Source organism: Trachinotus anak, unplaced genomic scaffold, assembly GCF_046630095.1.
Source record: "Trachinotus anak isolate AG129_WGS33_773 ecotype Australia unplaced genomic scaffold, CSIRO_AGI_Tana_v1 ptg000008l, whole genome shotgun sequence".
Lineage (NCBI taxonomy): Eukaryota > Metazoa > Chordata > Actinopteri > Carangiformes > Carangidae > Trachinotus > Trachinotus anak.
This window is the reverse complement of record NW_027273859.1, coordinates 8,854,231-8,998,409: the sequence shown is the minus strand read 5'-3', so window position 1 is coordinate 8,998,409 and position 144,179 is coordinate 8,854,231. Positions and strand designations below refer to the sequence as shown.

Genomic DNA, 144,179 nt, shown 5'->3' with positions numbered 1-144,179 from the left:
CTTACAAGTCTGATTTTATTTCATCAGCTGTTATTATTTTAGGATATTGGGGGAGGTATTAGAGTTTTTTGTGTTTTTATTTCTAAGTCAAGGTAAAGGGCCAAAGAAAATATTTAAATATTATCAACACTGGGGAAGAGGAAAGTCTTGCTTTTAAAAATAAAAGCCCTCCCCAGTAATTGTCATGCAGTCCCTTACTGAACATCCTCACAGATGGTGCAAAATGCTATGCTTATACAATATTTCAACCCTAAAAGACAGATTTTTCTATAAGCCAGGCACGTCAATGAGCAGACAGGTGTGCTATTTACATAACACTGTGACTTGCTGGCGAGCAGTCTCTGTAAGTAAATGTCACATATCCGCTTTCACCTGAAGTCTAGCAGTCCCAGCTGACATCCATCAAAATTTAGTCCAGTCCAGCCTGTGATGTGTTTGCATCCTCTGACATTGTTCACTGAGTAAATAGCAGGTTTGGTATTTTATCCAGGATGGTCAGAAGTAAATGTTGCCTCTCATATTCTCATATGTCATTCTGAGGAAAAACTGAGAACGCTTAAATCCATTTTGGTGTTTGTGGACTACAGTGCGTTTTGTTGTTGTTGTTAAATGTAAAACATCATATATATATACACAGCAATGTCATTCACAAAAATACAATGCAGAGCCACTAGATATGACTTTTTAACCTTGCAGTAACAGATGTCAGTCACAGTCTCTTAGTCACAGTGTTTATAGATGTGTATTTATTTTTGTATGTGTGCAAACAAGACTTATTCTAGAGGGGAAATATATAAATATATGAAGCCTTTTAACCCTTTTGTGTTTTGTTGACGCTGGCTTCACTTCGTTCTTACCTCATTCTTTGTGGTCCCACAGATATCACTACTATATGTGTAAACATCATACTAATAAATGTTGTAAAATCAAGCCATTCTTCTGACCCCATGTGTTGAGAAGTACACGGAAACAGTTATTGTTAATGCATCAAATAGGGAACTATACATTATGCGTAGCTGCATTAACAAATATATATTTATACAGCAGTTATCTTGCAGAGTGATACTGTTACTGAAGACAATTAAATCAGAGATATTTAGCTCCAGTAACATTCACAGGATTTGGGAGTATTGCCACTGAAGCCATAACACCAGCCCCATTAACAGATATAAAGCATAGAAAAAAAAAAACATTGTACTTAATTAGGATTGACCGCTGACCTCTGTGAGAGGTAATGCATTGTTTTCTGTGGCACACCTGTGAAACATGGCATAAGTTCAAAATCATGCTTATGAGCAATTTTTACAAAATGAGGAAAAGGCATGAAGACGGAAGCTAATTAAACAATGTGAGGTATATTTTTAACAGTTAAACATTAGGATTAATTTCTCTTCAGACTTAGAGCTGACATTTACTCCAAAAGTGCAATGTTTTCATTTCACATTGGAAAATTTATTTCCGTACTTATATATTAAATTAGAAAAAAAAGACTGTTCTGTCTACCCTATAGCTAAAGTAATATCGCTGTGTATTATCTCCCAGGGAGATATGCACAGCATGTCAGAATACTGACTTAGGCAAATCAGATATGTAGACATACCTGTGGTGTTTTCCAGTGACAGAAGCTACCGTACTAAACTGTAAACCGAACTGTAATTGTGTTGTAGTCAAAAACAGCCCTGTGTTTGCTGTTTTGATGGGACTAATGATGACAAAGCTGCAGAATTCAGCTGTTTTTGTGGTCCTCAGCCCCAGACTGTTGTCAGAAACTCTTGAATTATCAAACAAACAAGACAGGAGAGCCGGCTTGCTTTCCCTGGAGTTCAGAGCACTACAAGTCATCCTTCATGCCGGGCCAGCCTGGCTCTGTGAATATGGAAGCAGGTGTGGTGGCAGGACAGTGGAAGGCCTCTCTCCGGCTTTGCCTTCACTGCTGCCCACTTGTTAATGACCGGGCTGTGGGAAGCTAGTCCTTTGTGTACACTGTTATAAAGCACTCAAAGCCTCCAGGATGGCAGCAAGCTCACTCCTTGGCCCCAGGGCACTCTGTGGAGAATAAGACACACCTCATACTTTGTTTTCCTGCACCACGGGATCCCACACCAGAGGAGAGCCAGAGTATAAAGGGAGCAGTGTCTCAGTTCCTTCTATTAAAAGTATTCCTCTGCTTACACATTCTCTCAGAAAAAGGAACTTTTTTTTTTCTTGTCATGCACTGTTTCTGATGTGTGAAACGATAAATAAAAAAAAAAAAGTTGCTTTATTGGTAATGTTAAGAGTATTAAAACATTAAAGCTAATTCCAGTTGACTGCTCCCTGTATGTTTAGATTGGTCTTGACAGGCTACAATTTGTCTAATAAATTTGTGCATAATTTAGGCTCATCACAGACATCCAAGAAAGTCAGGTGGTGCAGACTGCAGTTTGTACCACGCAGTTAATCTCAGCGATATCTTAATACTTAAAAATATAAAGTCACATCGATGAGCCTATAGAGGTCATCACCAGACCACCAGATTTCACAGCTCCCCTCAGTTTTGTTGAGATTTCTAGCGAGTTTCACTGTTTGGTTCAGTTTCACTGCTCTCGTCCTTTTCAGCCACAGCGGGCAACTGTTTTCGGCAAAAACAGCAACTGCTCACAACCAAATGGCAGGCAGACAAGCTTCACAACTAACTGGTGATCACAGATGAGCATTTAGCAACAAAAGAGCCACATATTTCCCTCAGGAGTGGGTGGAGACCAAGAGCGGAGCTGAAAGATGGTGAATAGTGGACTTAAATTCACAGGTGACCAGAGGTACAACTCCTAACTGCTGGATGTGTAAATAAGCAACTCTTTACTCACAATATCTACCTAAAAGTCATGTCATTGATGTGTACACAGCCTGTTTCCACTGCCCACATGTGGACAAAAACTCAGTTATTGCAGGTTTGAAGATGAGTCATGCCAGATGTTTATTGGCATTATTTCCTCACCAGGGGGACGTGGACAAGTTATTATATTAAGAAAGTTTCTCCCTGTCTTTGGATATCCTCTAGAGCTAAGCCTGGGAGCCAGTAACATCAAATCTTACAATATGATGTTCAGGTGTGTGTTCAGTGGTGTGTGGCACAGATTCTTATAAAGTGTGATCTCATTTGATTTCCAAACTGTATATCCCTCTCAAATTTTCTCATCTGCTGTGGATCAATAACAGTTTCTGTACAAGTTCATCAAGTTCAGCTCTGTTGTTTTTTTTTTTGTTTGGTTTTTTTAACCTCCTGTTTTTCCATCACAGACCAAGAGTTTATTCAATTTATATTTAGGCTCTCAGAATTACACCCATACATTCATTTGACATTGTTATCAATATTTATCGCATTTATCGCGCAAACATACAGGATTTCACTGGTCAGTTACAGAGACAATAAGACTGCAGACCAAGAACTCATAATATTTTGGTTCCAATTACTATTGATTTTACAATTGGTTGCAGCAGGATGTTGTTTTATTACTAATATATTTAATGTGCAAATCAATATGAACACTTGCTTGGCTCATTCATGGGAAGGCCATAAAATCAAAGATGCGGACTTCAAACAGCTGTGGACGTTTTTGATCCTTCCAGTAAATGACCGCAGCAGATGCTTTAATGCAGTTGTTAAGGGCTTGTGTTGCTGAATAAAAAACAGGCAGGACTCATTTAACCACTGGCTTATTAGACAAGCACATTTCAACAAACTATTATCTTTACACTATGCACCCAGCAAGTAAAAGATGTGCTTTAGGCTGGTAAATTGTCACATGTATGAGAGCACTGTGACTCTATTGGCTCGTAGCACGGACTAACAGCCAGCCAGCTGTGGGGTTTATCTCAACAAAAGACCGTCAAATGTAAGTGCAATTACTGCCACAAGCAATAAAACAGCCACTGCATTCCATAGCAACGGTGAGAGGGCGCCCAGGAACCTGAGCGCTCCGCCGGCCTTCCCGTGTGGGCCTCAGTTTGAGTGATGACGGCACAACATGATGGAGTAAGGCATAGAGAACCAGACCGTGTGGAGTACATTTATAATCTGTAATTGATAATGTAATAAAGGCTGTGAATAGGCTCAGAGTGGCTCCTCTCCGTTTGCAGTCACTGTCATGGCAGACTTGTGTTTTTCATGCCTGGATGGAGGTTGTTTGGCGATGCGGGTTCATTCTACCAAAATTACCAGCGTTTCTCTCTCTATCGCTCTGCTTTCTGTCAGCTCGCGCTTCATCACAGACTACCTCTACCTCTTTTTTCGCTCCGTGGACTGTGTGACACGGAATTGACATGTAGGTTCGGAGGCAACATGATGCTATTGAGCTGTGATGTAAAGGTAGCTACCGGGCTTCCTAAATACATCCATGCTAGAGCGGGCATGGAGCAGGGGAGCGGGCAGGCAGGCAGGCCTCACCGCTGGGTTTAGCTCAGCTGTAGGCCTGTTAGATCAAATGAACCGCTCCATGCTACTACACCAGCAAGGTCAGGCTAGGGATCTGTGGTGGAGGAGGTCACGTGACCATGTGGGATTTGAGGCTGCTGAGATGGAAGTCAGCATTTATGAAAGCTGACAATGATTAACCACGTAGGGTTGTTTTCACATAAAACTGAAAATATGGACGTTCAGAGGGTCCATTGGAGTGACACGATACATGGCACTGTTATGTAATTGGAGACATTTGGATAAGATGCCTGGGACATATAAATGATCATTAAAAGGGAATGGCGCACAGCTGTGTGAGTGAGTGAGTGGCACACATTGCCAATGGACTCTTCGGAGGCTGCTTGCTATTTGACAGTGTGTCTCGCTAAAGTGTCGAGGTTGGGGGTGTTGGTAGTAGGGCTCTGAAGTGAGATGGAGGTGCACACTGGTCAAATCGAAGGGTAAAGTGGTAGCTTTGGCTGCACTCCTTCCTAATGCCCTACGGCTCCTCCACCATTAGCATTCCCCGCTGCGACTTGAGTTCATAAGACTAATGGAGTTGCTACCTGGGGACATTAATTGTGCGTGACACCACTCGGGGGCTTTTGTGCACTCACACTAATATCACTGCGCCTGCCTGACAAAGCGCCCGAAAAGATTACAAACAAAACCCAAATAACTGCCAGTGTTGTGTTGCTGTTTGACAGCAGAGTATGTGTGAGTTTGGTACATGTGTGTGTGGAGGGTTTGGGGGGTGGAGGAGCCACAGGTCCACTTATAGGATGTTGTACAACCTAAAGAGCCAAGTGATACGTTAAAGAAAGATAAGTGTCTTTCCCAAGTGTGGGGATGACTTCATCATTGCAGAACAACTCCCTGACAGGGCTCACATCAAACTTCTCCTTCGCTGTGACATGTGTATGACATCATACTGCATCAGGCTGCATGTGAAGCCCCCCAAGAGCATCCTCAGTCCACAGGGCACAGCAGGCAGCCATGTAATGGAGGAGATGTACCTCTGTGTCTGTAAAAGTTACAGCATATTAATATACGCTGAGCTGTCAGTTTATTAGGACCATTCACAATCTAATGTAATCCATTTCAACAGACCTGCAGTAAATTCTGCTACACCTCCGTAAAGCATGTTTATCTGTTAGTGATACCATGTCAAAGTCACGTCGACTTCTTTCACTTGCTTGTGAGTTTGTTGTTTGTCTTTGATCTGGACTGGACATTTTGCCCACCTCCATTTACATACACGAAGAGGAAATAATATCAGAAACACCTGCAATAGATTGTACAGGTATAACTAATAAACTACAGGTTATACTGAACTCATCATTCTTGTTTAGAGGACTTTTGAAACTTTGAAATAAAAAAAATTAAAAAAAAATATGCCACAACAGTAAAATTAAAAAATGGCATTGAGAATGTTCAGTATATGTGTTGAGTGCTTAGGAAACACTGGATACATAGCACAGTATAGTACAAATTGTTTATTTGCAATTGCATTAACAGTAACAACAGCAGTGTTTATATATAGTACAGGATCCATGTGCCAATGCACTACTCCCCACACTGTACCATATAGACTGTTCAGATGAATGGATGTGCATATTTAGCAGTAATTTCCACACTTTCACTTGATGCCTTGGACAAGGAGGGAGATGTTTGCCTGAATGTGACAAAGGGATGGCACCTAGAAACATAACAGAAAGGTGAGCAGAGTTATAGAAATGCATTCATTTAATTAAATTGACATCACATTGACTTTACATGTATTTTAAGCACATCAACTCTGGGAGTAACTGAATAACAAGCATGTAGTTGATCAACTGTATCTCTGCTGTATGAGCATATGTACAACAGAAAAGTAACACACAACAAAGAAAGCACTGATTTCATCGGAAAATTTCCAGAAATTTGCGAAGGACCGAGAGGTTGGTTCCATTTTTAAAGCCAATACATATCACAGTAAACAAGTGGAAGTGCTCACAGTAAATACAAAGAATTAAGCTACAATCATAAACATCCTAAGAGGATTAATGTCATCGATGAGAGCTGACATTGACATTCTCCTTGTGTTCAACCACTTTGATGAGACGCCACAGTGGCCGTAGAGTATCATCCTGTTTATTTAACAACAAACACAAGCATGAGGTAACAAAACTAATGCGATATCCAAGTGCCTTTTATGAAGATTTTTTTGTCACATGTTCTGTGAATTTATTGTGAACGAAGGGGTAAAGGGTATTGGCCTCTCTCCAAAGAGTCAAACCAATTTACACTTCCATAATTACATTTGTATTTACATTAGGACACTGAAAGTTTGATCTGTCATTTCTGATCCATTTACTTCTTTCACGTCCATTCTCCTCATTGCCGGCTGGAAAATCATTATGCCCTTTTGTCATAGCATGTACTAGCAAGCCACAATAAAGCAAGAGTCATGTAATGAATGTCAAAACTATTTCCATCAGATATGGTGAAATATGGGTTCAGAAGACCCATTCAAAGAGATAATATGATAATTTGATTTCTCAGATAGGCTGAACGGAAATGCCTTGTCTGGACATTTTGAAAAGCAGAATCCATTACTTATTCTTAATTCACCCTGGCATAAATTAAAGGATTTCTGCAGGCCATTAACTCATCCATTAATACCCAGGGTCAAGATTATTGAAGCCCAGGGTAAGGCAATATGAAGGGCTATTTCTTCAAGATGTGTCATCTAATAATTACAGTAGGGTTCTGAATCCTCTGCCATTAATTGTAAAATTATCTCCTCCTTTTGCTCCAGATAAACAGCAGGGAAAGATAATAGTCACACGGGTAGATAATCCTGTTGCAAAAAATTAATTTCCATTTCATTTGTTTTGTTATGTTTCAGGCAATTTCGGGGCCGTGCTTGATTGTTTCGGGGGATATGAAGTGTAAGAACAGGGGAAACCACTGAAAGGAGGTGTAAAATTAGGTTTGTGTCAGCACAAAATAGAAACCTGCTGAGCTATTTTTAATTTGGAGTGTTGGAGTGTATGATGAAGGTGGCTCCAAATGCAGAGGAGTATGAAAAGATAAAATTAAGGGTGCAGAGGCTCCGCGTGTGCACAAATTGCTGTCCCGCTTGCCACCATAGACATAATATATACTCATCCTAATTTGTCTCGTGTGTCCCCGCAGTGAAACGCAATTGTCACACAATGTGCTTTTCACTCCAGTTTACTGAGAGCTGTAGTTTCTTTGTTTTTCTGTGGTTTTTTTTTTTTTTTTTTTGTCTGAATAAATCCACATGGAGAGTAAAGCTTCTGTAAAACCCACCTCAATAAGCTGCAGAAATATGCTCAGGTGTTCAGCAGCTCTCTACTGATTTGGGACCTGTGTAAAGGAAGATGAAATTAAGGCAAATAAAAATCATATTAAAGAATATTACAGCCTAACTGCCATTAGTCTGCAGCCTCCTGTCAGCCTTTGATGGATTCCTCACTTAGTTCAATGAATGGTGTAATGACATTGATAAAATCACTTGCAACCAAATAGAAAGCCAGTGTGTTCCACTGATGCACGTGTGATACAGAGAGTAAATTCACTTAAAATGTTTACACTGATTCATGCTCCTCAGTTTTTTTGTACAATATTTACATCTTGAGAGAGAATATAATGCAAACAACCCCCACAGAAAAAGCAGCTTATATCTCCCCACTAACTCCCAGGATCTTCAGCCACACTCTGACACACTAAGGGGAATTAATTTTACAAGCAGGGAGTTCCTCCTTATTGCTTCCTGCTAGTGCTGAAGCGTCTGGCTTCAAAAATGATCCTGACATACACATGCACAATAGATGAGCTGTACGGATGCTCACAGCCCATGAATACAAAGCCGGACCCACAGCCGGCAGAGTTGAGTGGACTGGAAATCCTTCAGTATTCACTGACCTCTTTGCTATTTCATCCTCTCCCAACTATTTTTCTAGTTTGGGGAAAACACTTTCTATCACTGTCAGGTTGGGCAAGGATAAAAACTCTCTACTAGCGGATTAGCTGTCTGCCCGCTCTCACCGCTGTACCGCAGCAATAAAACACAAGCTTGCACAGATCTCACACAGCTCCCTTACCTTTAGTTTGAAAGCTGGATTGGGAATTGGATTTATTTTGTTTCATAATTTTAGCAGACAATGACTCCCACTGTGATAGAGTATCAAATTGTGACCAAGCTAGGCTGCACAGACACAGAGAGGATTTACAGTGGTAGTTTAAAAATTACTGGCCAAAAGTATAGTATATAATTTTCTTTGTGAAGAGAAGCTTTAAAGACAGACTGCTAACATCCTTTCCTTCCCTTTTATTACACACATTATCAGCGAACGAGCTCTCTCGCCTTGTTTGTCTTAAAAAGTTGCTCCGAAATGTGCAAATATGACGGCACATTCCTCTGCACCCTGCAACGTGACAGTGCAAAAAGATATGAAACCGTTCAATCTATTTAATTAAGACAGCTTAGTAGTGGCACTCGGTTGCAGGGTGTTTAAGCTAATTACAGTATTAATTACAACATTAATTAAATGACATAATTGCCTTTCAAAACAATGACTCCTGTATCCCTGGTAAGGTAAAGGGTTAATTTACTGTGGAAGCAGGCATGCATTATTTACATGCTTGGATGAATAATACATTTAAGAAGTGGGCTTATAAATTTACTGGCACAAAGAAAAGCAAAGCTTAGTAGCTAAGCAAGGCTGATTTAAATATCTGTCTTAAATGAATATTTCTTTGAGTTACAGTCACACCACAGTGGGGTAAATCTGTGCGGTTGGTATCTCAGGGGAATAAACTTCACTGTGTAAAGAAATCAAATGTGTAATTTCATTATTCTCTGCTCTGTATATACATTCAGTGCTGTATGATAAATTAAAATATCATTTGCAAATGTAATCACAGATATAACTTTTGTGTTTGAAAAGGCAGTGGTAGTATTTGACTATGTCCTGGGGAGGTATCATCATCCACATCCACACTCTCTGCCATGTCTTCAATGAAGAACTCAGAATTCATAATCCATCAGCGTCTCACCGAAGGTGATGGTGTTTAATGAACTTTTACATCTGCTGTGTTTGTGTCCTGTGTGTTTGAGATTTACAGTTCGACAGAAGAGCAGAAAATTTTGTCTTGTATGTGTATGTAAAAACCAAGAGCATGCTTTGCAAAGTCTGAAGCAGTAAACAAATACACACATGCGCGCGCACGCACACACACACACACACACACAAATAAAAGAAAAAGGAGTGAAAGGTAGAGCTCAGAAGGTACCGCAGTGAGCCAAAAAACACTTTCAATTTCCACGGAGCAGACATATGAAGGAAAAAAATTACATCTCAGTCTGACGAGTGACTAATCAAGGCGAGCGAAATGGCGCTGCAATAAATTACTCCACTGTGAAATAAACCACACAAACAGACTGATGATAATAAATGTAAATTATTTCTGGGGAGAAATTTTCCTGGTACATGAGTAATATGAACCATCAGGAAGGAGTCTTCCTTAACATTAATTACAGAAAATGACAAGTGAGCTGACAAGTAGGAAGGCTCATTATCTGAAAACATATTCACAACTTCGCAATTTGCGCAAGATGGACTCCAGCTAAATTAATCTCCTTTCTTTGCATGAGCCCCTTCTAATTTTCATGTTATTAACAGGTTTGCAGTATCACTCAGTGCTTGTCACCCTAATCAGGTTTTTCGGCGTGTTCGGGAAACCGTGGTGTCATTTGAAAAGGATCAGGCCTCATAATGTGCTCTCCATCACGCGTCTGAATCTACAAGGTTGCTTTTAATAAGGTTCCTTAATCATTTCTCCTTTTTGCTCAACTTTTGGCCTGGTTGGCTTCTATTATCACTCTTTTCATGGAGAGGGATCATTAAAAGAAGAGCTGGCTTATCGAAGAACAGGAGGCGTGGAAAAGAAATTCATGGGGTCGTTACGGGAGAGAAATTTGTGATGACCTCCCATAAGCTACATGTAAATATGATTTACACAGTTTGTTTGTATGTGAAGCTGGTCTAAATCCTCAGTCAGGATCAGTTCGAATCACATAACACTGGTTGTGATTTTTATCTAAAAATGAACAGACTATGTTTTCATATAACATCTAACTGAATAAAAATCCTGATATACAATACACATAATTAGTCATGTTATGCCATATATCACCACATTGTACCACACTGCAGCACTTATCAGCTCTGGAAAGGTCTGGAAATCAGCACATTGATATATGTGCTTTGTAAACAAACAAACCAAGCTCTAAAGAAACATCTTCTACGTTTGAACGCTACATGCTGTATGCATTGGTCAAAAACCGCAGAGGAAATTTAAACCCTGTTTTCTAGAGATTATGTTTATGCTAATGTTAATGCTAATTTTGTACTAACTTTATTCAACAAATTTGTTTTAAAAACAACATAATCAATCAACATAATGAAGTTTTGTTGACCAATTTTTATGTCAAGTCACAAAATATATATATTTTGAATGTTTCTGGAAAAATGTTTACTGACAACATACTTCATTAGTATATACAAAAATGTTTAATTTGATGTAAACAGACTATCTGAGACACTCATCCGCTTAAGAAAAACATGCAACTCTATTTTACAGAACAATTCCAACAAAAATTGAAGGTTTTGCTCACCAATGTGAGGTAAAGTAACAAAAAACATGCAGAGGGTGCTGTAGGTTGTGTCATATACTATAAGCTTGTTATGTTTTTTTAATTAAATGATATTTTAAGAGAAACCCTTAAATATCAACTGTTTTCATTTGGATTAATATGAAATAAATTATAATATTCTCTATTTTGTAGAAATTCCTCCTTTATCCATAATTTCAGAATTCCCTTATGAAGCGGTCTTTCCCCCTTTCTATCCACCTCATAACTTGCATATCAACATGCACAGGGTGCCAGCAGCAACAACTGCAAGTAATGTTGTGAGTTTTGTCTGGTTTGAATTAATAAATCATAGCAAATATGAGATATCTGCATGTCCAAAATGTAATCTGGAAATTTGCTGTATTGCAAACCCAGTTTAATTCACAGGTAGCCTCATGATAGCTGAAGCAGAAATGCAATATGTCATGCAAAATTAGTTCAGAGAGAATAAGTTTCAGGGGGAAGCAAAATGTTATGAGGGAGTCCATAATGGCAGAGGCAGCTTTATCTGTGCTGCTCTCTCACACACAGTCTAATTACATTTCACAGATTGTACTACAATAGCTGCTGGTAACCTTTAGTGGATGGGCTTTTCAATAATGCAAAGTACACATTTTCATATCTATTTTTCCCACTGTGCCTCCCATTTATTAATTTGCTGAACACAATAAAACAAAGACTCAATGTAATGTGCTCCTTTGCTCAAAAGGCACCCAACAAGATAAAAACACAAAGCCATCGCTCTGTAATGAAGAATGGGTTTGCATGTAAACCAGCAGCATAATGTCTGACGTTTTCAATTGGAAAGACCATTTGGTAAGTAAGTGCAAAATGGATGCAACATTGTTTTGGTACTCAAACTTCTTTTTTTGTATTTATCTCCCTGTTCAAAATAATTCATATCCTTCTCCAACAATTTACTCTGTAAAACCCAAAGAAAACACTGCATTATATACAGATAATGCTGGAGCATACATCAAGTAGAAATTTAAAGACACTGACAGCACAGCTTTATTTACTGACATATTCCTGCAGAGTTAGTGAGCCAACAGTGTTGTATAGACATATACAACTGGACATAGTGACTCTTGCATTAGAGATCAGAAGCAAAGTAAGGAGTTAGTGGTTATCTACAAGATGTGTGTGTTTCTAATTTTGACCTGCAGCAGAGTTCAGAATCTAAAACCACTGCCCCATCACACCAGACATTCCCATGCATGTTTAGCTATTGTATAGATATGAAAAATATTATTTCTCATTACTAGGAAATCCTGAGTTTCAATGGCATTCATGAGCATGGAGTCAGCTACCTATATGAGTGGCTTATATTATTAGTTATTTTGTCTTTGCAGGCTGCATTTTGTAGTTGCATGATGATCCTTTGACGGGGAGCACTGCTGCTGCAAACAAAATGTAAAGTTTAATTTTGTAAATCCTCTGCTTTCATTGTTTGTTCATTTTCAAAACAGCAGAGGCAGAAAACAGAACTTGCTAAAACATTGTTATTATTTCAATTATGGAAAAGCTACACCTAATCTATCATTTGTTAATGTGGAACCAAATTCTCTTCTGTACATTTTCACAATGGTCAGTTGTCAACATGCACTATGTTCAAATTATCTGTGTGTGAAGTGTTTTACATCAGACAGATGTTGACACCAGCCACTGGCCATGTCTGGCAGCAGCTTGCTGATGTTCTCACGTTAATGTAGACTGAAGTCAAACAACTAAAATGGCTCTATTCTTCAGTGTCTTTCTCCTCCGTGTAGATACTGGCAGAAGTCTTACAGTGAAGGACCGAAACTCTGTTAAAATCATCACTGAGAGCACTGGCATGACATGGCTCATGTGACACAGAAACATTCATTGCAACTACTAGAACCAAAGCAGAGAAATCATTATGTGCATATTTTCAGATGATGCAGTCTGCAGGTATAATTATACATGACTCTCTGCAGAAAGACTGGATTGTGGCCCTTGGTTAAACAGTTTGCCTCATACCACAAATAACATGTTCCTTTGATCCAAATCGACTGTGGCAGCTGCTACAAGGGATTTTTAATTGAATGATTATTGTATTAAATAGTTGCTTTTAATGGAGCGTGCACCTCTGCAATTATTTCCGCTTTAAGAACCTGGACCCTGGGCAGGTCTTTACAGCCACGGGCGTTTGGTTTGCTTCCAAATGAGTGGTCACTGTTGGTGTGGAGTCAGCCCATAAACATACAGTAAGACCTGACTGATAAGCAAATACATTTATGTAAAGATGCACATGTTGTTCCCAACAAAGTTTGTCCATAAAGGCTTGGCTGTGACTTGGGCCTGGCAGCCGCACTGAACAGATGAATAGCACAGAAGGCCCTTTCAAGTATTATGACTGTTTTGCAAGCGTAAAAAAAGAAGTCTAACAACTACTAATAGAACAAATCAGAGTAAGTTCCTTAATCCTGTGATATTTCTCTCTGATAGGATCAATATTTACCAGAACAGTTCCCTTATCCACACAGATGAAATATTGAATGTATGAAAGAGGTGATAATGTTAGCCATAGTCTTTTTCTAAAGCCAAGCACGATCCCAGATTATGGGATCATTTATGAGAGATTCTGCTGTTGTCTGAGATGATATTTTCCCTGACATCAGATAGATGGAAAGCCCACATGATCAAACATCAGAGAGAAAGCTTCTTACACCGGTGCAAAAGCCCTTAAGGAAGCTCCATTGCTGAATTTTTATTCATTTTGACTGATACCTATACATATAAATCAGCTGAGACTCATGTCCACAAATTTTACATATATGCAAATGTTTGAATTCAGCAACAAAACTGAAGATTCAGTACATGTGGTTCACAATCCCCTCACAATTAGAAGGGAAGTCTCATTTGGCATACTGGGGATGAGGCTAGGGGACAGCTTTATTTTAAATCTATGTACATTATGCAAAAGTGATTTTTGCAGGTGTTAAGTTTGAGGGGATAGAAAGCCTTAACTAGAGAGTAAGCTACAAACTAGAAAGTGATATTGTCTGGAAAATGGCTAGGCTAAGTTTTTGGGAATTTATAGCTGCCAATACCCAAATTATCTAACTAACTGGAAAAAAAACTTAATTGTTCAAATAAATAAACAATAAACAATAAATTAGAGAGAGCTATATGAGGGTAATTTACATCAGTGCCACTCGATATAAAAAAAGCACAACAATACAGTGCTGCAACTTACAACAGCCCTGTGCAGACTTGGTGCGCAGCTTCATTCATTAAAGGAGCAGAATGGTCAATTATAGCAACATTTACCTTTAGAGAACAGTTTTGAAACTCATTCATTCATACAATAGATGAAGTTTTTGAATCTTATTCTTTCTTAATGTTATTTTATTTTGTGTTATTTTTGCATCAACTAAAAATACAAGATTTAAAGTGTTAATTATGGAGCTTCAGGTGCTTCTGATTATGTTACCTTTAGAGCCAGGCTAGCTGTTTCCCCCTCCTTTTAGTCTTTTTGCAAAGCTAAGTTAAGCTAAGCTAACCATCTCGTGGCTTCAGCTTTATCTTGAACACACAGATAGACCTTTTCATTTTGTTATCTCACTATCGAAAAGATTTCCTTTAAATAAAGCGAAGCTATTGGTCTCTCAGCCATGTGCCTAAACAAGCGCCATCATGCCTTCAACGAAACCCAGCCATGCTAACATTTTGCATTAGGCTCACTTTTGGTAGCAGCATGTTTTTAATATCTTTGGTTATCTTGGACCAGACCGGACTCTTAGTCACCCCCAACTGTGGGCCACAGCTTGGCGGTTTATATGGCTCACAACTCTATTAAAAGACATTTGCCAAATAGTTTTTTTATATACACACAATGGCTGCCTCATGGATTATAATGTGAGTATTGCCAGGAGACAGCATGTACAGTCTAAATTGCCAAACTGTTATTTCCAACAGCCAAAAAAGTCATATTTCACTTTTTTTCCAACATCAAAGTGGTCGCACTAAACCAACCAGCTAGTGTTGCCAGGCTCAAACAAAGGTTGATTAGACACATCAGTCTGGAACAATAATAAATAGGCTTCACATTCAAAAAAGCAGTTTTCTGCCATATAACCAATACTCACAACTGGCCTCATATGCTTGCTAAATAATACAAGGCACACAAGTGTTTTATAAGTTGTTCTTGTACCACCATTCACATATAAAACATTAGTTTTACTACTTTGGTAAACAAATAGGTCTACATTTTTCTTTACCAGTATCCTGTGCAATACCGACATTAATATAAATGAATCAGAAATTCAAGTTTTCACTGGACAGTCAAGTAAAAATTCACATCTGTGTCCGGAGATCGCCATTATCTTTAACATGCCTGCAAGGCCATTGTGATGTGTAGAACTTACACATGTGCAAGACGACACATAGATGGCACACACAGTGCTATGGCTGCAGGGCATGGAAATCTGAAGGTGGCGGGCAGAGGCTCAGGGCATCAGTTGTCAGCTTTTTTCCACTTTCAGCTGCTATGCTTTTGAAGCTACACGGGATCATGTGACCACAAAAGCCAGTGCAAGATGTAGACCTTGGGGGGAATTATGACGTTGAGAAAAAGAGACAAAACCAAAATACAATTCATTCACTGCATTCACCTAAGGTTCATTTAAAGGCACTGGGAACAGACTGATTGCATAAGATTTTTAAATACATATCAAAAATTAAAAATGAATAAATAAATGGCTAAAGTATCATAATGTTTGGATTTTCAGGAGTGCAGTGAGAAATCAGTCATTATAGCTAAATCTAGTGGCCAAGTGGCCGTGCTAGGTAAAGGAGCAGTTGGTGGAGCAGGGGTAACATTAAGCACAGACAATATTATTTCCTTCCTACATATCTTAGAGTCAGACAGGACCCATTTCTCATTTCACTGTCTTTGATTTAATAATGCACCCATACCCTGGAAAATGAGAAGCACGACTGATCGCTTTCTTACTTTTCTCTGAAGTTAGCTTGTCATCACTCTCTCTCCTCTTTAACAGCCCTACCCAAACTGAAGTCCACCTCTTCCCCTTCTGCTCTAAAATCCATCACTACACATCTCTGTCAGTGCCGGGGAGACTCGGAGTCGGGTGCACTGAGTTGTCCATGCTCACCCAAGCACCAGTGGACCTCCGATGGGGAAATGCTTGGCTGCAGAGAAACCTGCACGAAATTAAATTCTCCACTTGGCTGACTGGGGTGACTCGTCCTGGTCTGCCGGCCTGTTCCTTCATTATTCCTGGGCTGATAACTGACTGAACGGGATGTCTTGTCTGTTTAATGCCAGCTCAGCTGCTTCATGGGAGGAACGGGCTTGTCACTCTCCGCTATAACACACTGTATTACCATCTCCACTTCATTTATTTGGCTGAGATTCCGTACGCCCGTCAAGCCACCCGTCCCCCCCATAGACACTTGCAATTCACTGCTGCTCAACCTTCTGCATCTTTTAGGAAACTATTCAAAATAACCTGTCTAAAAATTTCATTAAAATGTCATTTAGATGTCACACCATTGATTTAAATTGGAAACAATAAAGGTGACCTTAATTGTAGCTTTTTATACCCCAACTAGTTCTCTGTAGGTAGCATTGGTTAGTTGATTTTTCTTAATGTGCACCTTGTATCCACAGGTGAAAAAAAAAAAGACTTCTTGCATTAAAGCACAAAAACAAAGCCATGTAAAATACCCACTGACCACAACAAATATAAGCACAGAGGTTGTTGGTGCTGGAGCGCACAGTAAGCTTTGCTTCCCTGCATTTATGAGCATTGAGTTAAAGGTTTCTGCATGAGGGCACTGCATGATTGAACGTTGTGATATGGAAACACAGGCAGGCAGCCACTGTCAAAGACACGGCTTGCACTTGACCCCGCAAGCACTCAGCCCCTGGCCCCCACCCACTTTAGCGGCTCTAGAAATGGCTTTCTCTTCTCAGCTAGGTTTGTGGCATTTGCAGAATTAAAATGAATATGTCCCTTCCTAATGCACTGGTATGCAGTATACTAATCATAATTCATAGCCTTAATGTAGGCTTTTAAGTGCACATGGTGGTGTTGAGCCTTCGGTGCTCATAAAGGCTAATCAATGGCAAATGCTATTGTCTTATTGGCACGCAGTCGCTCAACACAGAGCTTCAAACATAATCGAAGGCTTGCTTTGGAGCAAAAACATCTCAGAGTGAATAGTAATAAGTGTTTGAAAAAAAAAAGAGAAGTCAGTATTTGGAAGTCATTAAACATCCAACGCCCACCCCGTCTGTGTAACCACAAAGCCAATAGCACTGTGGGACAAAATGCTTTCCAATGTGACAATTGATTGCTTTTTGAGGTAGTTGTTGGTTGATTTCATAATTGGTATAATTTTTCACAAGTACTTGAGTGTCATGCCATGATGGGCTTTAGAATCCTGGTAATGCAATGGCCCATAGTTCAACCTTAAGATCAATAATGTATTAAAACCAAGAGCTTATTGAAATAATAGAAGGGTTTTCACCGGGGAAGAAAGGCAAGGAGAGAAAAATGCACCAAAGAGAAGTGTTTGAGTCTCTGCCAGGCCTTCACTGTGAAGTGCATTGTTTTCATGCCAGTGCTTTTACTCCAAGAAAATAAAAGCACAGGGAAAGTCTTAGTGATGTGAAAGCTCTGGACTCTGTGGTATTGACATACAGTAATGTGCGAGCAGTATAAAGCAGCACTTGATAATTCAGAGTCCAAATGAACTGCAAAAACCAAAACTGTGAACACAAACTGTTCATTTTTTCTTATTTGGATAGCAGTCAGCGTGTTGATGAAGTAAACGATCCCAGACCGTTTTGCCTACACAGGTCATTATTTGCAATGTCTGATCAGAGTATAACATTTGGCAATCTGTGGTTCCCTGCTGCTATCTCTTCCTGTTGGATCTCCCTGTTTTGACAGTGTTTGAGAGAGGAACACTCTGTGAGGTGTCAGGTGAAGACTATATGTGACAGATTTGGAGGGGAAATCAAGAGAAGACAAACAGGCAGCTAAATGCCTGGGAAATGTCTCAGCACTCAGACAGAAGGCGATAAGTGCTGTTGACGTGGACATGACAAGCTAGCAACAGTAAACCTCAGGACACGCAGTCCCACCGGAGGCTCGAGAGTGGACACAATTCTCGATGACTGCTGAATGTGCTTAACAGCTCTTATGAAGAGAATTAACAAGAAGTGGGAAGCCACCACCACCACCATTCACCACACACACACACACAACTTCAACCACCTCTGCCTTTCTACTGTAGGCTCTTTGATGTTTCCCTGTTTCTCGTCGACAGTCAGCTTTGGTTTTGATCAGGGCTTGATTTCTTGTGACATATCTGAATATCTGATACATATTATGAAAGCAATACAAGCCTTCATAGAGAGGCAGGGTGCCTCTAAGCTTTAACTGTTGCAGAGCGGCATGCTGAACAGGGCAATGACAGAAGTACATCTTCTTTCCAGACTGGTAGAAAAAAAAACACACAAAAAAAAGATAAATCTGCTCGTAAGAAGTCATACAACTCAAATGAATGTATAAAGTTTCCTCACAGTGGTGTTGATTTCTTTTCAAAGTGGTTATGGCTGTACACTGTCATGAGAGTCTGACAGGGTGTATTGTGCTTTCATTTTTATGAACATCAGAAAACATGTTTCTTTTATTCTGTTCTATTAAAACTGAGCAGCACAATGCAGAATCAGTGTCGTGCACAAGCTATAAAAATAAGACCTAAAGTAGCTCTTATTAATTTAATATCAAAACAGGATAAATATGTGATATTATCACTGCATTAATAAATATATATTTTCAATATGCCCTATTTGGACTGTTCAAAAGTAAATAAGTAAAATTAATTATTTACTGTATTTTAGTGCAATTTTGAAGTGCTTACTTTATTTTAGAATTTCCATTTTATACTTTATGCTTCAAATATATTTAAGAGGGAGATCTTGTCCTTTGCAGATAAGGATTTTACACAAAACATACTGTGAGCTTATAGACTGGAGAATTTCCTGATTTAAACAACAACAGTACTTAAAATTAAAAATGAAACAACTTAAACACTTACATTAAAATGTTAATATGTAAAAACATGAGAAATAATAATCCAATACTGTAACATACAGTGTTGAATTATAACATTATACAGGCCAAAGTATGCCTAATTTTACATTTGATATTTTAAGTTTGAGACACTACAGTATTTGTTGATTTATGTAGAACTTGGGTATGGGCATTATGACATTGGTGTTACTTCAACCTGAAAAAATAGATTTTTTTGGCTACACTCACTGTCAAAGTTAAAATGGCTGGTTAGCAAACAGTCTCTTCCTATAGTTGCGGAGCAGCATCAGCTTTCGTTCAGGGTGTTTCTGGCCACTTGATATGTAAGTCCCACATTCCCCTTTTAGCTCAGTTTTTAGTCTCCACCAATTCCTGAGGAGAAATAATTGACTCTTTAGCTGCTAAATGCTCCACTGTGCTATTTAGGTACTCGCTAGCTGTGTCTGTCTGTTATTAGCTTGTAGCCACGCAGTGTCCATTTAGTTTTATTCGCTTTTTTTGTAAAAAGAGACGCCTGCTGTTGCCAAAAACAATGCTGTTAAAGCAGTGAGGAAGGAAGGCTGTGGAGTAGCAGGCAGGAAAACCAAAACAGTGAGCTGAAAAACACGAAACTGCTCTGTGTAGCTAAAGGGGAATCATTACATTGGAGTCAATGAGCTCCACTGTTAATATAAAAACGTGTTGGTATTGGAAAATTTCTTCCACCATAGCTAGTGTCTGAGATAAGGTTGGTTACTATATGAGCATTCCAATGCTAACATGTACCCACACACAGCATCCACTTCAGACATCATCCACCAGTCTACCCAAAGGTATAATACCTCAAAAAAAAAAAAAAAAAAAGTGGGTGCATTCCCTGGTTTGAGACGTTTCCCCAGGATTGTTCGGAGAATCAAAATTGGGATAAAACATTTAAATTACAGAACACAACTGTGATGTCTGCCCTCCTGGACTGCCAGATCATGAATATATATTGCATTATGAAGATGTGATGACATTTAGAGCAATCACATTTAACCCTCTCCTCTTGTGCCTCTGTTTCTCTTCTCTCCACTAATGCATTTTGCAGCAAGGGATGCATCTTAAAAGATTCAGGGAGAAATGTCAGCCAAAGCAGACACTGCTTGAGAGCTGAGGTCATTTCAGACTGGTTTCTGAATTCTGGAGAGCACACATGCACACACAAGGGTGCTCTATCCTTCCCTACCCCCCCCCCCCCCGCCCCCCCCCCCCCTCCCGCCTCCCCCCTTTTTTTCCTATTCCATTCTGTCTCAGCCCCCTTCCTCTCTAAATATTTCTGTTGGTTTACCCCTTTCCATGTGACTGTGTTGGAGGTAGCACAGACGCACTACCATGAGAGAGAGGCTTGACCAGTTGGGCGCTGTCTCCCACCTCATTACCAGATGCAAATGAAACGGGTACACATGTTTAATATTTAGTGGCAGCAGAAATGTCAGGCTGGCACAAGATGGAATTAAACAGCACTGTCAGCGCAAGTGAACTCAAGGCTTTCTCAGCTATTTCACTTCATATTGAGTTACTGTCACAATTTATTTCACAGCAGTGGGACGACTAGTGTGAAAATGTTCTGTGATGCCTTTAAGGATGGAAGGGGAATCAAGGAAGAAGTGTGAAGGGTATTGTTCTGATGAGGCTTTGTATTTATTTCTGAGCTCTGTGACAAAGCTTTATTGTCTTAACAAAGCCCTACTATTCATCAGGATTTTTTTTCTTTTTTTAGATTATCCTGATGGCATTTCTGTTTTGTTGGATAGCAGAATGATGAAACACAAAAGTGAGAGCTGGCAAACTCACACTGTTGTTAAGTACATGAATATTATGCACACTGGACTGCTGAGCCACAGACCTCCCAAGAGATGGGTTTGGTTTAACTAATCCTGATGATCCACACCCATATCGAATGTGTCATCCAGGCCACACCAATGAGGAATGACGGATTTAAAGCAATGTAGCTATTACTGATATATATAGTAATAGCTCAAAAATATATCATATGCTCAAAAACAGTGGAGTATGTAGTCTGCAAAAAGACATCTGATTGAATTTTGCACTCTTGTCACAACACACTGATGCATATTATCAAACTCAGAGCTAAAGCAACTTAATGTTCATTCTAATCAGCATGGCAGATAACAGCGGGACCCACAGGGACCTAATTAAAGGAGCTGTACATGAGAGGTTTATCTTTGCAGCACTGGCCAAAGTCTCCACATCGGTTTGTCCTTGCAAAAAAGCAGAGAGTGGATTTCAGAGTATGCTCAGGGTGTTATTTCATGTATAGAAGCAAATTTTGACATATGCATTTGCGTTATTTTAAAGCAATTATTCTTTCAACAGATCATATTTAAAGGGCCTGATGAGAGGCGAGGTGGGCTGATGGTAGGCATGCTCAGATCAAAGAGAGAGGGGACCCTGGGGGGAGAAAAAAAGTTGTATTTTTTAATTAATTGAAAGCATTATTGCATTATATTGTATGAGTGAATGGAAATGAGAAAGTTTTGCTGTGGACAGGCAGTCAATGAACTCCCACTGCCTTCTAAAAAAAAACATAGAAGCGTTTCATTATTCCAAGGTGAGGCCTTTAAAACAGCATTTTAAATGTTACCCTGCTGTTCAAGATCATGAAAACCTTTAATTTCATGCAAATGAACAGCAAGGAGCATGGAGCTTAATGTAAACGAATGCTTCTTTTGTACTGTTGTAGAAGTGAGCTGGAGAGAGAGGCCAGGAAAAAAAATTCCCAAGGATTCTTTAATTGCTATCTGAAATTATGTAAATCCCTCTGCTAGGCTGAGTGCAATTATCCAGCGCCTCTTGCTGCCAGCTTTACTAATGTCTAACAAAATATCGGTGGCTGACATTTAGACGTGGTAATGCAAATGAGAATTAATTTTTCTTCCAAGACAAAGGGCAGTCGAAAGATCGCACCATTTTATACAATAAAGACTGAAAAAAGTAGGGTTTGCAAGATGACAAAAAATGTTGATCAAGAAATGAGCCAAGCATTGAAGCCCATTTTGTATCATGGTACCCAAAAAGACTATTTTCTCTATGCTGCACTATTAATCTATTTCTATTGCCACAGAGAAGTATGCTGCAAGCAGTAGACATTCATTTAGGGCTGGAATTAATTGCAGTGTGTGCCTCATTTTTAGTGATGATATGGGGAACCCTCCCCACTCCCCATTGTTAGAACACGTTGCTGCCATGGCTATGATGTTGGACTGTTTGGGTCACATTTTTCCATTTATCTCCCTCAGGTACAGAGATGGATGTAGGCCAGGCACTGCAGCCTGGTGAGGCTCCCCTGTGTGCAGCTCAGAACACCTGTCCCGCTGTGCGTCGGCACCCCCAATCTTTACCAGGCCAAGGAGGAGCACCATCTCTCTCCATAACACTTTCCCCAGCCCACTGTCTCCTGGGACCCCGGTGGAGCAAGATGAGGAGGAACCAAGGGACCGGTGTTCACTGGTAGATCTGCCGCCCAAAACTGCATTTCTTAACCAGAAATCAAATTACAAGCTGCTGACATGGAGGAAAAACTGGCTATTAATAATTTAATATGGCTACTATGTGCGAGACACCCCCTGCTGTGGGCACTCTGAGATGAACAGAAGAAAAACATTGTGATACACCAACAAGTGCCTGTCCACAGAGCTTCTCCCACAATGGCCTCATCTAACAAAGCCACTACTGAATGTGATAGCGAAAAAATAAATAAAAATAAGCCGACTAATGAAGCTCACTTAGAATCAGTAGCCAGGTTACATGTTGTGTAGCTGCAGTGGGATGAAAAGCCGCAACTACTGTAATACATAATGTCACTGTCCTGTGAAACCATATACCTCCCAGTCTGGTTATTTAGGTGAACTGAATGATTAAGCGTTCCAGTATATGTGGAGTAAACTCTTATAACTTCTGAAGCTAGGTAAATCATTTTAAAATCCATTGGCCTGGCTGAAAAAAAAAAAAAATTATTTGTCACTAGCTACTTAACCTATCCTGTGTGGCTGATGAAGTGCATGTTAACGCCTGAAAAGTCTGTGCATCGGCTGCTCTGTTACAAGAAAAGGTGATTGACAGTCATTTCACACATGACTTCCAGAAGACATCAAAGATGGTGAAGACACTTGTTATAATTTTCCAAACCACTTCATCAGAGCTAAAAGTTGTGCTTAATTATTATTTTTTCAAACTTCTGATAATGTTAAGAATATACTCTCACTTACCACTTTATTAGGAACACTTGTACAAGCTAGTGCAGTTCAACACAGCTGTAAGTTGTCACCTTTATGATGACTGTTATGTTTCATCTTTCTTGACACTGTCAAAGAGGTGTTAATTATATGATATGTTTAGCACTGAGGTGTTGTACTGGACTGATTTATATTCAGAAGTGTTTGTAATTTGTATGTAAACAGGAAGTAAAAATGACTAGATCCAGTAGGCTACACCATCTTTAACATTGACCTCAGTAATAAATATGTTATTATATTTACTTATGTCTGACACTGTCACCAAAACCTGAATATTATAAAAGTAGGCTTCATATATATTTGTGAATATACTGACTGAATATATTGTACAGGTGTTTCTACTTCATCTGAGTGTCAGTCTTTGACTGACAGTTATTTAGATTTTCTAAATTACTTTCAAATGGGCTGTTATCATCAGTCTGTTTCATATAGGGAAAAAATCATCACAGGCCACCAGAAATAGGCTTTGAAAATTCACCGCACAGGACCTGGAGATGGTCTGTCCAATAGGAAGCTTTAACATGCATGCTAATGTTATCTCAGGTTCTGCACCTACTGCTAATGTGCTGCATTTGTAGGTATTTGCTATTGTATATAACCCATGCCGCACCTCATATCACCCTCCTTCTTCTCCTCATCTCCAGCTTTCTAACCTCCATCTTCCCTGCCCCTCCACCACCCGTACATCCATCAGAGCGCTGTCATGGTAGAGGGGCTTCGATGCTCCTTCCTGATGCGGCCATCAAGGCCCTCCATCTAACACAAGCCGACACATCATAATAACAGTAAGAGGCCTTTCCTGTCCAGTGTCATGCTTGGAGAGATTAGTTCCCCTCCACAAAACCCAGGTAATTTGCTTTTGCTGAAACACATTTGTAGATCGTATTCTTTCAGGTTAACTAGTTCATGAGAGGAGATGAGACACTTGCTGCACAGTGTTTGCTTCTTTATGCCATTATTCCTCTCAGTCGTTTTAAATACAAACCAAACTGTTTTTCCTACATATATATATATATATATATATATATATATATATATAGTGTGTGTGCGTGTGTGTCCGTGTGTTTGTAAAAGCATCTGTACAAAATTAAGTTTAAGTTCAAATTTTTTTGTACTCAGGTGCATATACAAAGCTGATCAGTCCATACACATGTGCACCAACTTTTCCACATATCTCTGGATTGAAAAAGTAAAATTATGATACTAAAATGCAAAATAAATTTGTTTGCTGGAATTAATATCAAAACATTTCTCCTGGACATTCAAAAACTTAGACCTCAGAAATACATGATATCTGTTTTACTTACACTAGTGTCCATGTTAAATCACACACAGCAGAGAAGATGACCAGTGAGGGACAGGTCACTAAAGCATAGCTGTTTTATAGCTGTCATTACTTTCTGCTGAATTATTGGGTGGTTCAGTTACAGATGGTGATGGTTTGAATATGTTACTGACATAATGGGACATTAATTTATCTATAACCCAGGTGTAAAGACTGTTGAAGATTTTGGTCTTAGCTTTAAAAAATATTTCTAAAAAGGAAGCTCACACTGAGACTAAAAGTCAGGAGTTAATTTCAGTACGTCTCATGTCTATTTCATTCTTTATTAATCACAGAGGGTTGCTCCAAATCCCCTCTGTGTATGAATGGGCTGTGCTCTGTGTCTTCTCACATTTGCTGCATGATCATATTTCATAAACACTGCATTTGAATTTTCATGTACAGAGTATGCAATATTCATGATAAACTGAATATGTAAATAGGTAACCTTTATTTATGAGCCCCTGCCAGACTCATACTCTTAAGCATTACTTTGGATGGTAAGATGGATGGACAAAAATGTTAGTTAGGGGAATACTTGGCTGTGGAATGATTGATAATTAACAGCTTAATCTGAACAGGTTGGGGGGGTCATAATTTACCTGCTTTCATATGAACAAGAAATAAATAAATCTGATTTCTAATTCCAAACAATGACAAAAAAAACACATTGAACTTTTAATCATTCCTCTGAAAGAGAGAAACAAAAAGATGTGCTTTTATTCTGCCTGCTGACTTCTATTAGGATGTATGGCACTGCCAGATAGAGCTGAGAATATCTACAAATTTATTTGAATGAATCACCCAGGACAGAGCCCAAAACTGGTCAAGTCTGTATCTTTTAGTCACACATTTAATCCTAATGCTACATTCCATTACATTTCCTGGCTGTAAGTGCCTTGGAATTACCCGTCCCATGCTGAAGGAGTCCTTTTTCTTATTGTTTAGAGAGTGGTTAGCATGCCGAGGATGCTCCAAATACGATTTTACATCCACTTATGGAAATCCATTGTTCCTTGAACATTTCCACATACAAACCAATATATGCTTTTCTAAGAGGTCTAAGACCTCAATTACATCAAAGGCAGTTTGTCCTGCTGCTGGGCTGCCTGCTAAAGGGCTTAAACAACTGTGTCAATGCTACCCCCTTGTGACCACACTGCAGCAGGAGCATTTCCTCAAAGCCGTCTCTCACTGCAAGAAATACTGGGGAAATGGTCCACTTCAATTACATAAAAGACAACTCACATATAACATTTTGTCTCGTGTGAAATATCAGAAAGAACGTATATAATGCACATAGTTTCAACATTGTTGCACCTACCGTAATGTCCATTATTCTGCACAAGTATTTCTACGTAACACACCCTTATTACTGTGTTAGAGTCTGTGTGGTATGCCTTGCTTTGAAGGGCAATTGTCTGACATCTTCACTGCAGTTTGGACTGAAGTAGTGAAGAATAAAGATTAAAAGAAAGTCTGAGAGATTCTATTTGCACAATAGAAACTGAAATGTGTCATCACAGCACCGACTGCATTTGTAGCTCCCAGATCTCTTTCATTAAAACCAAAGACGTCTAGAAAGTTGCCACGCTGACGTGCAGACAGATGTGCATGTCACAGGCATGAGAGGGAATATTTTGGAGGGCACTCCTCCTGCTGTCCTCGCCCCAGCAAGAGAAAAGCATGCAGTCTTCTATTGTATGGACTTGAAAAGAAATAATTAGACACACAGATATATAATTCTGCAAAGCTGCATGGCTCACTTGTCACATGTGGCAGGAAGAAAAAGGGGCTGAATTCTCTGAAGTGCAGTTTGCCATAGGCCGCCACTTTTATTTCCCAAGTTTGCTCTACCTTCAAAGACAGTGTGGGACTGGGAAGTTTGAGCGAATGGGTTTTTCTTCTTTGTTATAATAGTGGAGTCTTGGGAAGCAGAAAAGTAGAAAGGTTTTTGCAAATATTTGTATTTTATTTGAGAAAAATGCAAGTTAAATTACAACATGGGGAAATATTATTTAGCAGGTAGCTTACAGTATTGAATATATAATACAATATTACCCAGATGTGTTCCTTATGATAGATGTAGGATATTTGAAAGGCCATAAAACATCAAATAATGTTGCACCAGCATGTTTTAAAAGTATAATAATCATTATTTTGCATTTCAAAATAAAATGCTAGTTGAGCATTTCTTAGAATCACAGTATATGTTAGTGTGTGGAGAGTGAGATTACATTTTTCAACAATGTCACCAAAAAATGGGAGGACATAGATCATCAGTCAAAATGGTTATGCCAGTACTAATAAGCACTGATGCTCACCTGCTGAGAGATTAGTGATCTAGAAGCAGGCCAGGCAAAATGTCAGTACATGTTCTTCCTCTTTTGCTCCCACTTTTTTTTTTTTTTTTTACCAAACCTTAGATATTTTTACAGTTTCACAATAGTAAGTAAAATAACATAAAAACACAATTTAAATGAAAGCCTATCATTGCCCTATAAAACTACATAGTAAAAGAGATGCAGGGTGGCTCATGTCACCTACAGTCTTCGTTCATGATTCACTGTGCTCCTATGAGGCGACTTTAGATGAGGGGCTGCACTATGCTGACATCTCACACAGTGCCCCCCCCCCCCCCCCCCCCAGGTTAGGCCATGTGTCCATCAGAGGACATGTGATTGCAAGAGTCCCTGTCTGCCCTCCCATTGACACCTTCCATTGACTTTCCTTCACGCAGATCAGTGCGCCTAAACCATTTCATTCAGTGTGACCCCCCCCCACCCCTCACCCCCCCACCCCTGCACCCCGCCCCTACACTGGACAGGTTGATTTGTGCCTCACAGGCAGGCTTCAACACAGCTATGACTTTTATCCACTTAAGTATGTATATTTTACCTGCCTGTATGGTTCCATCTCTCATTAACAGTCTGTGCACATTTGAAAGCATGGCAACAATGTTCACTTCAGAAGAAGAGAAATACTGTTTGAATTATTTTCTTCCCTGACCTTAGGTCCATGTATGTAAACATGTGACCTAATCTCATGCTACTGCACTGTTATTTATGTCATATAATCATTTCAACTCCCTCAGGATACAGTCGGCAAACAAACATGACCAAAATACATATTTAGATTTATTTGTCTGCAACTGTCCAATAAAACATATCCTTTGCATTTCCATCTCTGGGCTTTAGTCCCAGTGGGAGTTGCTGGCTGAGAAATGTTGTGCTTTCAAGCTTCAGGGAACAGCGATGTGAGCAATGTTCAGGGTGAAAAAAAAAAAAAAAAAAGTGGTACGCTGCCTAAGTGTTGTACTATAAAGAGAGAAGAAGTAGGTTTTCACATTCCAAAAGCCTCCGAGGGTTTTAGCTCTGCCGTGGAATGTGGGTGCAATCATCATACTCATCTCAGGAGAGACTACAGCAAGCTCTCGACCACTCACTCAATCTTTTTGTCTCACTCTTCTTTTATTCCTCCATTTGTAGCGTCATTTTGTTGCTTCTTTTCAGTTTGTCCACCTCTTATTGCGCTCCGTCACTGAAACGAGCTATCTGAACGGCATGTTTTCTATCAAGGAGAAGCATTTTGAAATCCCCCAAATTGAGCCTTGGTTCTGTCATTCCCAGTCGTGGAAATAAAATGTACAACTTTGTAATGAAACAAGTCGATTGTAAAAGCAGAATGAAATATTTTATGATGTGCTTATGAAGAAAAAGCGAATGTCTTGATGAAAGCTGTGCCCTTCAGTGCATTGTGGATTTCATCCTCATGCCATCCACACATGTTTTAGGGTGTTTGTGGCAGGAGAGGCATCCCCTCTGTGACCAGAGTCGTAAATGAATTACTATAAAAAGGGTTACTCAAGGGCTAGATGGCTTTTACGTAATTGTGCAGTGGTGAAAGGGGGTAAGGGTCTTTCCATAAAATTTCAATAAATTGTGCATTTTCCCAATGACTTGTTGCCCCAGTGAACAGTACAGTAAGAACACCAGAATGGAAGAAATGGCGTGCAAACGCTGGCAGCAGCAATGTAATTTTGAAAATTTGAGCTGTTAAAAAGCTAGCATTATGCTTTTATAGTATGCATATTTAGGCTTATTCAAAATGTCACCAGAGGTCATCTACATATGTGACATCTGTGTAAAAATTGCCTACTAAGTGCACCTCATATTTGTGGAGTGTAATAGGCCTAAATGAAATTCATAACCAGACGTCTGTGCTCCCCTGAGTAATACAAAAGCTTTTCTCATTTAATATGCTTGTAAGTATAACAGCAAGTTAACTATGTTACAATATAAGAAATCTGTAGCTCAAATTTTCTCATTTGCAGCAGAAAACTAAAGTCAATTCAATCAAATTCAAAGCAGACTGCTCTGACACAGGGGAGCAAAAGATCAAAATAAAAGTTAAAAAATGATCAGTTATTATTCTTTAATAGTAAAAAAAAAAAAAAAAAACTTCAATCTTCTTACAGGTGTGATTTGTTTGGATTTGTTTGGATTTGTTTGTTGTATTACATTTTTAAAGGTAAGTGGTGAACAGATGTATGTGACATCACTGAGCCCTGCCCACTTTTCAAGCCAGTGAGAAGAGAGAAAAGAAAAACCACTAAAAACAGAAATCTCTCTTGTTAAAAAACCAAAGTTATTCTAACTTTGCACAACCTCAACAATTATACAATATTAAGACGCTGGTTAAAAAAAATTTTTCTGGGCCTTTAAAGTTGTAAATCTATGTAGCTTAGATCACAGAGCATGTGATTTTTCAAACTAACTGATATTAAAGCGTTCAGTCCCACCTCTCTGAAATGGCTGGCAGCTGCTCTCTGGGTATCTGGAATATTGGTTTCTCCCACTTTCTGTAATTAGCAATGATCAAGAGGAATTATAAGCGGCGGTTAACAACATTGGACTCCTCAGTGACCCTGATAGATGGTCAATTATAGTGATCAGGTCGTGGCGTTTATTGGATTTAAAGTGGCAGTGATGGGCCCTTTTGGCCTAGTGTGGGTAATTATCACGTTTATGCATGATTTAAGGCGACAGTGTATAACGAGAAAGACTTGACTTAAATTTAATCATTTTCTTATCTATGTATTTATGCAAGAGTTAACAATGAATGGCCATGAGTGGAATAATGCAATGAGACTGGGATTAGTGTGATATCCACGTGCTGTATAGCCTCTGTGCAGGGCTTGTCAAATCTGAGACTGGGGGAGAATTTACTCCTTCAGACAACTTGTGCCAGAAATGGGCTCATCGCTGAAAACGTCTTGTTTTGTTCTTTTTTTTTCTTTTTTTACTTCACAAATGTATGAGTATAATTCACTTCAGTGTATCAAAGATGTGTTTTTAAATTACACTTGTCTTACAGCTCGGGTTTTTCTGTATTTTATTGTGACCTCCACAAGAAGCTACATTTTTAAAGAATGCTCACACTAAAACATCTCACGGTCAGCAGCCTCTAGTTCTGCTAGCAGGGGAAATGTGCCAATAGAGAGCAGATGCTATACAACGATCACAGTTGTCAATAAATTTTTCTCTTCCTCCCCATCATCCATTATTCTCTGCCTGTTCCACAGGAAAAGGCATCTCGCCACTCTTGCTTAGGCAGCCACAGACAGCTTTCTGAATCCAGACACCTGAATATGATCAACTGGAAAGCTGCTGCTCAGCTCCTCTGGTAAAGGAGGGAATACATCAGTGCCTTGTTTATTTACTTTTTCCACATGCCAGAAAAGGTCAGAGTCAGAGGATTATACTGCACGGCCCAAGTAGAACTCAATAAAAGCCCAGCAATGAAAACAATATCATCCATATTTTAAACAGCTGGCACCAAACAGAGGGAGTCTTACACTAGGGTGCCAATTATTCTACTTCTCAGGGTTTTGCAGCAAACCACAGCAGCTCAGGTGTACTTCTCAAATAAAACCATTATTTTGTACAGTTTGTGAAAAATCTGAGACAAGTAACCAAGTATGATAGCTATCATTTACATGTCGGCGTATTTTAATCATGAACCACTAACTAATGCTTAACGCTGAGGGGAGAAATGCAGATTTATTGGTGTTTAAATGCAGATGTTTTTCAGGCAGCAAGTGTGGTTGTTTTCATAGTCGGGGTTTGTTTTCCCTCCATGGACTTATTAAAGTAAGTGCAGCACAGTCTGTGCTCTATAATCCTGATGTATTATTAATCATATCTTCCCATGCAACTCCAAAAAACTTCCCTTTTTGATTTTTTTAACGTCAAAGTGCACTGAATTTGCAATGGAGCCAGGTCCAGGGTGACAGGATGCTTTATTTTCTTCCCGTTACAGAATCCAAAGCAAGTAAATACAATGGCTGCACTGTTTGCTTTCAGAAATAGTGTTTTTATGGCACAGCCTGTGCCTTGTCCATGTAGAGTAGAACATGTACAGGGAGCATGGTGTTTCTAGCATCTGCTGTTGTAAGTTCACAAGTGCTGTCATGCTATAGAAATAGCTGTTGACACTCAGAGGTTATGGTGCATAAACAAGAAAGATTTTTCAGCATTGTATTAAATTGTCATGTAAACAAAAGTCTGCTTCTAATAAGGCCTTAACTCCTCGTTGATCAAAGGGACTAATGACTTGTTTCATTCATACCATGTCAAATTATTCCCCTTTCTAGATGCCATCAGCTATGGTGCTAGAAGCCAGTCCTCAAGCATACACCTACCAGGAAAGCTGCAGGAAACCATGTTTCTTTGAAGCCTCAAGCTTTGTCAAAATAAAGAAAAAGAGCAATTCCATTTCATTTTAATCGCTCAAGAATTGATTTACATCTGTCTAAATCTGTCTCAATGACATTTGACAAAGGATTTTTTTTTTTTTTTTTTGCCAAGACTCAAACACAAACGATACAGCTGTCAAATTTGACTCCTTTACCTGATTCACATTCTTTTATCATAGTTTGACAATATTTTTGGACAAAGAAATCTTCAGCAAGATCATTTTTTTGAATATAATAATATAAAAGCATGCAAGGCGATCAATAGTGCCAATGGACAACTCTGCAACAGCGTGGGAGTCATGCTCACATATACCACCCTGCCATCATGGCAGGTGCTCATGGCATTTTTTTCTCGCTTTTTTTTTGACTCGCTTGGGTAAGATGATAATCCAAGCCTAGTCCACTGACAGACTGCAACATGATTCACTTGGACAGTGACTGACTGCACATCCAATTTGTTTCAACTCCAGAGCAGCAGCTTATTATCTGAAATGCATGAGATGTCTGTGCATGAGAGGCATGATCAGCTGGGGCATGCGCCGGGGCTGCTGGGAAAGTAATCAATAAGGGATTGTCTCTTGTAGTTTAGGCCGACACATTATGACAGAGCTGGAAATTAAACAGGCAGATATTAATAATAATGGAAATCTGAGGCTCATGGGTGAGATCGGGGGGGAGGGGTGAAACTCAAAATATGTATCATGTTCGGCTGTGGGTGTGTGTGCGTGTGTGGGAGGTGGTGGAGGGTGGGTACCCTTGGTGTTTTGGGTTTTTGTTTTTTTTTTCTGTGGAAATATTAAATATGAGACATGGATGCAACAGTGAGGGCTTAGTGTGTATATCTTTCAGATGAGCAGAATCAACAAATATTACAGCACACTTATTAGAAACATTCACTAACCACAATAATTAAAAAGTTTTATTTTTTAGTTTCAGTTTTATGATGTTTCAAGTCACAAAACTGAACTTTTTGCCAAATCTTTTAAGTCTCTTGTGGGTTTAGCATATAGTTGGTTTATAAAAGCTCATTCGAGATTGATTCTTATAATAAGCAACAGCTGAAACAGAAATCACATTAATGGAGAGAGCCCAATCCAACTGTAATGCATGCAAAAGTTATTATTTCACATGGACTTATTTGCTTTTACTTTCCATTTGTCCATTGCATGTTCACTTCTACTGAGACATCATGGGTATATGGCGCATACGCTGAGGATTTGCACATGGTTCACAGTTAAAGACAATAAAAACAAAACAAAAAGGTACCCAGCTGCATGATATAAGAGGCGTCATGGGCAGTAAAAGAAACCCGGCGAGAAACAGAGACAGCTACAGAGATTCCCCTGCTTTGTCAATTAGCCGTGGCAATCCGTTTCTATTGTTTGAGCAACAAACGCGCCTCTCCGGGTGGGGGCGGGGTGCAGTGGGGGAGTTAACAAACTGCATTACAGGCCATTACAGATGCAGTGTCATTGATTATTTATACCCTTATAAAATGCCTGGCTCCCTGGTGGACCAGGCTTGCTTGGCTAGCTCTGATAAAATGGTCCCCCTAAATCACCACACCGGGCAAACAACACATTCAAATGCATAAGAGAGTTGAGTGACAAAATCCTGTGTGTGTAATGGATGTGACGATCGCGGCATCAAGAACAAGAAATAAAAAAGGAAGTGATGTCTAAAGCCTATCACTACATCTTATGAAACTAATAACTCATTGAGCTCCTTGCTTCTTTTGAAGTGTAACTGATTTGTGTGACTTGATTCATTTTAGTTGGAGGAAGCTTCTACTTTTAAGAAAAATTGGACGGTGGTTCAAGTCCCTCCTGGAGATTTTTGCATTAGTTAGCAGGGGAGCAGATGGCTGCTACACCAGCCCAGCTCACAAGGAATCAGCACTTTTTTGAACTTTCGTGTTGTAGGTGTCTGCGCTGGAGCAGGACCTTCTCCAACCAGTCACCTCACCATGGGAATATTCCCTCTCAGATATTAATGGTCGCCCTTGCCGAGCCGACCACCTCAGCATAAAGCCCACTGGGACGCGGAGCAGCAAATGCCATACCTTTCAAAGCCTTGCTTCTTAATGACACTACCCTGACATTGTGGTGCCTTCAAAAACTCCCTGAAAAACATATATCAACCGCTTAGTCAACTAAAACACCGTGTAGTAATTTGACACACTGCCCTCTAAATATTTGTTATTACTGAGATATATTGCTGCTCATGAAATGCATCCTTTATCATACAGGTTAGAGGTCCAAATGCCAGATGTCCCACAGCACAGCATGTGGAAATACATGCGGGAAATACACAGTATGTCCCGATAGTGACAAACGCATGCCAACTGAATTGCAAAGAGGTATAGTAAGTCCATATTGGACACACTTCCCAGAGCACGGAAAGTATGAAAGAGAGAACAACATCTTGTATCATCTATCTTCCTTAAATGCTGAAGCCGTGACAAAGTGGATGGAGAAATTATGATAAATGATAAGACGTATTTAGTCAATATCTGTAATTCCCTTTCTTCACTCTGCTGTATTTTTATCCTCTCGTTGTTTAGTTGAAAAGACACCACCCGCTCATTTAAATTGCACTTTGAAGGCCAGATTGTGATCAAATTGAAATGGGCATTGTACATGTTAATATCAATATCTCCATCCAGGAGATAGATTGTCAGGGGGCCTTTTTTATGAATTTATATCTTATTTACAGTGTGAGGGAAGAATACCGAGAAAACTGTGCTGTAGGTGTTTTTTTTTATTCTGGACTAGCAACATACTGAGGCAGTTTTTTTTAGGCTAAATGCTTTCTATCCAAATTATTTGACCTGATCATGAGAAGATCCACTGGGTTCAGTTAAAAGATTAACTATATTGCACATTTTTTACCCTATTTCAACTACGAATACTGACTAAAATATATGTTTGTGCACAACAGAAGATAAAATAATACCATCCTTGACCACCCATAATACTGTGTTTTTTAAAAACATCTGAATAACACAACATAACAGATCTGCGGTCACACTTTGAACAGTGCTGTTTTTCCTTGGTGTAAATACTGACGAGTTTTAGGATCAAAATGATCAGATTCTCTGTCTGCATCTATCATTTCATAATGTTAGACCACACTGGTTAAAAAAATGATGTGTCCCAGTATTTTCATAATCAGGGATCCAGCAAAAAAAAATCCTATTAGGTGACTAGCAATTTGAGCACTTCCAAGACTTGCATGAACATCAACCTTTATTTTGTTAAATAATCAGTACAAATGCTAGTCACTTTAACCTAGCATATATGTTGTGGCTAGCACAGGTGCAACAACATTAACAATGGTGTCGCAGTAAGCCATGACAGTGTGACAGGGAGCCTGCACATTCAAAACCAGGACCCGGAAACCAGAGCAGCTAAATGGAACTCAGCCATCATTCATTTCATTCATTACACCTTTTCCAAATGTATTCCATGGTTTAACAAAAAGACAGAAAGAAACCAGCAAATTAAACCCTGAGCACCAGTCGACCATAGATGCATAGATACATAGATCAGTGGGTCAAGAGAAGAATTTTAAACTTGCTCCGGGAGGAGAGCGGTAACCAGTGAAGTTTGTGAAGGATGGGGGGTAATATAATGATGTTTCCACACTGTCATTAGGATAATAGCAGCACTGCTCTGAATATACTGGAGTTTCTGGAGACTCCTGGCAGGGCTCCCAAAAACAAGAGCGCTGCAGCAGTAAAGCCTCATCCTGCCCTTTCAGAGAGGACTTAAAGCTCTATATTAGTATTCTTGGATAATACTTTTATGTGTACCATAAATATCATTGTGAATACAACCTCAATTTTGTACCTACTTCTCCTAAACACCAGTTATCAACTTAGCTGCACATTAACTTTAAGAAATTATCATTTTAAAATATGTTGCCTCCCACCTTTGAATCTTTCATTTAATTCTGTAATGTAGCTACAGTAGCTTTCCCCTCCAGATATTTTGTCATGTCAGGTGTAAATAATTTAGTTTTGGCTCCTGCATTGTGTGTTATTAGTAATATCTGTGCTTATGACAAGTCAAACTGTCTGCAGTGAAGAGGGGTCTATTAATGCCTCTTGCTCCTAATTTCTTGGAGTTTAGTGACCACTGGTGTAATGACACTGGATAGTTGTCCTATCCAGCCTGTGGGCAAGAGGAAGTGCTCTACTCTGCTGGCAGTGCGCTGAGTGAGATGTGTGTCAGTATGAGCAGCCCAGGGAACTGAGGACATGACAGGAAGATGAGTGAAAAGTACCATGCAACACAACGCAACATCCCCTTCGAGGAGAAAGACACAGTGGTGGCTCATAATGTGTAATGTCTTGTTACCCTCCACTCACACATACACACACCTAACCCAACTATTCAGAATCCATAAAGAATTTCAATTTCCTTCAAGAGATACCTGAGAAATATTTAATTACACGACTGAAGAATGATTGAAGGATGTAGTAATGGACTGACTGGTGACGCTGTGAAACACCTTGTTACAAACTGTTTCCTGGATGCCGTCAGTCAGACTGCAGCGGGGGAATACTGCAGCAACAAGTAGCTGACTCCACACAGTCAGCAGAACCCAGCCTCTCTGTGTGCATTAACACACAAAGTGAGGGAATCCAAAGGGAAAGGACGAGCACAGGGAACAGAGCAAAGGACAAGGGAATCATACTGCCCAAAAAATGTTTGCAGAGTCGATACCCGAACACCGTTGTTGAGGTTACTATTTATCTCATGCCAGCCAAGTTGGCACGCACATCTGGCGCTGGGTACTTAGTGCAATTATTTATGATTTCCTCCAAGATTTAAAAGCTCTTCGCCCGGCCTTGTAATGCAGTAACTGATTGCACTGCTAATGTAATTAAGGGGAGATTATGATGTCCACGTGGCACACCAGATGGTGGCATTCACAGCGATGGGGGAAGGCACAACTGGCACACCACTGCACAAGGGCAGTGAGGCGCAGTCAGTCGGAGCAGTCCAGACTCCCCACCAGACGGAGGAAAGTATATGTGTGTATGCATCCCTGTGTGTGTGTGTGTGTGTGTGTGTGTGTGTGTGGCATGCATGCACATGTGAGTGTCTGGTTGTGTGTTTGACGATAAGTTGAGCAACGAAGTGTAAGCTGGTAGGGATGACTGTATCTAAAATACTACCACAGAAAGTGCTTCAGCCAGACTGACCGTCTCTGAACGCATGAGCTACATGCACACTCTCTACAAAGCCCCATATAAGTCAAATGAAAACCCACAGCTTGTTCCGGGAGGAATCGCTTCTTTTTTCATGTGATTTATTTTAAACTACAAAATGTGAAGAATTACAAAATGACTCAGACATTTTCAACTTTCAACTTGCAATTCAGTGCTTTAGCCAAGAACACAGATGGCATAAATGGAAAATTAAATCACATTTGGCAAAGCCATCATGTTTCAAGAGATTTTTCAGCCAAGCCAACAATGAGACTAGACCAAACTGACCTTTAATTAGAAAAAAAGCATGATATTATAGAGCCTTGCAAGGCTGTGCCCTATGGGGGCACTAAGGGTAGGCTTCTTAAAGCTTGTTATTATAAGCTATTCAGGAGACACAGGGATTTTTTATGTGTAGACAGAAAAAGAGAGTGGGGAGGGGAGTGGGGGGGGGTCATATACGAAATGAGACCTGCAGATTTCTACACAGCACGTAATGGGTTCACGCGGGTGACGGGGACATTGGGGCGCAGTAGATTTCCCAAGTTGAGATAGGGATATTATTACTCTCAGGGTGGCAACACAGAAATCTCCATCTTCAGTCCCCAGACTGGTGTCAGCAAATTACAAAACACAGCAAATGACCTTTACACATGAAAAGAAAACCTTTGCTGTTTTTTATCATTTGGGTGCAAAGTCATTCACAGAGGTATAATTTTGGTCCAGGGCCTCTTCTGTCATCCACTGATTACCATTCACGACTGCAGCATTGTTAAGACTTACCAGAATATGTGTAGGATATTTTGCACATGATGTGATGATCCAGTGTTTATGGGGTCGACTTTAACTGAGATGTGTCATAAAGTATACGTGAAACAAAGCGTGAACAAAGAAATCACAGTTTTAATGAACCTTTTCAAAATGCCAGCTGTAAGGCTATGCATCCTACACTGGCTGCTCCCCCACAGAAATCTGCCACAGCCATCATTCATCTTACCCCACAGACCTCAGCGTGCGATGCACCGCACATTAAAACACTGTAATAGCTGATGGCTTTCACAGTTAGCATGTGTTGCTGATATCTCCAGACTCTCGACGAGTGTCTCGTCACCTATTCCATAATTAGACCATTACTTTAGCAGGTGTAGCTCTTCTCAGTCGGAGCATGTGTTGTGTTTTTTTTTTTTTTTTTTTCTTCTGACACCTGAGATTTTATCTTATCAACATATTCTTCAAAAAATGAGCATGCCTGTTGCAGAAGCATGTCAGCACCTTGAAGTGATAGCATGTGTTGGTGTGATCGTGGGGGGTGGGATGGGGGGGTGGGGGGTGATATCGACACACTAATCTATAAACATCCATTATATGCTGCTGTGGTACAGTATATGATCTGAAGAACACTGTTTGGTAGCAGGCTGGAGTCTTTATTCATTCAACCATTACTGCATCCAAAAATGTTAGATTATTAACTCAAATACTGACTTACATCAGTAAGTAGTGTTGAGGAAGCTACTTTGAAAGTGTAGCTTTGCAAGCTACTAATTACTTTACCCTACAAAGCTACCCCAGGGAGAAATCTATTTTAGTTAACTAAAGCTACTTAGTGAAGTAATTCAAACTCAAACTCCTTTGTAAAAAAATATTAATAATAATTATATATATATATATATATATATATATATATATATATCATCATCATGTATAAAGGTCATATATAAACCAAAAAACAAAAAACAAAACACTACTTATGTGGAAGTGCAGGGAATGGCAGGTTCGGTTAGAATTGCTTATATGTCCATGGTGATTCTTCCTCAGGCTGAAATTCAGGAGGTTTTGATGATGATGTCGCTGTGTGAGCAGTGAGCAGCGCCCACCCTTAGCTTTTGCACATGCGCTACACAAAGGTCAAGTGTGTGGTTTGGACTGCCTGATGAATACATTGCCTAGACATGCCTTCGCAATGGGCGGGGTTGGTCAAAGGGGATTCATTTACAGTAGAGAAGCAATGGTAAAATATAACAATCATTCATCTCCTTTTATGGCCCAAAACTGTTTGTAGTTTCAGTAGTAAACTCACAAAAATGGCCAAAAAAAGTAATTACATATTTGAAGTACTCACTAGAAATTTAAGTGAACTACCAGTGAGCTATTGCAAACTGTTATTAATTAACTGTAATGTATCTGCACTTATTTTGATTATGTATCAATCATTTATTGTCAATTTCAAAACAAATGAAACAAAACTTGGTTCAAGGTTCACAAATGTGAGAATTGCTGCTTTTCTTGGTCCCAGATTACTGTAAATTGAATATTTATTGTAGCCCTAGTTCAGCTACTGAGGAACAAGTTGAAGGATGGTTTTATCATAATCCAGCATCATAACAACAGGAAGATAAAAACTTAGAGGGCAAACACCTTGCTTCAGGCAGGTCTCTTGGTTTAATTCATTTTAGATACTCTGCCTCTTCATTTAACATCAACAGTAAGTGTGGAGGAGGTGAAAGCTGCTGGTCGTCTGAGGTGTCAGTTCTCCTCTAATTATATAAGCATTATACATTCTAAAAACGGAGACCTGATCACATCATGTAAGCCAATAAGTACATTTCACTGTGTGTGGTCGCAGTGAAGACACCCTACTGGCATATGGCGCCATGTCACAAAACAGAGCAACAAGTCTCTGATTTGAATAAATTAGGATAATAGCCACGCAATGAAATAAGTTATATGATTGGTATGATGGGGGTAGAAATAATAAACTTGGTGATGGGAAAGCATCTGTCGCCCGCTGGTGTTCTGGACAGTGTACAAAGTGGCTTTCAAGTTTTGTGCTCGGGGAGATGTACATCCTAATGTTACAGCTAAGCTAATACATTGCTCTTTATCTTACTTTTATCTGATTACAGTAATGACATGTGATGATTAGAGAGACAACCAGCTGTCAGAAGGCGTGACCTGTAGATACATCCATGTAATGATCGTCATTTAGTGAAGCACAACCTTAATTTAGTTACCATAGCCAAATTGGCTCTCAAAAGTTATTGCGAAGAAATGCACCCACTAGTCAAAGTGGCATTGTCGGCCCAGGCCTTTATTCTCTATGTGTTCACCATTCACTCTGACAAAGTACACTGGCATGTTTACCACTCATATGGCTTTCTGATAGTGCTTTCATAAGATGTTCCCATTTGTTGAATTAAAAATCTGTGCTGCACTCATTGACTCAGCATGATAGGCCTATTTATCATCAACTCATGATAGCTGTAAGCATGAATAATGAAATTCTAAAAAGCAAACACAGTGAGCAAGTTTCCCTGCAGGCTGGATCCTAAAAAAAAATTCAAATCAGTCCCCAAGAGGAATCCTGCAAGGTAGCTTACAATAAAATACACACAAACACACAAATACATACAATCATGTTAAAACCAGACACAAAAATACTTATATGGGATATTTCTTTCATTGATAAATAAAAAGACTAAAATTATAATAAAGTTTTCTTTTCTTTTCTTTTCTTTTCTTTTCTTTTCTTTTCTTTTCTTTTCTTTTCTTAATAAAATAGAATTAGAAAAAAAAAATTAGTATTGACTCCTGGTTAATAATTCATCACCCGTGATACCCGGAAGCGTTTCTCTCCTTCAGGTTGGCGGGGTGAAGTCCAGAGTGCTCAGCAGGACGACACGTCTAAACAGGTATAGAAGAAGAAAAAAAAAAAAAGAGAAGAAGAAATAAACAACACTGGAGAGTTTAAGCCTTTAGTGTCTAATGGCTCAGGGAGTTAGTTATTAGGTTATTAGGCTCCAGGTGGTTCATATGGCAGGCTGCCCGTTAGCTTTTCATAAGGTTAGCTATCAGGGCTGCTCATGTTTACCTGTGTCAAGCGGCCACAGTCATGGGCACTGATACCTTTGTTGTAATGAGTTTACTGCACAGTTCGTCCACGTTTAAACGTAAATAATAATAAAAGCTAAAACCAAACTTAGCTTTTATCCACAGGAGTTGTTGAGACAATTGATTAATTGCGAGTACATATTAGAGTAAAAACAACAGACTGTTAGATATACAGTATAAACCAGATTTGTTTTTAGGTGATTTTATGACCACAGCAGATGTTGTTTAGCTTTAAATCAGCTGCCTGCCGGCTCATTATTTCAGTATATGAATATGAATTTCGTTATGTGTATCACATAGCCATATCATATGTTAGCTAGCTGACCAGTAAACTGCTATTTTATGGAAAGGCATAGATTCATTACTCACAAATGATGTGTTAACTTCCGCACTCTCACCAACTTACAGCTTAGTTTTATTACAGATTTACAACACAGTGAGGCATTAGGCCAGCTCAACACTATGGTAAATCTTCTTTGCTACATGTTTTGTAATAGTTAATTAACTTCACAGTTAATATCATAGAAAACGCCAAATATAAAAAAAACTTAACATAACACAATACTGCAATATTATCACCAACATCCAGTTCTATGTTGCAGGCTAGTATACTTGCTAGTACCTAATGTTTATGAAGACAAAAGTTTGAGTGTGCTACAGTCATTGTTAACCTAGTGTTGGATATCACAGACACACTATAAAAGTTTGTATACTGTCTCTGAGCACACAGTGGTGTTTTCCATGGGAGACAGAAATAAGTTTGGATGGATTTTTCTTTGGTCTGCCTGGATGAGTCTAAGCCTTAATGTTGTGCTGGAAAACAAAGCTCATTTTGAACAAATTAATGTTACAAAGAGATCCTTCATCCTATTAGCTAATTTGCTATCCTGTTTCATTTGAATAAGTACAGCTATCTAACATTTGTTAAAGAGACAGCTGTTTCTGGAGTAAATCCCCTAATTTGATCAGCTTAATTGCAATAGATTTCGTAAACATCAAGATTGAACGCAGCAACTTTGTCAGTTAGTGCAAGAATGCTTTAAACCTAATCTAATAAAATTGCATAAGGGAACCTTTGCAAAGCCACTTACCCTGTAAAAGGCTTGCATACCCATTAGGCAAAAATTCCCTTAGACAGGAATAGATAGCAATTGATTGGGACTTCCTTGAAAATATGTGATCACTCTGTCTAATTTGTGATTTGGTGAAGTCATTGGGTGGTCTCCAAATGCTGTTTTGTCACTGGTCTCACTTGTCATTTGATTCTGGATTAGGCGGCCGCTTTTTCTTCTAGATCCTAATAAGCCTCATCAAGAAGTCAATAATGTGGTCATTTTAGCCAAGAAAAACCTCGTCCCTTCTCCATGTATTGACCCAGAGGGATGCAGTTCTCATTTGGTTTAACAATCTGCATTTTGTGTGTTTATTCAGAGTTTGCATATTTGAAATAATCTTTTTTTTATTGAACATGTATGTTTGTGTTTTGTTTTTTTTTTACCACTGTTGATCAGTGTGGCAAGTTTTCCCTGCTGAAATGCTAAAAGCATGATTAGACTCTTCTTCTGTTCAGACAGATCTCCAACATGTCTGAAGTGAGCAGCCAGCTGCCTACAGACCCCATCTCTGCAGTTGGAGTCCTCACTTCTCTCAACAAAGTCCCTGATGGCTACTATGTTGTGAGTAATACATTTAAACTATAGATGATTTCATGTTTAGAAGATATTGGTTGGTTTAATGGGCTTGGATTAAGCTTATGAGTTATTTTTATCTTCTTTAAAAGTCACAGGTGCAATTAGAGGTTTTGTCTTTGCTCTCTGCTGTTGGTTGAACATGTAATTGTTGTAACTGATTGTATAAAACAACGCACTGCCAGGATGTTGGCAGCTTTCCAAGGTGTTTTTGTTCGAGCTGTTAGATGACTTATTCATTAAGTTTACTTTGATGATTTGGAGGATTCCCTTCCTGACATTGTTATTGGTTGCCACCAGTATTACAGACATACCAGAGGCAAAGGTTTAATGATGTTTGGTTTATGCCCACTAGAGCTGTTAAGTTTACCGCCATGTTTCCTTCATACACACGTATGACAACAACCATACCATTAATAGGAATGAGTCAGGATGTAAAGAAGGGCAGCATGGGCTGGTTTAATTATATGAACTTTTAGAACTGGAGAGGTTAAAAAATGAAAAGTGTAAGTTTAACAAAGCACAAAACAAGCTGAAGGGCAGATCTCTTTTCCTCTCTCTCTCTCTCTCTCTCTCTCTCTCTCTCCTCCTATTGAGACTCTTGCTTTCACCCTACGCCCCCAAACCCTCCTTGTTCCCCCCAGTTTTTACCCCTTCCTGCTCCACCCTGCACACCCAGCTTGTTCTAATCTCTGGCAGATGATGGTGGGTTGGCACCAGAATGGAGCCACTGGCGGGGGAACTGTGTACACGCCACACAGTAGTGACAAACACAGAGAAACCCCATCAGACTTCCTCCTTGCTGCTCCTGTGCACCAGTACATTTCAGTTGACATGCAAATACTGTGCATGTTCTGGGGGGCCAAAAGCCTAATGTGGCACTGATTTACTCCTGTTATATATGCTTAGTAAATTACAAATACTTTTTTTTATTTAACCTAAAGGTTGTACAGGAGCGGTTGTAAATTTGGAAATAGTAAGGAGTAGTTGCATCATTCAGAAAGACAATAAGACAATAAAAATAAGTGTAGACATATTAATAAACATCAGAAACTATTACTGTAATGAAATGCAAAGAATCGCTTCATGTCACTACAGCTCATGGATTATGAACTCATACTGCCACAACACAAAAACGGCTAGGACATAATGTAAACTAGGGCTGTTCCTTAAATATCTTATCTTATATATTCGTTGATTAGCCTCCGAGTCAAGTTGCATTTTGTGAGTCCACTCACTGCACTTTTATTTTAATTGCCTCATACTACACAAAGCAAAGCAGGAGGAACAGTGTAGCAGGCTGTTAACTTTAGAAACCAAGTCTTGTCTTAAATAAACCACAAAACTGACTATAATGAAAGTAGAGACGGATGATGAAAACAGAGGACAGCACAATGCCAGCCGACTTGTTTCTGTTGGCCGCTCCAATACTTTCACTTCTGGTGTCTGGTGTACCCAGCAGGAGAGACACTCAGCAGTGGGGTTTTTATAACTGAGCTATGACCAAGATGCCAGCTTTTACTGTCTGTGGCTGTCATAAAATCTGATGTTTTTTTTTTTAGGTAAAACATGAGAACAGAGTTACAGTTCAGACAACTTAAAGCCTGTCTTTAATAGTGTAATTTTCAGTAACATAATTCAGTCTGTTCAGTTTTCTTTTGGAAAATGAAATAAATAAAACACATTGTTCAAGGTGATAAAATATCAATGGTATGCTTATGAATAAAAAGTCAAGTACAAGTCAACCTCCAAGATAAAATTCAAGGCTTTCCAGACTCTGAAGCACTATTTCAAATGCATTTGTCCCATCTTCAGCAACATCTTCTGAGCATCACTATGTGGTCTTTCATCTGCAGACTTGAAATACAAACAAAAATATCAACACTCGTATCAGTGTTACTAACACAGCACTGAGAAGGGGAAGTCTCAGGATATTACGCCGTATTGATTTGTTTTTCCTTTCATACCAGACTTCTTTTCAAATTCCTCCTTAATACTGACTGCTTACCATACTTACCATACTACAGCAGATCAAAGGGTTGATTAACTCTTTTGCTCTCTGATACTGTGCGCTCACATCTCTGAACTTGAGCAGGTTGTTCCAACACAAGAGAGCACAGGCCCAGATCAAACACTGCTCCACTGGGATCAGGAGCTTTGCTGAAGCACCAGCAGCCACCCAACATCAAACGCCATGAGTAGACTCATGCACACTCACACCCTGTGCATCGGTTGCAAAGGGGATATGTGTGTATTTCACATTTGCCTCAGCACTTGACATGTTATGCTTATGAACTCATCAATGAAATGTAAGTTTATTTGAAGAAGCCTAGTGCTAGCTTCTGAGTAGCTAGGATGCCCAATAGCTGCTCGTCTGTTTTTGAGGAAGCACCCATACTTTAAAGGTGTAAGTTGATATTTTGGTGAGATTATGCATTTTCTTGGATGGATACTATTTCCATGCCTGTGCACTAAGTCTGGGAGCTAGGTTCAGGGGCCGGTTTCACAAAGATAGACTTTGGCTATGGCTTAGATATAACAAATAGTCGGACTTCAAATAAATGTCTAAATTCTTCTGTTGCATCAAGCAGTTTAGATCTTGACTATCGTAAGATGGACTGTGGTACAATGAAATCTGAGTGAATTTAGACTTTTTTAATAAAAAAAAATGGCTGACCAAAGAACTGCATCCAGCTCCATTTACCCCAGCAGAAAATTACAAGGACATTTTATTTGGAAAATTCAGCAAAGTGTGTAACAATAAAAAAACACAAAGACAGTTTGTCTCGTCACTAGTAGTTGCCATAAGTTTTAGTTTTTTAGGGATTAAATGTGCAAGAAATAATGTGTTAGTAAGTGAGCTTCAGAGTTGCCGGTAGGCGCGTTTTTTAACATTGGAGAGAGCCAAGCTAGCTGTTCCCCCTGCTTCCAGTCTTTAGCTAAGCTAACAGTTCCCTGGCTCTAACGTTGGCTCCTTACTTTATACACAGATGTGAGACTTATATCAATCTTTTCATCTAAATCTCAGCAAGTAAGCTGATAAACACATTTCCAGAAATGTCAAACTTTTCAAAGTAACTGCAGCTGTACTTCTTTAATATATACTCAAAGTCAGTTTATCTTTTTTTCATTTGAGAGAAATGATACAAAACATGTTTTTCTTTTCAGTTTTTCTGTTCTTCTTTGAAGGGACTGTTTTTTTTCCCCCCTCGTACCTTTCTTATGTCTTCTCCATCTGGTTTCACTCTCCAGAGATTTTTGATTGTATGCTTTTATATCTTAGTATTCACAGCTGTGCTTCTCAGTGCTTCATAGCAACTTGCTGGTGATGTTGGTCTCCAGAGATGCTTCATAGGAATATTCAGCACCCCCTAAAGACTTGTTTCTTAGGTGGGCTTTTAGATCACTGTATGTGTAAGATTTTAGGAAGTGGCAGTTGAATCAGTCACTGCATTTTACATCAAATGATGCTAGCCATATTTTAATATCATAGCTTATTAGACATGTGGCACTCTTCTCATTGAAGTCTGTAATGATGGAGCCAGACAGGGGCAGGCTTGGATGTATTAGAGAAGAGCCACCGCAACCTTACACATGCCTTTCCTGCCGTGGCCCGGCAGTTGGCGTTTCACATTCAAGCTGCGTAGCATCCTTGCTGCTGGCGGCTGTGGCAGGATGATGCCTGAGGTGCCTCCTAGGAGGACCGTGCCCTCGTTACTCCTCAACTTGACTTTGGGTTTCACAAAGCGAGCCCTTTGTTTACGCTGACAGGATGCGCTGGCTACTGACCTGGAAAAAGTGGCCAAGACGGGTTGTCTTGTAAAGAAGAGGAAGGCTGGTGATGTATAGGCTCCTTCTGGGACCTTTCATGGAACTGCTGTTGGAGACGCCCCGCAATCCCTCTCTCTGCTCATCTTCTGCTCTTTCTCTCTCTCTCATCCCACTATCCATCTCTGCTCCCCACTCTAGTCTCCACTCTCATCCCATCTAGTCAGTGGTGGTTTTGCATGAATCTCCCCATGCCATGTTTCCCCCCACCCAGTCACTGGGGTCATTCATCATTATTGTCAAGGGGGTAATGTGTGTGGGTGGGTGCAGAGATCTATGACTTCTTCATTTGAATGAACCTCATTAGATTGACTCTTCTTTGTAAAGGATCCCTTTAGAAAACAGCTCTGGCAGTTATTTAGGTGATTCTCACATGATAGCCAATGGAACATGACGTTTCAGCCAAGCGTATTTGCTCGAACGATGGAGGAGTTTTGGTGATGCAGTCTGCAGGTTATATTTTGCTTTATCGTTCTGCCCTCCACACCTACATTTACATAGCAATGTAGCTTAGGACCTTGAGCTTGACTTGTGGTGCCCACATGCTGTCAATATGATGCAGTCTATTTTTTTTACTGACTCCACTGATCATTTACAACTATGAATGAGCTTATTGTACAAGGACAAGCTGCTTAGGTCTCTGCATTTGGACATGGAACTGCTTTAAATTCTCAGTAACAGTAAAAGTATTTAAGGTCTTGGGATACAACAGCATTTTTTTTTTGTTTTTTTTCCACATTTACCCCAAATATAATCCTTTCTTTCACACAGAAGCACATTGAAGTTTGGTTTCCTTATTAGAGCAGATCCTTGTCAGGGCATCTTTAATCAGCCTGGTCCCGAGGGAAGATATTTTTAGCCACCTTTTTGGAGGCTAAGACTCCTTTACCCACGCAGAGCACTAATGAGATGGAGCGCTAGTGTAGGCAAGCGTTAATTAAGGCTAGTATGCAAGGGAAGAGGCAAAAGCAACACGCTTGTGGCATACATACATTAACTTCATCCCACCTCCTGCATGTTTTTTTCACTCCTTGTTTTTTTTTCTCTCTCTTTTTTTCCACGTAGGTTGCACAAACAACAGATGGCTTTGACGCCGACCTGTGGAAGGACGGCTTATTCAAATCCAAGGTCACTCGCTACCTCTGTTTCACCAGAAAAACTGTAAGTGTGAACCTAAACTTCTCCTTTTCCCTATGCAATCTGCACTAACACATCATATGCAGCACTTTTTTTTTGTCTGCCAGCGGTTATTATCTCAGTTTTCTGCCACCAGAATATCTTTATGCACTTTGCACTTTGATCAGTGAAAGTCCCATTTAAAAAGGCCATCGTTGGCAGTGCAGTTTTGAACTTTTACATATAATGGATTTGCATGCATATTCCAGATGAATAATACCTCTGTGAGATATTTTTCATGTTGTAGGCCCTCCTGAGGATATTATTTATGTTTATTCATGAAATAACAATGAGCTGTATTTTAACTATTCCAATTTATTCAATCAACAGTGTCCCTGTAGAGGAAATGGTAACCAACAGTGATACTTGAAAGCTGATGTACATATTACTGTGAATATGAAAATACTGCTTTTTGTGTAAGAAATTATCCCACAAAAAGCACATTTATTATGTCTGTACTATATATAAAGTTCTCAATTTGAGCAACCGTGACTCCTCTGCATCTGAAATGATCTTTGAATATTTGTCATAAGCCGATTGGGTCATTTTTGGACTCATCTGCTGCCTGCAGCCTGCAGCTGATATGTTGTTGCATGGCTGTCAACAGCTCTGTGGCCATAAATACACCTGCTTACATCTCCTGGATGATCAGCCTGTCTCACCACGGCTCATACAGCTTGCTATTGGCTATCTATTAATTTGTTTCCCTGGGTTGCAGGTAGATAATACAGACAGTATTGTAAACAAAACCTGCATTTTTTGTTATTATTTTGCATCAGCTCAATTTTTAGGACTTAATCAAGTCAAGTTTTTTTTTTTTTTTTTTTTTATACACAATATGTCCTCTAAAAGCCAGGCAACTTGGCAGCGGCTGCCTCGTGCCTGAGCTCAATCTGCTCCTCAGTTTAGTATATAGCATACAAATAGCCTCCCCCTAGTTCCTGTATATTGTCTTAAAATGTGTGTCCACATTGTTTTAAAGACTTTGACACAAATAAAACATGACAGAGCCATCAACAAAGGCTATTTTGTCTGCCAGTCAATGGAGCTCCCACTGTAATTGTCTATGACAAAAACAGATTCTGTAAAATTAGCCCCTGAATTATGTGGGGGGAAATAAATAGTTTGTGATTTATCATACTCTAGGTTGGAGGTAGATAGCCCCTTTTGTCAGGCCCTGATGGAAAAAATCTCTCCAGTAAAAGGGGAAAACACTAAAAAAGGTTCCATGCATAGTAATAACATTCATCCATATTTCTCCTTAAGTCAGTATAAAAACTATGAATAAAAAATGTCTCTAATGGTAATGACTGTCGGGCAACAGTAGCAGTAGAATCCAGCCTTTTCGGACGCATCAAGTCACGCCTGGCTCGCCCCACTCTCTACTGCCGCTGTGTATTATTGCAATTTATTATGGCAAAAAATGAAAATGTAATGGGAGGCAGGGAAGAGTCATGCTTGAAAATGTCAACTACACAGTCCCTGATTGTTTTTAACCAGTCCCATTCTGTTGATCAGACTGCCTGCTCTGTCTCCCATCATCCCACAGCTTCTCGCCAAAAGGTTGAGAATGATTACAAGTTCACAGATGCATTTTCTCATTGCGAAAAAAAAGGCTATTAGAGAGTAATTACTTCAGCTATTTTGTCAACCCTTCTCTTTAGAGACTTCCTGAGCTTTTAGTAAATCATTGACTCTATTATCTCTACATTTTCTTTTCTGAGCCCTCCAAAAAATGACTAACCTTTTTCTTTCTCTTGCACTCTGTCCTTTTGAAAGTTGAATTTGCATAGATGACATTAAATTTCCTGCATGTGCTCTGTCTTTCAGTGGCCCGACGTTGTTGTGGACATGAAGCTGAATGACATTAAGGACACGTTGCCAGAGGGCTTCACACCTGTGCAAGAAACAATGGATACAAGTAAGTAAACAGTCAATAGCAACCACAGGCTCACTCCCCTCCTCTTCTTGTTTTTTCACTCTCCGACCAGCTTACACAGAGGTCCTCAGGGGCAGCTTTGCTTGAGATAGTGAATGTTTTATGGGTGCAGGTTAGCTTAATTTATGGCAGACTGTGGGAATAAAATAAACATTTTGCCCTGGAGGTACAAGAGAAGAGAATCATGAGTCATTGTTTATCTCAGCTGGAGCTGTGCTTTTCTTTATGAGGGGCTTATTTATTTATGTATTTATTTGGGGAGAGGACGAGTGGATGGGGGTTATCTAATATTAATGAAATGCATTCCCCAATGCTTTAGTGCTTTTTGAGTGCTATGTATTTCCCCCTCACTATCCATGCCTTAGAAATGTAATAATATTTTGGTGTGGGGAGTGAGGACAGCTTGTTTATTATTTTTATTATCATTGCATTTACACTGCACTTTCTAGTGTTGCTGGGGAAATAAATGAGCGAGGCACAGATGCAATATAGGGAAGCATGGCAATGCTTTTTTTATTTATTTATTTCTTTTTGCCAGAATGAAGAAAAGAGATTATGTTTTGTTTGGCTATGGTGTAATTTAATGTTTTATTACTTCATGTGAATCCATGTTTAATGTATACATGTGGCATTATGTATGAGCTTCTATCCAGAATCTCCACTTTAAATCCCTGTTGTGCACTAAAGCTGATGGAGGATTCACTTGCTTCTGTCATTTTACCTACTAAAATGATAAAAATGATAATAATGCATGTGGATTTTGTGGCTTTCCACTGTCCAGTTATTTCCCTTTGAGCATAGCATGTCACCCAGAAACTGATATTGGCTCATCTCTTATTCTGAGGCTGGTGAAGACTAAATAGCAAAGTATAAGTGGGATTTATGAATATATATTTCTCCTAGAGGTTCAAAATGTCTATAGATTGTTTTTTCTAGCCTGAAACTCAGAGGAGGCAGGACTGAATATGCGATCATGTATTCCTGTCTGACATCCTCACGTGCACCTGACTCATCAGAGGAAACTGCCATGAGGAAGAGGAGGCTCTGTGTGAAAATCAGCCCTCGTGCAGCTGCTGAGACGGCTGTGTATGACATCCAGATTGTTGCAAAGTCCAAGTACCATCTTGTTAACTACACCTGCATAGGGTGAGCTGTTTCGCACCGGAAATGGATGCTGTCATGATGTTTTGTATCTTCTATCAGTCACCACACTTTGTGACAGTGTGTACATATAAAATATCAGACTTTCTAATTTAATGAAGCATAACTAACCTAGCTTTTGAAAACTAAGAAACACTCTGTGTGTGTGTGTGTCTCTTCTTCAACTTTACACAGTGAGATTAACAATATGGGAATATGGTATCGAATGGGAGATGTTCCTCAGCATCGGTCGTCCCAGGAAACATCCGTCACAGCCAGCGCTGACGCCCCACCCAACACAGTAAGGTAATGTCATATTCCAATATTCAGCAGCGCCTCTTGAAGTTCAGCTTTCCGCCTTCCTCTCCTTTTTATTTCACGCTCAGTGTACTCTCGAGCTGTTGTTGGCGCTTCCGTACCATATGTACGACAATGAAGACACAAGCAATTGATCACTCCCGGGCAATCTGCCGTAAAGGTTGTGGCTGGACAACGAGGTAGCGAGGGTGAACCGGAGAGACAGGCTAACTAGACAGGATCCCCTGAACAAGAACATGAGTTCAATGAGGGCTAAACTCCTGCTATTTGTGGTGTGTCCCAGGAGGCAGAGGCAGGTCGCTCCTCTGACTGTGTTGACAGGAGTGTTGTTCTGTGCAAAGACAAAGAGGAGGAGATGTAGCCTGGAGAGGGAACGACAGCTGCAGAGGAAGGGAGGAGAGCTCCAAGATCTCCGCCATGCTGGAGTGTGCGTGGGTGTGCGTGTGTGTGTGTGTGTCGCCTCCTCTGCTCATGCTGCTCAGGCTTCCTCCGCCTCAGGCCTCACAGAGAATGGAGCAACCCTTTGTACTGTGTCCAGATCAAACAGCTCAATTATTTATTGCAATGAAGAACTTGGGGATTTCCACAGCAAATTGTAAATAAACAATTGAGACTCCTTCGGTGTGGCGGTGCTGAGGAGAGGGAAGCTTGGCACAGGGTGCTGATGGCTTTGCCAGCTTGAATTGCTATGCTTTGCCATCCTGTGCTGGGCTGAGTAAAAGCCACTTAAAAGCCACAACAGGCCAGAGCGGTGGATGCCAGCAGGCGTATTCAAAACAGGGCTTTTGTTCACATGGTCACGCAGTGGGATGAGAACAGTGAAACGGACAACCATGAATTCAAAACCCAAGTTCAAACTGCGTAGAGTTTTGTGAATCATCCATATTTTGGAAGTCAATGGTCAATAATCTTTGATGTATTGAAGTGATGGCGAGAGCTCGGGCCCATGTGTGCGCCTTCGGAACTCTTACCGGTAATCCTCCGTTCTTTTGAAGCCCACTTTCAAGTTGGTGAGGCTCAGAGGCTGGAATAAATTGCACCTCGAAGCGACTCACACCCCCCTCCTGATGCCTGCTGAGATCACAGGCTGCTGTTTTTGTATTAACATTAAAATTCATTCCACAGTCAAAGAGTCTTCCTTTTAGAGTATTTCCATCCATAATGCACTGACACATAAGGACAGGACTGTGGGCAATTTAGACAGTGGCAGTTCTTTGACTGTTTATCTGGCGTCCTTTCTGTGTAGTTACATGCGCTTTAGACAGCCATGCATGCAGCTAGAAATATTTCTGTAGTTATTTCACACTCACAGATTAGATGGTTTGACACAGTAATTTATAAACAGCTCCTCAAGCCCCGTGATTGCTTAAGTAAGTACAGGACTACAGTGTAACTGTCTGTGCAGTATCACCCCACTATACTTTATTCATATTCAGCAAGAGAAAATTCTCTCCTCCATGCCTCCTTCAGGCTATCTATAACAACTTTATGGCCTTTGGAGAATAGCACCTCTTAAATTTAAGTGCTCTTTACAGTCAGTGGAAAAGATGTTTTAAATACAGTCAATAATGTGTAAATTTTTAATGACCCTTATAATTTTGAAAGCTTCAGTGATCCCTCTCAAATGTTACGTTGCCTCAGGCAGTGAGAGCTTGTTAGAGTTGTGTACAAACGTAAACTGCAAATCAGGTTTTTTCAGCAGCGCAGGGCTGCGGTATACACTAACTGCAGGGTGTTGCATCATTATGGGACACACACACTTATTGCATCAAGGCTAAGGTGGTGTATTTGAATTGTTTTTGTGTTGTTTTGTCAGCTATAAACAAGATATCTGCAGGTCCTAAAAGTTTTCGAAAGCTTTGAATTCAGTTTCCTCAAAAAATGGGCCTAAGAAGGTATTTACGAGTTTGGAATTTAATTTACCAAATCATAAAAACTTTCTCTTGCCCTCTGCAAGGAGTAATGCTAGTTATAAAAATGTTTTTGCACAAGATTGTTGGCTGCTAGGAGATGCTACACACTTACAACCTAAATGTGGGATTGTTGCAACAGTGAACTGTTCACACAGGAGGCTGTTCCATCAGTTTTTTATGGGTTAGAGCTTCAGTCAGTATTGTCACTATTGCCACAGTAGCTACAGCTATAGGGACTTTGAAAGGGCAGATTTTGATTTTAGCAAAAACTTTAATGAACTTAAAGGAATTATGGCTGCAACTAATCATTTTCCTTACTGAGTAATCTGCCAGTTTTCTTAATTAATCAATTAGTGTAAAGAAACGTCAAAAAGTATCAAAAATTGGCGCTTGAAAACTTCCCACAGCCCAGTGTGATGTTGTTTTGTCTGTTCAACTGTGCAAATCTCAAGATATTTGATTTACTGTCATGTGTAAGAAAGAAAAGCAGCAAATCCTCACATTTGAGGAGCTAAAACCAGCAACTGTTTGGCATTTTTGCTTGAAAAATGTCTGAAGTGATTAATTGAATATCAAAATAGTTGATTTTCTCTCAGTCGATGAATTTATTAGCAACTCTAAAAAAGGATGAATCATTTTTAATCCATCCATCCATTTTCTGCTACTAATCCACGTCCAGGAAGCTCTAATTAATGTAATTATATATTGAAGGATTCATCGTTATATTGTGTCGGGAAGTTCTAAAAATAAAATGATAAAATAACAAAGAATACCAGGTGATATCGTCCCCACTTGTTTTCCACCATATGTTCATGCTTTCCTCGGTGTAACTGTGAAACAGGTAAATTCAATTTCATTCTGTCAGGTGTTAAAAATGTATCCTGCAGCAGAAACTCTGGAAAAAGGAATTAGTTGAAGTAAAATCAAGGCTAAACACTAAACCTAAAATAGTTATTTGTTATTGGCCCAGGCTGTTGCACCATACTGAGCCAGTAAAACTGTAAGTGTAGGGCCCTGTTGAGCAGTCTGCCATGCAAATACATCTGAACCTTGTGTGTTTAATGTCTCTTTATCAAGTTCGTCTGAAGCGTTTCAACCAGCGACAGTGTTCTGTTTTGATTCATAGCTGCAGCCTGATGTCAACCACTTTGGCTTGTTATCTGTCAAGACAGACCGTATCAGCCACTCCCTGACTTTATAATGTGAAAAACCTGCACCATCCGGTCAGCCTTTTTAATGTGTCCAGTAAAGTATCCCCCTCCTTCCTTCTCCCGGCCAACGCTGCCATTTGTTCTCCTGATAAAACTGTCATTGCTGAGGCTGATATCTGACCTCTACAGTGACTGCTAGCATAAATTAGCCTTGTCCTAATATTGCAATTTTTTTCGCTTCACTCAGAATCAAGGTTTTTGACATTTCTCTTAGAATAATAGGCTATTGTACACACGGACACTTTTTAAATCAAACTGTACAGCGATAGAAATGTCAAGGCCAAGTATCTTTTTTTTTTTTTTCCCCTATCGTATAGCTGGATTTTTCTTTAACACGTGAAGTCTAGAGAGTCATCAGTGTCAGAATTGGCATGCATATCAATACGCTTTGGATTGCTCTGTCTTCTACCTGTGACACCCCACACATTGCTGCAGCTCTGCAGGAGTATTGTATCAGCTTTCATTGCACGCTGGTTAACCAAGACTTCCCACCGCACACGACTCGCTAGAGAAAGAGACACTGTGACTGTCAGTGTGTCGCCTGACAGATCTCCCATCTGAAGTGCTGAAGAACAATCATTTCCAGCTCAATCTCACTCATTACTTTGTTGTGTTCAGAAAAGTTGCGAAAAGTAGCGGAGATCAAGCAGAGGGATGCAGAGCGGTGCCAGGAATGATCGAATGATCAGCTGAGATCTGATGGGCTCAGACTGTTCGGTGATTTGCCACCAAATTCAGAGAGCTCCTCTTTTCAACACCTGACACCAAACTTAAAGGAGGATAATGATGGGTGAGAAAGCAGCTCCCACAAAGCAGCACTGTCGGCACATAGAGGAAGGTGTGGAGATGTTGTCATGGGGAAGGCTGGATGTGTGTCAAAACAAGCGCTTCCAGCTCTCTGTATCGCAGCTCTGGCTCTTCAGTGATATTACTCTCAGCCTCATCTTACCTCTCCACTGACTACCACTTGTCTGTCCCCACTGTCTCTCCCACTTTCTCTTCTCCTTCTCTTTTTTTTTGTGCAGACAACTCTTTTCCTTATTCTATGTGGAACAACATGAAGAACGCCATACAAAAAAAAAAAAAAAAATCTGTTGAACTGTAATTCATGTTGTCAAGTAATCCTTAGTGTCGTGGTTCGCTTTACGGCACTAATATGATTTTAACTCTGGCAGATTTCAAGGGAACATAAGACTCTTGATCTGCGTTGTAATTACGTAAATCTTTCAGGCCGTGTTCCCAGTTTTACTATAATTTGATGAGGAACTACAGTGTAATTGAATATTCAAATTAGGAATATGTGTCAATATGGCTCTCCTTGCCTGAAATGAGGATTAATTGTTGTCAAAACTCCAGTGGCCGACATAATATGAGCCCCAACACTGCTGTTGATTAGCAAATGCACTTGCTATGTTTTTGTTTTAAGAATTAGTTGTCTAATTGATTTGCCATATGTTACCCTCTCCAATGTACCTAAAATTGTATTTAGAAATCACCAGTTTGGATTGAGACAGTTTGTGTTTGAGACAGATGGGAAAAACAACCCTGGAGGTTGCCAGTAGAAAAGCATTTCTTGAGCACATTTCCCAGGTTTCACACTGAGGCTTTAGGATTTTAAAGTACCCCTCTTGCTCTTCAGATACATAAATAGACAAATAGCCAGGCTGAATACTTTCTTTTTCTCTCTGTTTTCTTTGTTTCTTCTCAGTACTAATTTAACAACACAAACACAGATGCCTTAAAAGAGATTTAAACCATTTCCCCTCCACGTTATCAGTCCATGGGATGTCTCCGTGCTTTGAAAGATGTGTACCTTTCTTCCTCAGCAGTGGAATCAACCTTTGCAAGGTAAAAGAAGTCTGCGTTGAATATGGCAATCGTTCCTGCAAGATTGATGCCAACCTTTTAAAAATTCACCATTGGCCTGGATTTAACATGGCCAAATGCTGATGTAAATGAGGAGGAGAAAAGTCGACCCTTTCATTGCAAATAAATCTGAGTTGCAGGCTTCAGCTCATAAATACCACAGCCTGTCAGAAGTCTTGTTTTATTGCTCTTGATGGAAATTATTGCATTTATTTATCTCATCCAAAGAGATAAGACTTTGGAAGCCACAACTCACATGCAGCAACCTCAGAATGTATGATCTGCCTTAAATTTAAAAAATTGGGATTTTACACCCCCCACAAGCGTAGATTGATTATGTTATCCATAAACAGACAAAATACAGAACATGATACACACTTCATTATTTGCAACTTCACACCTGCTCACTTCCAAAATCTGTCTTGTCTTTGTTCTAATGTTATAATTCAGCCCTGTTTTCCTGCTTCCTCCATCCTACTTGTTCTTTTTCCTTAACAGTAAACTCTCACTGTATGCCCATGTGTCGTCTAATCAAAGCATTTCACTTTTTAATGGCATTGCCAGCTGCTTTGCATTATCATTATAAGATCATTTGTTTTGTAATGCCATCCCGGACCATTCCCTTCAGAGCATGTCATGTTATGCAGCTCTCTCTTGAAGCTGTGAATTTTTTTTTTTTTTTTCCTGCTTGCTGTGGATTTATCGATCCGTAGGGGTGAGTCACAGGGTGTAATTCATGATAGCTTGATTGATGAGGATTTCAATCTTATATGGTTTGTTAACTTCAACTGCCCACAAAGTGCATTCTGTGCTGTTTTCTGTAATACAAGGCCATGAAACGGTGAAGGGGAAAAAAAAAGAAAAAAAAAATAGACTTCCCTTGAATAATGGAATCTCTCAGTTCCTCCAGAATTAACAAGATCCTGCTCCAAACCCCCCGTTAAAGGTCTTCCCGAGCCCCTGGGCAGCTGAGGCATGGTTTAACTTTTACCATATTTCTCCTCTTCACATTCAGCCTGTTATTTCACTGCTCTGTGGACAGATCAGAAAGCCTTTCCATGCTCCAATGCAAAATAAATTCTCCTGTATTATATTTTAATGTCTGAGGCATGTGTCTTGGATCATAAGTGTTCTTGTCAAATACAACGTCTACATGGTGTTTTTAACATGATTGTCAATAAAATACTATTGATCAGTTGACTGAACATGTTACTTGTTTCCTGCCAGCAGGAGGACCATGAGCAGGCCAGAGGATGAGCACCAGAGCAGTGGGAGCTACACCATGTCAGGTAAACGGCCTCACACTTTAATTGTTAGCACCAAATAATGACGGTCACTGTAGACAATCAAAGGAATTTAACAGTTTACCCATGATGCATTAGGTTGATAAGCTGCAGATCTCACTTTAAAAAAAGAAACTGTGATTTAAAAGTTCAATACTTCCTATGTTGCACTTCGTGTCTCTACAAGCAGTTTCGTCTCCACCTGAATATAAAAGAAGCTTCTCTGCTACTTGATCTACAAACGCTCTATGTCTCCATCTCCTCACTGATGGATACTGTACAGAGCTTTGCTTATCTGAGCGAACGTGACTTCCCAGAGGAGCTCTGCATTACACTCAAGAGAACATTTAACAGCTGTCAAAGATGATCCATCACATGCCATACTTACATATGTACCGTGCATGCACTGGACGAATTCCCTTCTCTTTGTCAAGGAGAGACTCGACTACAGTACAATGCCCCATGACTAAAACAGCAGAAAGGCTAATTCGTTTGGAAGCAGAGCTTAGCTATGACAGCCTCAGAGCCACAGAGTCAGAGCCGGCTGAGACGCTCCAGCCTTAAAGAGCGTGTGATCCACACGAGGTGAATGAGGGAGGCAGGTTTTTTATCCAGCTGGAGAGAGACACCATGTGGTGAGGATTCCTCCTGCTGCTCCAGCAGCGGCACACCCAGGCTATGGCCATAATACACCCTGCCTCTTTAATGCAAGTCCACTGTTAAACAATTGCTGAAACGTGCAGATTGATGTGCATGTTTTTGAATACATGAATAAAAATTAATCCAGCACTTTGTAAAAAATAAAAAATAAAATAAAATAAAGGAAGAAAGAAAGAAACACAGTGCATAATTGAGTAAAAAATGATTAATACATCATTATGTTGGTATGACAGTCATATTATAAGTTAGTCAAGACAAGTGTGCAAAGTGTGGCCCTGAAGGAGCAGACATTAACACACAGCTGAGTGGTTTGTGGCATTTGGTGTGCGATTCCTCCACTGGGACGGGCTTTGAGTGACAGTGAAGAACATGCACATACTGTACAGTGCGCTGCCAGCAGTCATCATTTATCCCCAGAAAGCTGTCCTTTGCAGGTGCACAGCCTCCCTCTTTCTTCTACCTTCACAAGTCCCTTCATAAGAAGGTGAGGTTGTAAAGAGAAGAGGATAATGTAGTTACCCTGAGATGTTTCTCGCTTTATTGCTTGAGACTGTGTACTCGTCAGCCTCACAGCATCACACTGTGAATGTGAGAGAACGCAACTTCCCTTCATTAACAATGTGATAGCCTGCAGACCAAGTGTGAGGTCGTAGCCGACAGCCTATTTGTGTTAATTGTTAGCGTGGTGGTAGCTCTGGTGTGTGTGTGTGTTGGTGCCTTGGTGTGTGTGTGTGTGTGTGTGTGTGGGCTGACAGCTGGCCAGGTTCGAGTTGGTCTAAAACCATGTGCGCTCTGTCAGGGTTGTACAGGCGCCTTCTTTAGGATTGATGAATTGCCTGCTTTCTTGATTAAACCCTCCGTCACTTCCCAACAAAACAAAAACCCCAACACAAAAAAAAGAGCGAGTTGAGGGGAGGAGAGGTAACATGTCTGGGAAATCTGTCATCTGCAGTCACATCATGTACAGATGTGATGTGCAGGCGCTTTGACATTTATTACCAGAATATTAAAAACTAATTCACATTTATTTTGCAGCCCTCTTTGACTTGACAGTTCAAGCTCATTTGAAAAGTTATCAAGTTTTCATAGCAGCTCCAACCTTTTGCTTTTCTTTGCCAGCGTTGCTTTGATCCATGCAAAGTCCCTTTGCCAATTAGGTCTATTATTCACACATTGACAGGAAAGCACGATATTTTAAAGGTAATTAAAGTTGCATTCAGGAGATGTGTCTAAAAAGCACATGTTTGATAAAAAATAAATGTAACAGTCCTGGAAAAAAGTCTAAAACTCTGAGATAAACCAATGTGACACTCAGTCTGTTGCATTGCCGTCTCTCTTCATTACCTACAGAGCAACATATAGTATTCAGCAGACATCCACCTGATAAAAAGGTAAACGTAATAAAAAGTAATAAATTTACATATCTATGGCATTAATCAAAAATAAATCCTGACATTGGCCCTGATCTAACGTAATATGGAGAGCAATTATTTCCCTATCCATTAGAGGAACTTCAATTAACAGACACCAGACAGTTCATCCTTCAGAGGAGGAGGAGGAGGAGAAAAAAAATAGGAGGCTCAAAATTAACTTGGGTTTGCAAAATATCTTGGCAGGATGACAGTGATTTTTGATTTTCAGGAAACAATATTAGAATTCTTATTAAACTATGTGCATCTGCTTTTAATTTGCTGCAAATAATTGGAAAATGCAATGGAGCTTTCCAATTAAAGCTCCACTTTATGCTGTTTAATAATACCCTCATAATATTATAGCTTATGAAATGACAGGTGAGTTGGTGTATGAATAAAACATAAAGCCCTGTAATAAGAGACAGAAAAAAAAAAGAAAAAAAAAAACGAGACAGTTGTTGGGGGGCTTTTAAATGCTCGACATAATTTGCATATATTAATCTCCTCTTTTCAGCCTTATCAAGTATTCCACTGTATTTGAAGTTAAAATAGTCATGACAGGCAGGGGTACGCTTCGTTTTTCCAAGGATTTATTACTTGTATAATTCTGGATCTTTAATAAGCCAATATGACTGATCCTCTGAGTTCTGTGGAATTTGGTTAATTGTTCCAGATGGTGCTCACTGATTATGCAAAATTACTTTCTTTCTCCTCTTTTTCCCCCAACTACACCATTTCTTGATTGACTAACATGGAGAAAAAAGATTATTTTTGGCGCAGCACTTTCATTAAGAGGGTTCTCATCAGGTTTCAAACAAAAGTTCCATCTTATCTCCCTGTGTAGTTCTGGGCGAGGCTGTACAGAGGGAGGAGATCAGCCGGCTCTTATCTCAAACCGTGATGGATCTCAACTGCTTCTGCACCGCTGGGGTTATATTTTAGAATAACACAATTCTTTAGGCTGAGGGATTAAAAAACACGACCTCTGGATAGTGACACAAAAGTTATTATTAGTGTACGTTGTTCTCTTCTTTCTCTTTTCTCCTCTTCTCTTTCTCTCCCAGAGATTGATGAAATTACTAAACAGCAGGGTTGGTCCTACACTCGCAGCTCAGGCTCCATCCACAACTCACTAACACTCTGTTTTGCATCAGCTAAACTGAGCTGAATGAATCATTTATGGAAGTGTTATGGGGGAGGTATGGGCAGATTTACTGCCGAGCTTTTACTTTGGATGGAATGGGATTTCTATGAAACCGATCTTGATGTCTGAAGTAATGCCAAAGCTTACATCAAGACATGAAAGGAACGCTCTTAAAACCCACGTTTTGCTTCTTAATTCCCCTGGTCAGCAAAAAGCGAAACAGAGAGCAAGAGAGAGGTTCAGCAGAAGAATAGTATTTACACCTAATGCATATAAACACACACACACACACACACACACACACATATATACACATACATTCACATCCTGAAACTGTTTACAACCCCCAGCAACTAATGATATAAAGGTGTGCTGAATTCTATCTTATAATTTGATGGCTTGTAAATTATCCAGTGTTTAAATTCGCTTGAATTAAAGTTTTAGCTATTTGTGCATTTTCCATATTATAACAGCATAGTTTCAGGGTTTTGGGATGAATACTGCAGAACTGAATTTAAAAAAAAAACACACCAGCATGCTGTGAAGTGTCAGAAAAACATGTAGTAATTGTGCTTAAGTCTGGACGGGCCACGTATGTAATTCTCTGGCTCTGCAAAATATAATGTATGTTTGTTAGTGAAGATTATGGAGTAAGTATTTCTTACATTTGCTACAGTTTTTGTTTTTGTGATTCTGAAAAATTATTTGTGTGTTTTTTTTTCCATACACAACATTTTTAAAATCATCTTAGCTGTGGAACTATTGATCTCAATGGAAAATACTCTTACACGTCTGAAGCAAATCCATTCAGTGGTGACCACTGTGTAGAAATAGTCTTTTATTTTGTTTAGTCTGTGTATATCTCCCCAGTCAAAAAGCTCTTTGGCTCTAACAGGTAAAACACTCTCAAGAAAATCCGGTTGGAAAAAGATTCTCTTTGACTTTACAGGTTTGGTAGCAAAACATGATCGATCCCAGTGTGATGGTGCCATTAAGTATTTGAGAATTAATCCTGTATAAATCCTAATGGAATTTTTGACTGGAGCCCTGAGGCCCTCGGGCATTTTTGGACCTTTATTACAGTCAAATAAGAGACTTTACAAGGCTTTGCATTTGCAGGCCAGACTGGACTCTGGAGTCTCATCCCTCATTGCTTTCTATCCATCCCTGAGATAGAAGCAGTGCTCCATTAGTTTCAGTGTCCAGACGTGGACAGCCTCAATGGATGGGCCTGTCACGGCTCCCTCATTTGCCCCATGTACAGCAGGGTTTGTTATCACACATCTAATTAGAACTTGATAAAAAATATTTCACAAAAATCCAGTCATTAAATATAGTTTAAGGAGATTTATGGTCAAATATGCCTTAAAGATCTTTTAATGGCTCTGCTGACTTGTTAAGTTTGTAATTAATGATCTTCTAATACATACTGTGGTGTGATTTAGAAAGCACAATGAGATTCTGGGAATGAAGTCGTTCTGGAAAAGGGCATCTGGGGCTCCCAGAAGCTATATTAAATAGTTCTTCTCAGACTGGTTTGCTTAGAGCCATAAAGTCTGCTGTGAAAAAGTTCAAACCCATCAGCATCTTTACATAGATGTGGCCATTTTTATGTTAGGGTGAAAGGAGCAGTGTGTGATTATGAAGTTGTTGCTTTGTCATAATAGTCAATTAGCGTATACAAAAAAGTCCTCCACTCCTCTGTAGCGGGTATAAGTACATTGTTTAACAGTTTTATTTAAGCAGTGGAAAATCTCTTTTCAAAGTACACTTATCCACACACAGTGAAACTAATGAAACTAATAAGCAAATGCACATGTATGAAACTGTAAGTGCATTTTACTAATAACAGTTGCCTGTTTCATCAGGAGAGTAATGGTGTCCTTATTAGCATAATTAATGACAAATGGCAGTGCAGCATTGGTGGATTGGTTCTAGGGGATGATAAATTGGTGGATGCCCAGGTTAGTGGCTGCCAAGGAGGCCTCTTTGGCTGTCATCCCTCCTGCTTCCGCTCTGGCACAGTTCATTACTCACCGTGTGAGATGCCACTTTACATTGCTTGGTACTGTGAGCATGGAGAACTTAATAATGCCACCCACAACCACACAGGGCCTGCTGCTTTATCCACAGTCCAGAGGGCAAGTAGCTCAGCGAGGGCTAGGGGTTGTGGGGAGCAGGGCAACACGGGAATCATCTCCTGCAGCTGCACTGATCAAAACAGATCACGCGTCAGTCCCTACTTCAGGGGAACCGGGGCCATATGACCCAGTCTCCTGTGCTGGTGAGTGTTTCTTGTTAGGATTTCTGGGGCTCGCCACATCCCTTGCATCATTACGGGTTAGTTTGCCCACAGAACCGCTAATTAAGAGGGGATTTGTGTAATTGTGCCTTCTGCTGTGTCCCATCCGGCACATGCAATTTACTGTCAGCCCTCTGCCAGCTTTTACACTTGTCCAGAGAGGCGTACCCCATTTATACACACATTCTGCTGCACATTTACCAGCAGCCACAGCTGGGGATCAATGCCAGTGCCATGGCAATGTCTTAAAAGACACTGTGCTGCTGATTAAAGTCTGATTGTCCATTTAATTTCATGAGAGCGCTCAATAGTCAGCCAGTAGAAAGGGCTCTCCCAGTATTTTTTCATTACTGCGTGCTCCAAAAAACAACTATAAAACAGGACTTATAAGCATATCAAATGACCTAACAATTTTGGTACTTTACATTAAACAGCCTATTCTACATATAGGCTCAATATGATCTAACTTACCTGTGTGCATTTTTGAGACGTTTTCACAAATGTACAATCCTCCTCAGAGTATTCAGTGTTATACAGAGGTGTTTGTGGCCAACTCACTGTAGGTGTTGCTGGCTCTGCCCACTTTCTGGAAGACTGATGGACCAGCGCCCGACTGGGACTGCCGCCTGGCTCCCTACCCACAACCAGATTTCAAGGACTGCTTGTCACAGATGGAAAAATAAGTGGGTCATTCTACATAAGCTTGCCATTTTGCATCTCTCTGGAAACAAAAAAAGTTAATATACCACTTTTTTTGTTTGTTCCCTCATTTTTTATTTTTTTTCAAGCGAGGAAGTTCCCATGGTCATTTTTGCCGTTGAAAACATGAAAGTTCGGCACTATGTAACAGGTACCTTTATTGTTACACTCTGAATATAAAGGCCATTCATAGTTTGATGCATTTAACATATTTCACAAGTATTCTTACTAAAAAAAAATATATCCTAAGATAATACAACACCTTTTTTTAGCCAAAATGGTGAAAGACTAATTTGTTTTGTAAAATAGTTTCCATTGAGGACAAAGAGCAAGCTTGTGTTAAATGATTCAGCTTCTTTTCACTCTCTCCAGTCTCTTCTCTTCTGTTTTGCCTCTACAGTTTCTGAGTGTTTAGCCCAGCCTGTAGTATGTAACTATAATCACATGTATGCACGGGATGTCTTGCATACTGCTCTTACCATGAAGAATCATTTAAATTTGTTTACATTTTAAACATTTGGCTGAAGTACAATTAATATTTTAGTATGAAATAACTGACTTGCCATCAGGAGAATTGCAGCAGAAGCTTGCGCACACTACAGTGAGACAGAGAAAACAAGTTGCAAACAGCCTGCAGAAAAAAATAAAAATAGATTATCAGAAACACTCAACATCATTTCAGTGCATGATCTATTTTAGTATAAATGTTATTCGCATTTTAGAATGTTAATTGACTCCGCAGTAAACATTTAAATAATTCAAAAGTTACACTTCCACTTTTGCAAGTGAGATTTTAATATATTGAAAAGTTTTTTTTTTTTCACTCATCTGTCTAGAGGGTTAGAAAAAGCAGGAAAAAGATAAAAGAAAAAGAATGGGTTTCATAGAGCCATAGTCATTAAAAGAATCTGAAAATAGCAACTCGCTATCATCTGTTCTCATAGCACGGGTCAGGAGCTCTGACACCTCCAAAATTCCTCCTGTCAGGGTAGGGGGCCATTTGTATTCTCTCTCATTAGGCAATTTGACTAATGACCTGCCGTGGCTGCAGAGCTACTGAGGGACCCAGAGCCTCGCGCCCTCTCTCTTGCAGCAGCCTGAACACACACCCTCCATTGGAATGGCACAGATGGCATGCCCGGACGACAAAATAAACTACAATATGTCTCCGAGATGCTGTCAGGCCTGGGCACTATTTCTCATGTCAGAGTGGGGCTAAGGGCTGTGAGTGGGCATAGGGGGTCCTCCTCCAGCTCTCTGTTCATCTACTCACCATTATCTGCAGAGGTGACAGAGAGCGGGGTCTGCAACTAGAATAGCATCTCCATGGTCTGCATAAAGAATCCACCTCAAATTGAGAGTCACACCGACAGGAAAGGTATTGCAATGTCTAGCTGGGTACACATAGAGAAAAGTCAACATCCAGTTGTTTGGAATATGAAATATAGCAGGTTCCAAGTAAAGCCCCAACCAATTTTCGAGTAGTTTTACTTATTATTTCTTATTATTTTATGGTGCTAAACAATAGAAACCAGCTCAATCATGAGTTAAAAAGTTGTAATAGATGCTCACTCACTCTCGCAGATTATTGCCCTAGCTGTGACTTTCTCACTTAATTCAGGTGCAAGACAGATTCACCCAAGTAATCATACTAGACAGAGATCAATGCAATTCTGCTGAATTAGTGAAGTGTAAAATAAAAGTTCATCAACATTCCTAAAGTGTTACTCTTGAGTTGTGGTTCAGGTAATATGGGGTATGCTCGATCACCCACGCATATTTTTCCATCAGTCAGTGTCGGAGCACAACTCGGTGTGGTTTATGTGTGTGTGTGTGTGTGTGTGTGTGTGTGTGTGTGTATGTATGTACGCCTGTGTGCGTGGCCATGTTTGTTAGAGCCCTGGAAATGCAATGTATGGCGCTGCTGAAGTCCTGGGTGACAGTGCATCCAACAATGGAAGAGTGAGGGATTAGTGCTCAGCCCAGCGTACGAGGGAGCCCTTCCCGCCCTGAAACAGCCATTCATCTGTGCCCAGGGGCTGGAGATGACAATGCAGCCATTGCTCATCGCACCTGACGGAGCCATTAATAAGGCAATGATCCACACGGGGCCTGTGCTGACTCCGTTCTTTACACTACAATCACTCAAGCCACAGGGTCCTCCTTACTTAACGCCACCTCTGTACTCACCGCCGGCATCATCATCACCATCATCACCACCACCGTCATCATCATCAGCGTAGTCATTGTACCAAAATTCCTGCCAGATGTTTTCACATTGACTGCTCTCATTCACTCCGAATGCCAAGTAACTACCCAATTCCCCACACTGCAGTACACTTATGAGTTAATGGACTGTGGCCCGGCCATTTGAGAGGCTGGAACATGCTTCATAGTGGGATTCCTGGTCAGAAGATTGGATTTACATTATTTTTGCCCTTTGCACCTTCAGATTTCTCCATGGTACAGCATTCATTCCCTACCACCAAGTCATCTCCTGCGCCTCTCCATTTGTCTGGATGTAAGATAGCTTCTCTAGTATAGATGGTGGGGGAATACAAAGTGAGATCTGGTTTTAAATGTAATCCTTGAGCAATAAAGAAACTCTCTGGCCTTCAGCTCTCTGCATTCATCTGTCCATGCCACGCAGATCCATCAGCAGCTACAATCTCAGCTTCCCGTAGCAGGCTGTTGATTAAAATGTATTCTTCCTGCCTACCTCCTCTGGTGTTGGTGCTCCCAGCGACACAGTAGTGCATGTTTATTCACTTGCTTTTATGAGCTTAAACAAGCCAGCATGCTTAGCCGATCACCCCAGCTTCCTGGCTGCTCTAAGCAAAGCTGCTGTAGCGAGGTTGGTGTCACGCAACAGCTTTTGGGTGAGTGGAAAAGGAGCTGGTGCTAAACCTGTCTCTCCTTGCACTTTTTAGCAGTGTCGGTCTTTAGGCCTATCAATCACTTGGGTGGTACGTCTACCACTTTGACCCAGACTGAAATATCTCACCAGCTATTGGATGGATTGCCATAAACTTTGGTACAGGCATTCATGGTTCCCAGATGATGAATCCTAATGACTTTGGTGATCTCCTGACCTTTCCTCAAGCGCCACCATGAGGTTGACATTTGTGCTTTTGAGTAAAATATCTCAACTATCGGATGGACTCCTAATGAATTTGGTGAACACACTCATATCCCCTCCATGAACTGAACTATAATAAGTTTGGTGATCACTTAATTTTTCATGTAGCATTAGGGCTGATGGATATGAAAAAAAAAAACGTATTGTGATTACTTTGACAGATATTCCGATTGTGATATAAGTCACGATTTCAGTTGAAATGGTCACTTTTGCATTTAATTTTCACAGAAAAAAATATGAAAAGGATGAAGATGTGATTGATGTTGGGCCTTGTACCGAACAAGCATGTTCCTTCACATCTGGAGAATGTGACTTGTAGGCCAGGGGCACATCTGTTTCATTTATGGTATGTTATGACACATTTTAGCATTATTTAAAAAGAAATTTTAGCTTGAAAATGTGATTTCTATATATATTTCAAAATTTTAATTCTTCAGACCTACATAGCACCAAAGCTTATGTTATTCCCATCTGCCTTAGCTAACATGCTAAACTAACATGGTGAACATGGTAAGCAAACCTGCTTAACATCAACCTGTCAGCATTTTTATTGCATTGTTATTGTGAGGATGTTAGCATGCTTATGTTAGCATTTAGCTCAAAGCACCGTGGGCCACTGTGTGTTATTACAACATTTTTACTGTGGGAGATGATCGGAAGCCAAGAAACTAAATAAGCTTTCATGAGGGTGAGGGTCATGCTCTGATTACAAAGATCACATTGTACTACACTTGTGTGGAAAGTGCCAAACCATGGATGTGTGTAATATCCAAGAGAGGAAAGCGAAGTCACACAAGTGTCAAAGTGAGGGATATTTTAGAATTTCATACTTTTAAAGATTGCTGTGAACAGGAAAGACCAAAAGGAGTGTCGGCTCCAAAACGATGACTCATGAACAGCCTCGGCTTACATTTATGAGTTCCTTTTCCTGTGCCAGCGGCCTGATGGACTGTGGGTAAAAGAACACCAGTTGGAAGCTTGGCCTCTTGATATTTGGGGCTCCTGTCGAAGCCAACGGCAGCAGAAGTTTTGTGCTTCCAGATTTGGGAGTTTTATAATGAAGCCGAGCAGCTGCAGTGTTCCCTTCAGTCTGGAAACGAGAGGCTTTGTGTCCCTTGTCACCCTGTGTTAATTTGGGCCCTAATGTATTTTATAAACAAAGGGCTGCTCTCTAGCCTGACAGTCATGACACCTTGATTCCAGTGCAGGATGCAAGCAGTACGAGGTTACACCATTAATAATCAACTGGCAGCCATCACACCATTTTAACCACGATCATTATGATAAAGGGCATACACTTAATTACAGGCCTGCTTAATTATAGCTCTGTTGAAGCTCGTTTGTTTGGTCAAATGCTAATTATACCACCACGCTCTTGGCAAGTCCTCATTTCAATCCACTTTTTGCCGGCTGAACAGTGTGGCTTATTTTCATGCAAATTTGATATCTGGTGAATGTTTTGTCTCTCTTCTTTCCACTTTTCTGTGCCTAGTGTGAGTGTGTCTTTGTTTCGGAGGTGAACATCTCTCAGACAAGACGGAATCGGGAATAATCAAGAGTAATTAAACTGGAAGAGGGTTGGGAAAGGGCTGGGTTGGAGGAGAGAGTGGAGGTGCTCAAATACAGTGGAGAATAAAAAAGCCTTTCATCTCCTCTCCATAGACGGAAGGAGGGGAGGTGTCTGGTGGGGTGACTGGGGATGCTGATAGCTTTGCTGTTTTATAATCCCACATTTACTCTTGTGGAAATACTCAGGCTTAAGAATAGGGAGCAATACATTTTTTTTTTGTTAAAAAAGTCTAACTTAAACTTTGTTTTTTTCTTATGTTTTTGCAGCTCTGGATGATGTGCCCTTTGTGATCTCTGAGAAGTTTTATGACAAACCCAAAGAGGTAAAGATTCTCTGAGGAACTAGTGACAAAATCCTAATTTACTTATTTATATGTAGCGTGAGAGTGGTAATGATAGTTACTCGTCCTGCAACCACTTCTTTACTTTCGTTTTCTTTCTTTTCCTTTTCTTTACATGTGTTTCCCTTTTTTGTTTCCTTTTCCTTTCCTTTTCCTTTTCCTCTCCCTTCCTCCAGACTGAGTGATGAATGCGTGCAGTCAGGCAGAGCTGGCTCAATGTAGTCCATTTGGCTGGCTGGCGGCAGTTGTCACTATAGCCCCGTTTGTATTGACACAGAGAGGGAGAGGATTAAAGATTTTAAGCATGCTTACTTAGCCATGAGCCTAACCGCCATGTTTCTTGTGTGTGTTTTTTTTTTTTTTTTCTCCTTCTTCTTCTCCCTCCTCCTCTCCCTGCTTTTGATTTCAGATGCAGCAAGTCAATTTAATGGGCATTACGATCAAATCCCTGGCAGAGATCGAGGAGGAAGTGAGTAGAGGCTGCAACGCTCGGCTGCCGCTGACGCTGCTGGCCCAGAATGCAAAGCAAACGGTCTTGGGGTTGTAATTAAGTGTCTGAGACAGCGAGGCCCTGTTGGCTCCACTAAGCCCCAATTGAATAAAAGCATGGCCAGGCTAGGCAGCCATTCTCTCTTAAAAGCTTCGTCTCCTGTTCCAAAACACTTGACTTTTATCCCCCAATTCTTCCCTCAAACAGCTCAATCCAGCATCTCACACAGTGCCGGAGATGTTGAAGAGCTTTTCTGGTCAGATTCTGCATGTTAAACTTTTTTAAGTTTCCAATCAGCTTCATCTTCGGTTGTGAAATATGTAGAGACCATGAAACACTGTAGCCTGTGGGCATGAGTTGGAGGAAAATCATCTATGTGCAGCTCCTTCTTTAGAGCCCATGTGTTTGTGAGAGCAAGAAGAAAAAAAGAGAGTCAGTGTGTGTGCTGTATTTGCGTGTGTGTGCATGTGTGTGTGTGTGTGTGTATGTGTGTGCGTGCGTGTGTGTGAGTGTGTGTGTGGGTGCATGTGTGCGCTTTAAAGAGAGTGACAACCCCCCTTCTCTCTCATTAGCACGGTATCTTGGTATCAGAACTGCCAGGAAGTGACAGACCACTGTAAAAGAACAGGTGCTGTTGGGTTTGAGATGTGTTACAGAGCAAACACTCCCTCATCAAACTGGGTGTCTGTTCTGCACTCTGCCTCTGTCTTCTGTCACATACTATCCAAATCACACAGTCGCCATCTTGTCATATGGTCATCTGAATGAAGCTCATTGTCAGCGCAGGTATTAATGGTGTGTACGTGTCTGTGTATGTGTGTCCAGGGTGGAGACAGGCTGGCTGCTCATTCTATATGCTCTTGTCTTTTCTTTTTTTTTTTTTTCCTCCTTCCTCTCCTCTCCTCTCCCTCTCCTCCTTCCTTTCTTCTCAGAGAGTGTGATTAGCAGGAGGACACATGGTGAGCTGAGCTGGGGAAGGGAAGGGAAGGGCATGAGAAATCATTAATTACAGCCGCGCTGGAGCTGATGAAGTAAATGTGAGATAGTGTAACACACAGGATTTAGTGAAGTGGACGACAGCACAAGATTAATGGTGGGGCCAGGCTGATGAGGATGAAGTCACAGCTTAGCTTGATAATTAGTTTCCAAGTGGAAACATCCCTCACCATTGTGTTATTTTTACTTCTCTCCTCTTATTATTATCCCACGATGATATCTGCAGAACAAGGGCTGGAAATACAGTTGGTAATATTCTGGCAAACATGTCTGCAGCACTAAATGTTTTCTTTTCTTTGTCTAGTTGTGCTTGTTTTTCTCTGTCAGCGTTACACCATAAATTTAACGTCCATTATGTTTTCTGTCTCAGAGCTTCTGTTGAAGTGGCTCATAAACCAAACAAGTCACAATACTGAGGTTCAAAAAAAGGCTGATTTTAGTATGAAACTGTATCCCAGTTTTCTACGTGCTGGTGGGTAAATTTCTCCCTCTGTTGTCCAGAAGAGGTCACTGTCCGTGCTTTAGTGTGGAGCTTTTTCCCCCCTCTCTGCAGAAACTAGTGGCGCTTTGGGCACAGAACGTAATTGCTTCGTTTCTAAACCTATTCAAATATATAGATTCATGAGAGAGATGTACTTTCTAGAATTATACATATGCACATGTAATTGAGGAAAACTGTTGTAATCACAGCCACAGTTGTAGATAAGACCATTTCCTAACAGGCATCACTTAAGCCATGTCTCGGATGATGTTGGTTCCAGCAATTAGGCATTCTTTTCATTTCCCAAATGACTCGCAAAACTTGCGGATATTATAATTGCTTTTAGCCACGCATATCTAATTTGTGTCTTTTTAAGTGTTAATTAGTAAGCGATTTAAAGTGACATCTTTATGTAGTTTGCTCCGCTGAAAAATGTTGTTGGCGGCTGGCTAATGATTTGCAGAGGGAGTATGCTAGTGTGGAAAGAAGACTGTATGCACACATGACAAGACTTTCATTAGCACCTATGTATGATTGGTTTTCAGTGTTTGTTGGGAGTTATCCCCAATGTGTGTGTGTGTATGTGTGTGTGTGTGTGTGTGTGTGTGTGTGTGTGTGTGTGTGTGTGTGTGTGTGTGTGTGTGTGTGCGTCTGTGCCTGCATATGCTTGTGCAGGTGTGTGTGTGTGTGTGTGTGTGTGTGTCTGTGCCTGCATATGCTTGTGCAGGTGTGTGTGTGTGTGTGTGTGTGTGTTTCCCTGTGAATGTATGGAGGGACAGTGGTGCACAGGGGTATGTGAGAGGTGTGAGAGGGAGAGCTCCAAATAGAGGTGGAATTAATGAAGACAACATGTCACATATTTTTGGCAGTGGAGCAGGGACAGGAAATGAAGCTCGGCTCGTCTGGGTGACTGCCGCCCATGTTCCAGTGTGTCACTGTCCTGTCAGCCTGTGTGTAAAACTGGCAGACATTGATACATGCTCTCCCTGATAACACCCCATTCCCCCATCCATCATCCACACACACACACGCACACACACATATACACATACACACAGGATTATTTATTTACTGTGCCAGATGTTGAGTCTGAATTTTAGTGTGGGTGGGGGTGGTGGGGGGGCGGCTGAATTTCTTCACAACTAACAGGCTTGTGATATGTGACAGGTTTTGGGTAACTTGCAGCTTCCCCTCCAGTAGATGAAAATCGGGGAAGGTGGTGTTTTGATCGAGGGAACCCGGTTTCAGCCATTGTGGCTTCTGTTGGAGGTTTGGAAACTTATTTCAGTGATCATACAGCATCACCTAGTGCTGTGTTGCAGTAATACAACTGCCTAACTTGGTGAAGTGTGTAGTGCACCATGTCACAAAACTTAATCAACCACTGGGGGCACACCCACAACATGAATGTGTGACTGTTTTTAAACAGTTTGACCATCAACTAACCAAAAATTTGTGTTTGTTATTGTAGAATATTTAATTTCCTTAATCACAATTTTTCTTAAGAAGTGTGTCTTTCTGTTGATCATTTCTTAATAATTTTGATTGAAAAAATATATTTTGGAGGAATGAATTAAGTGGTAATGCTACTGGGAACTGTTCATGTTTTTGATTGTCGATTATCCAACTTTTCCTCATCAAAGGACAGAGATTCTACGACCTCAGAGTATCTGCTGATACCAAATATCACTCCATTGCTCGCTTTCCCCAAAATGTCACATCTGTATACCTCACTGTGTGGACCTCAGCAATTTTTATTAACATTTGTATGTTAGATAATTTGAGGCCAGAGACGGCTGTGGACCTTAAACACTGGCTGACTGATAACGGAAGCTCTGAATTTTAGAACAACATTAACAAATAAATAATTATTCATGTGGATCTGTCAACTTCTGGCCAATAGGCCTATTCTGGGGCCAAAAGTGATGCCTTTGACATTAAAGGGTGTAACATCCATCCAAAATAGTACAAAACAGACCTATGGCACCAAAAGTATACATGTCTGGGATTGAGGGTTGATATTTTCAAAATAAGGGAGTTAAAATAATGATTTATAAAATCGGTTTTTGCAGACTTTCCTGTCGTTTAATGCCACATAGGCCAATGATGGTTAAAGCCCTGTTGCTTTTTAAAGAGTCATATCCTTGGCATCCCAGAGGGGGGCAGTGTTTCCTCACATTTTTTCAGTCTTCAGCCAGAATGACCACCTAAGCGCTCCACTGTAGGGCTAAAAAGGGTGAATAACATTAAACATATAGGTTTTAAATCAATAGTTGAATTGCTATCAATCTGTTAAATTGTGCATTAATGGTATTAATTGTGTGAGTCTGAATTGTATTGAAGCATTTCTTAACATGTATTCTTTTGGGTGCTTTTGGATTACTCATTTCATTAATGCAGTTGGGTGAAAGTTGCTTTTTTGTTCTTCTTTAACAATGTACTTCAATCATCAGTGTGTGCTTCCTCTTCCTCTTCCTCTTCTGCTTCTTCTTCCTACAGTTTCACTACAACTTCAGCACAGAGCGAAGCATTGCTGTGTAACTTCACTCCCAGCCTCCTGAAGCTGACAGAACCTCAAGGACTGGAAAAGTACCAATGGACAAAAAGGATCATTCGTAAAAAAAATTTTAGACATGAAAATAATTTTATTTTAATAATTTGTATGTAAATGATTAAGTTCTTGAAATATTTTTGATAATATACAACTTTGAACATTAAATTTATGAAATTTTTAAACTAGTTTCTCTAGAATGTGGCATTTCTAAATGTGTTTGTTTTGTCTTATCTTACTCAAAGTCTCAAAAGGTTTTTTTTAACAATAGTTTCATGCTCATAATAAACAGATTAAATGATAAAAGTATGTTAGCTGTGACTCACATTTTGCTCATCAGAATAACAGGGCTGTGCTGACAGTGAGTCGCAGGCAGAGAGGACAACAGGGAACAGAGGAGCAGCCTCATCACACACACAGACAGGCCCCTCTGAAGTTCATTTTCCAGCAGAGGCATCTCTCTATCACAAAGTTTATCATGAGCAGCGAGCAGCAAGAGCGAGCAGAGCTTTGAGACACGGGCTCCTTTTACCCCAGATGCCCACCCACATCAGCTGTGACTCCTTTACTGAGTCAGGTCTTTGAGAGTAGAACGACAGTAAGTGTCAGCTCTGCAATATGTTACTCCTGTCTGAAGATTGGCATATTGTGATATTCTTAATCTCTTATTTTCTGAGTATCCAAAACACACAAGTATATTTTCTCTTTAACGAACTAACAACACCTTGCTGCCACTTCACTGCCAGATTCAGAAGCAGAATTTACACCTGGATACCAAAACATCACTATCTCCTCACTCCTGCTCACATGTCATTTGCAACTAATTAAACTGTCAGAATCCATTTGCACATTTTTACAGGTATAATTACTATTAGAAACTCATTAATGGATTAATGCCCCTCTTGTTAATTAGATTCCTGCTAAGTTTGTGAACTTGTGCATTCTGCTAACAGTGCAGGTATTATTCCTTTTTTTATCCTGACCAAAAATCCTAATGCCTTGTGGTATTCACAGGTGTTTAATGAAGCGTACATCAGATGACAACCCTCTACGAGCGTTTGCGTTAACTCCTCCGTTCTGCTGCGGAAATCAGAGCGACGGTCTGAGGAATCCTCTGCAGAGGGAACAGCTTTCATGCTCCTTCATGAAGGTGACACTCATGTCAGTGATGCCCTAGAGCGCAGTGACAGGCTCCAGCAGCCCTCCTCCCGGTTGTGCTTAAAGTGCATATAAACAGTACACCATATGTATCCAGATTCATATAAAGTCTACCGGAGCAAAAGGTGGAGCTGTGCTAATTTTCCATTTTCCACCATTGCTCTTTTGACGAATGTCATCACTATTTACATCAATTACTTAATTCATTTTAAGTTTTTTAGATTATGTTTTGTTTAATTTAAATTATTTGATTATATTCTCTACTTTTGTTATTATTAACAAATCCAATGAAAAGACCTAAACCAACAACAGAGGGATCTTCCTAACAAGTATTGACTTCATAGTTAAATATATCATGCGTACCATAGACCTCCACTCCCGTCTGAAGATTATTAAAAACATGTGGATGAGCCACGCTGTTGCACTGGGTGACATGCTCCTTCATTACAATGAAATAGTTAATTTTTGTCCCCTTGCTGCTGTAAGTACTCACTAAAGCACCAAGTAAGTATTAATCCTCAGCTGAAAATAGTCCTCTACAAATTCACTATTCACTGTTGTTTGAGTAACATTTGCTAAAAACAGGTATTTTTGCCTATTTAGCCTTTTTAGAAAATTAAAAGTATATATTACTTGCCTGTTTTAAAGGATTTACGTCCTCACTAGGAGCAAATGTGACTGGGGCTGAGTGCAACAGACGAGCAGGGAAACTAAAACATATTAAGATGCTACTTTTTGTACATTGTTGGTTTAGATCTTTTCATGGGAAGTGTTGGTAATTGCAAAAATATGGCAGTCTTATCCTTATCCTTAGAAGTGAATACAAATCTCACCCATACAGAGTTTTATGTTCTGTGTTCTACAACATTGAGGGCCTTGCTGTAATTGGAGGTGGACAGCAGGTTGAGTCTGACTTTAGCTCTGCAGGTCAGATGTAAGTGTTTAGAGTGAAACTAATCATTAGTCTGGAGTTTTGTGTTGATGGTGAGTGAAGCAGCGCAGCCAAACTCTCCAGATGGGCACAGAGCAATCTTGCTCTCAGAACCACAACTCCCTCACGAGCCCTGCCCAGCGTCGCCCATCAAAAAGCTGCCTCACATGGTTTTAGTTTTCCTTTCACTCCACTTTATGATATGCAAAATGATGATTTTCAAAAACCGCATTTTAAAATTAAAATGGATACAACTTTTTTTTGATCTGCAGTAGTTTAAATGATAGTGGAGTAGCTGAGGGCTATTGTCTCTAAGCCTTTCACATATGGTGAATCTGTTTCAAGGCATCTCTTAAACTCCCTCGCTATCTCCAACTGACCAGGCCCACGTTAGGCTCCTCACTCACTGCTGCCGCGTCGCTCGGAGGATTTGGCTCTGCTGAAGTTGAGCTGAACTGCAGAGCAGCACATCAAAGCCCCACCCTCTGTGAGTCTGCCAGATGTCCCGTGGTCATTTTTAAACTCACACCCCGGCGCATGACATGGAGCAGTGTGTAAGCATGTAGACAGAGGTGGATGGGCCGCTTGGAAATTGGAAAAGGAAGCCTGTATTTATGAGGTGGTTTGAGGTGCTGTGTTAAGACGGGCTTAGCCTGCCACTCTCCCTCTGACAGCCCTGTTTCCCCTGAGCTGGGGTGACCAGAGACAGAGAGAGGTGAAGGAGTGAAGGCAGGAGGCCTGTCAAAGCAGGTCCAGACCAGAGCTGGGCCCATGGTGAACAGACTCACAGGCAGGTGATGCAGCAAATCACATGAACACAATATGTAAAGCCACATTTAATGTCCACTAGATTCGTATTTTCATAACAAGACCAAACACAGATGTTGTGCTTCCTAATGTGATTCCATTTTGCTAGTGCATGCTGGGATAGGTTCAGTCTTCCATGACCTTAGAGGGGAAAAGTTTGCAAGAAAATTAATGAATAAGGAAGTGCTATTTTTCTAAGACACACAGATTGTAGGCAGCAAAACACTTACTCTGCCATTTACTGCTTACCTCCAACAGTCGCTTGTCTCTTCGTTCCATGTTGACGTCATCAGAAGTTGGAGTGCCCCGCTGAGACTTAAAGCAAGAGGTTAGACGTGTGGTCTCCCCCGTACCGCCACCTTAACAAGCCCCTGGGCTGCAATCCGAGGGGAGCTGCACATCAAATCTGTCTTTCCGTACCTCAGCTAGAGGTAAGATGAGTGATCTCCCAGAGTCGGGATCGCCCCCTCCCTCCCCCACACAGCGGCTCTCCTCCCCTCTCTCTCAGCCACAGCAGCCAGCCCATGTGAGTCAAATTATTGTAATTGAGCAGGGATGGAGTCGGGTGTGAGGTGATCTCTCTCTTCATCCCCTCCTTCCCTCTCCCTCTCTCTCTCTCTTTCCCCCTCTTAGATATTTCTGCACGTGTTGTAAAATGACCAGCAAGCATCTTTCTTTTTTTTTTTTTCTTCTTCCCTCCGACATTGCCTGTAACACAGAAATCAATTAACTCCTTTCAAGTCAGATCAAAGGCCCAATACACCGTCCAGGTCTCTGCACAACCTGTGGGACAATTAACTCTCCCTTTGGACAGCGACCAGGCTGGACAGATGAAGGGAGGCTGCTGCCACTGTTCACATACGTGTGAAGTAGTCATAAACAACGGGAAGTGATTGGGCGGAATTTCAATGAGCATCCTCCTAATTTACCAGTTTAATGTGCATTAATACATCAGGGTGGTAGGTTTTCATTCATTTGCTGAGGACACCATGACCAAAGGAAAATGGACTTTGACCTCTGCGTGTATTTTAGCTAATGTTTGTGCTATAAGCTGACATGTGGCTGACATAGCCGTGGACATGTAAAAAAAAAAAAAACACCTTTCCTTTATGGGAGCAAGACATCAAAACTGAAAGTGACTACAAACTGATCAGGTTTCATCTCTTTGTTGTCTTTCTGTATCTCTTTGTAGTTGTTTTGTCTCTCTGAGATTGTTTTGCATCTCTTTGCAGTCAGTTTGCATCTCTCTGTAGTTGGTTTTGTGTATCTTTGCAGTAGTTTTGTGTTTCATGTTGGCCGTTTCGGCTGGGGCCGCATAACTCCTAGGGGCCCTGGGCCTGTGCCCACGGTAGGCCTGTTCAATAATCCTTATGGACATGGTGGTAGCTCAACATACGAGTGCGACATCAAACTGATCGGACATAGGGGAGCGAGTGGAGCTTTCGTCCACAGACAGGTGCACTGACCCTGTCCACCCCTGAAGGTGCCACTTGCATTTTATTGGACATTTATGGCCGGCCAGCATTTTTTAACAGCCACCTGGATGCAATAAAGGACCAGCTCCTGAGCTCTGGCTGCCCAGAGGATTTCCCAGCAGCTCCCGTGGGACCTCTGGCTAGTTAAGATGTTTATTAAGCTGAAAGTGGTCCAGTGGGAAAACACAGCACTTCTTAGAGATTCGGGCCAGCAGTTTTCTTGTTAGTTGGAGCGCTCCCCAGAGGATTGGTTTTCTTTTCCTTTCAAACCTCAGAGGGAGGACAGGGTCAGTTCACAGGGCACAAGGGCGACCAACTGGTAACTAGGCACATGAACCCAGGAAGGAAAACATCTCAAAACCATCAAGGTCAGCTTTGAGTGATTCCCACAGTTACTTAAAACATACACAAACTCAGTCTATGAGCTAATCACATACTAGTTAGCTGCAACATAAAGCAACAGAGCCACTGTAGAAAGTTAATTGTTTACATTTCCAGGAAGCAGCAACAACAGTAAGAATAAAGAAAGTGGGTTTCAGTGGTTGCAACTTTCTGTGAGAAGGTCTGTTTGTAGAAAAATCTTCTGAAGAGTCTTCACACTTTTAAAATGATTGATTTTATGAAGCAGAAGTGTAAATAGCAGTGCATACTATAGCTTCAATACATCACAGTTTGATTCTTTTTAATGCACAACTGAAGCTCCTCATTGTGATGTTAGTTCTGCTTGCTGTGTGACAGATCTTGACCTCACTAAGCTCCGCTGGACCTCTAGTTCAAAGTCTTGGTCTTTAGCCTCAGGCACTCTACCCTAATAACTTCAGTTAGCCTGTTAGCCTTTGTTTTGCTTCCTAAATGTTTATCAGTCGTACTATGCTTAAAGGAAAATACTTTAGAAGACATCATTGTGGAATAGTGTAGTTCAAATTACATCTCTACTGCTTAGCTTGATGAATATTACTTTTCTTTTTTTTTTGTTCCCATTTAATTTTGAACTTTCCCGGGGCCAAACTGCAGAGCCTGCGGTGAGCACATTGTGAACCAAGCAGCACATGTAGCCGGTGATGGGTTTTTAGTGCTCTCTGCCTAATGTTCAGGACAGATTAGAAATGTTCGCCTGTGACAGATGCTGTCTAGATCTTCACTACCAGATCCACCCAGCTGCAAAACATCTGGTGGATTTCTACCTTTTTCTCTGAAGTGCAGCCTATTAATGACACACTCATGCATGTGCACATACACTCACATTCAGTACACACAAAACACATCCAGTGTCTTTGATTGAGGCAGAGAAAAGAAATCAAACATATACAGATGGTTGATTATAAGGATTTTTTTATTGCCGTTGGCCCCGGAAGCCAGATTTTCTGCATTTTTTTTTCTATTACAATGATTCATTTCTTTTTTTTCCTTTTTTTTTTTTTTTCCCGATCCCTATCATTGTTTGTGCACTACACGTAATGCCTGTATTACTGCTGGTACCAGGTTCAACTGATTCTCCAGCTATGTGTTTGCCATGAAAACAAAGCCATTCAATTCCAGCTCTGTATCCTAGCCAGTATCTGTGTAGAAGTATTTAGACTATCTTTCACTACTTCAGCCACAAAGTCTGCAAGCACATGCAATTTATTCAGCAGACACAGAATTTATACATTCCACATGAGGAACGGGTAGCGAAGGCCTACGCTTGTTGTTAATGGCACACATCCTAAAATCATGCTCCTGGTCTCCCGCAGCTCGAACTTTTTTCGTCAGCGGAAACATTATTTTTGTGGAGACAAATCCACTGAATAACATGATCATCTGATGAAAGGTGCTGCAAATCTTGCCTGAGCTGTGACACTTCGGCTAATGATGAAAACGGTCGTGTAACAACAAATGACCTGTATCCCACTGTGACATGATGGTATAATATAAGTTGCTTATGCACACGGGCCAAAGTTTCTCAAAGTTTGTGAAAGCCTCTTCTCAAAGGACAAACCATTGTTTTGTTTGTGTGACTTCTGCACTCAGCGCCTCTGTGTGGGAGACTGAATGGTCCTTGTTGGAGAAAGATTTAGGATTCTTAAGGCGATCATCAGTTAGAGAGTTTAGAGACCATGGTTTAATTTTGTTTAAACGTGCCACGCAGTAAGTTGTTCCTCATGTGTCTGAACAGCTTAGGCTCACATGAAGACTTGTTTGTCCATGGCTTGTGTGTGAAGTAAAACAGAACGGAAAAGGAGATCCCCACATCACAGAATAAAAACATTTGTTATTGCTGGTTTTCATAATGTATCATCTGTTACCATCTGTGATAGAACTTTGAACAGCTTTTTAAAATGTTTTGAAGATAATCCTTTGGAAAAAGAAAAGTAATCATTAGGCTTTTGCAAAACATTTGATATTTGTTTTTTGTTTTTTTTTTCATTATATTTGTATGACAATGCTGTAAAGACCTCATTCTTTTTACATAGTTTATGTGAATTGTACCACAGAGACTGTGTGGGGAAAAGAGCTTCAATGAAATACACTAGCAAGTACATTAAAAAGGAGGAAACGTGATTTTTCTTATTTGTCCAAAGAAATGGAAATATTAAGAAACACTAGCTGACTCTACAGTAATATGAGAAAAATAATGGTATTTTAAAGCATAATTTGTGTAGTGTATTTTTTGTATGAAACACAAATTAATTATAAAAATACATTGTTTTTGTTTGTATATCCAATAATAATTTGTATTTTAAACTTTATGTAATTCTTTAAAGATGGTTGTCACTGCTGTTTGTAGCTATTAAGAATTTTTCATAACATTGAACCCAATGTGAAAAGTCATTTTAACTTAGCTACAAAAGGAGACTGAATGAGCATAAAAGCAACTTTTCATCAACAAAACTAACTCTAACTACACATTTTTCCTCTATATTTTATTCTGTGGTTTTAATATACTTTAGTAATTTGTATTGTAGAACAAAAAGGTTAGCACAACACAATAAAAATACCAGGACAGAATAGTTGATTAATAACAAAGATGATATCACAAAAACAAATGATAAAAGACAGAACTGGGAAAATGCAAATATAGAAGAAAAGAATTCCTTACATTTCTAAGCATTATATTTTTTATTAAGACAACTATTGGATGATATACACATCAATAGAAGAAATACTAGACAAGGTGTTGCTATTATTATTCTGTTATATTCTAATTAAAAACAGTTACAGGAGGAGTAAACAAAAATGTAACTTTACACACACACACACACACACACACACACACACACACACATATATATATATATATATATATATATATATATATGTATATTTATAAATGTTTGAGTTAGTATTTAATAGTGCAGTATTTTTTATGGCATTTTCCATTAATCACAATAAAGATAAAGACAGGCTAATTAAGTGTAAGATGAAGAATTTGGAGAACACTTTCATATGATTCAACGTATTAAAGACAAATCCAGTATTGTGTACTTCAATAAAAAAATTACAAACTATAACATTGTATTTATGTGACTTGAAAGAATATATTAATGTTAATTTTGTTTAATTAAAATACAACTCATAATACTGTTTTATTTACCTAATTTTACAGTATTTATTTTTCGTGTCTTTGATTTAATGATGTTTTTAAGGGGCGCTAGAAGTTTTGCTGTGGTGGGGCAGAGTAAGTTGTACTGCCTGGTTTTGTCCAGCAGGGGCTGCTGTTGTAATTCAGATCGTGGGTTTTAAGTGTTTCTGATAGCATCAGCATACAGCTGTGAAGTACTATGTGCTCCAGTCAGGGACCAGCTGCATAAATCTGACTGCATCATGGATCACTGTCATTATATGAGCTGGTCCTTCACAAAAAGGGCGGATGAACTTTAGAATGATGATATGTGTTGGTGATTTATGACAAAATGGCAAGAAATTTGAATACATTTAACAAAAATATGTTTTCCTGTAAACAGGCTGTCACTTTTCACAAGATTTTGATTAAATGTGCTTTATTTGACTCTATTTTCTCATATGATAGTAGTCCCATATTTCTTCAGTTTTTAAATAGAGTTAACAAACAGTAGATGGTAAACTTTAAACAGTAATGTTTGTTTTACATCAAGGAAATATGGTATTGAGATAATATTTAGGCATTTCCTTGTTTCTGCAACAAAATTGTCAATGTTCGCTTTTCATATCATTTCATGATTTTAAGGTTATTTTTTAAATGATTTTTACGTCTATCTATCTTTCTATCTATCTATCTATCTCTGTCTACTAAGTTTAAACAATTATATGCATTATGGTTTTCAACCCTTAATTATTATTCAGTCATACTTTCTTTAAATAACATTAGTGATGATTATAATAGCACTTTAGGTATAAGCATTTGTATAATTGTAATTGTATTTGTATTATTATTATGTGGTCTAACTCTGCTTGGAAATAGGGCTATATTATTAGATGTTCTGTAAATTAAATTACAGTTCCATGTGTTAACAAACTGGAGCCTACAAATGCAGGTAAACAGTTTTCAGACTCACATTTCAAACTTATGTGTCAGCTCGCTGTCACACAGGGCCCTGTCAGGCCATCTGTCAAGAACTCAATAAATTTGTCAGTGGAAAAAAAAAAAAAAAAAGAGAGAAAGAAAAAAAAACTGAATCCAATAAATCATACCATAAACAAATCTAGCCGTGGGTTGACAGTGCTGTATTATACTTTGGCTTAATCCTCTGGGAGTTGGGATTATCCTGCAGTATCATATTTTTTGGCTGTCTCAGTAAGGTAAGAAGGACCATGTGGTTCAGGCGGAATAAAAGCAGAAATATGTGAGTGAGTGGGAAGAGGGGGATGTGACGTAAATATCTCCACTGTTTATCTTGTGTGCATCTGTAAATTTAAATAAGCTCAAATAACATGCCATGTAAAAAAAAAAGGCTTATAGGGATTTTCAAAATAAGAAAATAATATCAGATGGCCCCGACTTGTGACTTCAAATGAAAACTTTAAATCTAGACGAGTTGTTAAATGTAGTAGCCTATATTCAGGGGTCCATTGGCCTGTGGGGCCCTAGGCAGTCTCCTGGCCTATTTGTTATTACAGCAGTGCACTTCCCGTTTGCTAGCTGTGTGTTTTTTTATGATATGAAAGCAGCTGAAAAAAATTGTAGAGAACATTAAGACTTTAAAATTCCTGTTGATTCGTCGCAAATCTCCGACGTCCGAACCTTCACCAAGCTCCAGTGTTGATCCACGACTGTCAGCGGCGAGAGGGGTGAAACCCGTCCACAGCCACAGTGATCACTTCAGAGAAACGTCCACGTAAGAGAATGGTGTGCGGGTTAAAACAACAACAATATCAAACCGCATTTTTTTTCCCAATTGTTTGAATGTCTTTAGGATCAGAAATGAGCCCCAGTCTGTTTTTAGGATGCTGAAGTGCAACTCGGCCGCAAACAAATCAAGGCTGCCTGTATGTTGTTGTTTTTTTTTTTTTTTTTTCATTCGAGCTTTAAAAAAAAAAAAAAAGCATCATGGAGAGCTTAGAAACACTCATTAAAAGATCAAAGTGAGTTAACTATCAAAGTCCTCTGGCCCTGCAATTTAGGGAGCCATTATGTCTTTGGTTTGCTGAGTTTCTCCTTTGAGGATGTGAACTGTTCTCCTCAGTTTCACCAAGGTATTTTATTTTAAAATGCTTATCGCTGCGCTTTGTTTGAGGCATAATTGAAAATGCTCACGTTTCAGCTCAGGCAAACCTGCCGATATTGTAAAACGATTATGTCACTGTGTTCATCACAGTCCAGGTGTTCAATTCAATAGGTCATGATTTTACGCTGTGATATTACGTTTTCTGTGATTTTAGCGATACATTGATTGCAGCCTCCGGGACTGAACAGAGCTGTGAGTTATTCCCTGGGATGGAAAGTGAATGGATCCTGTGTGGCTTGTTGACAGCATGATGCAAGTGTAATTAAAATAAGAAAAATTCTCAACATGTTTGCATCCATATTTTAGTTTGATTAGATAAGATTTAAGTTTAACGAAGTCATTAAATCATTTGATTTATTTCTCATATTTATGTAGAATCAGTTAGGTCTGTGTTTCTTTGTGAGGTACTTTTTTTTAAAAATCGAAATTGTTGAATGTTAAGTATTGCATAATGACACATTTGTTTAAATAGATGTAATAACATAATTTTAAAATATATATATAATCGCCACTAGCCTAGATTTCTTCATTTTTTTAACGCACTTTTGCTCTGAACTGTTTCACCAAACCTTCGCAGTTTTTAACTTTACCCTCGCTCCACCATTCAAGTGCAGGATCATCATTTCGCTTTTCCTGAAACCATTGGGTCTTCTTCTGTAGTCCACGTCATTTTTCTTTTTTTTTTTTTAATATTTCAGAATCATTATACTCACTGTGAAAACTCTAATCGAAATCACAGCAGACACAGTGATCCAGCCTGCAGGAATGTGCATCGCAGCTATAATGGCGCATTATAATAGGCTCTTACCTTTCCGATGGATGCAACAGTTCTGCTTACTTTAAAGTCAATTGTTTAACTTAAGGGACCTTCGCTTTCTGTGCTGCACACCTGCTGCAACGTTTTTCTGCCTTGTGGAGGGTGAGGGAGGGCTTGTCATGTGGAGGCTCATTAAAAACACCGCGGGCTAAAAGTTGGCGGATTGATTTATTGAATGAATGTTTGATGTTCTCATTCACACAAGTGACCTGGCCAATAACTGCAGAATGAGCGGAAGGGGGGGGGGGGGGGGGGGACGGTGCACAGGCTTTATATGTTTTTGAAAATGCATTGATTATATTGTATTGATAGTGCGCAGCTCATAATGCTGCTTAGTGGTAAGATAATTCAATATTAGTGTGAGGCGGAGGTAATTGACCCCATGCTGATAGAAGCGCTGGAAACGCAAGGAGGAAAAAAAAGACCAAGCTTCATGACTGGCAGGTATTGGCTCATTGTAACAGAGCAGGTGTCCTTTAACGAAAAATATAATCATTTAAATATTCATATTGCATTTCTGTGTACTTTAAACACATCTGAGTTGTTGCAACTCTCTGAAAAACGTGACTGCAAGTGAAGTATCCTCAGGGCTGTGGACTCCTGCGTATCTTCCAGATAACTTCAGCTGTTCTCTCTCTGAACGGCAGAGGGCAACGCCAACAATCTGTTCTCTGTTTTCCAAACTGGGCTACAGGTCATCGCCTTGATGCTTCACAAAGGACATCAAAACCAACACGCAGCGGCCACTCCGCACTGAAGGTAGAAGCTGCGTGCACACACTTTACATTATTCCTAAATGAAGTCCTCGATATATGGGCTACCCTACCTTTTGTTTTATTTTCATCTTTTAATAGATTATTTTGTAATGGTTATTTTTCTTTTTATTTTCTAAGCTATTATTAGCATTGTTATTATTATAGGTATTATTACTAGTAGTAGTATTATTGTTTTACTACACCGTTGCTGCCATCATTACAGCAACGGTGTTGGATTCGGTGCTACAGGCATGTCATTGTTATCTTTGTTCAGATGCATGATTATCATTATTATTTTTTTTTGTTTGTTTGTTTGTTTGTTTGTTTTTTTCAAATTAAAATTCAGACATATCCCACATAAAGATCAGATCACCTTTAATTTACATACAACACTACTGCTTTACGTTTCCTTAAAACATAGGCTACTGGATCTCACTCCTGCTCCATGTGTCCAGTCGTCTTATTTTGTCTTGTCTGGGGCTGTAGCCAGGCCCATGTTTTTTTTTTTTTGTTTTTTTTTTTTTTTAAAGAAGTTGATAACAATCAGCCTCTCTCGCAGCGTGTCATGGGAAGCAGCGCACAATCCCATTAGCAGCCCTGTAATTTCACACAGGCCGGCCTCAGTGCACAATATTCCTCCGCACCTTTCCAAACGTCTTGATCACATCTTGACAAAGAAACTGCTCAGTCCCGACTGGCATTAACGTGCACACCGTCTGTATGTTTTCTGTCTTTGTTTTTTTAAATCGTGTGTGTTTGAGACTGTTGTTGGATTTTTAAGTCGCAGTCAGTATAGATTTATTTTAGTCTGCACAAAGCCTCATTCCCCAAATCAAAGAGTAAACCGATCACTTGCTGATCGGCCGATAACAAGAGCTGATCTGCAAAATAAATACAGGCCAAGTTTGTAGATTATTTTCCCATTATTGTTATTATTATTATTATTATGATTATTGTAGCCTAGCTATTTTCCCCTGAGCGGAGGATGGACAGACTGGGCTGGTGATGGCCACCTCGGTGCTGGACACACCGCTGTTATCACCACTGATCGCCAGGTGCATCAGCAGCTTCCAGCAGAAACAATACACAAAAGAGCAGGGAGGAAAGCCTGTGATGCTCCAGAGGACACACAGAGATATCTGCATTTCATCGTACTTAGGGAAATACAACAATTCATGATGAATAGGCCATATAAATTGTTTGTTTGGTTTTTTTGTTTTTTGTTTTTGTTTGTTTTTTCTTTTGTTTCTCTGGCTTTAATAAATATAGATATATAGCCTCTCTCTCTCTCTCTATATATATATATATATATATATATATACATACATAAACTGCACTATTTTACCAGAAAGCATGAGACATAATAATCCTAAGATTAAATGAAACGACATTAGTATTATTATTATTATTATTGTTATTATTATTATGATTATTGTCACGCCAGGCCTCTGTAAAATATCATATTTCTCCCTCAGTCTTCTCCTCTTTTCGGGTGACTCCATGTGTGTGTTGTTATTGGACTGTACTCTGCTCCAATAGCATCCCATTGGCGGTGAATGGGGGAATGAAAAAAGCGCAGCCATGCATGCAGGAGTGGGAGGATCCACTCGCCTCAATCTCGATCTCAGACTTTTTGCAGCGACAGGAGCACAACCAACCAACCGTCTCTGTTACTTCCAAAGAGTTACTGCCGGGACATCTACTCACGTACCCCTATCTCTGGATTTGCTGTCAACTGAACTTTTTCTTCCCCCCTTTTTTTTTTTTTTTTCCTCCTCCCTGACGAAAAGTGTTATTCCGTGAAGACATTTCCCAGCTTTCTCTCCCACCGGCGTGAGGACGGAGAAGATAACGCTTCCTCGGTCCTCTGATCATAACAGGTGACTGTTCAGGACAGTTTTCCACCTTTATTGTTTGCTTTCTGTTCCCCCATCGCGTCTCCGACACGCCGGGGACTTGTGTAGGCTTAGACCGCCTTTACCTTCTAACTACTGCGAGCTTCGCAGTCGACTTTTTGCATTCCATCTAGCTGGGTTCATGTTGTAGCTCTGCTGTCGCTGCTCCGGGCTGCGGGCTGTGTGTCGCACGGAGCTCTCAAGCGGTCTCAACAGGTCGCCCTCGCTCTTCCTCCAGACAGCTCTGTGTGCCGGGGATTTTCTTGTCAGGTCTGACCGTGTTCTTATGGATATTGCAACAGGTCTGGTGTCACTGGAGCGCCTCTCCGCGGGAGAACAGTCCGAGGCTTGCATCATGCTGGACGGCATAAAAATTGAAGATCACCCCCTGCGATCGGGACAGGCCACGCTCGGAGTCATGCTCGGTGAGTCCTCTCCTCCTCCTCCTCCTCCTCCTCCTCCTTCTTCTTCTTCTTCTTCTTCTTCCTTTAATGTATAAACATCTGTTAATCAGTCTGATCTGCGAGCACAGGTCTGTCATTCCTGTCTGGATGGCATCATTTTGCATGCCCACTGCTGCTTTGTTTCCTGATGTGTGTTTTTTTTTTTTTTTTTTTTTTTTTCCCAACTCCGATCATGCAAAACCGGCAAAAGGTCACATTAAAGGGATAAAAGAACAGAGACAGAGATGACAAATGCAGTTTTATTTTTATGGATTTGACAAGGAGAGCACCCTGCGCGACTCAGGCACCCAAAGGCTGGATGAGTGAGAGAGAAAAATCAAATACATGCAGTAAAAGCTGCTTTTTAAATGTGATCAAACGCCATCCACTGGCTCGCAGTGCGTGTACGGCCTGTGACAATTTAGAGGTTTTAATCAGATGTGATTCTCCACGGTGCTCGATTCAGGCCTTCTCTCGTTTGCTGACGGGCCCTAACTCCTCTTCCGTTTTCCAGGGACTGAATGTCATCATCCCTCCGTGTGTGAAGGATGCCAGCGTCCCATCTCCGACCGCTTCTTGATGAGAGTCAACGATTCCTCATGGCATGAGGAGTGTTTGCAGTGCACCGTGTGTCAACAGCCGCTCACCACCAGCTGTTACTTCAGAGAAAGGAAACTTTACTGCAAACACGACTACCAACAGTAAGCCCAGTCTCAGGGAGGCAGTCTCCTGCTTTCTCTGTCTGCATTTCTTCACATTGCTTCGGTTGGTGTGTGGTGATTTAAAAAAAAAAAAAAAAAAAAAAAAAAAAGGAAAGAAAGACATTGTGATGGCTTTGGCTGGCCTGAAGGCCTTGTGTGTGTGTGTGTGTGTGTGTGTGTCTGTTCCCAGTCATTCAGCTAGTGTGATGTCTTATTTAAATTTTAGATTTAAGATTTAATCAAGTGGGGGGAAAAAAAAAAAAAAAAAAAATCTACCAGCGTGGAGATATGAAATAAATGAACCTGTTGTCATTGCTCGTTCAGCCGTAGTTTAACAATGACGTGAAGTTTCCTGCAAAAAATTATTCAAATCAATGAAAGAGCAACAGGAACAATAACGAGAGCTTTTTTTTTTTTTTTTTTTTTAATTTATTCTTGTTTGGAAAAATTTGAATTGTGAATGTGAAAGACGCTCACACTGGCTGGAGGACGCTCGCATCAGCGGCCATACATTATTTTCATCTGCTTGGCTTTATTATTGTCACAGTGGCCCACGATATTTCCACCTTTGTCTCTGCGGAAGGAGTGCGCCTCTAACAAAAGAAAATGTGAACCCCACACAGGATCGCGAATGTGCAGGCGTGCGGTGTCGGTTTTTATTCCGCTCTCTGTCATTATATTTCCCGGCTGCATGTTGTGGCCTTTCCCTTATCAGATTCATTCAAAATACGGAAAACATCATTTCAGCAGGTTTCTTCATAAACTCTGAGCCCACAGCGCAGTTAGATCCACTTTCCGATCAGGTATTATTCACTTTTTCTGTACATCGCACGCCTGAATTTACCTTCAACAGTACATTTTTTTTTCCTCTATATTATTATTTATTATTTACAGTTTTATAGTCATTTCTGGCCTTTTCAAATTTTATTTTAGGCCATTATTATTTTTGTTTTATTTTATTTTTAGGCTGTTTGATTTTATTGGACATGGTGTTTTGATATGAGTCATGGCATCTATTTAACGCTTTAATGAAAAACAATCTGTGCTTTTTACTGCAAAGGACTTCTGCCTACCTGCAGCATCGGGCATGTTAACGTGGATTTAGAAAGGAAAAATAATTCAAAGTTCAGCAATTTGCGCTTGTGTGATTCGCGCACGCACACACACGCACACACGCACACACGCCCACGAACAAAGGCAAACGCACGCACGCACGCACGCACAGGGTGTTAAAGGCATTCATAACTTAGTGCTCAACTACAAGTGTCACAGTTTGAAAACATCCTGAAAAATGTTACTGAATGAAAAAGCTGCAGTAGAATAATGGGATTAAATGCAGATTTAAGGTCACTGATAAATTGATAATTTGCTTTGCCAAATTCACAGCAACACAGTAAATAGAAGAAAAAAAAACATCTTTATCAATATAACTACTAAAATGATACATTTATAAATTATAGATAAATGAGAGTAATTTAGGAATTTCCCCCTTGTGCTTATTCTGTTACAGTGAATTAAAATAAAGCTTTATATTCTAAATAAGGTCAATGGCAAGAAGTATTTAAAATAATTACATAAATAAATTCAACACAGTGGTTAAATTTTCCTATCAAAAGGTTTTTGGCTTGACAGCCGTTTTTCCATGGAGTGAGATAAATGAGTAAATTGAATTTGGAAATTATCACATAAAAGCAGCAGAGATGGCAGATACTAGTGAAGCAAATATTGAGGCTAAGTAACACAAAGTGCTACAATGCTGAGGGTGGCTGTTTGGCCTGGGAGGACCCTGGGGTGCCCTGTGTTTCTCATCGCATGAGCGCTTTTCATGCTTGTCACTAAATTTTCAGCTTTTTGTGTCCGGCCTTTTTAACAATTCTACTTCGATTACCGGGACATTATGGCTCTCTGCTAGATACCTTGCAAGCCACAAAGAGTTACATCTATTGCCATGCGTGCCATTCATCCAGCTTTGTGACAGCAGCGTAGTCGGCTGATAACAATGGAAAATTCATAGCAGTAACTAGGGGATACCAGAGTCACGGCGTCACAGCTCAGAGGTGGCTGGAAGCTGAGACAGTCCGGCAGGGAGAGGGACCTCGTTCTCATGCCTCACTTAGCACTGTCCATTTGTAGTTTTTTTTTTTTTTTTTTCTTTTTTTAATTTGAGAGAAGAAGACAGAGATAAACACACAGAGACAGACAGGGTCTGATTTGGTTCCAAATCATACACTTTTCCTGGCATTTTGTTTCTGACTTGCTTTTGAAGAACCATATTTGACCACTTCCCTCTTTTCTCTGCTACATTTGGTGAATGCTGTGAGCTCGTGTGGCAAGTCCGATCAGCCCAGCCAAACACAACAACCTGCTGGTCCTGCTCTCACACACTATTATTCATCACATCTTTTAATTCTTCACCCTCCTTCCGCCACCCTGTTTTTTTTGGGTTTTTTTTTTTTTTTTTTTACCTCTCCCAGCTTAAAAGCTAGCTGGAGACTCCCCCCTTTCACACAGACAGAAGTATTCTTCTTTTTTTGTTGTTTATTCCATTTGCATTGATGGGATACTTAAAGATGTAATTGGCACCTTTTTGACTTTTATGACACCCATTTAAGATGCATTTGTCAGCCCACAAACTGCTCTGGGCTGTGAAGAGAGCCCTTAGCCTTACAGAGGTCTATGTGCCTAATTACATTCCTTCAGCAACTGATTCATGCCCCGTAATCAGCTCTCACTAGTTATAATAAATCAAGGAATTGGCAAGCAGTCTTTTTTCGCACCTTTGGAACAGGTTTAAGTGCAGACATGGGAAAACAATTGTGTACTGTGTTATTAAAACTCCCACCTGGTTCAACACATCTTGCTCCTTATAGTGCAATTATATAGTAACAAGATTGGATTGTATTCGCCTTTATCCCACATGTTTTGCCTCTTTTTATGTCATGCGGCTGACTTGTGTTTATCATCCCTGTTTTGATAGGAAATAGCTATTTTTGTGTACGAGGAATATTTTTGACAGCGTAGGAAAAATATCATATACATGTCATAGATGATACATTTTACGGAGGTGGAAAATACAATTAAATATATTTTCAAAGAGGAGAAATATGGCAAAGTAGCGCTGCTTTTTTTTGTGTGTGTGGGAATATTTCAAGTAAGTCTGATAAAAGAAAAGAAAAAAAAAAAAGAAGGTAAATAGGCAGAGCTGTCAGTTGGACGGGAGCCGTAGCCGTAGAGGAGGAACAAGCTTGAACGAGACGGGTGGTATGTAAAAGGTAGAGTGGAATTACACCACCCCGAGAGAGTTTGTTGTGCCCTGGTGTTTGAAGGTCAATTATACATCATTAGAAAGTGGGAGATCTTTTCCCCAGAGGGACCTCTCCTCTAACCAAGCAGATGCTTTGAAAGCAGCCATGTAATAAGGCCTATCACTTGACTGAAGTGTTGGACAACACCCCTGTAATGGACTGCCTTGTTAGAAACTGCCATGGGCTCCATCTACAAAACATAACATTAACTAACTATATTATACACCATGCTGCCTACTTTTGGGTCCTGCTGATGCATCCAGAGTGTATTTTTTTTTCTCTCCATGCCCCATAAACTTTTTACTGTTCAGCAAAAATGTTAATGCAGAATGTTTCGTTTGTAACTCATCCAAACACACCAGCATGCAGATTTTTCCAAATTTTCAAATTCACGTGCCCTAAGCAAAATGAAATTCAGGTCACGGCAGAGTGAGTAGTAGAAAAACAGAGCAGTGATGGGGCCATAAAAGCAGAGCTCCCAGAACCTGTCTCACCTCCCATGTATGCTGGACGATCCCCCGGTGTGCTGAGAGCTGCTTTTTAGAACTGTTTGGAGTGCCCTCCTGTGAAATTGTTGTTTTTTAATTAGCTGTGTTTGGGACGCTGCAGCAGTGTGTGTATGCCGGATAGGTGCTGACGGCTGGGTTTCTGTGTTAGCTCACTGAGTGTGTGTGTGTGTGTGTGTGTGTTTTACTCACTGTAGGACACTCCCACGTGGCCTGGCACTTTGCGAACACTCATACGCACAAAAACAAAGAGAAGAAAAGAAAAAAAAAAAGGATGTACTTTGTTGTCAACCCAGTTAATTAAACACCGTCCTCAGTCCTGCTGAAGTATTTCAGAGGCAGATCTGGAGGCTGATGTGTGGGTGTACCTTCCTTTATGGAAAACTTTCTAACTCTCAGCTACTTTATTCTTTTTTTTTGTTTTGTTTTTTTTGTTTTTTTTGATTCTCCCTAAAAAGGATAAAAATGTGTCTTTAGCCACTGCTCTTAGGTAAATAAAAGAAGACCTCTACAGAGAGACAAATCTAATGTTAGAAACACTAAGCCAGATAATGTTGCTTCAGCTTGCTGGGATTTTTAGTGCTCGGCAAGGAGCTAGCTGAAGCTGGCCCCGTTCCTCTGTAAGGAAGTATTGGGTTTTATGTCAACATGGCTCGGCCTGTCCCAGCAGCATAGTAGGATGCATCATCTGTCATCTCATGGTTTGCTAACTGTTCAACCCCCCCCCAAAAATACATTTAGAACCAGTCAAAGACCTGTTGCAGTGCTATTTCTTTGCATCACTCGTTGCAGCATCTCAGTTTTTTCCTCTCTCTGTTTCCCACAAATAGCTCTCTGAGTGATAAATATTTGATTCAAACATATCGTTTTACGTGTGCTCTTGTATATGTGAATAGTGCTGTTATAAATTTTACAACATCTACATCCATAAAAGGTTCAGTCGTCGGCCGTTTGTATTCACACAAGTGTTTCTGTGATGCTGTCAGTAAATCTTTAGAGAAAGTAGTAACATTATAAAATCAGGTGATTTCATGAAGGTTTATTTTTGTACAGGCATTTCCGCTGTGTGTTTTATTAAATGGGTTAGGGTTAGGGTTGGGCTGTATGTGTGTGTAGCAGCAGTTGGAGCACAAAGCACTTTGCAGGACACTATGGGAAGCCACAGAGGCTCAGCCACGGTAATGCCCATCACCACTTTAGAAGCCAGACTGGTGGCTGGGGATGTGGAAAGAGGTCTCTGTGGCTTTGTGTGGGGGAGCTGTAGTGCAGGGGAGGAGAAGGATCTGCAGAGGGATCTGCCTGGTGTGCTCACATTACACTGGATGATAGCGGAGGGGTGCAGAGGAACTCAAGCATGCAATTTGTTGGTAGCCACAATTTAACCTCATCTCCTAAAGCCGGCTGTTAGGCAGCCAGTGGGACATGTCAGTCAATCGGGAATGCTAATCAGTGACGGTGGAGTGAAAGCCCTCGGCTCGGCAACGCAGTGATTTTCATTACTGGCTCCAAGTCCTCGGGCCTTCAGGTTTATTTTCACAGCATGACAACTCTTCATAACAAAAAGGAAGGCAACCACAAACCATTAAATGCAATTTACAAATTAGATTTTGGCTAAATCTATGAAATACTGCAATAGGCTTCTTAAAGTAGCCAGCTGAGAGATACAAACACTCAGCAAATGTTTTCAATTTCAATTTGCCAGATTACATGTTTAAATCAGGAGAATGAAAATTTTCAGAGGCTGTATTTTTTGCCGCACTGAAATTATTCATTTCAAATATCATTTACGGCGTGTCGGTGCAAGTGCAACATTTACTCATTTATTTCTGCAGCATTTCTAATCCCATTCCAGATTCAGTGTGTTTGTCTCCCTTTGCTTCTGCAGCTTGGAAATAGCCCACACTTGTTTCTTCAGGCAACCTGGTCAAACGTGCATGAGAAATTGAGACATGGCCTCTGCTGCTGGCTCGCAGTATCGCTGCTGGCCCCAACTGTGTATATGTGATCCCACTCTGGAATGTTTTTCCAACACGTAGGCTTTTCACAGATACACTAGAGAGGACTGGCATCACAGTGGCAAGTGCTGCATTCAGACTGTTGTGTGCCCAAGGCTTACTCTCACACTCACGTCACACATTCTAGCTCTACATGGGAATGGGCAGAGCAGTGTGTTTGTCTAAATACACCCAAGGTTTTGGTGAGGGAGTGGGTGCGCGCACGCGCGTGTGTGTGTGTGTATATACACTTGCTTCCTCTCTCTGCTCCTTTCTTTCTTTGTCTCTAATTTAAACTCTTTCCCCTGCCTCACATTAAATATACATTTCAGCACCTCATCATAGTTGTTACATTTTAAAAATGGCCGTCTGATTTTCAGCTGTATATATTTTTGTACAGATACAGCAAAACATGTTTCTTTGTCTTTTTTTTTTTTTTTTACCCCTTTTAATCTTCATCAAATGAGATTAGCCCCCAAATACCGGTATTCCTGCCCAAAGTGACTGACAGAGATTTGCACTTTTATCATTAAGTGTGACACTAAGCTGGTCAGAGCTTTGTCTTGAATGGAGGGTCTGACGGAAACGGGGGCTCCTAATCCTTTTATTTGTGTCAGGCCCAGAAAGAGGGAAGAAAGGGGCCGGGGTGGGATGGGGCTGCAGAATGCCACGGCCCTTAGTCCCCTCCAGACCCGGCCTCCACAGCCAAGTGAGCATGAGACTCATCCTATGTGGTCTATGCACTCGAGCGGGTGCGTATACACTCGCGCAAGCACTCACACACACACACACACACACACATTTGTGCATGTACAGTACAGTATGTTCAGATGTTTGCACAAGCACATGCACGCAATCATAAACACGTTGTCTCGTGGGCAAATGCACATGTTCGCCCGCTTATGCACACAGCGAGAGATGGAAACGCACGCATGCACCGAGATTTTTCAAGTGTGTACCTGGTCACAGCCTCAGCAGAGCATGCGTCCATCTATGATTCATGGGTTGCAGTAGCAGGAGGTTCAGTCTAGGATGAGATTAATAAAGTTTGCCGGTTCCCTGGTCGAGGTCCAGCGCTAGGCCTTTGTCTGCGGCTCACATCGGGTTGTGGGGTTTCAGCTCCTTTTGTGTGTGCACCCTTGTGGTAATCCATCTCCAGCGGGAGTCCCCTGGGGCACTTTATTTACTCATTCAACTGTTTGGAAGTCTGTTAGACTGCAGATCAGATGCAGTGAGACCAATGTGATTACTTTAACCAGTACTTGCAGATTCCTGCCCAGCATCTCCTCTCACCCTGAGCTGTTGTGCTCTGCAGGTGGGAGGGAGGGTCCACACTGACTCATCCCTCTCTGTCTGTCCTGTTTACCAGCCCGGTCTGAGGGCCTGTCCAATATTCTCTGTTATGAAAATTCTGCATTAGGTCCTGAAACCTCCTGTGCCCACACACCGTAGAGCTGACTTGATCCTTTTATTAGCCTGGTGTATTTGAGTTTGTGTTTTTTTTCTCTCCCTTGCATCTCAAGAATACAAGTTTCAAAAACTGGTAGCTGACTGAATTTTTGCATTTGTCAGGTCTCTTCCTCAGTAGATCATAATTCAACTCCATCGCAAGTGTGGTGTCACAGTGTAAAAACTAACATCTATGTTTTATTGCAAACAAAGAGATGGATTTGGTTATCCATCCATCAACATAAACCCAGAGCTATGTATTTGGGGCTAACCCCCATGTTAAACCACTGCAGGCTGTCAGGCTCTCTGAATTTACTCTCCATCTCTTCCCCCTGGTGTGGCTGGGGAATATGGTTGAGATCAGCTGCCAGGACCGGCATCTACAGCAAAAGCTCCCTAAACTGGCTGTTTAGAACCAGCCGCTGATTGGTGATGGCTGTCTTGGCAGGGAAAATAACCCCGTATGAAAACAGTGCAGATTGGGTTTCTACGTGTCTGACTCACTCCCGTCCTCTCTGACCGGCCCCCCCACGGCAAGCCAGCATGATTTGTGCATGAGGTCCCGTGACCCATGGAAGCTTCAAAAAGCAGCAAGGGGAAATATTTGGATGATCCTGATGGGGGAGTGGAGACGTGGGAGGGAAGCAGAGGAGATGGGGGCTTGGTAAGAGCAGGGCTGAGCGGTGTAAGGCAAGGCAGATGTGGAGAGTCTGAAGTGCAGCCGTGATGACAGGGGAGTGTGTGCAGAAGAAGATGACTGTCCATCCTGGACTCTTAGTCCCCACCCACCAACCCAAGCAAATCCAGACACCCACCACCACCACCGGTGTCACTTAGGAGACAGACGCTATGTTCTGCATAAAAAAGGTGGCCAACAGCGGAGCAAACTGTGCTCAGGGGTTCAGGGAGAGTTGCAATAGAAGAGGCATTTTATCATCAGGTACCATGCCATGATACTGATCGTCTGTACCCCACCCCCCTGCTGTACACCCCCGATCCCTTCTCCTCTCCCTTTACCTTTCCTCTGCAGGCTGGATATTAATATTTCCCAGAAAGCTGCTACAATACGTCTTCTTGGGAAATTCCACGACTCCTGAACGCTGCAAAATGATCTGGTGTCTCTGAAAGGGATGGATAGGGGGATAAAACATAAAGATTTTTCAAAGTGTTTTTTGTGCAAATGTGATTTCATAGTGCTCTCTCGGTGGAGATTTCTATTTGGTTGCCTTGATAAGAAAAATGTGTTGCTGCAGGTGAAAGCTGAGTTGTTTGCTCTATTCATCTAAATTTCCCCCTCTAGCCTATAGTATTGTTTGATTCAACCTCATGGCCTCATCGCACATTATTTATGCACAGAATCTGCCTCTGGTGCCAGCTCAGTGGAAACCCCATTGAACAGAAATAGCTGTAGTAGGCTGAGGCTTAATGCAAAACCCAAACTCAGCAGTTAAAAAAGCAAAGCTGTGGTCTGAGGCAGCCTCAATCAGTCTTTGGCCTCTGCGCTTGTCGCTGCCTCCTCCTGAGAGTGGGTGGGTTTGCTGACCCCCTGGGTGTCTGTCTGCCTTAACGTTAGCCCTGCAGGCCCAGCCTCACAGGGGAGCGCCATCCCAGCCCCAGGCCAGAGTTGTGCACTGAAACCAGAGCTCCAACTCTGTGTTGTGATCCCAGCTGGAGAGACAGCTCTGGCTCTGAGCAGAGCCGTCTCGCAGCGTGGAGCCGGGGTCACCAGTGGCCTCTCAACCCTCATCACTCCACTGTGCTTCTGCACAGCACCAACTGAGGACTGCATTATTTATTGACCTGCCGTCTTCGGGTTCTTCTAAGACTCTGTCTCACAGCAAATATCAGAGAACTGAAGTTTTGATGAGGTCATGTTATCAATTACATCTGGCTTGAGAGGTTAAACTTCCCAAAATGTTAGTTCTGTCTGCGCAATTTTCTGGATGAATGTTTCACATGAGTTGTACTGACAGTAATATCAATCTGCCAGAGACAATACAACCAGGCCGTCATCTGTTATGTCTATGTTGGATAGTTCCACTCTTAAACTTTAATCTGTAAAGTAACCATAAAATCTGGGCTGAAGAAAAATGCCACTTTGAGTGTTTGTGGTGTGAACGGGTCTTCATGTCTGTGTTTTTGCAGTTTTTTCATACAGCATGTTTATCACATGGTATCTTATAGGTTCCAGCTTTAGTTTGCATTTAATCGGGTTTCTTTTGCATTCCTTTGTGAATATGTGTGTAGCTGTGTGTGTGTGTAGAGTGCCCACTTGTGTGTGTGTAGTGGGTCTGTCACTTGGCCAAGCGTTGGACATGCTGTTGGCAGGCGACAGAGTCTGTGGATTCTCCTCTTGGTTGTGCTCCTCTGGAGGCAGAAAGCGGTGCGTGCCACCCAAACCACCAGCCACCAAACCCCTACCCCCACCCCCCACCCCCCCACCCCTCTCTCTATCATCAGCCGAGCGGCCCGCTCCCTGCTCTCCTTACTCTCCTTTTCCTGGGCCCCAGAGCCTGGGCTGTGGCCTGTGGATGAGTGCTACATCCTGGCTGTCAGCACAGGGGTTAGCTGGGGATTGGCCTGTGGTGGAAGTGCAGTATCAGGCCCTGTCTGTCAGCTCCTCGTTCCACTTCCTCCCGCCCCTCAGTGCAGGCTGCAGTCACTGGCACAAACATACGGCGAGCTGTGACGGACTGCGATCTCTGGCTTGAAAATGAAAGGATCACCATCAGAATAGGCATATTCATAGCCATGCCAATGAAAAAGGGCTGTTTAAAACCCTTAAGTGCTTGGGTGTTGTGTTTTTAAACAGACTGCGAAAGCTTTGACAGATGGTTTACTATTTCACCCAGTATTTCATTTCAGGTACTTTTAACTGTCGCTTTTTGACTTCCAACGAATGACTACTCACCCACAGCGTGTATTTGCATACAGTTTCAGTTCCCTTGCAACCACATTTTCAGGAAAAACCCATTCCCATTTATCAGACTGATAAATGTTTGCAAAATGTCACTCAAGATATTTTATAAATCTTGTGGGTCATATATTTTCTGCCAAGATTCTGATTTTGTACCTTCCCTGTGTCTGTGGATCACATTATCTGATACACACAGGTACATACATGCTTACACACACACGGACACACATCTGTACTGCACATGGTCGCGGACAGGCCTACACATGTTGGAGGATTTGCGACTATAATCAGATTAATTGGTCCATCTCTCCTTGGAAACATCACATATACACATGAAGGCCTCTGGTAGCTTTCAGCTGGATGCTGCTTACACTAACCAGAAGCCAGGCAGCAGGCGCAAGGTCGGCGGGGTCACAGCATGCTCTCTGGCAATAGCATCTCTTTATGGCTTACATGTTAGAAAAATTATTACAGCACTTACAGCCTCGTTCTGTCTGACAGAGAAGGAATTTCTATGTGTTCCTCTTGAGAGTTCGGACTTATTTAAGCTGCACTTTCTTTTAGTTAAATTTGACACAGAGGAACTTTTTTTTTTTTTTTTTCCCACAACATAAACATGAAAGTTAGTGTTGCTTGGCAGAAGCGTCGGCGTCTTCAAAGACAGTGGCGAAACACGCTTGGCCTTTGCGACGAATGTTATAAGTACATTAACCATAATCCTTAATAACATTCTCCAAGCTGCATGCAGGTTCAGTGCCTCAGTATGCTGCGTATGTTTTTCTTGTTGCCCACAAGTATGTCTATGTGAGGGACTATCAACACATACGCTGCCATTCATGATGTTTTTATAGGTTTTAGCCTCACCACAACTTATACATAGGAATGACTAATTCTCACTGTCTCTCTTTCTCCTTCTCAAATTGTGTAATCTCCTGTTAATTATCCAGACTTCTGTTTGGATGCATTTCAATAATCATCAGGCCTATGTCTTGTGGGAAACTAAGAATCATCGTCACTGATGGGAAACAGTGTTAAGGGTCATGTCATGGTGCCCTGGGGCAGTGATTCCCAGCCAAGGGTACTTCTGTAGTTGAGTGGTCATACATGGAAAGATGAGACTGTCCTGTTTTTGTGTGAGGAGCTTATATGATCCACAGTTACGTTTTATAGTCAGGAGACCTCTGGCGGCAGCAACAATACGTAAATGCTCATGTGACAAAGCCCTGCCGTGGCATTTTGTTGACAAAATGTGGGACTTTACCTTTACTATAGCATTGTCACACCATAAAAGGGTTTGATTTGTGGCATATCACCTGCCACCTGAGGGGGAGCTAATCCAGGAGCTACTCCTGTAGATCATATCAGAGGGTGGTCTTTTAAGTTTGAGGACTTGTTACATCAAGTAATTTGATGAAATAGATATTACAATTTAGTTTAAAAATGTATGTCTATTGAGTCAGCTACAGTACCTATACACCACATTTGCAACTAAGCATGCATCAAAACTAGCAGCAGAGAACTTGGAATATCTGTAAGTGTGGTTCTGGATGAACAGTAGAACGTAATTACTCAGCTAAAAGCAAGAGATAAACACTTGAACCAGAAAGCTAAGTAAAGGATATATATTAAATCAGATAGCTAAGAGGAATGATTGTAATAGCTAATGGTAATGATAAATGCTAATGATAGTTAGCTTTTGCAACTGCAAACCGCCCAACATTGACAGTTCATCTGTATTAAAAAATATATATTATGATATCCACTTCTATTTGATTAATAGTCAAATAATATCCAGTGCAAACTAATTCAAATCAACACATTTAGCACGAGTGGCAGTGGGAACATCTGACACGGCTGTGTCAGGTTGGAAATCCTGATTTACAGGTTAGAAACATGATATTTATGCACCAACTTCCTTCCATACATAAAAGTGGAAGAATGAAAGTATGAATTTAGCGTCATTCATTTTATCCATATCCAAATAGCAAGTAGGATGTGGTTTACCAAATAGGAAAATTCAGATAGTGTTAGGTAAACTGTCGATCACAAAAAGACCAAATTAACCTTCACATACTTCCTCGCAATTGTCCCAATTTTCTGTCTGCCCACTCTGCCCTATGTGGTAAACCCTGTGCTGCTGGCACTTAAGACGAGTGAAGCCACCCATAAAAAAGACCTATTTTACAAATAATGTTTTTCTCTTTTTTTTTTCACACATTCTGGCACTAATAAGCTCTGACACACCCTAAACAACCACCCTCTCAAAGAGCACATCGAGTGTGGAGCGGCGGTTTGGTGTCCAGGGGAAGCCTGTGGTTCTGGAGCCAGAGAAGGAGTCGTGCCCTGCCGTCCCACAGAGATGACAGGAAGATAAGAAAGAGAGGTGGCCTCTCCGCACAAAAACATCCCACCAGGAACTAACCTAACCTGGGGGAGAGACGGCTGGCCTCAGGACTCTTGTCAGAATCTATCCTTTCTGGAAGAAAATACACAAGGAAAAAAGAAATAATTTCCTCATCAAAACGAGCAACAATGCGTAACGTTGACCTGGAACATTAATCATACAGTCGCCATCAGACTCCGCTGTAAGATGTTTGTATCACAAATATGCATATCAAGTCTATACTACAACAGCACGCCTCTATATGTCACAACTTTGGCTTCTCTTAATCAACAGCCACAGAAATAAAGGAGGGGGAAGAAAAACTAAGTGTAAGCGACAGACTCTTGGCAGACACAGCCCCTGCAGTTATAAGTTAGAGAAACCGCTTATAGTTTGCAATATTTGAGAAGGCGATGTGAAAAGGTAGCCATTTCTCCTAGACGATGCGTAATGAGGGAACCATAGGGAAGGAGAAACAGTGAGCGGTTTCTGGAAGCGGCACTAACACAGGGATCAGCAGCATTAAAAGAGATTTACACCCTCAGCTCTTAAACAGTTTTCTTTTGCTCAATGGCTCCTCTTTTACAGATATTTCAAGGAAGTAATAAACTGCACCGACAAGCATTCGAGTGGCTTTGAAACATCCCTCATGGGCAACAGAGCTCCATCACTTCTATCACAGTGCCTCAGTTCTGTATCATTATTTCTGTAGGAGTCTGCCTGTTTCTCCATCTGAACACCATTTGGCCTCGTCTGGATATTATGATCAGCTTGTTGTTGTTCCTGTCAAAGAAATGTTGTGTAACTAACTATAATACCTGAAGCATTACGCTCCCTCCAAGGGTGAGTCAGTTAAACATCTATCTCGTTGCGAGTGGTGCTTTTGCCGTGTGGTTTCGGCCTACAGACTGTTTTTCCTGACGATTAAGTTCTTTTGAAGCTGTCTGCATGGTCCAGAATGAGGCCCTGCACAGTGTAAGATGTCATACTCCCACTGTGCTGACCAACATGCTCCCTGGGCCTTGATGTTCCCATAACATTTAATGGTACTTTGGCAAATGCTAATGGAAACTCTTACTTTGCCTAGCAATCACATTAAGTTTCTTCTTTCTGGTTACCCTTTATTTTTACTTACCATAATTATTCGTTTGTGACTTTGATACTTAAGTATGAACTCATGGCTGAGAGAGAGGAGTGGAAAGAATATGCATTATCTGCTAATTATTAAGATTAAGGGTGGGATAAATAAACCAGAACTAAAGGGAACATTTGTCTTGAGTAAGACACGGTTCCCCGCGTACTGCTACCCCACAGCAGAGATTTTTGTCATCTTGCTCTCGATCGCAGAACATCACAGATTGTCCTTTTTGGATTGTGGAGCTTGGTGAGGTACTCGGGAAGAGGAGGAGGAGGAGGAGGAAGAGGAGAGGCGTAGGTCATGCAGTGGCATGTTCGTGTCTTGGTGTGGGATGAGGAAACATCTCGACCTCAGGTTCAAGAAGAAACAGTCTGCTTCTGATTAGTCACTCTGATCTGCAGTGATAAACAATTCCTGTGGTCTCCTGCTCACAGAGACATCGCTGGCAACGACTGAGTGTTCACGGGTGGTTTGTGTGTTTGTATGTAGGCTCAGACTTGCAGCGTTGGAGTTTAGACAATATTTCCAAAATATAAGGTCTAAATAGTCAGCGTTTTGATTTATTTGGTTTGATAGGGCATCAGATTTATTTGTATGAGCTTGAAATGGAATAATGTGATGTTCTCATGGTGAAGAATGACATCAGTGCTGTAATTTGCAATCCAAAACATGAGGGTTTGTGGTTATTTTATTAACTAGACTAAGACAGGCACATGTTTAAACAGCAGAATAGATAAAAAAAAAAGAAAAAAAGACACACGTGATGTCTTCATGCAAAATCTAAAGCCCACAACAGACCACAACCATAACCAGAGGGTGATGGAGGAGTTTTAAAACATTTCACCCGGCGAATCTGTTGTCCTCCTGCTGCTAACTGGCAACTCTATCTGTTGCTGCACTTCCGCGCAGATGCCTGGCATCAAGCCTCGGGATGATAAAAACGTCTTCAGAGGGTAAGTGTTTATGGTGAGGATCCATAAGGTTAGCAGGATCAAAGCTCTGTTGAAAGGACATTACGTGAAGAAACAGGGATAATAAACAAAACAGCCAGTTAGTCATACAATCGGATTTATAACATCGAGAAACCATGTCAGGGAGAGGCAGGTTTCTGTTCTTTGTTGCTGTGAGAAAAAGCCACCAAGCCCAAAAAAAAAAACAGGCCTGTTAAGTAAAAAGAACAATAACAATGAGGAAGAGAGGGAAGCATTTCAGATTTCACACCACAAATATACTCTAGGTCTTTCTTTTTTTTTTTTTTTTTTGTTGCTCGTGTTATTTTCTCTTTCTCATCCAGAACTGAAATAAGACGCTGATCGGATGAAAATCGGGTTTGAATTCTCAGTGAATTTCTGGGTTGGGGGTTGCAGCCCCTCGGTCTGTCTTACGAGGAAAAGTATTTGTCTTGTGCGTGGCTCAGCTTGGGCTCTCTCTGGTGCTCGTCACCCAGGAATGGCTGATTGAGTTGACTGTTACCTGGGTATGCTCACAAATAAATCTCCCAACCCCAACCCACAGTTCAGGGCCAGATTACACCATGGGCAAAATTCGTATATCAGTTTCAGTTTTTGACCATAAAGAAATTAAATGATATATTTATTTTCATTTTGTTTCCTCATAAGTTCACATTTAAATCAGGACAGGACACCACTCCCTCTCCTGTGGGAGTGGGAGTGGCATACCGCCCTGTCCTGCCATTCCCGTCCTGTCCAGTCATTTGCTTGAGGCTATAGCTTTAAGTGGGAATTATTACTCAGGAGATAAGTATAGAGATAAGCTGGTGCTTGCCTGCAAGATGTATGAGGTGTCTGGACACTGTGAGAGATGCACCTGACCTGGAAATGAATGGTGTGAAGGTACAAGTGCAGCACATGAACCTCCTTTTTCATCCGGCCCCTGTCTTGTAAGCGCAACGCCCCAGATCATGACACAGATATTAGAAGGTGAAGATAGTTGTATTTTTTGGGGATTGTAAGATTTTATCTGGTGTTTTGCTTAAAAGATCTGTACTTCATATATTGTGGTTCTAAAGCTATAAATAGCATTATATCAGATTGGGGGTGGGGGGTGGGGGGTGGGGGGTGGGGGGGGGTGTTGAACATTTTGTTCAAATGTTTCACTTCTTTAAAAAAAAGTACTCTTGTAGGTGTTATTAATATTTTAACTGGATCCTCCCCTTGGCTTAGCAAAAAAAACCCTGCAATACTCTTCCTGTAATAACCTTGGTATGTTAATGGGATAATAATTTTCATTATTGTCGTTTAATTCTTTTTCTCATAATTAATCTACGAGGGAACATTGAAATAAAATATAAATATGTGGTGATGAAAAAAATAAAAGGCTCTCTGCTGCTCTCACAAAAAAGAGTCAGAAAATTCTTCCATAAGCAAAAAAATAATACAATACGTAACACAACCCTCCTCTGCCACTAATAATTTGCATACAGTCCCTAAGTATTGTGTGACTTTACAGTATCGAATGTGAACATTTTGTATCTTAGCTGCCATAAATGCAGATAAAATTCAGTGGTCATTTGTAAAGACTGCGATTTGCTTATCTCAATACACAGTCAGAGTCACAATCACAGAATTTTTTTTTTTTTTTTCAGATGAGGTTGCTGCCTCACTAAGGTGTGTGGGAGAAACATTCCTCCTGCTTGGTATGTTAATTCACAGCTCCAGGCTCTGTACCAGCCTTGGTTCTTTGAAGTCTCTCTTTGCCCTGCCTTCTCTACAGCAAGTGAACTTGTGGCCGCTCAGCATTTTTATTTATTAGACAATCCCTCACATGTAAAAGATGATAAAGTTGACATGTTACATGCAGCTGCCACTTTGACATATTATGGAGAGCGTTTTGTTAAACACCCCAACTAATTTGAGCTTTAAATTTGATGACAGTTTACATGCCAAAGGAGTTTGCTCATTGGATGTCTGCCAGGACACTAAAAAGAATCCAGACCAGATCATTTTGATCTTACAAACCGTATCAGTGAAGCAAAGTTCTTACAGGATTATTTTATATTTACCCATCTCTAACGATTCTATGTATTTATCTGGACTTACAAATCCCTTCGATTCATTTGACTCATTTTAAAACTTGTGGGTGGTGTGTCTCAGTATGTGTTACATCACCTCTCATCTTCCAATATTGCTTTTTTCTTCTTCTGTAAAACTCTACTAAGAGTCATTGTCAGGCAGACGGTTAATGTCCAAAAAGGTCACCCGCTGTTATGATTGAAGTGAGCGCTGGTGCTTTGACCCACCGCACAAAGAGTTATAGGTGGCCGGTCAGCTTGTCAGTCAGGTTGGGTGGTTTTTTAATCATTTCATCTTTGCTGGGGGGCTCTCCTGAGACCCCTGCAACGTTTAGCAGTCTGCAGCTCAGGACCCCGGGGCTCGTCTAAGCCCTGCCTGTATCCGAGCTGCCATTATTAGCTCTGCTCTCCAGAGCACGCCGCTCATCTCTCCCCTGAGAGGGCTGCTGAGAAATGAAGCGCGCTGGCTGGGCGCAGCAGCGGAGGGCCAATAGCCCGACATGGAACAGTAATTACTCCATTGATATTCCTCACACAATAACACTGTCATCTCTCATTTGCATAACCTTGCTCGGCTCGCCAAAGCAGATGAATGCATATGATCTTGTCAAGAGGCTGCAGGAGCTTAGCTGGCATATGAGTGGAGGGGTTTTTCACCTCCTTCTAGGTGCCAGTTTTATTTCAAACACGCGGGATAAACTGTTTGATTATGATTAAGTTAGCAGAATGAAAGCGGAAACCACCTTTCTACACTTGTGTATATACAGAGCTTTCTGGCTCAGCTGTCTTTGTGGTATTAGAACATAAACAACAAAATTGAGAGAGGAGGCTGTGGTGTTTCAGCTTTGTAACTGTGTACGTGCACGTGTGAGTCTGCCTGAGAGAATGAGAGTGTGTTGAGGGGGTGGGGTGTCAGTGGATGTCATAGGGCCCTGTCTCAGTCCTTGGTTAATGGCCATTGGTCATAGGCTGTCTCTCCCTTTATTTCTTTTGCTCTCCTGCTCTATCCTCCCAGGTCTCCCACTGGAGCAGCGCCCTCAGGCACTGCATCATTTATTGCTGTCAGGAGTCACAGGGGAGGGGGATGTGGGGGGGGGGGGGGGGGGGGGGGGGGGGGGGGGGGGGGGGGGGGAGTACAGGAGGAGGGAAGACAGGGAGAAGATGTGCTGCAGAGAGAAGCCAATGGAGGCGATGGGGAGAGGCAGGCACGCTAGACTGTCAAATCTCAGTCGTTGAATATTTAATGGAGCCTGGAGTGTTTATTTAGTTAGCCTGTCGATTTTTACTGCTCTGTCAATAGCGGCTCCCGTGTAGCCTGCTGATGATCTTTAGTGTCTCTTCCCCCAGGAGAGGCCAGGCACTAAATGCAATTATGGATTTTCCTGCACCGCAATGTGTTTGATATTTTTACTGATCTAATTTGCAATCTGGTAGTTTATTGTTTGGCATTTTAGTGGCGCTCAAGTGGCGAGGCAAATTTGATTTCCCCTCATAATTCTTTATAACTTCATTAATGCTGTTAGCACATTGGCACAGATCTTAAATAAAGCTAGAGAATCATCTCATGGATGAATGCATTCCTCATTTTATTGTCTCCATGCCCCATTCTTTTTACTGATTCTGGTTCTAATTAAAAATCATCCTAGTGGTGTACTGTCTTTGTGAAATATGAAATCATAATCCAATTTGAACGGCTCCCTTCACAAAGGCATGCCTATTCAACCATACGCCCAGATCTGTTGTGGGCAGAGAGGAACAGAATCAAAACAACTTTCTTTCAGTGGCATTCGGCATCTTCAGAGACAAATGAGGGTATTAGCAACAGAGCAACAAAAGTAACAGAGGCAAAATAATGCGGGTGATTGTCTTGGAGAGACTGTGCGGTTCCTTGTGTTTCTGTAGAGCCGTAGGATTTCTAACCCTATGACGGATGTGTTAGTTAGAGGGGCAGCATTAGCCGTAATGCTGTTAGCATGTAGCCGTGTGAGTGATGTGCTAGTTAGATGCCCAGCAGTAGAGCTAATGGTGTTAGCGTGTTGAGCCTTCAGAGGGATGCAATCGGTTAGGCTGTGATGGATGAGTGTCGTGCCGCAGAGGCCTGCAAGCCTCCTCATTCGCCATGCTGTCAGCTTCTTAAGTGGACGTGCACAATTAGTGCTGTAATCAGAGACTGCCTAATCTGATGGTAGGCTTAGCATTCAGTTGGAAAAATGGCTCATCTAGCTGGTGGTGAATGAATGATGACCGCTATAAAAAAGAAGATACAAAGCAGTGTAAGAGAGACGGACCTGATACACATCTCTCTGAACCATTCAGTATTCCTGCAAATGTACAGTAAGTAGTACACGATGCTGAAACTTGATCTCGGTTGAGAAAGCACTGACGGAGGAAGCGCTTTATCCCACAACACTACTTCCTCTCTGTTTCACGTAGAAATAAAAGTATCCCTGAAAAGGGTTTGAATGATCTGTCATCACCGTAGCTCTTTGCCATCGAATGACTGAGTGACAGACAGATGCTGTCATGTGTCAGAAAGCATAGCACACATTCCACTTCAGGGGTAATGAACAGGGCACATCACACACTCAGACACACTCAAACGGGACGGGACATATTCACGCATCACTGAGTTTCCAAAACAAACAGAGCATATATCAAAGGCAGAGTATGTATTGTGGCCATGCCTCTATGATCTACTTAAGATCAACAAAACCTGTTCACACTTGGCCACGTGCTGTGCACAGACACATAGCTGTCATTACTGGCTTCATCATCACCTAGACTTGGCTGTTGTTGTGATGACAGCAACCACAAATTATATTATTATATATTTTGTTATGACACATTAATTCTGCTTTGTTCTGATGGTAAATTGACATCGTAAAAAGAAGTCTCTTTAAACGTCCTCCTCCTTTAAACAAGGATGATTAAATTAGAGTAATGCTATTTTTATTTTTTTGTCCTCATTACTCATCAGCAAATTAACTTTGGTGCTTTTCGAAATGATGAGAGGTGTGATGATTTATTTGTTGTGAAGGATTTGAATGAGAGGGTTAGACTGATATTTGAAAGTTGCAGTATGGGTTAAGTATGGGGTCAGATAACAGAAAGGCAATATGTTTATCGTGTTACACAAATCAGATTTATTTACAGTGAGAAAGTGCTTAAAAACCCTCTGAAGATGCTGCATGCTCATTAAACTCTGCTATAATTCTGTCTCTATTAGCTACAAATTATGAGACTCTTATTTCAGACTTGAATTATTTCTGATGATTCATTCAGAAAAGATCTCTGTGAAACTCCCTGTTGCCATATGTACTCTTTCTATACGACAGAAAACATGTTGCAGTAATTCCTGCAATTGCTACTGTTAAATCCCAGTTTCAGCATGAACTTATTATTTTGCAAAGACGTTCCTGACAGTAAAGATCCCCTCTCTAATTGAGTACTGTCATCAAATCAGCTGCAGCTCGCGCACTAGCCCTAGCACCCCTATTGCATCATTTGTGGTTTCAGAAGAACACAAACCCTTTCGGCTAAATCTTAATTATATGAGCAGAGATGAGAGATGTTTGCAGTCTAGCCGTGTATAAAATTCATTGTCCTTATCAGCTGAGATGAGAGGGGGAGCGAGGCTGAGGAGGATTTCTCTCAGAGCAGGATATGTCATTTCTCTGTAATAGTTTATGATTCATCCTTCCACCTTTGACTAAGTAATGAGGGATGACAATTAGAGCAGGCCATGGGAGAAGGAATCAAAGGGCTGAGATTCCCCTTGGCAGAGCCGGGCCTGTCTGAGTGTGCTCCCAGCAAACTGGATCCAGATGTCGAGGTCTGTTCTGCCATAGGCTGCTGCTGCTGCTGCTGCTGCTGCTGCCGCCGCCACAGCCACACAACAGGCTCTTTCTGCCAACCAGCAGCTAGCCAGCCAGTCTCTCAACCTCCATGGTTGCAAACATGACAGGAGACTCTCCCGGTGAGAGCCTGGGACAGAGGCCCCGCTCCAAATAAAAGAATTCCAGCCCGCGGCCCTCGCAGAGCCAAGGGCTGCAAAGTATCATTTCTTTGCACGCTGTGATTTATCTAACCCTCGGTTTGCGTCTCTATCCCCTCTTTGTCTTCCCTCGGTTTTTAGTGTGTGTCTCTCCCCGGCCTACTGTGCATGTGGGCTGGCTGGTGGAGGCAAAACAATGTTATGTGTGTAAATAGTCGTTCAGTAGGTGTAATAAATTTGTAGAATGACATGAAATTGTTGCCAACAGATATAAAAATTGATTGATTTATTTGTGCTCTAATTATCATCCAGTTTTTTTCTTGTACATTTCTTGAAAAAAAAAAAAAAAAAAAAAAAAAAAGTACAGCCCATAAATTGTGAGTGATTTGATGTGTCTGTTGAGGGAGGAGGAGGGGTGAAGTCAAGGGGGTCGGGTGTTGTCACTCAGCGCGGCGGCTGAATCAATGGTCCAGTGTGGCAGAGAAAAGAGCAGCAGAGAGCTATTGATATGTTTAACAAATTAGCCCTGATGACGGCAGGTGTGATTGTGAGCGCGGCTCTGGGGTCAGCTCGTCATATGGTGGCTAACAGACACGATATTGCCGCGTGTCCTGATCTCTCCATTCCCTCACAATGGCATTAGGGGCACCCCAGGGAAATAAAGAGTCCCACTCCCCTGTCCCCAGTGCTCTTCAAATTAACTCCCCAGAAGGTTAAGCTCCCTGATTCATAATTATTCAAGCCCACCACCACAACCACCACCACCACCACCAGCAGAAGCCCTCTCCACACCCACTTCACTTCCAAACCCCTCTCTTTCTCTCTCTCTCTCTCTCTCTCTCTCTCTCTCTCTCTCTCTCTCTTTCTGGCACTTCTCCTGAGTGGCACTTGGCTTTTTGTGGGAAAGCCCAGGAATTAGATTAGCTAAGCCTGACCTGCGAATGTACAGCCAGATGATGGGAGCGGGATTGGACTTGATCTCTGCCTGTCTAGCTGTCTCTCTATTCAATCTAGCTGTCTGTCTCTCATATGGTGTGTTATTGCTTGTGAGCGTCCCTATGGATGAGACATTTTCAGCCGCAGCTATTCAGCAATTGCATATATGGCTCTCAGAGGAGCGGCCAGTGTCAAGAGTACATCTCACTTGCGTGGACATGATTTGAATGATATGAGGTGTGATTGGCCTCCAGTTCTTGTGACAGTCTCAGTGCTGTTCTGCTCATTAAATAAGTGCCAACATCAGACAAAACATAGTGACTGTTAAGCAAAGATAGAAGGAGAGTCTTCCAACAAACTCTAGATGCAATGGCGAAACACTCTACTACTGTCCCATGATTGCAGCTTGAGGTTCTCTGCTGTTAGAGTATTACTTTTTTCTTAATATCTATGATCTTAAGAGGAATTTTGGCGGTCAAAAGCAACGCACTCAACTGCTTTTAAAAGCAGTTTCATTTCAAATGAAATGCACCATGATTATCCATGGTTTTTCAGGAATTTGCCTTTTCGGAGTTCACTCTGACTCTGGATTTCACTGGGAAACAGCATTTCTGAGGCGAGGGAGAGAACCGTGACTGCTGAGTGGTTGTGATGAAGAGAATTGAGGATTCAAGTGTCAATTAGAGCCAAGATTTACACACACATTTCTTCGCCGGGATCCAGAGTGTGAACGTGACTCCCAAATCACCATAAAGACACACTTTTTAAGCTTGGTGGTTTAATTGTGACCTGCTGGAATGACACTTCTACTACTGGGGCCGTGAGGAATCAACTGTTAATAGTTGTCACAGTTCTCAATCAGTCTGGATCTTCTGTGGAGGAGCCATGAGCCTGTGAAGTCAATTGGGTTCCTCTGGAGGCCAGGGTAATGTAATGAGGGACCACTCTGACTCAGGGCCGGGCTCCTTTCTCTACAATCACATAATTAATCTCCTGATTCTACCACTCACTGTGTCATGACAGATGCGTTTGTGTTTGGTGCATAATGGTGAAGTGTTCTGTGCTTCCCACACGCCTCTGTTTTGGAAAATGGTTATAAAGCCCATTCCTTTACAGCCTGCAGAGGGTTACATACAAAACAACACTCCCTTCGGGCCCTATTAGGAGACAAAGAGAAACACACACACCTCTCAAGCAGGTATCCTAATAATATGTCGGCAATTTAGATAATGACTGGTAGTGAGATAAACTGAAGTGTATATTACAGGTAATTGGATCTGCAGTGTGTTGGCTACCTAAGCATCTATGGGGATGTGTATTGTGGGTTTACCAGGGGCATGAGGAGATGGACTGTCAATGATAAGTATTGTAAGGCTTTCTAGCATATGTAGTAATAATGGCTGATTTGAGATGTTTTATTCGTCCACACCCACACACATCATCAGAGCCCGAAGCGAATCAGAACTGCATTCGGATATCTGTCTGTGGACAAGGCCATCGTTACATCATTTCTCCTCAGATCTCGCCTCTCACGAGCACGTCCAGTTAGTCGCAGGATGACAAATACAACACCTGGGGCTGACAGAATGATCAAGTTGAGGGAGTTTTTTTTTTTTTTTGTAGTTTTTTTTTTCTCCAAGGTGAAGCCTAGAAAAGTTGGAGCCATAATAAGAGTTGTCAAGCCTGTGAGGTGAGGCGCGGAGTAGAGCAGGTGGTGGGAGCAACGTAAAGGATGCCTTTGGGGACCTGGAGGGCTGGCTCTCCTTGGCCTTTAAAGAGATTACCTTGGCAGTGTAAGGAGAAGGTCTACCCAGAGGGTTTAGGGAGAGATAGACCAACCAGCCCATTACCAATACTACAGAGGACCCTCACAAGCTTCATTAATAATCTGATGATGAATCACTACTTTAATTGGACCTTTATGGCTGTTGCCTAATCCCTAGTCCCATCTTCTCAACTCCATTCGTAATGGGGTGATAGTTTGTTTTTATTTCACACAATAATCTTTTTTTTTTTTAAATTGATTACATTTTTGTTACTTATTTCATGAAGGATGGGTGAGATAACAAGGGATTTTTGGCTACTGTGACGACTCCTTCGCTCCTTTCTTACAAAATAGTTTGGATATGTCCATATGGTTCAAAGTCCTGTCTGTTTTAAGGCTACACACAGGGTCAGATTTCTCCCACTCTTAATTAGATGAGGGATGGTCTAATTAAATCAAATTCATTATCCTCAGCTCTAGAAATCAAGAGGCTCTATTGGAAATAAGGTTAGGCTCCCCCTCATCCATCATGCCCTAACTAACCAATTTACAGGCCAGCCTTTTGCATGAGGCATTATTACCTTGTCATAAACACTTACCTTTAAAATCCTCGAATCAAGCCGTGATATGCTAAGCTTTTATCACATTAGTTTGTGCTACTGTGTCAGCCTCTTTCTGCCTAAGATAAAGTAGGCTCCCGAATAATTATGTTAGCCACATAAGGCGGAGACGGTGCAAACGACTGCTATTTAAAGCCGGCTGATAATTCTGTATAATTAAGACATAGCACAGCTCCTCACACAGAAGAGGGATTGAGGGGTTTTCTGTGGTGAAACAAAGAAAAAACGGACCAAACAGCACTGTCTGTGAGGCAAAAGAGGCTCCGCAGACTGAAAAGCATCACATTTGTCTGTGAAAAGTTCCACCTCAGTCATGCTCTATAACTACACACTTGGCCTCTTTCCTGACACTGTGACTCACTCTGCATCCATTGTCTAGGAAACACAAAAAGCTACCATCCCGATTATTCTGAGCTCAGCTGATCTATCTGAGGCGAGGAGCCATTCATCAAATGACGCGTCTTTGATATTACTGATGCCGAAACTGATTAAAATGCTCTGTTTTAATAAACTGTCGCAGCAGTGTTTCACAGTTTAGATCTTTGCATATTTATGTCTGATCACTGCAGCTTCAGCATGTGAATGTGAATAGCTAAAGATGTTTGAATGCTGTTGCTTAAAATTTATAACAGTCCACCGTAGGGCCACAAGCCCTTTAAATGCCACTCGGTGTTAGAGCCATATTCTGAAACACATGAGGCCTGTCCTCTGATCTGTGTTGGAAAGTGAATTAGTAAGCTCCATTCTAAAGCCAGTGATAGCAATGGGTTGAGAGCAGTGATTTGTTGGCAGTGTATATTACAGCCCACGGTCAGGGAGGGAGGGATCAGAGAAGCGTGTGTGTGTGTGTGTGTGTGTGTGTGTGTGAGGGATAGGACAGAGGGCCTTATCACTCAGTGTTTACTCACAGTAAATTGAGTTGAAATAATAGTCTTTCTCTGAGGCCAAACAATGGAGCAGGCTGCAGGCCGAGGGCCCAGGCTGGTGCAGAGCTGGCCTGCGCCACTTCAAAATGAAAGACTGAGCCCGGGGCCATCGGGAGGAGGCACGGCGGGAGGGGGGGGGGGCTTTTATGTGGACAGCTACACCAGTCGTGGAGCTGACACCCCTCTGACAGGCACCTGGGTAGGACAACGGGGAGAGAGGAGCGTGGAGCTGTGAGAGAGGAGGGGGGGCTGGGCGGAGGTTGGTGGGGGTGGAGTGATGAGGCCTCAGGGCTCTGTCATTAGGTTGGTGGTGGAAAGGAAGATGACTGCCCCGAGGACAGAGGAGCGACAGGTCCCGGTGGGACAGAGACCACAACCTCTCACTCCCCTGGGTCTGCACCGGTGCTGGTGGGACGTGTCAGTCTGTTAACCCCCCCCCCCAGCTTCCACACGCTCACATAACCTCTGGCTATGGTTGAGCTCCAGGAGTCTAACCTGCAGAGAGAGTGTGTGTGTGTAAGCAACAGAGAGGCAGAGCCTGAAAGAGAGAGGCGTAGAGAGCATATCCATGTAGTGCATGGACCCTCCTCTGCCATTGTTTCTGCGTGTATGTGCTTCAGCTGCACCTCAGCTCTGCCTCTTCCCCTTCATTTATCATTCTGCAGCATAAAGTGCTGCCACAGCATTATAGAAACAGCTGCTTTTTTCAGACATCCAGAGAGAATGGGCTGCTCCCCAGCACACAAAGACACTCCTGGCCCTAAAGAGAGTGTAAAATTGGTGGGTGAATACAAACCTTTTTCCTTGCTGAGGGGGCTGACCACGGGTGTCACTGCGGCGGCAGACATTGTCATTGCAACTGAAGACAAATAAGGATCCATATCGGCCCAGTCATGTGTACAATGAGTGGCAGGGGCACCAGTGAGATTGGCCTTGTTCACAGTCAAATATGCATAACTACAGCTGCTGCCGCATCACGCTCTCTTGAGAATTCATATGAGGCCGTTAAAGCAGGCCTTGCATGCATGAACCGTCCGAGTCGAGCCACCTGTATCTCTGTGCGCTCCACTACAACACAATGTCAATTTATTGAGTCCTGAGCTAAAGCAAACGGAAAACAAACCATGTCAGTGCTCTTTTAGGGGTCATAATGCAGTCACTAAATGGCTGCGGTAAGACCACTGAGCTGTCTCGAGGTTGGCGCCGCAGGGCCATGCAGATACACTCTCGGTTGGTTTGTGGAGAGAGCAAACGTGCCGTGCCATGCTTCACCATTCCATTCTGCCTTAAAGGCTCCACGTGGAGAAAAGGGAATTTTGTCGAACCTGTTCTCATCCAGCTGGAGAGATGAGATTTTACACTCCGCCAAACACATGACAGAGAAACGCTCAGTGTGTGTGTGTCTGTGTGCGGCTGTGTGGGAAAGACAGGGGAAAGTAGAGAGACAACGAGCAGAGAAGGCATCAGACAAACTCCTCTGCCAGACCTCCTGGGGCAAAATGCATGCTTGAATACTTTAGGACTTGAACAAAATAGTTTCACAGTAACATTAGCTGCTACGATGGAGAGAGAATTTCCCTTTCAAGATTAAAGACACAAACATGCACGTACACAATGCAGGTTGCAGCAAGTCCACACAATTCATTTATTGTTCTTTTAGAGTTATCTGTACCTAGTGTGGAATGTATATTGTCGATAACAATGATGTAATTATCCACAGAAATGTCATGTACTGCAGGTGTTTTTTAAGCTAAACAGTAAAACAACACAATTTTGTTCTACATATTTCAGACATAACAATGAATATCTGTGTATGCAAGACCATACATATGGAAACCTCAGTTTGTAAGACATACATCAGAAATATAAATGTAGAGAGTAAATTATTTTAAATTATACCTTTTATCAACAAGTGGCAGCAATACTGTAAAATAAAAAAAATATGTGCATCGAAAAATTTACCCAAAATATCAAAACTAAAAGTACTATATAGTTAATGTGAGTGTTATATCATTGTACCTTATATTATCGGATTATTAGCAGCATTTTACTGAACTTGGTGTAAGTGGAGCTAATTTAATATGCTGTTGGGTAGTTGAAACAATACATCATGTTTTATAACCTCATCACATGTTGTGTTTCAGATCTGTAAAATAAAGCGTAACTAAAACTGTAATGAAGTAAAAAGCACAAGTTTCCCCTCTGAACTGTGCAGAAGTGTCATTAAATGGAAAACTACAAACACCGTAATCTGACTGAAATTTTGTGAATTAATTTAGTTCCACAACTCGCCGTTTGTAGCCAAGACCAAGGGTGAAACGGCACACTTCTTTAAATGTGTTTCAGACTTAACAGTTATTGATGTTGCATCTTTGAATATGTGTGAATATAAAAACGGAAACCTAGAAATGCGGCTAAACTCGAAGTAGCAGAAATCAGTATGTAATTTTAGATCAAAATAAATATAACTGTATTGGAACTGTGTCATTTTTTACCAACATGTACTGTATGTGTCCTGGCAGACCTGAACGTCATTTGCTGTATTTTGCAAATATCTCAATCTTCATTTCAGTGCGTTCAAGGTAACTAAGAGAGACCCGTGGTGGGTAAAATGGGGATCATTTGGCATTTTGGCGAACGCTGATTCTTCAGTAGAGCTAGGGATCTTTTTTTTTTTTAATTCTTCTAATATAAATTCATCACTTTTATGTTTGACTCCCTCAGCCAGACACTCTTAAATCAAACCAATTGGGAAAGACTGTATTAAAAAAAAAATAATAATGACGATTCAAAATTACTTTTCTCTCCCTGTCGACCCTCGGCCCCCTGGAATTTGTAGGTGGTCTCAATAATGTAGCTGATGGTCTTTAGTGAAACAGCAGGTTTTTGGTTTGCTCTGCGGTGTATGTGCGCCCCTCTGTCTGTTTGACACATTCCAACACTGCACCCCTCTCCAAGGCTCCTAACTACCAGCCAGTCGCCATGGTTACAGCCATACATCCATGCCAGCCCTTCACACTCAAAGACATATTTGTTTGGCTAGTGTAGCTACGTTCCCGACAAAAAAACACAGCTTTTTAGCATAACACCTGCTAATCTTGGGATTTAGCTCTTTGAAGAGGATTGCTGATCAGAAATTCAAATATATTATTTGAATGCTAATCTGAATGTTAATCCCTGGCCCCCGGGTCTTAAAGCATCCTGTCTTTCAATAACAATGTTTATTTTTCATTTGCTTTCCCTTTTTTCATTTTCTCTCACCCCCTTCCCCTTCCACCCCTCATTTAGATCTGTGATCTATTCCCTCAGGGATAATATAGGTGGAGTCATCTTTTAAAGTGTGTGGCAATTTGAGAGCATCGATGATTTGGATGCAGCTTGAGAGACGCATTATTATCGTTCGTTTTGACGAGAATTTAAGTCGACGGTTAAGGTTGCACACGGTGAAATATGATGTATCACAGTCTTTCAGATGACACCATTCTCTGATTTTCAGAAAAATTCTTGATATTTTCTTGAAAATGTATTTTAAAGAAATGAGGACGAATATTGTGATGTTCATTTGTCATGAAAAAGGCAGCAATACCATGCACATTTCTTCTTCTTCTTCTTCTTCTTCTTCTTCTTCTTCTTCTTCTTCCTCCTCCTCCTCTTCTCCTTCTTCTTCTATTTTCTTGTATGTTATGTGCATGGCTACGTATCTGTGTATCCGTGTGGCTGAACGTTAGAAACTACAGGAGATGAGTGGGTGGCTGATCTGGGTGGTTTGGATAAATAAATGCCAAAAAAAAGTATAAGATAATGAAAGACAGACCAGACCAAAACATATACATCCTTATAAAAACCACTCCTGCTTATTGACATATCTGAGTAGTTAACATGGTGTACATTACTTTATAATTGCAAACTGTACATCCTCACCCAGTCTGCTGGATTTTCTCCGTGCTTTGATATCTGCTTCTATAGCGCTGACTTTTGTCTTGGGGAAGACACAGAGAGAGAGAATCAAGGGCAGCAGGATCACAAACACATGAATCCGGATCATGTGAACAACGTCTAATTCCTCGTTGCCTCACATTCTCTCCCTCCAAACTAATTTTGGGCTTAGACTGAATCTCTGGTAAGTAAACAGAGCCCCCCTCATGCGACCTGCCTCCACCACAATGATGTCCAGATCATCTCTGTCCATTAAAACCTGGGCAAACACTTTACTTCACACCAATATACTAAAGATTGGAGGAAGGGCAGAAGGGGGGAAACACACAAGTTCTTTTTTTTTTCAGTCTTTCCCAGATTGTCTCTCTTTCTCCTTTTCTGCCTATTAATCCAGTATCTTTCAGGACTGGTAAACTCCTCAAGATGGACATTGCTTGGTTCAGGGTGGAAAGGGTCAAGCTCCATTGGCCCCTGCACAGAGCTGTGGAATTTTTCATTAGTGCACAGCTGGGTCACAAGTGGCTCCAAAGCCGTCTTAATATTGTGTAGGCCCACAGATTAGGAGCGGAGAAAAGAAGCCAAAGCGTGATGCTCTCCACCAGACCCTGTCTTTGCATATTTGCAGACTTGTGCTTTAGAACACCTCATATTACTGTTTGTTTTATTTCTTAGACCCAGAACCTCTGGGTCAATAGTAATTATAAAGCCCTCCAATCCAAATGTTGTTTTTTAACCATTCCAGCGCCGCATCTGTAAGATGAGTACATTTATTTTCTTACCATAAAGAAAGTAAAGTATCTGAGCACTGGTCACTTTTTCACGTCATGATTTAATCTAGTCTTTTAGAACTTATTGTTATTTGACTGGACATGAGATCATAGTTGTTTTTATTTCTCCAGAAGTGATATAAGAACTCTGATTTGTAGTGAACTCTGGAGTCGACCTCTCTCGTCAAAAAAAAAAAACAGAAATAAACCTGTGTATCTGTGGGCAGTTACAGCCAGCCATAGCTGTATAACATGTGATAGCCATTACACTTATTATAGCCATCACTCTCTTTTCTCTCCCAGCTCTTTCAGAAGCGGCAATCACTCGTGGTGGCTCGTCGAGCGAGCCAAGCCCTTAATAGTGGGCTCTGCTCCACCTCACGCAGATTAACTTGGAAGGGTCAGACAAACAGACACCCACAGAATTATTATTAAAATATATAAAATGGGTGCACATGATTTTTAATGGGAGCTATCCCAGCCTTGGTTCTTTGCTTTTACAGGGAGCGTGTTGTAAACATGTCACATCTCCAGCGGTGACGGCCCTCACAAACAGCTTACTAGAGTGACGAAAGGCTGAGCAGAGCACTTTATAGCAGCCTTGTAATTCACAACCTCCTAATTTATTTGTTCAAGGATCAACTTGGCTTTGAGAACAGGTTAAAAAATTTTTTAAATGCTGGAAAAAAGCCAAAATGAAAAAAACATACATCTTTACAATCATAATTTCCTCACTGATGTTATTGCACAGTGTATGTGACCACGTTATTTGTTCTGAGCTCTGAAAAACTGACTCTAAATGTGATGTTGCACTCATTTTACATACTCAGGAACACCAGCTGTCCAAACAGCATCATGTGTGCCTGCCTGCTTACTCTTGTATTTAGATGTGTACTTAGCCTCCTCTGCTGCCCAATACACTGTCCTTTTCACTCCATGAGCTTTGTTCTACCTGTGTGGCTGGGGGTGGGGTGGGGTGGGGATTATTTCCATGCTGTTTCCCCAGTGACTCATTAGCAGATACATGTAAAGGAGAAGCAATGGGTCGCTTGATGCTGCAAGATCATTCTCAGCATACCGCTGTTGCTTTTAGAGCTTTGTATGTACATTCACTATTGATAGTATTCAGTGTTGTGTATTTTTATCACATCATCCTCTGAATAGAGTCTTGGCCATTAGAAACATTAGCTTTAAAGTATATATATGTACACTATTTGCATGTTTTCAAACTCACATGAACACATCAACACCACATTCCTTCTCAACTGTACTTCAAGTGTTGGGTAATCTGTGAAACACACAACCCCTGCAATGAGATCATTTGAATAACGATGAGGTTTAGGATTTCTTTGTGCAGCTGTGCAGTATAGCTATATGCACAAATATGACTGGGATGTCGGTCTGGTTGGGGACCGGTCTGAGGAGCTGCACATTCCAGCACATAGGAGCTCACGCTGCCGTAGAAATGAAGTGGCCATATTTATTTTCACAATAGCGGACGTGTGGGATAGATGATCCTGGAAACACCTCGCTGCAGACTAACTGTAACCAGCATCTTTTTATAGATTCACCATAGCCCTGTTCAGCAGCTATTACTAAGTGTGCTCCCTCTGAGATGTAGGGCAGGTGCACATGCATACACTAAGCACGTCGAACACGTCTCGGCTATTATCTTCGCTATGCCAAGTGCAATCAGCTCGCCTCGTTTCTCCCCTGTGAGCTCGCAGGCAGCCCGTGCTGTGCTTCAGTGTGGGGAACAAGCAGAACCCTGTGGCCAGAGCTGTGTGATGAAGAAGGCACCTTTGGGCCATTAGTGGTGTACACATCTCCCGTTAATGTGTTTTACTTTTACCTGCTGGGAGTTTAATTAAAAAACAAAGAGCCTCAATTTAAAGGCCATTATTATGCTAATGTAGTAAGCACGAGATGGTGATTAAGCAGCTTTTAGAGCTGACTGGAGCTGGCCCTTGGGAGCAGAAGGATGGCACTTTTTATTTGGCTTCATTACTCTCCATGAATCTATGCTCCAAAGAGAAATGCTGATACTATGAAACAAGGTCAGCTACTGAGATCATTTATGAAGACAGTATTCTCCCCACCACTTTTTTGCACTTTAGTACTCACACAGACTGAAAGTTTTCACAGAGGAAGGATGAACAAGGATATGCCATAGCTGGATTTATTTAAATATGCAAACCCAATGTGCTAAAGTGCAACGTTCTTTTTGGGGTCTGTTTTTATCATCAGCCCCTCTGCAAGTAATCAAATGCTCGTATTAGCCGAATTCAAGTAGCTATTTTTAGGCCAGTGTGGTCAACATGTAGCATCTAGAGGACAACTTGGATCATACATAACAAAGCAATTTTCACAATGTTGAGACAAAGTTGAAAAGGTTTGCCTTCGTTCATCCAGAACATCTGGGCATCAAATGTTTTCCTCTTTGACCGAAGCTCTTGATACTGTTGCTAAGAACCAATTTTCACACACTGAGGCGTGTCTCATGAGAGCGCTCAACAGTTGGGAGACCTCTGGTGCCTCTGTGAGACAGATCCGTTTGTTGTCATTCCAGACAACAAACAGAGCAAGATTCCACCTGAAAATTTGGACAAGAAATGAGCTGTCCATTAAACACAGGCATTGGCTGAAAAAGGGTTTTTGAGGTATGTGAAAACTTAAAAACAGTAGTTTGACACTTTATAAACGATTCTTTTTACGCCACAAGTTAGAAGAGAAAATCATATTAAATCAAGATAAAGATTCGGCCTCAGCCAGCAGCCAGTCAGTTCCTCTAAATCTTCCATGTTTGTTTTATCCGTAAAAAAAATTAAAAATTAAAAATTAAAAAAAGACAAGTTGCAGTTTTACAAGCACTAATGTGCCAGACAGTTTCTGGTTATGCAGGTAACTCCAGAGGTGCTGGTAGGAGAGAGCCAGGCTAGCTGTTTCCACATTCCCAGGCTTTATGCTAAGCTAAGCTAACCAACTCTGCTTATATTTGCCAAACAAATATGAGAGAAATGTTTTTACATATCTGTTTCCCCATTTTCAGTCTTAATGCTAGGCTAAGCTAACCAGCTGTGCTTACATTTACCAGAAAGATAAGAAAGAAATGTTTTTACATACCTGTGCTTCCCCCCTGTTTTCAGTCTTAATGCTAAGCTAAGCTAACCAGCTGCTGGCTGTAGCCGACAGATATGAGAGTGGCATTGATCTTCTTATCTATCTCTCAGCGAGACAGTCCATTTATTTAGTGTTGAACAATTTCTTTGACTCTCACAACTGATCTAAAAGCAAAGGAACCTTACAAACTCTAATTTGATCCCAGATGTAGCTAGCAAGACGAAGCCAGTAAAAAAAATGGAGACATTGAGCGTGCACAGCTGACCGATTGCTCCACATGCCCTTCATCCCGTCCGGAGGCCCTTGCCTGACCTGCCTCCCAGGCCTCATCTCTCACCTCAGCAATGATTGGCATGGCCACAGGTTTCCTGCCCAAACACGAGAGCCTGTCTTCAAAGTAATAGCTTACAGCTGCTGCCTGGATAATCCTCATCCCCTCTGTCTTTGAAGGGATGCGGCGACATAATAGCCCGGGCTATTCTTCCCTAAATTGTTATGGTATTTCTCCAAGCGCTGTTGAATAGCAAAAGGGGAGTAGGTGAGACTGTTGCACGTGTTGCTAAATGTAGCATGATTATCAAGAACCATAAGCAGCTCCACACCCCCCCACCCCCCACCCCCCAACACCCTCCACCCCACCCCACCCCTCCCTCCATCTCTCTTATTCTTTGGGCTTCTTTTATCCCAGTCCTCCTGATGCTTATCACTGCGGCAGAAGCATTAAATGTAATGTCTGTAGAAGGGAAATCATTGGCAACATGTGGTGAGAGCTTAAGATGTTGTCACACTTTAAGTTGCCTATAATCTGTTCAAAGGGAGAGTGCAGTTCTCCAAAGTGCCTGGAAAAAAGAGAGGGGGGGGGGGAAGAGCAGCAGTGAGGGCGAAGTCTCTCAGCTGCACTTGGCTCGGCTGAAGTGTTCATCAGACAAATAACTGTCAGTCCCTGTTGGCTATTGTCTTCTTCGTGGACCTCTTTTTTTTTTGATCTTGCATTTGCTCAAAACGCAGCTTGTAGTGTTACAAGCCTCAACAGTGTGATAATCTGTCTCGGGGAGGGAGAGACAACCATAGATAACATAAGAAAGGACAGACAAGGGATTACAGGTATGTGGACACAGCATTAAAACGAGGGACGTAATGATTCCTGTGGGAGAGAGGTATGTGCTGAGATGGGCTCTTTTTTCATTTATGAGTCCGGTTCTGGGGAGGCCTGGGTAAATATTGACAGTTCTCTCTGCTTGAGATGCGGCCATTGATCCACACAGGAGGGTCTCATCACTTGATCTGTGCGCTCAGGTGTGGGAGGAGGGAAAGCGAGAGCTGGGACATGGCCTGTCATGCTGGTGGTCCTCTTTGTGGTGTCTTTTATAAACAGACTAGCTTAAAGGTGCTGATCAGCCTGCCTCCGCGACACTGGGAGTCGTGTTACCTTAGCAGCTGAACGCCCAGAAAGTGGATTTTAGGTGGATACAGGTCTTAGTGTGATGGGTCACTGGGATCAAGTAGAGGCAGAAAGTGGTAAATGATCACCTAAATCACTTTAAGTCTGATTCCAGTCACACCTACAGCTTCTTTGATATCTTTAATATCCCAGCAGAGCAGAAAGCTGTGAAATCTCCTTTCCAGCTAATGTTATCAGCAGCCCCTGTCGATTTGTTTTTCTATATATAAAATCATAATTTACATCCTCTCCTCCGCCTGGCCTGGTCCTCAAACCACTAATCAGGTAATGTTGGGGAGGTTGAATGGCGTGCCTCCCCCTGGTCAACCTTCACTGCTCACACAGTGGTGTTGTTTTAAAGAGCATTCTTTAGCAGCTGAACTTGGAAAGGTATTAAAGTGGGATTAGGCTCCTCCACAATCCACTGCTTGTGTCATTCAGGGAGTTTGTGTTCTCCTCTCCCCACTGCCACCTCCCCACTCCTCCTCTGTTTGATTGTGGCTAGCCGCAGGAGTGGGACTGACTGTGCCTTTCAAAGGAGAGGGGTAGGGTTAAATCCCTAGTCCACTGCTCCCTGCTAATTCTCCTTGTTCCTTAGAGAGGGATTTACTTCTGCTGCCAGCTTCTCAAAGGCCTTCTCTGCCCATCCGAAAAGTCGCCGTTGCCTTCCTGTGGAGGTGTGGTTGCCATAGAAGGGGCGTCATGCATGGCTATTCCATCTGAACCCCACTGAGAATGGGGACCGGGGACTGAAAACAGGCAGAAAGTCCGGATTAGACCTGAGGACAAAGCAGGACAGGAAGATTCCAGAAGGGACGAATAGGAATTACAGCAGCAAAAATAATGCAAAGTGACAGAGAGGGGAAATAGAAAAATAATGGCTTACAAGATTAGACTCGGCGAGGAGAAAGAAGAAAGGAAAGAGGGCTGAATGAGAATGTTTTCATCTAGATGAGAAGATTTGAGAGAGCGGTCGTAGGTGAATGCAGAGTCCTGGACGTATCAAAACCGTGCTAACAAGTAATTTCCTCAACTTTTTTTGCTCTCTTTCTTAGCTTAAGCCGGCGATCATTAGCTAAACATTAGAGTTAGAGCTGGGAACTTGTCTTGACAGATTCATCACCTCCTTTCCCTGATCCCAGCATGTAACATGCTAATCCTTCTAAAAACTAGAAACAAGTCCCTGAATATTCAGTTTATCTTTGCAGACTTGAGTCAGTGTGAGATTTCCCTCAATTCATTTTTTTTTCCAGATTTTTTTTTTATTCCAAGTGTTGCTCTTGTCTTTTATTTTTCAGTGACCAAACTTGGAGGTTTGTTTAGAAGATAGATCCAGGTTGGCAGGTCACTTAAACGAGAGCCCTGCTTGTTTGAGATACATGCCAACATTTCTTTTAGAAGGGATTATCCTGGAGGTTTTTCCATAGTTGAATAATAATCTTCTTAACTTATTGTAATAAATGAAAGATTAAAGGATTTTATGAACCCTCAGAGTGCTAGTTCTGATATCTCTGTTGTTTTGCTGCTTCCATGATGGTTGAAAAGAAAATAAAATGCTTTAGCTGCCGTGTTCTGATCCAGATACAGGTTGCGATTTTGATTATAATGAATGAAATTAGTAAAATAACCTATTAATTGTTCGTGGTGTAATTAAGATAGCATAAAATTTAGCCTTGTTGATGCTGCTCTGATGAGCAATATCGCAGTAATTACTGTAGAAAGCTGCATAGACAACGAAAACCGCACTATCTTGTTTCCAGCGTGAATACAGCTGCTCACACACATGCACTTACATGTGCGAAGCAGACTCAAGCGCACACACACCGTATCACTACTCAATCAGCACCTATAACAACATTACCATAACAAAACCATCCTTTGGTTTCCCTCCTCTCATATTTACACATTATATTCATCACTATCGCTCATCCCTGTCCCCAACCAGCAGATGATGTCAATTGCTCCTCGCGCAGCCTCCCTGCCTCGCACAATGAAATAGATGTTCACCACAAATAGATAGGCGGCTGCCAGCTGTCTTCCAGACCAGGGCAAACAAAGAGGCCGCTAATAAATCCAGCTTTACGGCTGGACAAGATCAACCACACTCGCTGCCTTCTTGCTCCATTTAATGTGGCTTCTTCTCAACAACAGGGGACGAATTAAATGCCTCTCAGTCACCAATAAAACAATGCAAACATCTTCCTGAAAGGATATAAAAGAAGATGGAGGTGTTGTCTAGGAAATGGTGATAGAAGCAGTGTTACACCATAGAGGCATGATATTAGACAGTAAGATGAGATATGAACAGACGAGAGGGCAGCCCAGCCGTCGGCAATGAATCATGGTCTCCGATATGGTATCTGATGCATATAGAGCATCGTGGATATGAAAGAAATGTGTAAATTGCCAGCAAAGGCTTGATTGGGATCAGCAGAGTTTGGTGGTCATTGCACTAGAACGTGATCCAGCCTCTTTTTTAGATTTGTGAGAGGCTTTCAGTGCCCATGACTGAGCTCACTTGGAATGACACGGGACGGGGCCCACCCTAGAAATTTTAACAGATGAGCTGCTGCCAAAGGAGTCACCTCTTGGCTGCCCACAGGATCAGCCAGCCAACTTGACTCTTAGTCAAAAAAACCCCTGATGGTCAGCTGAAGTGAGGCTACGTGGCAAAATAAAGCCACAACCACAGTGAGGCTGTTTTACTTTTCATTTGTAAGGGAGTGTGGTGTTCCGCCTCTTAAAAGTTGTATAGTCTCACTTTAAAAACATAATCTGTAACTTTTGCCACTGTGGCAACAAATGGTGAATTTTAGGGTAACGAAAAATGCTGAAACTAAGCCTGAAGTCAGTTAGCTGTACAACATTATGGAGTTAAACTTAGCTACCATAAGCCACTGGTCACGCCAGACCAAGTAAGGCTGTATCAGCAAAATCCCTGAGTGTGTTGAAGCAATGGAGTATTCATTTTCTCATGAATTCAAGTTTTCATATGTCAAATAATTAATGGTCTATTTCCTCTTTCAGAGGTTACAAAGTATGGCTTTAAACAACAAAATTCTCTCTGTCATTAGCACGCCTACAGTTATTGTTTTTTCTCATTCTGCAGGTTGTTTGCAACCAAGTGCAGCGGCTGCATGGAGAAAATCGCCCCCACAGAGTTCGTGATGCGCGCTCTGGAGTGCGTCTACCACCTCAACTGCTTCTGCTGCTGCGTGTGCGACCGCCAGCTGAGGAAGGGCGACGAGTTTGTCCTGAAGGAGGGTCAGCTGCTGTGCAAGATCGACTACGAGAGGGAGAAGGACTTACTCAGCTCGGTCAGCCCGGATGACTCAGACTCAGGTGAGCCCTCTGCACCCTCTCACACAAGAGTGAGAACAACACCGTGGTGTGATCATCGTATGGCACCGGGGTGTTGTATTCTGTATGCTCTGCTCCATCACAGTGGTGGCCAATATAGACATCCTCCATGATGCATCTAAACTGAATGTTACTGGCTGTAGCACTACATTTTAAAAAACAACTGGTATTAATTTTTTTCCTTGAACCGGTTGCTAGAGATTTTTCAGAGCTCTTGCATGCAGCACAGGCACTAAAATGTTCTAACTGGGCTCCATCTGCAGCTTTTCAATGGCAGATTTTGTAGCATTCTAATTCAAGCGGGGAGCGGAGGTTTATGATACAGTAGGAAGTGGAAACAGGACGAAGCCAAGCCACCCCGTATTAATGGCTCTCCATGCGTGGGCAGGGTCTGGTTCTGGAAAGAATTAAATCACTGTATCATGGTGAGTGACAGAGGGATTTGGGGCCTTTCTACAGAAAGCCTGCGCCTCCACTCTTATCAGCTCTAGTGTTCCTCGCCTATAGCCTCCACACACAATGAGGCATCTCGCCAAGCCTCACTGTTCACTACCATCTGGCTCACATTTAGACATGCACAAAAGCGGGGAATTTGTCAAATACATCTGTGCCTGTGTCAACTTTTGTCAACTTGTGGGAATATTTGCTCTGCGTCTTCCTCATTCAGTTGTGTCCCAGTGTATCGCGCAGGCATGTCTTTTGTGCGCGTCTCCAAATTTCAAGATGGAGAAAATGTTGACATGAACAGAGGTTAACCTCGGCATGTGGCAGACGAAATGTAGGTTTTCAGTGGAGAAATGTCGATACATATCAGAACCAGATGATGTGGGACACTGTGTGCCTCCCCGTGCAGCCACCAGACCCCAAAATCATTAGGGTTCGTTAACAGCACTGCTGCTCCTGATATGGACACACCTGACATCCTCCCATGAAGTGTAAATTGACATATTTTTTATTCACTCATTTATTTGTCATTTTATGTTAACATAGCTTTGTGGCATTTGTGGCGAGTGATATTGAACTGCATGAATTTAGCCACTGCTTTTATTGAAGTGGCGTATTTCACTATATGTCATCCAGCCAAAGTCTTCGATGACAACAATTTAAAATATGTTAAAAATGGAAGTGTAAGTAGGCTAATTATAACTCATTAACTGCTATTAATAGTTTCGGTGTATGGCTGTCGCCTATGACTTTCACATTGTTTTGAGTACAAAAATATTTATGATCATTTCAAAAGAATTGAGAATTCCTCTCAGTGAAATGAATAGCTCTGGGAGAGTATTGAATGTGTATTTATTGTTTCTGATAACTGCAAACAGCTGGCCGACTTTAATCTAAAAAATAAACCTACAAACATATCTCAGAAATCTAATAAAAACCAAGTTATTATTTTGTTTTAATGCCATGTTGTAGGCTAGAAGCATAAACATCGCACCAATATTACTACCCAAAACTGTAATATCCTGCTGTTGCTGCTGCTGCTGCTGCTAGTAAAAATCTAGCAATCCAAATATATTTTGTCATTATTTTAAGATCTAAAACTGAACAGAAATTTCATTTTCTTGCTGTGTCATGGGAGATGCATTTCTCATATGTACTCGTGTTGGCTTCTTCGTGTAGTGCTTGATGGAGTATTCTTATCAGAGATTGATTTCGTGTAAATCAGACAAAGCTGAGAGCAATAAATTACAAGTGACGCAGTGTCCAGTTCAGTGACAAATGCGCATATTTCACTGTGCTCTCCAAGCGAGAGCCACAGACTTCTGTAAGTCTAATCGTACGTGCGGCCCTTTCCCTTTTGTAATAAATTGATAACAAAGTATCAAAAACACATGTGACTCCTTTGATTATGCACTTGTGGTGTGTGAATCTCCTGGAATAGGGAAGAGCGAGAATATATTTATCAGCAGACTGTCACTGACTAAAAGGGTGTAGTCAGTTCAAGCTCGTGCTGATGTTACAGAGAAATGACTTTCTCTCTGCAGAGAAAAGTGACGATGAGGAGTTGGACATCAAGCCAGAGAAAGGCATAGGAGGCCAGGGGAAGGGGGATGATGGGAAGGATCCCAGGAGGCCCAAACGACCACGAACCATCCTGACCACTCAACAGAGACGGGCCTTCAAGGCCTCCTTTGAGGTGTCCTCAAAACCCTGCAGAAAGGTAAGTCAAAGCTTCAGTAATCAGAGGAAAATTTAGCAAAAATGTTTTCCAATATTCTCTGGTCTGCATTTGGAGGAATGAACACATGGTGATTTAGATGGCGACCACGAGCCCTACAGTAGTTTCACAAATAAAATTCTCAAATTAAAAAAATCTCCCCCACCTCAGAGCTGAGCTTTGAAGTGGCAAGCAGCATTCTGTTCTGTGTTAACCGAGGCAGGCTGTTGTAACGCAGCCCGCCTGCACCAAATGTCATACTGAGATAGGAGCACTGCCTCCATAGCCCCGGCCCTAAAAACAGCCGCTGCACCCGGTCCAAAGCTTTGAAGAGGCAATAACCAAGACGTCCAAAAAGACCACTGCATTCATTCAACGTTCAGTGAAATCAAAGAGCCAATGTGGCAGATATGTTCAGGAGGAAAAAAAAAAAAGTAGTTTGGTGTGTTGTGAAGTGTTTTGTTTTCTTCTGTGACGCTGTAAAACGTTTGTGTGGATGTGTTCAGGTGAGGGAGACGCTGGCTGCGGAGACAGGACTCAGTGTTCGGGTGGTCCAGGTGTGGTTTCAGAACCAGAGAGCTAAGGTGAGAGCAGCAAACACAGGATAAATTAGATTTTGTGTCTGCATACAACAGCCTTATTCCATCTTAAGAGTCCAGCTAATAAATCACTACAACTATGTGTGTTAAATTTATCACTGCATTCCTTTCACAAATGCACAAAAAAAAAGAGCAAGGAGTTGCAACTCTAGCTCACTCTTGCATTAAATGTCTACACCCTCCCCTTTTCTGATTATTATCTTGTAAAAACCTTTGATACTTGACAATGTAGTGCACTCAGATACAGATTTTACACAGTTCATTCGAGGGTGAACAGCGAGGAGCATCCTTTTTAAATTAAAGAGTGCATGTTAGTTTTGGGAGTTCCTCACAACTTTGACTCCTTCGTTTCAGATGAAGAAGTTGGCAAGAAGACAGCAGCAACAACAAGAACAACAGAATTCTCAGAGACTTGGCCAAGGTACGATATTGTACATACCCTGCAGACACAATGGAGGCTCATTGTCTCAAAGCTCTTTCTCTGGGAAGTGTTTAGCTGTATATTTACCACATTTCGCATATTTCTCATTTACATTTTTCTGAATTTTGTAAAGCCCCCTTCCACTCAGAAATGTGTTTTGATCATTTTTCCTTCACTTGGATGTCTAAGTTTTGCCATGCAGAATGATGTATGTGCAGAGTTTGACACCAGAAGACTGTTCTCACATTCATCTGCTGAAGGGGGAGTTTCTCTGCTCTCGACTAAAATTTCAGTTTAAAACATGTATGTACAGGCATGATTGTGTTACATCACAACTAGAAGCCAGCCAGTCGGTGTCAAATGTGTATCTGAAAGAACTGTGATATGGAGACATATTCATAGATTATGGTTTTTTTCCATAAGGGAGAATGAGTAGATGTAATTTTAGGAATTTTTACCAAGCTAATCAAACATTTTTGTGCAAAAAAAACCAAAAAAAAAAACAACAGACACAAAGTTAAAGCAGAGAATTTTTTACGTGAAAAAACATGTGTGGTGGGGGCCTTTAAATTTTCTTTGTGTCACAGCAATGTATTATGTTGACACCAAGCTGGTTAGAAGCTGTACATGTGGACTTCTTTCTGACTGCCAAACATGATTGCAATATCATGGTAAACACTGAATCGGAAAATATGAGCTTCCTCTCTTGTGTATAGAGATGACAAATGGATCATTATATGAACAAGAACATTTTACATCAAAAGAAAGTTGGAAATTCTCCTTGGCAGCAGACAAAAATAACTGATCACTGATTTTGTGGCTCCGGTGATGAGGCCACAAGAGCTTTGTGTCTGTCTCACCAGTCAGTTCGCCAAGAGCAGTGTTTGTGAAGGGAATTGTGGGAGAAGCCACAGGAAAGACTACTGTTGGGTTTCCATGGAAATAATACCAGACAAGCAATTCAGGTTATTGTAGCTATTTCACAAGAACCAGACAAATGTGATATTTTTTATCACATTTATTGGTTCTGCAAAACTGACTGAACAGGTGAGCTTGTGAAATCCCCTGGTGTTACAGGGAATTTAAAAGGAGGAAACATGTCTGTTTAGCTCCACCTTTCTGTGTGCACCCATGTGTGTGGCTGCAGTTACATTCTGCAGATTCATCCCGAGTTTTTTTTTTTTTTTGGGTGGGGGTGGTTAAAAAAAATTGTATTACATTTTCTGTAATTCCCCATTTGTTCTCTTTGGTTTGCAGAGGTGATGTCCAATCGGATGGAGGGGATGATGAACTCCTTCACACCGCTGGCTCCGCCACAGCAGCAGCTGGTCGCAATGGATCAGAACGGTTACAGCACAGACCCGTTCCAACAGGGGCTCACCCCCCCACAGATGCCCGGGGACCACATGAACCCATATGGTGAGCATCCACCAGCTCCCACCCCCTCCAGCCATTCCCCCAAAACACCCACTCCTGCTCTCAAAACACACACATGCCTGTCCCTTGATCAACCTCATAGCTCCCCAGTGTGGGACATGTGTTCAGGCCACAGCCCTCCTGATTTAAGCCCCTCACAGAGACGTACGAGCAACTTCTCCTCCCACATGAGATAACACAAGCATTCTCATAAGCTATTGGGTTTTGAAGTTCATTTTAAAGTCTGTTTAATATGGTTTTAACTCTCCGCCTCCAGTTCTGAGACCTGCCCCATCACTAATGATGTTTTCCAATGTTGGTAAAAACATGTGGTCGATGTGGACAGCTTGAGATAAAGTGCAATCCCAACAATGATTGAGGGCTGTGGGAGCTAATGAATCAGAATGGGAAAATAACAAGTCTCAGATTTCTGTGTGATACAGGGAAGAATTAAAATGCAAACACTTTGGGGGAGAAAAAGTCAGTCAATCAAGTGTTAGTCCACAGGATGTAACTAGAATAACACATTTCAGAGTGATGTCCTCAACAAGCCCCAGAGGGACCATTTCCTGAAGTTCATAACTTCCTTATAATTTGCCTCCATTTAGTTCTTCTCGGTAGTAAGAACCCAAATCCCCAGTCTCATCACTCTCCTTTGGTTTGGGGAAAAGAACAATATTGGCAAGGCATTAAAAGATATGTCTCAAAACACTGTCCCCATTTTGTGCAACACTATCATTAAGATCCAGAGTGTAATAAAGTTAACTATTCCCTCTAGAGAAATAACATGTTGTGGTTTTATGAAAGGCGTAAACAGTTGCTATTAACCAGATCTTTTCGGAGGATGCCCCTTGTTTACATGCTCCCTCACAGACCACAATTGTCCCAGCGAGGGCAGCAAAAAGTGAGCTTTGATGATATCTAACAAAACAGTTCTCACAATTGTGATGACACACAACAGCAATTTCTCAAAGTGACTATTAGTAATTATAATTTCCCAGTGCTGCCATAAATCTCAAATACAAGATTGCATCGATTTCATCGTCAGAGTCGGGTGTTGCTGTGTTTTTTTTAAATGACGCCTCTGCCATCGGATCCTGACGGCTATCTCCGTAATCCTCTCTCCGCAGGTAATGATTCTGCATTCCATGACATAGACAGTGACACATCTTTAACCAGCCTCAGTGACTGCTTCATGGCGTCGTCGGAGGTCAACTCCATGCAGGCCCGCGTGGGGAATCCCATCGACCGCCTCTACTCCATGCAGAACTCTTACTTTGCATCATGAAAGAGAGGAGAGAAGAACGTCAGCACAGAATAAACTGCCCATCTCAACCTGAAGCGCTATGGCCAGGAGTTTCTACACTAACACGGACTCAACTGACGAAACACCTCCTGCAGTAGCTCCTGGTTATGAGCGGAAGCTTACTCAAAGATAGTTAAACCACTTGTTGTAGGACAGTGAAGATTCCTGGGGAAAAAGACTTAAATATTGTTAGAGATTATTTGGTCTGATTGCTTATCTGTCACAGGAGATATTCCTCTTTTCTTTGTTCACTTAAAGAAAAATTAGTAGATATTGAAGCCACTGATTACAAACTCTCAAACCAAATAACAGTGAATTTATACAGTGCATGATCAATTGTAAACTCAAACATTTTGTAAGCCCCCCCCCGGTTAAGATGTGGTGTTTGGACTGTTTCTTCTTTACACTACATGGATTTCCATGTTCACCGTTAGCATTTTGATCACTTTCAATAGGTTTAGATATTGTGTTAATAGTAAATAGGTGCAGCATGTCTGCAAGAGTGACTGTACATTTGTGTATGTATGAGAGTTTGTGGTGAGAAAGAATTGTTTAGAGGAGAAAAAAGTGGATAATTTTGGTGGACAAGTAGGATCAGTGAAGTGTAAATACTTTCCCCAGGCAAATTGGATGTGCATGTTAAAAATGGAAAGCATTCTATTTATTTAACTATAACAGGCTCTTGAAGGTACATATTAAAACTGAAAAAGCTTTATTTAAAAAGGAGAGCATTTTTTTTGTTGAGCAATTAGTGAGTTCATGAGTATCACAACTCATCTGTATGCCTTTTTAATATGAAGATTAACCCTTTTGTTTTGTTTTGTTTTTTCTTCAGCCAAGCTGTAAATGAGCAATGTTGCTATTTATTTCGTACAGACCATAAACCTTTTGTTGTCATTGTCATATGTGCATTCTCAAAATGTTAAAGTTGCTAATTGACCAAAGTTGACTGGTTTGATGAATAAACAATGTCTTTCTCCTGATAACATTAAATAAATGCCATTCAGTGATCATTCGCATGGTGACATTTCAAATATCACCTGCCTCAGTGGCCCGGCCGTGTGCAAGTGCTCTCAACTCGTTACATCAGAAACCGAATCGCTTTGGTCCCTGACTTTTCCTCTGGTGCGAAACTACAGGCCAACAATCACATTCACATTAGCTTTACTTTTTGTTTTGGTGATACTATAATTAGCAAATGTTAGCATGCTAATACCCTAAACTAAGATGAACACACCTATTAAACACCACCATGTTAGCATTGTTGTCATGAGCCGTTAGCGTGGTTGTAGGCTCTTTGTCCCAACTGTGAGCATATCACAGTGATTCACCATCTCAGTTGTTGCTTGACCTGAAAAGGTGAACTAATATTCATCAAAGGCTTGAAAGTGTTCCAATAATCTATGACTTATCTGTAAGAGAATGAGGACGTTGTGGCACAAACTTGTACATGTAGTGAGGGTGAGGTCGGAGAAGAAGTTCAGGTGACATACCAGTACAGCTGCACGAGCTAGTGAGCGAGCCCCACCTATAACCTCAGGGCTTGTCGGGCGGTTTTTTGAAAGTACCATCTGGGTGCTCCTTCATCTCCCTGACAGCTCCTCAATGTGGCCAGGCAAGCTTCCACCTCTGTGTAGTAACGTGACTATGCAAATAAGCATTCATGATGTTCCATGTAACTATGACTCAGAATATTTTTAAAGTTATAGCCATGACAGGGTTCACTAATTCTGGCTGCTAATCTTAAAGTGGAGGAGCACATGAAATTGCCAAGTCTGTGAGGGTTTCAGTGCAGTGTGTGTGTGTGTGTGCATACATACATATATCGCCTATCTGGTCCTCAATCTGACAGCCAGGTGTTGGACTTGTTGGCAAGGTTACACTGCCATTTATCTTCACTTGTCACACCAGTAGGAGAATATTCATAGAAGCGCCACACAGTGACATCATTTTAGTGTGGATTCTGATTGGATGATATTTTTGCAAATGAATGAAAACTGTATCAAACCGAATTGACACAAAAAGTAGTTTGTGACTTTTTGTTTCTTTTCCTCGTTGCCTGTTGTTTGTAAGAGATATAAAAAAAAATTATGTGAAGTGGAACAGAAAACAGGAAGTAGTGCGTGTCTATAAGCATGACTTAGAAGGACAATGGACAGGTTTGCGTCAGGTTTCTATGTGGATTAAAGTGTGAAAGATGTGAAAGACTGAGTAAACAGATGCAACAAAAGCTCCCAGTCACAGTAAACATGGATGAGGTTGCTGCGCACACATTGTATTTGCACGGGATAGACAGTACAATTTGTTTGAACCTCTCCCTTTTCAGGGCAGGCCAGGTGAGTTTACAGAGAGGTGTTCAGGTGTACAGGAGGACAGAAGGCTCTGCCACTGATATTGTAGTGGAAATGTGAGCATAAACCTTCCAAAACCATCAATTTTCCTGCATGATATTTTTACTTAATTATTATTTTAGTTATATCCAAAACCTACTATACACTATGATTGTTAGAGTAATATTCACCCAGTTTACAGTTTAATTGTCGAGGACAAAAACAGAAAGTTTAAAACTTATTTCCTTTGTGGTCCTCTCATGAAAAGGGGGAAAGGGTAAGATGGCACATCTTTACGTCAGGGAACACAGGTTAGAGTAAACGCAAAAACAAAACAGACAAATGACTGATTTATTCCTGACAAACTTTTAACCATTTGCCAGTCTGCTGATGCTTGATGCTGATCCAGAAACCCCATTGTGTATAAAAATGTATATTTGCCAATGGAACTTTGGAATCTAAAAGGAATAACATTAGTTCAAAAACCTCTTGCAATATAACTAATCTCTGATAGGACTAAAATAGTTAAGTAAGTACACCAGTCTGCTTTCATCACTCATCAGCAGTTTAGGTAATAGTCTTATTCACTTTCTTGTCAAGCTTTAAATGAGAAAATTGATACCCCTCTCATGTCTGTACAACAAATACGTAGCTGGAGCCAGCAGCAGGGTATCTTAGCTTACCATAAAAACAGAAACAAGGGCAAACAGCCAGCCTGGCTCTGTCTAAAGATAAAAAAAAGAAAGAAATAATCAGACTACCAATTAGTAAGTTTGAAGAATTTTCTGCCTTTGTTTGGCAGCAGCTTCATGTTTACCACGTATGCACGATCAATCTTCTCATTTAGTACTCAGCAAGAGAGCAAATAAGCATATTTTCCAAAAAAATTGAACTGTTCCTTTAATTTGATTAAAGTGTGTATCTCAATTTTTCCTAAATATCCAGGCTTCTATTCTGCTTCACTCAGGTTCTGGGTACACTGTATTAGTTGGAGTAGACAGAGTAAAAAAATAAATTCAATTTGCTCAGGATGTATTTTATTGGCCATTTATACCTCCACACTCTATATCATCGTGCCCTTCCAGCTTTTTTCCAACTTCCTGTCCCCACTTTTTCAGTTCAAGCCCCCAATTTGCCAAACAGTAAAAGGCAATGAGTGAATATAACCTATGTCATTGCTTGTTCGCTGGCACGCAGATGTGAATAGGCCAAAGAAGACTCTTAGAGGTTGAGGTAAGTGTGGCCTCGATATGAAAACAGTTGTGCTGAAACCTGAGCTGAGGACACACACCCACACACACACAAACTCACGGAGAGTTAAGAGTCAGCCTTCAGTAAACTGTTCACACATTTACTCTTCTGCCGTTCTGGCACCACATAGGAAATGAGTCTAGTGACAATATTTTCATTAGATAACCAAAATCCTGAAATTTTCCACCTGAGACACAATTGGAGGTTTGTGATTCATTTTCTCTCTTAACTGTTAGCTTCTCCTGCCCGACCCATGAAAAACATATGGAGCTTGATTTGTTATTGGGGCTAATTTAAAACAAGATTCTCACCAGCTGCCCCATAAAAGCACAGCATGACTTAAGACAGTAGCTGACGAGTAGGCAACAAGGCTGCACATCCCACCATCACCTCATCACACTAACTCGGATCAGGCAGTAACTCATTCAAACCATGCAACGCTTTTATTTTAAAATGGCAGTTGTTTTGAATGTACTGTACTTGTAATTGGCATTCCCTGTTGTCATTTCTCAATATCACTTTTACAACATACCAATATTACATTTTTTTCAACAAACCAAGCCCAATTAAAAAAACACGCTGACGTTTGTGGGTTCAGTACAGTCTAGATTTCTTCTCATGATTTCGCAGAGTTCACAGGAGTTCATGGCGAGTCCCCAGTGGGAGTAGCGGGGGAGCTTTTGGGTGTTTTCATTGGGCATTTTCCATGGCGTGTGGTTAATTGTTAAGGGAGACTTTTAACCAGTGTCTGACACATATTCTTTGAGCCTTGAGGGCTTGTGCTTAATCAAATGCTGCGGTTTTGACCATAGAGAGGGGTCAGAGCCAAACATCCAAGCATGCAAGCATGCCCTCACAGCAGTGTGTTGCTTTATTGTGTCAGTCAGCAGCACAAAACACTGCTGCCACTGTATGAGGCATTGTTTGCATGCTACAGGTCCAGCATGAATGCTGTAACAGTGGTTTACTGTTACTTTATTGATTCCACAGTGGGAAACTATTTCACTGAAATACCACAAGTGATGCATTACAGACATTTGTAATAAATAAAAATACAGGAAAGTCAAAATTCAAAGGAAGGTTCAGGTGCAATCCATTACATTCATTCCTCTCGTGTCTAAAAACAAATGACCATTTGAACCTCTCCACAGACATTTCTGGGACATACAAACATATTGCTACAACTGTTTTTTCACATCCTACCTTTGCTGCTACACTGAGAAAAAGATGGTGTGGGATTCACCTCTCAGTGCCCAGGGGTGCAGATAGAGCCCTGGATAGGGCTCAGTAATCCCCACCACTATTGGAGCCCATCTGTTTTGGTTTTCATTTTTCTGCATTATTAGTGCTTATTGGTACATGGTCTAGGAATGTAGCCAGAGTGTTTGAAGTCAAGGAGGAAGGTGATGCCAGGGGCATTAGTTGAAGGAATGATGACCTTAAGGTCTAACACAAGCCAGCACTCCTAACCTCCAGGAGCCTCTCCCTTGATGTTGGAATCCAAAGTCCCGCTCTCTCTCCTGCATCAGACCCCTTGAATTTAGCAATTTGCCATTTCATTTGGCAATTGACTAATGTCACATTCATGTGATTTTCTGGTATGACAATGTGCTGAAAAACTAGTCTAACAATCAGTAAAAATACCACACATGCCACTTGTGTCTAGTCAGTATATTTCCAAGAAAAAGCCTTATTTCTTCTGCTTTAACCCATGAGATAACTAGTTTTATATTGAGTCAGATTATATGTTTTACCAAACATTATATGTTACCTACCACTGTCACTAATATGTGACATTGTACAATTTTACAGCAGCGAGTATATAAAGACCAAGAGTCTACAGCCATGCTAACCTGCTACGAGGCTGTACTGAGGTGAAGCAGTGAACTAAATACTAACATCAACATGCTAATAAGTGCTCCATGAGAATGTTAACATGCTATAATGTTTACCATATTCACCATCATGTTAATGCTAACATTTGCTAATTAGCACTCACAGAGCACAGCTGAGGGGTAGGAAATAATGTGAATGTTATCCATCCCATATTTGTTTTTCTTTATTTTTCTTTTTCACTCCAAACCACACCGATGTCAAATTAATGGCGACTCTAGATGAAAAAAAATCACCAAATTTATTAGGGTATATCCTCTGGGAGCCATGACTATCTGTACCAAAGTCCATCCAATAGTTCTTGAGTGGTCCAAAGTGGTGGACTGACCAACAAACACTGTCTTCCCTTGTGTCATGCTGTAACATGGTCAAAGAAAAAAGGCAAACAAAAGATTAGTCCAGGTGATGTTTATGGATCAGTCCTTAGTTCAGAGATGTTAGCAAAGTAATATCAGGTAATATGAAGCCCTCAAAGAAATTAAAGTTCAAGGAAACATTCTAATTGTCCACAAAGTGAATTTAGCTTTTATAATCAGTGTATCAGCTCCAGGCTATGTGATGGTACAATATTACAATCATCATTCTGTCCTTTACCTCTAGCTCTAGCAGGGGATAGTTTCTGCTCACAAACGCATGTAATTTTGATACTCTCCTGTAATAAGGTGTCCGTGACATCATAGATCAATCAAATTTCACTCATGTGATGAGTGATAAGTAATTACTGGTGTATTTTCCAGACCACGACATGCACAGTGATACCTATGTGTTTGTAATTATTCCTCGACTTAGGTTACCTTCTGGCAAATAGACAGCATCAGCGCTGACTAAGCAAACTGTTGTTCGTCAGTGCATTGCATGCATGCGTATTTGTCAAACTGGAGCAGAGAATTAAATCTGTCACTGGGGCAGATGCAGGCAGCAATCATATTAACCACAAGAGTTGGAAGAGAGCATGCAATGAAGTTCGGGTTACTCAGACAATTTACAAATCGTGTCGGAAAAGATCCCCTTTTATATGTTACTCCTCTGCCCAAAACATGATTGCATTAAAAAAGAGAAATTTTATCAGTGTAATCTGAAAGCTTGTTAAAGTTTGAACTCACAGTAACTCTTTTTTTTTTCTCGTCTGGATGAACTTGAAGAGCAGAGGGGGCGGTCTCCCCTGGCTAACACATGACTTTTAGCAGAAATGCTGTTCACAGCAGCTCTCACAAACATTACCCTCTGGATGTGGGATACAGCGCAGGACAAGGTGAGCCCTGAGCTGGACATTTAAGCCCTGGATGTTTCGACAGAACTCACCTGTGAGGCTGATAAATCACTCGCAGTGTAGCCTTGGCGTTGAGCGTGGACAGTAAATCTGAAAGTCAACAGCCAGTGAGAGCTAAACCAAACTGTTAGGAATCCTGTATTTGGCATACTTCCTGTCATGTATGCCCTGTTTATTATATATCCTTAATTACTCCAATGAGGGGCTTTCTGGAGACCATCAGTGACTTATAATACTTACATTTGCTCTGAAAATATAGCTGAATGTGTGTTATGAAAAGCTGTAAAAGAGGTCTGTTATATTACATACCTTTTGTTTGTTTAACTGTAAATCAGTATCTGCTAAGTGCCACATTGGCTATTGCACGGAGATCATCTAATTACCACTGGGCCACATGTGACCTCCTGGATGACCTGCTCTAACTTGATAATCAGTATTTTTACAAGACAGGGGTCAGTGCTACTCTGCCCTAACGTGACCTTTTGCTCACAGCGAGAACCAACATGATTATCAGTTCATCATGACAATTATAATCCATATTGTTCCATATGAATATCATTTGTCAGTGGTGTCTTTCTGTGAAACCCCCTCCCCCAGGAGACAAGGCTCCTGTAATAGAGCTGTGACTTGGAGTGCATTGATTAGCCTCATGCTCTCCTCCAGTTAACAGCAGACAATCGTCCATTGTGCGCCGTTGCTGTGTTTTTGACAGTTTTATTATGAGGACTAAAACAGCCCAAATAAACCCAGATGAACAGTCTCCTCTTGCTAGCTTTTCAAAAGGTTAGTAAATTTCACCATATGGATTTTTTGGTGTCTCCCCCAAATGTCATGGCTTAATTATTAACTGTGGGGCCATTTTGGAGAGAGATTTGCACTTTTACAATATTGTTGTGCCTGGTGAGGTTAAGTGTTGAGGGTGCAAGGAAGGCCATTGTCCTCCCTCCGTGTTTAATGAAGATGGATTTAGAGATGAAATGCTGGGTGTAATAAAGACAGCGTGACCTTTAAGGCTTTACCGTGGGTAGAAAAACATGTTGATGGTTTTAACAGACAAATAATATGCTTTAAGACTTTAAAAAAAAAAAAGCGAACATGTTTTCTGTGTGGAGCAGCAACACATCTTATCAGCAATAGATTTTTGTTCCACATTACTGTGCCATGGCATCATCATTGAACGCTTTACTGTAATTGTTCAGTCAGAGTAATGTTTTTTTTTCCTCTTCAATAGTTCAGGATCTATGAGCTCTAACTCAAGATTATAACCAGTCACGAACACCAAAGGTCATGACCTCCCAGTGTGGCTGTTATGAGTAAATATTGATTACACTGCAGTCAGTCAGCTAAGTGGAGCCACCGGAGCAGAACACAGCCATGTACTGTGGTGTTTTTTGAAAGGAGTAATATCTGGCCTAATCCCAGCCTCAGCCCTGCCCTCGCCCCAGCCGGTGCACTCCTCTCCGCTGTGCACATCAGCATGTGCAGCCCTGCATGGAGCTCAGGTTTCTCAGGGCTCCTGCTTGGTGCAGTCAGACCATCGCGGCGGTGTATCTGAGCAGGCTCCTGATTCTCAAAGTCCTCGTGCTCGGGCTTCCTCAGGGGCACTGACTCTCCGGCTCCCGAGATGGTATGGCAGTATCTGAGCTCACATGTTTTTCACCCCCACCTTCATACATGTCATCGGACTCGCCGTGCCCGCCTCAAAGAAAGCTCTCTGTTGACTTCCTCTGCTGACAAGTGAGACGTGACCAGCTCCGTGGCGTTGAGCGCTAACCACTGAGCAGGGCCTTGAAATAGAATAAGTAAAACTCTGTTATGTAATACTTTATGTTGGCAAATTCATGATATAGCCTGTACTGTGGCTCTCTGTATAAAATTGGCTCTTTTTGAGAGCAGGTACTGATGTATGATTAATGTGCCACAAAGATCCCTGTGTGACTTAATGAGACTGTTTTAAAGGAGTGGTTTGTCATTTTGGGATATATGCTTGTTTGCTTTTTTTTCCTGAAAGTTAAATGAGAAGATTGGTACCACACATAAAGGTTTCCACCAGCAGCCTGTTAGCTTATCTTAGCATACAGACTAGAGTCAGGGGGAAAGAGCACGCCTGGCTCTGTCCAGTGATAAAAAAAAAAATATATCAAGTTTGTTTAATCCAAAGTTTGTTTAAATAAAAAACTGAAGTGGGAAAGGGACATGTTGTGGTTTTACAGAGAGCTTATGTGTCTGAGTATTTTATGGTTCAGGGGCAGCAACTTCCTGAAATTTTGTTATTACCATCAGATCAGCAGAGACCTCAGTATCTGGTATGCAAACTTCAGACATGGCCAGGCTAGCTATTCCCCTCTTTTTACATTCTTTATACCTGTGGCTCTGAAGCCCCTAAACTGACACAAATTACCCCACGGACCCCATCTAAAAAGATTTTGGCTCTTAGATGTTTTATTAAAAGAAAGTGTTTGAAGCCCATGACCAAAATAGTCATACATTCTGTCAATGTATTACTGATTGATGGAATAATAGTGATAATAAATTATGCCCTTTTTTTGCCCACAGGAACCCCCTCACGAACACCTGGGGATCCCCGGACCCCAGTTTGAGAACCACTGCTTTATTCTAAGCAAAGCTAACCAGCTGCTGGCTGTAGCCTTATATTTAATGGACAAATATGAGACAGGTATCACGTCATCCAACTCTCAATCAAATGTCAAACTAGAGCTTAAAGTTGAGTGTCCTATACACAATGATAAAAAGGTTTCATTATTTCATAAATCCAGAGACAAAGAGAGGATTTTGAGCCACACAGCAGCAGCGCTGTCAACCTTCAGATTGACAGAATGGCCTGATTTTCTTTTTCGGGTGTTTGAGGACTGGAGGCTCAGGAGGAGGCAGCAAGCCCTGACAGAGAGCTGCCAGTGCACACAACAGAAACCTACCCACAAACTGTTGCCTGTGGCTTGCCCTTTGAAGGTGCGTGTCTCTTCTTGACATTTCATGTCAACTTGCCTTGGGAACATTGGAATCCATCCTCTTGGTCCAAAGTTTGTGTTCAAACTGTCTTGGTTGATGCAGAAGATATAAACCACTTCAATGTCATTCAAGGGAGGTACAAAGTCATTAATCCTCAAAGTCAATATTAACCATTCCAAAAAAAAAAAAAAAAGAAAAACAGTATCAGCCCGGTTCTCCAATATATTACTTTGATGTCTGAGGTGAAGTTCAAAGAGCTGTGATGCAACGTCTTTAGAGATCATACTGAAAAACATAGATTATGTAATGTAAAACACAGGCAAGTTGTTTTTTTTATTGTTTTTATTCTTTTGCCTCTGCCTTTTGCAGAGTAGCACGCCATCCTGCATTCTCTCTTGTCGGCTCCATGCCTCAGCAAACAGATACACACCGGGGCTGACGGGGAACATGGCATATTTGTGTCACTCCAGCAATTGGAACAGAGCAACATTAATAGACCATGCGGGTTGTAATACAATTAAAACATAAATATGCAAAGTACACAGGGGTACCACTGTTGTGCTGTATCTGCAGAGACAGGTGCCAGCCATCTTTAGTGTTAACGGCAAAGATCCTCCAGCAAATGTCATCACAGGCTGGATTAATACGTAATGTCTGGGAGCTTGAATTTCAACACGACTTCAGCCTAAAACAATCTAAAACAGTAAATGATCTCAGCAGGAGGAGCCCTGGTCTAAAATAACACACTAATCTGAGGCAGATTCATTCATGTTTAAGTATCAGTCAGTATGTTGTAAACTGTCTCACTGAGCAACAGTAGAAGAGAGCTCTCAACATTAACATACACAGATATCTCCCTTTTCTTTCTTCCTACAAATTTGAATTAGACAATGATCATTTTTTTGCCCTGTTGTATTTCCTTGATATGAAAGAAGGTGTGAAAAATATCCTGCGTGTCTGAACAGAGAGCTTTGTTAGCTCCGAGGCAACTGCAACAGAAACCCAGCGCGCTCCAGGTAGTGAGAGCTGACAGAGTCCTGTATGTTGAACTGATTGCTCACCTCTGACACCTCCCATCTTCTTGCGAAGCATTCACTTTCTCTTTCATCAGTTTCATTCTTGGCGGTCTTGTGCTCAATTTGGCTGATTGAGCTGCTGCGGTTCCAGTTGCTGCCTGGCAATTTCTACAGATGTACACAAATTGTCAGTCAAGGAGTGACTGTTCAATAATATAGCCTTTACAGCCTATGCCCAAGGACCTGTAGGCCATTACACAGCCATTACCTGTGAAATCCTTGTCTGGACAAGTGGAGGGAAACTAATGTGTTGCTTGTGACGAAAGGCTCTCATTGTGAGGGTTGCAGCAAGAGCCGAGCAGGGGAGATAGGATCAATTGCAAATTAAGCTTGTAGCTGTGAGTGCAGCGAGAGTGTTGCTTTCAGCTTATCACACTCATCATTGGAAAAAAGAAAGTTGTGTTGTTGGTTCAGTCTCACGTTGATTCCCTAGGAAAAAAAAAAATGTGGTGACAGCTGCTCACATATGCTACAAAAATCTGAATTTGCAAAAGCATTTTCAGTCAGCTGAACTCAGATTTGTTTTAGATGCTTCAGATTTTAGCATCTCTGATGAATGTGTTTCAGAATAAAGATTTACACAGTGGCTCATACACATTAATCCACAGTGAAGAAACAGTCAGCTTTATGTTGACAGCTGCTGACGGGTTACAGTAGAATTATGAATTAGATAGTTATACTTGATTTGAAAAGGTTTGAATGGCAACACACCGAGGATATACCTTATGAAAATTGGGTTTTACATATATTTTGTCTGTGGTAGAGATTTGGTTTTAATCACAATGTTGCATTAATGTACAGTAGACAGTTTTTCATCATAAAAACTAGCTGTCTAGTCAACCCCACTGCTGCCACTGTTCCTGACAAGCTTAATTCTAGACTTGCACATCTGTCTTCATTTTCCTCTGGGTTTCAACTGTCTATCACAATGTGGTTTCCAAAATTTGCTGGGTGTTTCTCAATGCACCCACACAAGTCTTTCCAACTCCAATAATAAATTTACTTTCTTTTTTTTTTTTTTTTTTGTGGTTAACCATGTATACTTTAGTCCTTCTTCCAAATATTTTTTTTATTTTTTTGCAAACATCTAAATATGCAAATATGTTTCAGTTCTTTTAGTCACTTTTTTATTATTTCATTTTGTAAAACCATAAATTACACTGACAAGCAGCCAGTGATGAGCTAATGATCAACTTACTTAAGGCTTGAAAACACAGCCTGTTTTCAGTCTCACATAATCAGAGCTAATCAAAATGAACAGCATCGCAAAAAAATGTCTACAAGCGAAATGACCATGACATTAAAGTGTGTTAACATTCACTCCTCTGTGGTGGAGCAAAAAATGTTCGTTTGGAGGGGGAGGCTCTTGTGTCTTGGATTAATTAAGCAGAGGAACTCCCAGTTTGGGGAGCTTAGCATGTGCAGGGTGATGTTTTCCTCTGAGTCTTTTCCACAGGGATAGGTTTGCACTCATCTTTGATAGTTAACCCCATGTGACCCTTCCCTAGAGCCAGTCCCACTCCCACCTCACTGCTCCTGCTTCTCATTAGAGCCTGTCCACTAGTCTGACTAGGTCTAAGTAGGCCACCACCCAGGCCACTGACGCACTGGTCTTTCCAAAAGACATAAAATACTGTGTGTGTGTGTGTGTGTGTGTGTGTGTGTGTGTGTGTGTGTGTGTGTGTGCACACTCACTGGATGACAGTGTTAGTTTTTAAGCAGATTCATCAGCGATTAAGACCTCATTTTTTAATTCAGATATCTCTAATCTACTGACAGATTAGTATGCATGCATGAAATTAGAATTCCACTAATTAAGCAGTTTACTTCTGCATGTGCCAGAACTATAGTACTCAGTTAATATTTTATTGCTTTTATATGAACATGTCCATTTGTCAGTTGAATGGACCGAGCAGAACAGCACTGAATTGATTTTATTGCCCCAGATTTATATAACATGTGTACACACAAACACACAATGTCTTTGTAATAAAAATATATTAGTTACTTATAATTCACAACCATTATTTCGTGAATTCAAAGCATGCTACGTACTAAAAAACTTGCATTTAAGTGAAAAGGAAAGGTCTTTCACCCACAGACAATCTGTATTAGCTGATTGAGCGACATGAGATAAGGTGTTTTGATGAATATTTTTTGCAGCAGAGGCGACAGGGTTGAAACTGCAGCTGAGTCATTACCCTGTATCATTGCTATCTCAGTGTATGATGAGACGTGAATTTGTCTGACCTCCCCGGGGCAGCACAAAGGGCTGAATTCAAAAGCAGGGCACCCAGGGGCCAAGCTGGCGGCGGGCCCAGCTGAGGAGCACCAGCCAGCCACCACCTGCATACTGCTGCTGGCCCAGTCTCCCTGGATATGAACCCC

At 41.0% G+C, this 144,179-nt stretch overlaps 2 protein-coding genes across 4 annotated transcripts; both read left to right on the top strand.

The window, feature by feature from the left end:
- Nucleotides 1-40,436: 40,436 nt before the first annotated feature.
- Nucleotides 40,437-78,707, top strand: mvb12bb (multivesicular body subunit 12Bb). Its single transcript, XM_071482362.1, has 12 exons — nt 40,437-40,499; nt 42,273-42,374; nt 47,280-47,375; nt 49,221-49,311; nt 50,346-50,475; nt 50,665-50,775; nt 57,005-57,066; nt 68,253-68,308; nt 68,736-68,795; nt 72,793-73,442; nt 73,859-73,994; nt 75,317-78,707. The coding sequence occupies exons 2-10, from the start codon at nt 42,282-42,284 to the stop codon at nt 72,832-72,834; spliced, it is 741 nt and encodes a 246-aa protein (XP_071338463.1). The 5' UTR covers nt 40,437-40,499; nt 42,273-42,281; the 3' UTR covers nt 72,835-73,442; nt 73,859-73,994; nt 75,317-78,707.
- A 3,513-nt stretch (nt 78,708-82,220) lies between these two features.
- lmx1bb (LIM homeobox transcription factor 1, beta b) lies at nt 82,221-132,014 on the top strand. 3 transcript variants are annotated; one of them, XM_071482361.1, is made up of 10 exons: nt 82,221-82,509; nt 84,332-84,475; nt 86,669-86,791; nt 87,324-87,510; nt 124,848-125,080; nt 127,087-127,262; nt 127,766-127,843; nt 128,213-128,279; nt 129,537-129,698; nt 130,826-132,014. In XM_071482361.1, exons 3-10 carry the CDS (start codon nt 86,722-86,724, stop codon nt 130,981-130,983), a joined length of 1,131 nt encoding a protein of 376 aa, XP_071338462.1. In that variant the 5' UTR covers nt 82,221-82,509; nt 84,332-84,475; nt 86,669-86,721; the 3' UTR covers nt 130,984-132,014. The 3 variants fall into 3 exon arrangements, with proteins under 3 accessions (XP_071338462.1, XP_071338461.1, XP_071338460.1); XM_071482360.1 differs by lacking the exons at nt 82,221-82,509; nt 84,332-84,475 and adding an exon at nt 86,035-86,351; XM_071482359.1 differs by lacking the exons at nt 82,221-82,509; nt 84,332-84,475 and having other exon boundaries at nt 86,064-86,791.
- Nucleotides 132,015-144,179: the final 12,165 nt, after the last annotated feature.

Excerpts from the sequence above, each read along its gene's own strand:
- mvb12bb (XM_071482362.1), top strand. The coding sequence starts at position 42,282 with ATGTCTGAAGTGAGCAGCCAGCTGCCTACAGACCCCATCTCTGCAGTT. Across the intron at positions 50,776-57,004 it reads GCCCCACCCAACACAGTAAG|CAGGAGGACCATGAGCAGGC; the intron begins GTAATGTCATAT and ends GTTTCCTGCCAG. Across the intron at positions 68,309-68,735 it reads TTTATGACAAACCCAAAGAG|ATGCAGCAAGTCAATTTAAT; the intron begins GTAAAGATTCTC and ends TTTTGATTTCAG.
- lmx1bb (XM_071482359.1), top strand. The coding sequence starts at position 86,653 with ATGGATATTGCAACAGGTCTGGTGTCACTGGAGCGCCTCTCCGCGGGA. Across the intron at positions 87,511-124,847 it reads TGCAAACACGACTACCAACA|GTTGTTTGCAACCAAGTGCA; the intron begins GTAAGCCCAGTC and ends CTCATTCTGCAG. Across the intron at positions 127,844-128,212 it reads TTCAGAACCAGAGAGCTAAG|ATGAAGAAGTTGGCAAGAAG; the intron begins GTGAGAGCAGCA and ends CCTTCGTTTCAG.